The sequence below is a fragment of the Bufo gargarizans genome, chromosome 2 (assembly GCF_014858855.1).
Source record: "Bufo gargarizans isolate SCDJY-AF-19 chromosome 2, ASM1485885v1, whole genome shotgun sequence".
NCBI classification, from domain to species: Eukaryota; Metazoa; Chordata; class Amphibia; order Anura; family Bufonidae; genus Bufo; species Bufo gargarizans.
Genome location: NC_058081.1, coordinates 438,267,737 through 438,411,915, shown reverse-complemented (window position 1 = coordinate 438,411,915; position 144,179 = coordinate 438,267,737). Strand labels below are relative to the sequence as shown.

Sequence of the window (144,179 nt, the reverse complement as noted above, 5' to 3'; positions counted from 1 at the left end):
AAAGGGGGTCATTTATTAAGAACGTTGTTTTAGACTCCTGTCTTAATAAGCCGCGGCCTCTACATAACTTTGGTGCATCCAGCGCCACTCTAAATGTAAGTCAGCTTCCTTGCGGTTTTACATTTAGACCATTTTCTGCACCTAAAACAGGCATAGAAAATGATGAATGAGATGGGCCTACCGACCCGTCCCTTTCCCTGTCCACACCACGCCCACTTTTTTTTTAGCCCAAATAACCTTTGTGCCAAAAATCTGTGCCAGAAAGACACCTAATATAGACGTATAGACCCCCCAAAATGTTTCCATCTGCTAGAGTACACATTATAGGAGTACAATGCACATTAAGGCAGCAGTTCTGTTAAGACTGTTACTAATGGATCATTACAAAAATTGCAAAGGTATAAATGTCCGGTAAAATGGTTGAAATACAGAAAGACAGTGGGAATAGCATGGTCAAATGAATATGGCAAAATAATCCTTACACCAGTTGTGCTGTACAACTTGATGTTCTAATAATTCATCCTTCATTCAGTTCATTATATTCCTATTCTGCAAAGGTTCACATATAAGGCACTTAAAAAGAAATAAAAAATAAAAAAGAACATTCCGAAACTAGATCTAAATAAAATGTGGCACTATAGCCGGTAATGAATTTGGGCCAGAATTTTTATACTAATATTTTTTTTACAGCAAGTTTTGATATGACAATATGGATCTACAATCTTTCAAAGCACAAATATGCCCGACTAGATGAGATATATTAAATATCTACAGCAATTACATTTTTATAAAAAGCAAATGAAGAATTACATTTAACTTTTACTGATGAACTGTGGCTCTGCCAGCAATTTTTTTTCCTAAGGAGCAGATGTAACATTTTAGCCAATATGATTGTTTGTGGAAGGAATAATTCTGATCAAGAAGTAAAACGAAGCCAATGCAGGTCCTGCGTTATGTCACTTGTAATCTGTTCTGACAGGTCACAGTAAGTGGAGATTCCTACTGTGAAGAGAGCAGATGTGAAGGGTCAGCGTCAGACTGAAGCATCACACTGTTAATGTGTAAAAACAGTATGCATTAAGGTCTAAAACAGCCACTTGATGGATTAGCGGATGGCCATTACAGGCATTAATGTGCTTTGGAATATAGATGTAATAAATACATTTCGTTTTTAAATTATTGCTTGCCTCTACTACAGCAATCACCTTTTCCAGCTGCCTAAATAAGGATCAGGCTGCAACTAATGAGTTAAAAAAGTTAAATATTCTATTTGAGACTTGGACACAATTGTTTATGTTTTTTCCTATTTTTATTTTTGTATAATGAAGGCATTTCTAGAGGTCGGCCTTTCCAGAAAAAAAACAGATGGAAATAGCATTATATGGGAAGCAACATGGTGCTTTGTAGATCCGTATGCCAAAAATACCTTACAGACCTCAAGGATGTCATAGCTGATTACAGAAAGCTAACAACCACCCCCAAATTGCTTGAAAGGCAAGAGTGTTCCTTAAAATGGTTCTAAATTGCTGCAAATCAAGATATTTTGGGAAGGCAGACTGCAGATTAGACTCATTTCCCCCCAAAACTGCAGGGAAGACCAGTCAGATTACTCCAGCAAGAGGGAGAATTTTGGTTGGTGGTGCTGATTACAGACAGGGCAGATGAGCCTCAACAAGTTCTAATTACATTGTAATCGGATGAAGGCAAAACATTCCAGTTCCTTTTTAAGAAAGAAGAAGACCGCAGCTTTACTGGAAGAAAAACGAAAAGACGCAAAAGAAAACTAAAAAGGTAAAAATCGAGGTTAATGTCCCAACATTGCCCAAGAAATAAAGAAAACTAATACTCGGGAAATCAGCAATTTGCCATTAGCACTGGTTATGGTATATTTTTATACATTTCCCACTTGATAAATTTATCAGACTAATCATTCGGTAGAAGGTTTGCGAGTTAATACACAAAAGACACGATAGAAAAAAACATACAAATTTACAGAAAACATTAGAGGAATGTTTAGATTAGATACTCACTGTTGGATTCCCTTGCATCAAATGAAAAATACAATAGGTAAATTTAAAGGGGTTTTCCCATCTCGCCGTTTCCAGGGCCCACATGGCCACGCTTACAGAAAAAGCCAAATGGGCCGGTGCTATGCTGTCCACATAATTCCCATTGTAGTAAATGGGAGCTACGCAAACCATGTGGCAGCACAAGTAGTTCCGTAATCACTTACAGGTGAAACTCGAAAAATGTGAATATCGTGCAAAAGTCCATTTGAGTAATGCAAATTAAAAGGAATTGCATTAATGCAGCTTAAAATTTGAATTTAGTGAAAAGGTTCAATATTCTAAGCTCAAAGTGTCACACTCTAGTCAGCTAATTAATCCATACCCCCTGAGCAAAGGGTACCTTCAAAATTGTGACTTTGGGGTTTCATAAGCTGTAAGCCATAATCATCCAAATTATAACAAATAAAGGCTTGAAGTATCTTGCATTGCATGTAATGAGTCTATCTCATATGTTAGTTTCACCTTTTAAGTTGCATTACTGAAATAAAAGAATTTTTGCACAATATTCTAATTTTTCGAGTTTCACCTATATGTAGAATATGTGACAAAAAGCTAAGCTTGGAAAGAGACTTCCTGTTCATCTATCTTCCAGAGTTTTGCTTATTATGGTATCAATTAATAAAACATACTTATATTTCAAATTATTAAATGGGATATAAAAGATGTAATGTGGAAAGATAAACCTAAAATGAAGCAGAAATATATAAGCTTTCCTAAGAAGGATGGTCTCTTTCCTCCAAATTTTCGATTGTAGATTTATCAAAACTGGTGTAAAGGAAAACTGGTGTGGTTGCCCATAGCAACCAGTTCGCCTTTCATTTTTTAGGCCTCCTTTGGAAAATTGGATCCCATTGATTGCTATGGGCAACTAAGCCAGTTCAATCTATTCTGCTACATGTAGCTGAACCATTTGTCTTTTATAATTCTAATATTTTATAAATCAAGAAAAATAAAAATCTTTTTTATCGATATCCAGCTGTAATTTTATTATCCAAAATACAATGATGAGCCTTTTTTTAACCTCTGTATTTCGAAAAACAAACTTTTTTTTCCCAGAGGTAAGATCTTTTTTTTTACCAGACATTTATGGCACTACTTAGTGGTATTGTAAAACTTTTATCAAATTCTTATTGAATTTTTTGGGGAGAGGGTGGCGACACAAATTCTGCAACTTTTTGAAGATAGTCTTAGTTTTTTACAGGGTTCATTGTCTGCTAAAAAAAAAGACATGATAACTTTATTCTGCAGTTTGACATAATTATGCCAATAACAAATAGTTTTATATGTTTTTTTATTTTACTTTTGTGCAATAAAAAAACATTTCACAAAGTAATTTGTTTTGTGTTACTGAATTCATAGTTCCATAATTTTTTTTTTCCCCGTCAACTGAGCTGTATGAATACTTTTTTAAGGACTACTCGTAGTCAATGGCAACATCTTGGAGTATATTTTTTGATAATTTTTTATTCCTTTCTTTTTTTGGGAGGCAGAGTGAACAAAAAAAAAAAAAAAAATGCTATTTTGGCATTGCGATTATTATTATTTTTTTTACACTGCTCACCATCTCAGGATACAGCCACATGTTCAATGTTACTGATGCAGCTTTGGAAGCCAAAATCAGGAGCAAATCATAAAAAAAGGAGATAATACCACACCACACCTTCTCTTTTGGTTCCCAAAACTGCATCAGGTAACCAATTAGGTTGTGCCTCAGGCAATGCCAAACTGGAAAATGGGCCTTGGCTGAGATGGCAACCCACTGACCACTCAGGTGCCCAGTCTGTGCCATCAGAAGCAGGTGTCAGCTTCAATATACTGACCTCAGCATCTATGTGGATAGATAAAGAATGGTGGCTCCATCTGTCACCCCCATTGACAGCCCCCATAATGGGATTCCTTGATAATAAATTCATTTTTGAATCCTGCAAAAATCCTTTAATTTTCTTAACATTATTTTTTATACATATATATATATATATATATATATATATATATATACACACACATACACACACACATACACACACACACAGATATATTGTACGTTTATTTATAGAAAAATCCTGGTAGTATGTTAACAATTTGGTCACTAGGTGGCACTGCCCACCATATGCATTATGCGTTGAATTTTATTTAAACCTAATATATTAAAGTATCATGCCACTCCTGTTAAGACTTATGAATGAAAGTATGCAAGGAAATAAGTTCATCTGTGTGGAATAACCGAACACCATATGTTTTAGTGCAAATTTATGAAATATACTTAAGATACAATTTCCTTTAGTGATTGTCATAATTTACCACATTTCTGTTGCATATAAAAGATGATAGGATGGTGACGTTACAGTGTAGACTTATTAAGCCGATCAAAGCCCTTTGAGGTTTAAATAAGGACAGTGGTAAGAAAAAAGCGGTCTGCATAAAAGGTCATAGGAGACCCTTCAGCAGTAAAATATTCAGCAGATTTAGGCATTATCCCAATCTATTTTTATGTCTTCCGACATGTAATTGCATTGCTGGGCTGAACTATGACCTGTAAATAGTCAACATGCGGGTATTTTCATGACGTTCACATCTTTATAACACGGGTTGCCTTTATGTTTCTTGGTAAATAATAGTATCTGCATCACATTAAAGTGACTAAGCGAGATAGATAGATAATGCAGTACAAATCAAAGTAAAAAGTTGAAAAGACAGAATAAAGAGATCTACTAAGACACTGAATAACAGTAATTTAAAAAAGATCCTCATTACTTCGTATTAAATAAAAAAAAAAAAATTGTCTCCAACAGTTATAAGACCAGTTGTACACTGTGTTAAAAGTGTGATGATGTGAAAGAGGCTTATATGACAACAGGAGGTCTTGTTCATAAAAGCTAACAAAAAATGTAAAAACCCATATAGACCTAATTCACTTTCCCTTTCTCTAGCGCAGATGACACAATGACCTGCATCTTTTCTGCCCGTCTGGAGATGGTATTCATTGGTAATCGTGATCTACTGCACTGTTAGGGCTCATACACACGACCGTTGTAGTTTTGCGGTCCGTTTTTAACGGATCTGTTGTTCCGTATCTGAGGTTTGTGTGTCTTTTTTGTGGCCGCATCCGTTATGCCACAAAACATATCCGTATGGTTTCCGTATGCTATCTGTTTTTTGCGGATCGCAAACGGAAACAGGAACTTTGTTATTACTGTAATGTACTGTAATGTTTGTAATCAGTAAACACATGGGCAAAATGCGGATGACATACGGATGTGTTCTGTATGCATTCAAATTTTTTTTTTGCAGACCCATTGACTTGAATGGAGCCACGGACCGTGATTTGCAGACAATAATAGGACATGCACTACTTTTTTACAGAAACAGAATGCAAACTGAGTCATTTCCGTTGTTTTTGCGGACCCATTGAAGTGAATAGTGCTGCATACAGTTCGCAAAAAAAAAAGAAGAAAAAAACGGAACGGACACGGAAAGAAAATACGTTTGTGTGCATGAGCCCTTACCATTAGGGCATTTTTCCACAAAGGTAAACCAGTGGAGAAATCCTCCACAGCAACATCTGTCACAAATCCACAAGTCCAAGTGGATTTTCAAACAGTCTGTAAAATCCCATCCACTATGCTGCTTCTGTAAATGCTGACAATTTCCTATCCGCATGTCCACACAGGAAAATACACAGCATCTCTGTCCCATGGAAATGTAATAGCAATCTGTATAAGGCGACAGCAGGAAACACACACATCTGGTGCTTCCTACAAACATGTTCCCCTATAAGTAAAAAAAAAAAAAAAAAAATTGGTGGCAGTGAGCCGAGATGGGCTTTAAATAACAAAAGAACAAATACCCTCACCGATTTCACCACCCGGTGATTAGTTGAGCAGGCCTTTCCTGGCATTTTTGGGGTGTTAAACAGGACCTTTCATCTGTTTTACTTACAGGAGCTAAATACCTTTATTTGTGGGATACCGCCCCCCCCCCCCCCCCCCCCTCCCGCTGATGCTGCACCCAGTTTTTTTTTTTAAACATCGCCCCTACGCCCCCCTGAAGTATTCGCACTCAGTATGCTAATGCCTCCTCCCTGTTCCGATGCTCAGTAATAGCATACTGAGCCCGAAAACTTCAGGCGGGCGCAGCGGGGCGTAGGGGCGATGTTTAAAAAAAACAAAAAAAAAACACCCGCAAGTACAGGTATTTAGCTCCTATAAGTAAAACAGATGAAAGGTCCTCTTTAAGCAGGGACAGGAAGTGGAGAGCCACAGGGACAGGAGGGGCATAGTAATTGCAGCAGTGGGAGATTGATGAAGGTGAATATAATTTTCTTAAGTGTTTTTAACCCCTCCGCCACCAATTTTTACATGCAGCAATCACCTCGAATAATTGCTACTATAATCCCTTTTTATGGCTTGCTGTCTGACTAAAAGAATCTTAAGATAGAGTTCTTGATCTTGGCATTATAGCAACCATTCTTCTCTAAATTAAACCTACAAAATTAATAGGTTTTATCCACTCCAACTTTAAAAGAGTAAGGGGGCCATTTATTAAAACAGAAATATGCCTAAATTAGGTCCTTTGCGCCGCAATCTGCGACTTCTCCCCGCTCATGCCAGGTCTAAAAAAGTGGACGTGGCGGGCCGGTCTCATTTACCATTTTCTACGCCTGACTTAGGCTATATGGTTAGAATATGGTTGAAATGTAAGACAGCAAGGAAGCTGTCTTACATTTAGAAGCGGTGGTGGATCCGCCGAAGACTGGTGTTTAAAACTCCAGTCTTAATAAATGTGCCCCTAAGAGCCTAAGGCTAGGTCTACACGACGACATTTGTCATGCGACAAAAAGTCGTGCAACAGTTGTCGTGCGACATTTTGTTGCACCAATTTCGCGCAACAATTTTTATAATGGCAGTCTATGGTGTCGCACTGCAACATGCGACATGTTGCGACTGCGACGCGACAGTTGCAGAAAAATCCATCTTGAATGGATTTTCTGCGACTGTCGCGTCGCAGTCGCAGCATGTCGCATGTTGCAGTGCGACACCATAGACTGCCATTATAAAAATTGTCGCGCGACATTGGTGCAACAAAATGTTGCGCGACAAATGTCGTCGTGTAGACCTAGCCTAAAAAAGACATTCTTAGGGTTTCGGAATCAGACTCCATCCACTGGGCTACCATAAATAAGCTTACCATTTCAGATCTCATAGGAGTTATCATTCTACCTGTAAGGTGTTGTCCTTTTCACATTCTGGAAAAACTAGGGTAGAAGAGTGAAGAGACGGATGGGAATCCCTTGTAGAAGTAGCAGATATAACTCAGAAATGGATATGAGACGATGCATGGTCATTTTTTTTTTAGGAGTAAACTGCTTTATCAATTAGGTAGCCATCTGAAGAAGGTAAAAATATTTACAAGAAACCATTTATATACTGAACTGTTTTCATATAAAAGAGTTGTAGTAAAGGACATAGAATAGCAACCTGCTCATAAAAGAAAAAAATTCTAAAGCGCTAAACAATGGTCTACCCGTCACTTCAGTGCCACTGATAGGTTTATGGCTATTCAGAGGATCATAAAACACAATAAAGTAGTTTTTTTTACCTTTCAACTTCATAGTCACCCAGCACAGGACTAGATGCCTCTCACAAAACTGGAAATCAAATTAAATGTAGACTTTTTTTGAACAGTCATGACAAGCATAATCCTCCTTACCATGTAAATTTATGGTAAACGGCTGCAATATCAGCCACAGGTGTTGCTTTTAATATATGGGGTGCAGCTGGCTGGGAATATCAGTTCACACAAGACTGAGAATTACATCACTATCAGACATGAAAGATAGAAAAATAATAAATACAATATAAATATATATAAATATGTATATGATACATGTGGCAAATAGTCTTAAAATGTATTTACAGATGTTTTACAGAAATATTTTTCCATGGTAATAAACTACACAGTGTAATCTGTTCCTAAATTCATATTGCCATCCATCTATCTTCTACTTGTAACCTATCAATTGCATATAAGATGGACCGACTAGATTGCAGGACCAGACTACACAATGCTTGTGTGTTGTCTGTTGCCATGGACACATATCAGGGATATTTGAAATGCATTGCAGAAACACCAAAAATTGGTTGCTAAGGTGAATGCTCCCTTGAAAAGTGGAACCGATTGGAGTAATAGTAGAACAGTCATAAGGAGACATAGGTTGGAGTATGGGTTGATAATACATAATAGTGGTGGCTGCTATTACTTAGTAATTGAATTATCCAATTATGTGAAAGATGCCATAATAGGGAATTGCTCATAAACAATAGTTTTTCTTGAAATTCCTCATTTCTGGACTCCGGCAGGGGTCTGAATCTCCTTAAAGAGACCATTCTTGTATAGAGACTTACTGAAAGCACTGCATGGTATGTAGACTTGCTGACAATGCTCCATGGGAAACTAATATGCAAAGAGGTATCTTCCAAAAAATATAACCATCTCGCCAGTTTTTGCATCTTCGTTTCCTGTGGAGCATTGCCAATAAGTCTCCATACGATGGAGTACTTAAAGTATATCTCCATACAGGACTGGTCTCTTTAAAAGGGGTTATCCGAGACAAAAAAATTTCCCCCCACACTGAATCTACTTACCGGGCTCCCCGCGCCGCAGGTGACGGTAGGGAGGCTTGTCCTCGTCACTGCCTGCCTCTGGCCGCTTATACTTGGCACCGGATGTTTTCATCCTCGCACAGGGAGAAGCAGCAGCGGCTGTGCGCGGACCAAGCGCTGCGGGGAGACCGGTAAGGAGATTCAGTGTGAGGGGCCTGGGGATATGGGGGGCATTTCACGGATAACTACTTTAAGGAGATTCAGCACCCTGCCTAAGTCACTTCCAAGGCGCTAGCGAGAATCCTAGTCCGTACTAATGAGGGGCAAGCACCCCAAAACAGCTGTCTACAGATGAATATTTTGACTCAGAGAGCCACTTCCAAAAGGTGGCGCTGGCGAGATGGTTCTCGTTCTTGGGAGATACCTCTTTGCATATTAATAGCTAGACTATAAAAGGCTGAAGAAATTTTACTGTGACAATTACTTCAACATGTGAACACCACATATAATGCACATGTAAACCAACATATATAGTAATAAAACTAATGTATTGGAAGTATTACTTTACTGAGAGAGTAGTGGATGCATGGAATAGCCTTCCTGCAGAAGTGGCAGCTGCAAATACAGTGAAGGAGTATAAGCATGCATGGGATAGGCATAAGTCTATCCTTCATATAAGATAGGGCCAGGGACTATTCATAGGATTCAGATATATTGGGCAGACTAGATGGGCCAAATGGTTCTTATCTGCCGACACATTCTATGTTTCTATGTGAGAGAGTGTTTCCAGAGACACAGGACTATATTCCTGTACCTGCAAAATGCCTAATTATTGATTCATAAGGCCCACAGATATACACAGTGCCCTGTAAACTTCCACGTCAGCTGTAATGCATATATTCATGAAATCACTACAAGGCCACCATGTAATAAAAATTGTTGCTGCTATAATATGCTGAAAAAATTACACCTTGAAAAAGAGGTCTAATAATATAGTGATTCAGAATAGGTTTCTTTTCTTTGGCACGCAGACCAGTGGTCGGTTCATTTTATAGATTTACCACTGCTTTGGAATGTATATCTTTTAACACATCTTATACATTTTACCTAGAATAAAAATATTTAATATTATATAATAATGATCATAATAAAAGTAGCTATTAATTCCAGGGCACATTAAACTGGTCCTCTAAAATATGATCTGAGAAGCCATATATACATGGCACATAACTACCTTAAAGGGACATTAAAATATGAAAAGAATACTAGCAACACATCATAATGACAGATTTCCTTCAGATCGCATTACAATCCCCTAGGAAAAAAAAACAAGTTACTGCGCCCCCTCTCCTTGAAGGTTTAGGGATAAAGGGAATAAATATGATTAACTCGTTTGTCAGTTATCTTTTGTGTGACTGGAAAAATGCTTGCCTCATCAGCACCTCATGTAAACAGGATATACGTTGCTGACATAATGTAAACTGCATAGGGGCCAAACGAATGTAGTAACGATCATTCCCCCCGCCCCCCATGTTGTAGGTAGTGATGTCCCGAACTATTCGCCGGCGAATAGTTCCCGGCGAACATAGCTTGTTTGCGTTCGCCGCGGCGGGCGAACATATGCGATGTTCAGTCCGCCCCCTAAACATCAACATTGAGTAAACTTTGACCGTGTACCTCACAGTCAGCAGACACATTCCAGCCAATCAGCAGCAGACCTTCCCTCCCACCTCCTGGACAGCATCCATTTTAGATTCATTCGGAAGCTGCATTCACAGTGAGAGGAGGGAGAGTGCTGCTGCCGATTCAATAGGGAAAGCGTTAGCTAGGGCATTGTTCTGTGTCCCAACTCATCTGCTGTAAGGAGAGCATCCTGACAGCAAACCACAAAGCCCTTTTCAGGGCTGGTACATCAGTGTGCTTATACATATATATATATATATATATATATATATATATTTTGCAGTTGCCTGGATGCCCGTGTGTGAGAGGCTGCAGGCTCAGTCGCAGGCAGCACTGTGTGCACTGCACACCATTCATACAGGGTGTGACAGAAAATACCTTGCAGATTAAAAAAATTATATTTAAAATTTTCCTGTGACATAATCACATTTGCAAGCCCGTGTGTGTCAGGCCCACACATACTGTATTGTGGCCACTGGTTAGTGGCTAGGCCTCCACTCATACCGTTACAGGGTGTCATTCACTCAAATACCTTGCAGATAATAAAAAAAATCAATTAAAAAATTTTCTGTGCTATAATCACATTTGCAAGCCCGTGTGTCAGGCCCACACATACTGTATACTGGCTAGTGGCTAGGCCTCCACTCATACCGTTACAGGGTGTCAGTCACTCAAATACCTTGCAGATAAAAAAAATTATATTTAACATTTTTCTGTGATATAATCACATTTGCAAGCCCGTGTGTGTCGGTCCAATAGTAACCCCTTCCCTCTCCCTGTCATCCACTCCTACCATTGCCCTGTACCTCAGCAATCACTTGTAAGGTATTAACCCTGGCATTGCTGAATCCCTAACCACCTAACAGGAGCATCCCTGTTCCCTCCTAACAGGAGCTTCCCTGTTATCACTTGCAAGGTATTAACCTTTGCATTGCTGTATCCAACCCTTGCATTGCTGGATCCATACCCTTTAGTTCCCCTTCCCCTAATCCTACTACTATACTTGCAAGGTATTAACCCTTGCATTGCTGGGCCCTTGCATTCACCCCTGCAGTGCCACCAATAAACCTTCGTCGTACTTTTAGGGATAGAATTAGGCAGGTGGGGTGGGCTGCTAATACGTGTGTGTGTGTGTGTGTGTGTTGTATACTTAGTTTGTGGGTGGAATTTGGGAACCGTGTAGTGTAGTTTAATGCTGTATTTATAGTACTGTATTGTTAGTGTATTGCGTGCGTAGTGAATTGTTGGTATTAATAAATACTATGTTTTATATATAACTATATATGTACTATATTGTGTACCGGCAGGCAGTCATGATAACATCATTGCACCATCTGTGCTGTAGGCTACAGCATATGTACTCCATCTGTGTCCTGGCACAGGTGATTATAATGAAGTCACCACTTAGCCATTACCAGTGCCATTCTTACACTAGTAACCAGCTCCCATGTCCTCGGCACTGGTCACTGGTATCACTGTCCTGAGGCCAGTGGTTGTGAGGAGGGCCAGGGCAGGCCCTCCAGAAAGTTTCCCTGTACGGTCTATGCACTTTTTGTGATGTAAGGCGACAAAAAAAATGATTGTTTAAGCACAGTTTTTATTTTATTTTTTTCTACGGCATTGGGGTGGATCATGTAATATTTTTATAGAGTCGGACACTTTTTTTTTGTCCCACTCTGGGACTTCAACGGTTACTTCTGGGAGAAGGCCCTGCTGAGATATGTTCTGTATGGCATCTCAATAGGTGTCTGTGAATCCCTAATAGTGCAGGGAGGGAATGGCTATTTCACTGTCCCCAAACTGGTTGACTTCTTGGTGACTTAAATGTTTGCTTTTACTGTTCTGTTCCCTCCCCACACCTCTGGATTATACAATTATTAACCCCTTCTTGACTGTCCACCGTAAATTCGAGTATTTAAATATGGTGCCTGCTCACAAGTCCAGTGGTCGCCGTAGCCACCAGGTGCATGCTGTTTTAAAACAGTAGACACCCAGGGCTAATGTATGCGCCTGTCAATAACCGTAGCCGGAGACATTTAACCAACTGGATGCCATGGTCAAATGTGGCTACAGCATTTGAGAGCCAAAAACCTGGAAGCGCAGTGATCAGAGTAGCCCTTCATTCCCTGCAGCAACCTCGATCCACTTGAAGAATCCATGGCTGCCACAGCTATGTCCTTATGGAGACCCTGCCTCTGGCAAGGCTCCATAGGAAAAAAGTGGGAGATTTATTAAACTGGTGTAAAGTAGAACTGGCTTAGTTGCCCATAACAATCAATCAGATTCCACCTTTCATTTTTCACAGCTCCTTTGGAAAATGAAAGGTGGAATCTGATTGGTTGGTATGGACAAGTTAGCCAGTTCTACTTTACACCAGTTTGATCAATCTCCCCCATAGCGAAATACTCAGACTATGACAGAAGCAATCTAACGATCACATAAGCAAGTTCCCTAATAATTTTTGCGTAATGGAAAAAAAACAAAAACAATATGGCTGATTTGATGTTTTTTCATCTCTTCACCTCCCATGAAAAAGTCAGACACACTCCAAAATGGTATCAATAAAAACGACAGATTGTCGCAGAAAAAATGATCTGTCACACAGCTCCGTAGACATAACTGAAAAAAAAAGTTATGTTGGTCAGAAAATGGCGCTGAAAATAAACTTTTTTTTCAGTATTAAAACATAAGAAAAACTATAATACTATGCTATCGCCATAATTGTACCGACACAGAAAATGGAGGTACTGTAACAGGTCACTTTTACCACATAGTGAACACCATAAAAACAAAACCCATAAAACTGTGGTGGGATTGCATTTTTTTTTTTCAATTCCACCACATTTGTAATTTTGTTTCCATCTTCCCACTACATCATTTGCCATATTAAATGGATGCATTAGGGTACTTTCACACTAGCATTTTTGTTTTCCGGTATTGAGTTCCATCACAGGAGCTCAATACCGGAAAAAAACGTATTCGTTTTATCCTAATGCATTCTGAATGGAGAGCATTCCGTTCAGGATGTATCAGTTCAGTCCCTCTTACGTTTTTTTGATTAAGAAAATACCGCAGCATGCGGATCCGGCATTAAGTGTTCCGGCAAAACGGATCCAGCCTTCCAGTCTGCGCATGCAGAGACATTTGAAAATGGCAAAAAAAAAATGAATACCGGATCCAGTTTTCCGGATGTCACCAGAGAGACGGATTCGGTATTTCAATGCATTTGTGCATTTTGCTATCAGTTTGTGTGCGGATTGCCGGACTGCAGAACTGCCTGCCGGAAACCTCTGCCGCAAGTGTGAAAGTACCCTTAGAAAGCACAACTTGTCCCGCAAAGAAAAGCAATCCATCATACCAATACGTAAATGGAAAAATAAAACAAAAATGCTTAAAAAAAAAAAGAAAATCATTATGTCAAGAAGGGGTAAAATAAAAATAAACAATAAAAAAAAATACATCATAGGCATTACTACATGCGAAAACATTCGTACTATTAAAATATAAAATTATTTATCCCATATGGCGCATGGCATAATAGAAAAAAATATTAAAATCGTAGATTTGCCATTTTATCACTTCATCTCCTCAAAAATGATGATTACACTTACCGGTAATCGGATTTTCCTGACCCCACGACAGCACCTTAGAGAGATGGCTCCGCCCCAGGACAGGAAACCTGCAGCATAAAAAGGTGGAGCCGCTCTCCCACCTCAGTGAGTTTCCAGAGCATGAGAGGGACTCCCCCTTACGTTAGTTTAGTTTTAACATACTATTTTTCTTTTTCTTTTTTTTTACAACACCCGTGAACACACAGACTTACACCAATAGGGGAGGGAGTAAAGAGGTGCTGTCGTGGGGTCAGGAAAATCCGATTACCGGTAAGTGTAATCATCATTTTTCCCCTCCCCCACGACAGCACCTTAGAGAGAGATTTCAGAGATCATCCTCAGGGTGGGTGACAGAACTCAAAACCTTAGTGCCAAAGAGAAGGTCAGAAATAGAGTCAAGCTGAAGTCTATAGTGCTTATAGAAAGTGGACGGAGAAGACCAGGTGGCAGCCCGACAGATCTGGTCAATAGATACGCTGGCCCTCTCTGCTCAAGAAGTGGACACCGCCCTCATGGAGTTAGCCCTCACAGAAACAGGGGGAGACACACCGGACACTGAATACGCCAAGGATATAGCTTCATGATCCACCGGGCAATAGAAGCCTTAGAGGCAGTATTACCTTTCCTAGCCCCACCGAACAGAACAAATAAGGCAGAAGACTTCCTCCAGTCTTTAGTCACCTCCAGGTACTGCAAAATACACCTTCTGACATCAAGGGAATGCAGCTCCTTCTCCCTGTCATCTTTTGGTTCTGAAAAGAAAGCTGGAAGAACTACCTCCTGAGCCCTATTAATCCTAGAAGGAACCTTCGGCATAAAACCAGGATCTGGTCTCAGAACCACTCTGTCTTCTCTGATGGACATAAAAGGGGGGTTAATGGAGAGGGCCTGAATCTCCCCAACCCTTCTGGCTGACGTTAAAGCTACCAGCAAAACTAGCTTAAGAGAAAGCACTTTAACCGAGCAAGAGGCTAGAGGTTCAAAGGGATGTCTGGTAAGGGCATTTAAGCACTAAGTTAAGGTCCCAGGGAGGAAATCTAGGGCCTGTTACTGGCGTAATCCTATCTACTGCCTTAAAAAACCTAATAACCCAAGGGTCCATGGCTAAACTCCTTCTCCCTAAGACGGATAAAGCTGACACCTGCACTTTTAGTGTACTTTTTGCCAACCCTAGGGACAATCCCCTCTGTAAAAAATCCAACACCTGAACTACTGAAAAATCTAACGGCCAGGAAACCCCCTCTGCGCCTATAAAGCACAGAAACTTTCTCCATACTCGCACATAAATAATATTCGTCACCTCCTTCCTACTTTCCATCAAAGTGGAAATGACCTCCCTAGAGAATCCCTGACTAGCTAAAAACGACCTCTCAAATTCCATGCCGAAAGATGTAGAGACTCTACTTCCGGGTGGAACACTGGACCCTGAGATAATAGGTCTGGAATTCCTGGCAGGATGCACGGATCCGAAACGGACATTGCTCTCAACAGGGAAAACCACGCCCTCTTCGGCAAGAAGGGGGCTATCAGAATTACCCTTGCCCCTTCGTACCTGATCTTTCTTATTACCAGCGGAATCAACTGAAGCGGGGGAAAGGCATAACCTAGCGGAAAGTCCCATCTCTGAAGGAAGGCGTCCACCCCAGATGGGCACTCCTCTGGACTGAGGGAGAAAAAATTCAGTACTTTTCTGTTCTCTCTTGTGGCGAACATGTCTACTGAAGGCAAACCCCGTAATCTTACTATCTGGGAGAAAATCTCTGGATTCAGAGACCACTCTCCCTGACGTAATCTGTGGCGACCCCTCTGATATGAATGGCCGAGAGATGAAGCACTCTCCCTTCTATCTCCTTGAAAATCCATCTCGTCTCCTTCAGTAAGGAATCTGACCTGGTTCCTCCCTGACGATTGAGATATGAGACCACTGTCAGATTGTCGGACATCACTCTCACATGCTTGTTCTGGATCATAGGAAGAACTGCTCTCAAGGCCAGCAAAACAGCCCTCAACTCCTTTCGATTTGATGAAAACAGTCTCTGACCCTGGGACCACTCTCCCTGAAAGATCTGATCCTCCACGTGAGCCCCCCATCCCCAGGGGCTGGCATCCGTAGTAACAACCACCGGTTCTGGGAAGGACCAGGGAAGTCCTTGGTTCAGATTCTCCACTTCCTTCCACCAATCTACAGATGAAAGAGACACGTCTGATAATTTTATCACTGACTCCAGGGATGTCCCTGCCCGTCTTGTGGCAGTCAAGATCTCTCCCTGTAACTGGCGGGAATGTAGTTGTGCCCACTGGACCGCTGGCATGCAGGAGGTAAGAACTCCCAACAGGGACATAGCTTTCCTTATAGACAGTGTCTGTCCAGACTGAACCTTCTGAACTACTCCCTGAACCCTGGCTACCTTCTCCTCTGTGAGGAAAGTTCTCTCCAGCCTGGAATTTAAAACCAGACCCAAGAAAACCAGGCTTGTTGACGGCTCCAACCTGGACTTTTGGATATTCAACAACCACCCCAGAGACTGAAGAACCTCCATAACCCGATTCAGAGACCTGACACATTCCTCCTGAGACTGGGCCACCACCAGAAAGTCATCCAGGTAAGGTAAAAACGTGATGTTCTCCCTTCTGATGAAGGAAGCCATCTCCGCCACCACCTTGGTAAAGATCCGAGGTGCCATGGAGAGGCCAAAGGGAAGAGCCTGGAACTGATAGTGAAGAAGACCCACCTCGGTTCTTACGGCCACCGGGAGGAATTTCTGGTGATCTGGATGAATCTGAATATGATGGTAAGCATCTTTTAAATCCAGAACCGCCATATGACAGCCTGGAGACAAAAGATATATCGCTGACCTGATGGTTTCCATCTTGAATTTCCTGGCTTTCAGGAATTTGTTCAGATATCTGAGGTTTATTATAGTCCGGTACGACCCATCTGGTTTCTTTACTAAAAACAGGGTGAAATAGAAACCCTTCCCTAGCTCTGACTCTGGGACAGGAATTAACACCTTTTTGTTTATCAGTTTTTTTATTTCTTGCAGCATGATAAGAGAAAACCTTGAAATCACTAATCTTTCTGCGGGGCAACTCAAGAACTCCAATCTTAAACCCTCCCGCAGAAGACACATCAACCATTTCCCTGCCATCTTTTCCCAAGCAGGAAGAAAGAACTTTAATCTTCCTCCTACTGGGAACATGGCGTCATTGCTTTCCTTGTTTTCCCGCACGAGCTGTGGCCGATCTAAACAAAAAGCCCTTGCTCCCTGCTCTCTGTCCCCCGTCTGCTTCTTATTCTGGAATCTTGTCGGGTTCCGAAAGGGCCGTTTATATTGCTTAAATTGAGTAAAAGATTCCTGGGGAAACTTTTTCTTTCTATCTGCCGCTTTCTCGAGTAAGGCTACTTTCACACTAGCGTTCGATCGGATCCGTTCTGAACGGATCCGATCATAATAATGCAGACGGAGGCTCCGTTCAGAACGGATCCGTCTGCATTATTTTAGCATATAAAAGCTAAAAGTGTGAAAATAGCCTCGTACGGATCCGTCCAGACTTTCAATGTAAAGTCAATGGGGGACGGATCCGCCTGAAGATTGAGCCACAGGGTGACATCTTCAAACGGATCCGTCCCCATTGACTTACATTGTAAGTCTGGACGGATCCGCAAGGCCAGGCGGACACCCGAACGCTGCAAGCAGCGTTCAGCTGTCCGCCTGTCCGTGCGGAGGCGAGCGGAGCGGAGGCTGAACGCCGCCAGACTGATGCAGTCTGAGCGGATCCGCTCCATTCAGACTGCATCAGGGCCAGGCGGCTGCGTTCGGGTCCGCTCGTGAGCCCCTTCAAACGGAGCTCACGAGCGGACCGACGAACGCTAGTGTGAAAGTAGCCTAAGGAGTCAAGTTCAGACCCGAAAAGAAACTGGCCATCACAGGGGATGCCACATAACCTCAGCTTGGACGGCATATCTCCCCTTTTCCAAATGTTAAGCCACAAAGCACGTCGCGCAGAATTGGAAAGGGATGTGGCTCTTGCTTCCAGCCTCACCGTGTCCACCGCGGCATCCGCAATAAAGTCCGCGGTTTTCTGGGAAGTCGGTATAGAAGCTAATAACTGCTCTCTAGGGCATTTCTCCCTAATCTGCCCCTCTAGCCTCTCCCTTTCTATCCCCAAGTCTCTCAAACACGACATCCTCTACAGATCTATCTTCTCTGGTATCTTCCAACTCCAAAGTAGATCACCATAACCTTTAACAATTTGTCCGTATCTTCTGCTGGAAATAGGAACTTTCCTTCTCTTGTGTTATCCTCAGAAGAAAAGGAATCATTAGAGTCCTCATCCCCAGAGAGAGAATCGCTATCTTCCGATTCCACGTCAGACTCCTGCCTCACCATTCTTCTTCTCTTCCTACTTTTCAGGGAATTTTTAACCTCAGACATGATAGACTTAAGGTCTTTCAAAAGACTTGGAGTCTTCTCAGCCACCGTTTTCTCAATGCACTGCTGACAGAGCTTTTTAGCGTAAGAAGAAGACAGCGGGCACTTGCAGATAGGGCATTCCTTGTTCTTTTTCTTTGCCGCCACCTTCTTAGGTATCGTCTAAGAAAAAAGGAACACACCCGAATCTAAGGAACAGCCTAAACCCTCTAAGGACCGAGAATAGGACTCACAATACTGGTGGCAGGATCTCAACATCCACACTTTCAGACCTCCTTTCTTCATCCATAATGAAGGGAAAAAAAACTGTACTGATAAAAATATTGCCCAGGTTATCCACTGCCACCAAGTATTCCTCTCACCTGAGAGATACACAGTTACTGCAGACCCACCACGCCAAGATAGCCCTGGAACCACCTGGTCCACTTTCTGGCACTCTGAATTTCCGTCACTGGCGTCCAAAACACCTCAGCACACTCATACCTGCCTGGAGCCGGTTTAAAATTGCCGGGATGTCAAACTTCCGGTCACCTGACCGGAAGCGCACGGCCGTGGAACGCATGCCACTTCCTGTTCGGACGCCTCCAACAGCGTCTACATCCGGCAGCGTCCCGGCTAGTCTGCAGCAATACCTGGGCCTTCTGGCCACCCTCCAACCGCTGGTGCTGTCCTCCTCGCCTGAGGGACCGGCACCTTCTGCCCTTGCAATCCGGGATCCCGACACCGGAATCTCACCCCCGACACCTGTGGGGAATGGTCGGGCAGGTACTACGCGCCTCCGCTAACCCTCCGGCTTCTACTGGGACTTCCAGGTCAGGATGACAAATTCAGGCTCCCGTACCAGGACAGGAAACCTCACTGAGGTGGGAGAGCGGCTCCACCTTTTTATGCTGCAAGTTTCCTGTCCTGGGGCGGAGCCATCTCTCTAAGGTGCTGTCGTGGGGGAGGGGAATTTTTAATTTTTTTAAAAAGTGATCAAAAAGTCATACACACCCCAAAATGGCATCAATAAAAACTATCGTCCTGCAAAAAATGAGACCTCACACAGCTCCGTAGACAAAAAATAAAAATGTTATGGGGGGGGTCACAATATAGCGATGCAAAGAAAAAAAATTATTTTTTTCCCAAAGTTTTTATTTATTCGGTATTAAAACACAAGAAAATTATATAAGTATAATATCTTTGTATTAATGCTGACCTGGAGAATGAAGGCAACAGGCCAGTTTTATCGCAATTCCCTTTTCTGCTTTTGCTAAAAATAAATATTTCTGTACAAAAAATATGGCACCTAGAAAAGTACTGTGTGTTGCGCAAACAAAAATGGGATTTCCAGGACGTGTCCTCAAGTTGCACGTCACTGTTGAAGCGGTGTAGGTTACCATGTCCAAACCCCGAACAGAAAAAAATAAAAATACAAGTCGGCGACCACGATATGCCCAAGCAGAAGCCAAGATGCAGCACCGTAGCAGCAGAGAGCAGGCAAGTATGAATTATTCAATATGTCATACACACTATGGGGAATAACTGAAAACGTAATTCTAGAAGAGCCTTTAAGAATTTGGGTTCTGCAACCGATGGCATAGAGATTGCATCACCTGTCCATAGTCCCCACCTGGTCTGTCAGACAATACACTAGGTGAAAACTGTGCAATGATGTAATATGTAGCATCCTAACTTTCAACAGACATCAGCAGAATTTATTTCATGCCAAGATACCATTCTCCTAATATAATGCATTCATACATTCAGGCCTATGACAAACGCTTACACCAAAATGCAATCATTCCTCATACTATTCTATCTAGCAGAACAGCCCTCCACACATGTGAAAGTTTCCTACAAATACCTCCCAATGTCAATAATCTAAAGGCCCTGATCTTCTGCACGATTCCCATCTGCTGATGTAGTGTACAGAGCTTCTGCGTCTGGCAGGCATTTCAGAAACAGCACAATTTTCCATGCGTGTTATCAATAAGCAGTCAGAAATGAGCTGAAAGCGGTGGATCTAATTGGCACCACATGTAAACCACAAATGAAGAACACCCTACTGTACGATAACTATCATAGTGTCATGTATCACTGATTGTAACCGATACCATCTCCTTAAGTGGAACCAGTGCCCAAAGAAAATAGTCACATGCTATTGCTTTACACATACACTGTTAAATGCACATGGACCAAACAGACGTTTACCATTTTTACATTATGTTAACAGGCTCAAAAACGTCTAGCTTGTCTAGTCCTGCTATTATAGTGTTGTGTCCTCCTGTACCAGACCTTTGCCTATTTACCAGACTGATCCTGTGCCGCTTGTCCTGACCACTGTCCAATCACTAGATTGACCCTGTTGTGCCTGCCCTGACCAACTGCTTGACAACTGTGCCTGTCCTAACCTTGGTTTGTCCACTGACCATGATCTCGCCTGTCCCCTTATTGCCACTGATAACCATATGGGAGTGTGTGTGAAAACCAGGGGTCAACTTTGACAACGTGCTCAGGAGTAGCCCCAAGTCAAAGCTGTTCAGTAGAGACAGTGGGTCCACACTCAAGCTTAGTGGTTGTAATAGGCCTCTTTCACACGGGTGTCACGGGTGAAGTACGGATAGGATGCAGGTGCATGCAAGGAAAATCGTTGCGTTCTTCAGTTTTTTTCTGCGCGAGTGCAATGTATTTTGCACGTGCGTGATAAAAAACTGAATGTTTGGTACCCAGACCCGAACCTCTTCACCGAAGTTCAGGTTTGGGTTTGGTGTTCTGTAGATGATATTATTTTCCATTATAACATGGTTATAATGGAAAATAATAGCATTGTTTAATACAGAATGCAAAGTCAAATGTCAATTGAATAAAAAATAAAAAAAAAACAACATTACTCACCCCATCCCCTTGATCGCGCAGCCGGGATCCTCCTTTTTGTTTTTCTTGAAGGACCTGCAAAAAGACCTTCGCTGGCTTCATCCCACTCGCCACATGGTGAGCGCGGTGACGTCAGAACAGAAGATATCTTCATTCAGCAGGACCTGTGCTGACATCACCACGTGGTGAGTGGGATGAAGCCAGCGAAGGTCTTTTTGCAGGTCCTTCAAAAAGAACAAAGAGGAGGATCCCGGCTGCGTGATCAAGTAGATGAGATGAGTAATGTTTTTATTATTTTGTAACCCTCAATTGACATTTGACTTTGCATTCTGCATTAAACAATGCTATTTTCCATCATAACATAAATAATAAAGTAAATGGGGTCCCAGGTCGCTCATCCCTCGTCTCCTTAGCAACCATCCATGCAAATCGCATTGCATCCAGACTTGCTTGCAGATGCTATGTGATTTTCATGCAGCCCCATTCATTTCTATGGGGCCCGCGTTGCGTGGAAAACGCAGAATATAGAACATGTTGCAATTTTCACGCAACGCACAAGTGATGCGTGAAAAACATTGCTCATGTACACAGCCCCATTGAAATGAATGGGTCCGGATTCAGTGTGGGTGCACTGCTTTCACCTCACGCATTGCACCCGCGTTGAAAACTCGCCTGTGTAAAAGGGGCCATAGTCTTGCAAGAGACTTAAAGGTTACAATCTCACACAGGGCGACCAGCATATGGTTAATGTCTGTTAACAAAGGCACAGTAGTGTTTTTTTTGTTTTGTTTCGTTTTGTTTTGTTTTGTTTTTGCAATTCTGGGGTTGTGATGGCAAATCATGCTGCCGTTTTACTGGCTAGGACAGCGGAAAATCCCGCCCATCAGTGCCGGTGACGTCACCGGGGTTTCCTGGCAGCCCCATGGAGAGCCCCAGTACGTCACTGGATCTCCAAAAAAATGCCTTTGCCCTGTGTGATTTAGCGCAGGGCAAAGGAGAGCATCAGAGCATGAACTGCTCTGATGCTCATGTCAGGGGGGCTGCCGGGGTGAAAATGGAGGTACGTCCGGGTGCAGCTCTGAACCCGGACAACCCATTTAATGGTTTTGAGTTACCAACATATATTACTATGCACTGCAGGCAGTCTAAACAAACTTAAAACCTAAAATATCATAAAAAAATCTGTTATAAAGACGCAACATTTCTGCATTAGTAATGTTGATCAAAAGTGGAGTGGTCACTTTAAAAATTCACCTGGTTAAAAGTTTTGAAGACAAACTCTTTGTAAATGGCATCTCTGGCTGTGATTTCTGCCCATCCCAAAGACTGGAGTTCCTGGACTGCCTGTGTTCTTTCCTCTAGAGTCAATAAGTGAGCCTCTGAAGTCTGCAGATAACAAGAAAAAAAATGTGGTTGTGAGGTTGTGTTCACACATGATTGAAACACTGATTGACAGACCAAGGCTGGATTCACACATTCTTATTTCTCACATGTCAGGTCAGGGCCCAAAAGCAGGTTTAACTTAAAGGGAACTGGTCACAGGTATTTTGGGTAAAGAGCTGAGGACATGGGTTGCTGGGCGGCCACTAGCACATCCACAATACCCAGTCCCCATAGCTCTGTGTGCTTTTATTGTGGAAAAAAGACGATTTGATATATATGCAAATTACCCTGAGATGAGTCCTGTCCCCGACTCATCTCATGTACAGGACTCATCTCAGGTTAATTTGCATATGTATCAAATCGTCTTTTTTCCACAATAAAAGCACACAGAGCTATGGGGACTGGGTATTGTGGATGTGCTAGCGGCCATCTAGCAACCCATGTCCTCAGGTCTATACCCAAAATCCCAGTGACAGGTTCCCTTTAAGGCTACTTTCACACTGGCCTTTTGGCTTTCAGTTTGCGAGATCCGTTCAGGGCTCTCACAAGCGGTCCAAAACGGATCAGTTTAGCCCTAATGCATTCTGAATGGAAAAGGATCCGCTCAGAATGCATCAGTTTGCCTCCGTTCCGTCTCCATTCCGCTTTGGAGGCGGACACCAAAACGCTGCTTGCAGCGTTTTGGTGTTCATCTAACAAAACTGATGTAAGTCAAAACACAACGTAAGTCAATGGGGACGGATCCCTTTTCTATGACAATAGAAAACAGATCTGTCCTCCATTGACTTACAATGGTGTTCAAGGCGGATCTGTCTTGGCTATGTTAAAGATAATACAAACGGATCCGTTCTGAACGATTGCAGACGTTTGTATTATTTGAACGGATCCGTCTGTGCAGATCCGTGAAGGATCTGCACCAAAACACGAGTGTGAAAGTAGCCATACCTGAACTGACAAATGATTTATTTGTTCCAAGGATTTTACAAAAGACCAGGAGACATTCATTATGTGTAGAGGAAAGGCAGTTTGGACATCAAAACAGGATAGGATTCTTTACAGTTAAAGTAGTCAAACTATGGAATGCCCTACCTCAAAAGGTTACTATGTCAGCAACTAAAATTCAGCTAGATGTTTATCTAATAGCAAACCGCATTGAGGATTAATATGAGTAACAATCAATGTTGACTTGAGAAAAGTTGAGCTTCATGGACCAGTGTCTCTTTAACCTATGTAACAGCATCACAGGTCCCTATGACTCTGTTAGTTCGGGTCACTTCAACCAATAATTAGGCCATGACACATGCAAGTTATATCATATAATACATCCAGGGTGTCCACATGTGTTTTTGTATAATTTTTCACGACTGCTACTGCGCACATCAGTAAAGGTCCTTTCACATGGACCGATAATAAGAACAATTATCAGAAATTAGCATTTTTAGAAATGCTCATCCCAATAATTGGCCTTTGTAAAAGATGCCAGCATTCATTGAGCAATTGTGTCTTTCAGCTGGCACAAAAAAAAAAAAAGATGGATTACACTTACTGGTGATTCTCTAATATCATGCATACCCATACAGAATTAACCTCAATCTTGTAATGTTTTATAAACATATGAGGGCTTGAACACATTACAGCCTTGCAAATTTGCTCTATAGAAGCATCAGCCCTCTCAGTCCAGGAGGCCAATAGCTCCCTTGTAGAATAAGCACTAAATTGTATTGGTGACTTCTTACTCATTACTTTGTAAGCCTCACCAATAGATAATTTTATCAAACGCACCACAGAACTTTTAGTTCCTCTGAGACACTTATTAACTACCTGGAACTGTGCAAATAATTGGATTTTCTGAACAACTTGGTGGTCTCTAGATATTATAGAATACAAAGTTTTACATCCAATTTGTGAAAGGTTTCTTCTCTTTCAGATTTTGGATTTTCACAAAAAGATCTCCTCTTGTCTGTGAAAATTAGAAACTACTTTAGGCAAAAAAAATTATTGACTCTGAACACAACCCTGTCTTTAAAAACTTTAAAAAAAAAAAGGTTCAACAATCCTAAGTGCCTGAATCTCACTCACTAGGTGCAAAAAAACTGTTTTACTTAAGAGATATTTCTGTCAAAGGTTCAAAGGGAGGACCTGTAAGACAGGATAGAACCCAGTATAGATCCCACAAGGAAACCACTAATTTAATTATGAGCATCAACCTATCTGCCCCTTTTAGGAACCTGACTACCTAGGGATGGCCAGCAATTCTGTACTTCAAATAGTGAACTAAAGGCCTCATGCACACGACAGTTTATTTTCACGGTCCGCAAAAACGGGGTCCGTAGGTCCGTGATCCGTGACCGTTTTTTCATCCGTGGGTCTTCCTTGATTTTTGGAGGATCCACGGACATGAAAAAAAAGTCGTTTTGGTGTCCGCCTGGCCGTGCGGAGCCAAACGGATCCGTCCTGAATTACAATGCAAGTCAATGGGGACGGATCCGTTTGACGTTGACACAATATGGTGCCATTTCAAACGGATCCGTCCCCATTGACTTTCAATGTAAAGTCTGGAGTTCTTTTATACCATCGGATTGGAGTTTTCTCCAATCCGATGGTATATTTTAACTTGAAGCGTCCCCATCACCATGGGAACGCCTCTATGTTAGAATATACTGTCGGATATGAGCTACTTCGTGAAACTCAGATCCGACAGTATATTCTAACACAAAGGCGTTCCCATGGTGATGGGGACGCTTCTAGTTAGAATACACTACAAACTTTGTACAAGACTGCCCCCTGCTGCCTGGCAGCACCCGATCTCTTACAGAGGGATATGATAGCACAATTAACCCCTTCAGGTGCGGCACCTAAAGGGGTTAATTGTACTATCATATTCCCCTGTAAGAGATCAGGGCTGCCAGGCAGCAGGGGGCAGACCCCCCCCCTCCCCAGTTTGTATATCGTTGGTGGCACAGTGTGCGCCCCCCCATCGGGCCCCCCCTTCCTCCCTCTAATGTTAGAAATCGTTGGTGGCACAGTGTGCGCCCACCATCGCCCCCCCCCCCTCCTCCCTCTATTGTAATAAATCGTTGGTGGCACAGTGTGCGCCCACCATCGCCCCCCCCTCCCTCCCTCTATTGTAATAAATCGTTGGTGGCACAGTGTGTGCCCACCATCGGCCCCCCTCCCTCTATAGCAGTAACAACATTGGTGGCAGTGTGCGGCCTCCCATTTCCCCCCCCCCCATCATTGGTGGCAGCGGAGTTCCGATCGGAGTCCCAGTTTAATCACTGGGGCTCCGATCGGTAACCATGGCAACCAGGATGCTACTGCAGTCCTGGTTGCCATGGTTACTTAGCAATAGTACAATAGTAGAAGACTCAGTTACCTGCTTGCTGCTGCGATGTCTGTGTCCGGCCGGGAGCTCCACCTACTGGTAAGTGAAAGGTCTGTGCGGCGCATTGCTAAAGAACTGTCACTTACCAGTAGGAGGAGCTCCCGGCCGGTCACAGACATCGCAGCAACAAGCAGGCAAGTATGAATCTTCTACTGTTGTACTATTGCTAAGTAACCATGGCAACCAGGGCTGCAGTAGCTTCCTGGTTGCCATGGTTACCGATCGGAGCCCCAGCGATTAAACTGGGACTCCGATCGGAACTCCGCTGCCACCAATAATGGGGGGGGGGGAATGGGAGGCCGCACACTGCCACCAATGTTGTTACTGCTATAGAGGGAGGGGGGGCCGATGGTGGGCGCACACTGTGCCACCAACGATTTCTAACATTAGAGGGAGGAAGGGGGGCCCGATGGTGGGCGCACACTGTGCCACCAACGATTTATTACAATAGAGGGAGGGAGGGGGGGCGATGGTGGGCGCACACTGTGCCACCAATGATATTCAAACTGGGGAGGGGGGGGGGGGATGCCGCACCTGAAGGGGTTAATTGTGCTATCATATCCCCCTGTAAGAGATCGGGTGCTGCCAGGCAGCAGGGGACAGTCTTGTACAAAGTTTGTAGTGTATTCTAACTAGAAGCGTCCCCATCACCATGGGAACGCTTCTGTGTTAGAATATACGGTCGGATATGAGTTTTCACGAAGTGAAAACTTAGATCTGAAAAAGCTTTTATGCAGACGGATCTTCGGATCAGTCTGTATGAAAGCAACCTACGGCCAAGGATCACAGACACGGATGCCAATCTTGTGTGCATCCGTGTTCTTTCACGGACCCATTGACTTGAATGGGTCCGTGAACCGTTGTCCGTCAAAAAAATCACGGCCTCGGCTGCAAAACGGTGCATTTTCCGATTTTTCCACGGACCCATTGAAAGTCAATGGGTCAGTGAAAAAAAACTGAAAACGGCACAACGGCCACGGATGCACACAACGGTCGTGTGCATGAGGCCTAAGATATCAGGGCACAGCTCATTTTCAAACCTTGCTTTAAGAAAATTCAAGATTGCTTGATAGGAAAAAAAAAAAAACTTATGAAGGAATCTGAGACTGAGTACACCAAAAGCTATGCCAAATTTTAGAATACATTTTTGAAGTGATTTTTTTTTTTCCTGCTAGCCAGTATGGTATTACTTTATCTGAAAGGCATTTAAAAGGTTAACCTTTCCCCATGCCAGACTGCTAAATGTAGATTTTCTACTTTTCAGTGAAACGCTGATCCTTGGGAGAGCAGATATTATACCTATGGAAGAATCAAAGGACCTTGTAACGAAAGGAGTTTGAAAAGCGGGAGCCATGACTTTTTGGGCCACAGAACACCAATTAAGATGACATGAGCTCTTTCCGCCCACATTTTCTTTAAATAGCATTGGCAAGAGGGACAAAGGAGAGAATGCATACGCCAGACAAAAATTCCACATCTGGGACAGAGTATCCACCTCCACAACCCATCAGGTCTGAGGGATAAAAAATTTGTGGGCTTCGTATTTTTTTCTAAAGCGAGCAAGTCTATATGGGGAACTCCCCCCATTTCTCTTATCTTTTGAAAAATCTTGTCCTGTAAACTCCATTTTCCTGGATCTGGACCCTGCTTAAAAATGATGTCTTTACATTTAAATGTCCTTTTAGATAAGCTACCGAGAGGTATTTCAGATGTCCTCCTTCCCCCCCCCCCCCCCCCCAAAAAATCAAAAATTTGCCGTAAGGCTACACTGCCTCCCTGATGATTTAAATTTGCAGCTACTGTTGTGTTGCCTGATCCTACTTGAATGTCTTTTTCCACAAGTTGTGAGGTTAGAATCCTCAAAGATTCCCAAACCGCCAGCAGTGAGGACATACCGACCTGCTCAAGGGACCACTGCCCTTGAGAGAGCTGAGACCAATGCATCCCCAGCCCCACAGACTTGTGTGTGTAGAGACTACTTAAAGATCCTTGAACCCCCAAGTAAACCCTTTCCGTAAATTACTTGGATTCTGCCACCAATCTAGAGGCTGGGCCACTATCGGGGAAATGATTAACCTGTCTTTGAATAATTCCTTTTCTCTATTTCAATTCCCCAAGAATGACTGTTTAAGGGCCCGATAATTAAACTGAACCCATCCGATAACCAGGATGAAGTAGGTCAGGGTACCCCTTCAGGGCTTTTGGGATTTCCCTCAGTTTTTTGGGACTGAAACAAACTCCCTTTCTATATTTACTAAAGCAACATTTTCTCTTCCCAGACTCAACTAGAAAACACTTCTTGGAATCCGAGGCATTTTCCAGAATTTTTTGTCCTGCCTGAACAGCATACCACCATGAAAGGGAACACTACACAATTTAATTTTGGAACTAACATCACCAGTCCAGGTTTTTAACCATCAAGCACTTCTGTCAGTAACCATAAAGGCTGTGGTCCCAGCAGCCATTCTTACATTTTTACCCTTATTGTACCATCTGAAAGAAAATATACTGCCTTTAGTAAAAGAGGAAAGGAAGCATGTATTCTCTTTCAATAAAAGACTCTAGCTATATCAACCACCTCTTGAGGGATATAGCTACTGAGGTGGATGCCAAATTTGGATTATGACAGATGCCACTTCCCAGGATCTTTGAAGACAGGCATCTACCTTTTTATCCATGGATTTTTTAAGAAACCCATATCCTCAAACAGAAGAGCATTAGTGTTTTTTACTAGTTTAGCCAGAGACACATCTATCTTATGGCAATCCGTTGGCACTGCTTCATCCTCTTTAATAAAAGGCAACCTACGTTTGTTAGCCTTGGAAATGAAAATTTTTCTGTCTGGAACCTTCCACTTCCTTTTCATTAAAGGGAACCTGTCACCGGGATTTTGTATATAGAGCTGAGGACATGGGTTGCTAGATGGCCACTAGCACATCCGCAATACCCAGTCCCCATAGCTCTGTGTGCTTTTATGGTGTAAAAAACCCCGATTTGATACATATGTAAATTAACCCGAGATTAGTCCTGCTTTAGCAATCGCTTATCCCTAAACAGCGGAGCCTATTTCTGCATGTAAATCCAGCCCTCATTACACCAATGATGTTTAGTTAATTCCCAATAATTGCCTGATACAGGGATCAGCGACCTCAGGCACTACTGCTGTACTGAAATTACAACTCTCCTTATACTTCTGTGGGAGTTACAAGACCAGCTGAGCAAGAGTGCATGCTGGAAGTAGTAGTTTCAAAGGAGCTGCCGTGTAGAAGGTTGCTGAATCTTGGCCTGATATATCATTCTGTGTACGAGGGCCTTTTGTCAAAACTAGGAGTAGAACCTACAGAGAAGGAGTGGAATGAACTATACTTCTGTATTTTGGACTCAATCTTGGTTTTTGCTTATAGATGTGTGCTGTGTAAGGGCCTGAACACATGGAGTCTTTTGCCAGTACAGTGTGGATGCTGTGTCAAAAAAACTGCCAACAGCTGCAAGGTATCCACCTCCCATTGTTTTCAATGGTAGGTCTTGATGCAGTTCACGCAGCCCCAGTTTATACCTGCAACCTCTCCAATGGTGCAGTGTTTGGACAGACACTATCGCAAACCGCAGCAGTTGTCCTGTCGAAGTTTAGTACCATTATACCACAAGCAGGTCTATGGCATTCACACAGTAATAATGGAGGGGTTTCTGCCACAGAGCATTTGCCTTGCAGAATCTGCCCTGATGTTGGGGCAATTTCTGTGGCAGTTTTTGATGGAGCTTTTTCTTTGAGCCCAAGCCAGATTAGGGTTGGAAGGGAATGAGAGTTATAAAGGAAGGACTTTCACTCTGGTCTGCTGAATTCACTTCTGGCTACCATTTTGGATCTGTGGCTGGCAAGTCATCACTCCCCCTTCCAAGTACTGATGCCATTCCATGTACCCCAGGCAACTGCCCACTGCCCTAAAAAATACTGATGGTCATAGTCATATTTCTTATTGCAGTAGCTATGTACTGTTTGTCAGTAACTTGCTGCAGCCGCACATTACCCTGTCTATGCAAGATGTTTACCTGCGGCGTTGAAAGAAGACAGTGGTGGACCCAGGGAGCTGAAACTAAGCTTTAGGGAGCAGGTAATTACGCTTCACCTGACAGGTCTTGCTGGGTAGAGGGTAGTTTTAAAAATAAAAATGAGACTGGTCAAACCATTTAGGTTTTTGGATCCGAACATACGTTCAGGTTTCCCGATGCTGTTCTGGAAGCCAAAATCAGGTGTGAATTAAAAAAAGAAGTAGCATCTACCCTTAATACTTTTCTTTTATGATTCACTCAAGATTTAAATGTCTAATACTTGTTAGGCAGGGCTCCTGTGGAACAGTTATGTTTTCATTGGGTTTGCCAGAGCTATAACCAGCACCTACCTCGACAACAGGGCCCCCAAAGTGAAAGGGGAGCAGCCATGAAAATGTGACCACCCTCCATTCACCACTATGCGAGTTTCAAAAACAGCAGATGATTGGGTTTAGGGATCGACCGAATATCGGATTTACCGATATTCAGGATTTTGAACGCTATCGGTATCGGCAAATTCCGATAGCGTATGGGGAACACAGATCGCGCTGCTGTCAGCGCTCTCCGTGTTCCCCTTAGCAGAACAGGGGAGAAGGAAGCAGCGTCTCCTCCCCTTGTGCTGCTGCTGCTGCCACTGCCGCCAATGAAAGGACAGGGGACAAGAGGAGGGGAGGAGCTATGGCCACTGCGCCACCAATGAAGCTTAATCTCTCATTTATTCATATACAGGAGATGGGAGCTGCAGGATCACATAGCCGGCTCCCGACCTCTATGAGCGGTAGCTGCGATCTGCGATAGTTAACCCCTCAGGTGCCGCGGATCGCAGCTACTGCTCATAGAGGTCGGGAGCCAGCTATGCGATTCTGCAGCCAGCTCCCGCCTCCTGTATATGAATAAATGAGAGAGGGGTTGTCCAAGTTATATTTATTGATGACCTATCCCCAGGATAGGTCATCAATATCAGATCGGCGGGGGTTCGACACCCGGCACCCCCTCCGATCAGCTGTTTGAAGAGCAGACTGGCAGGGTGTCAGCGCTGCCTCCTCTTCACTGTTTTCATTCTAGCCGTTGCATCTGCAGTGGTGAGCAGGTGTAATTACACCCAAGCCTTCCTATTGAAATGAATGGGAAGGCTTGGGTGTAATTACACCTACTCACCACTGCAGATGCAACGGCTAGAAGGTAAACAGTGAACAGGAGGCAGCGCTGACACCGTGCGAGTCTCCTCTTCAAACAGCTGATCGGAGGGGGTGCCGGGTGTCGGACCCCCGCCGATCTGATATTGATGACCTATCCTGGGGATAGGCCATCAATAAATATAACTTGAACAACCCCAGTGCGCCCCCCCACCTCAGTATTAAAAACATTGGCGGCGCAGTGCGCCCCTCCATAGGATCCCCTCTCCCCTCCTCCTTCAATCGGAGCCCCAGCAGTGTAATGCTGGGGCTCCGATCGGTTACCATGGCAGCCAGGATGCTATTGAAGCCCTGGCTGCCATGGTAAGCTCCATGCTGCGGTGTGCACAAAGCACAGGGCAGCAGGGACAGTGTGAGCTCCTATTCACCCTGATAGATCTCTGAATGGAGAGAAATCCGTTCAGGATGCATCAGGATGTCTTCCGTTCCGGAACAGAACGTTTTTTGGCCGGAGAAAATACCGCAGCATGCTGTACTTTTTGCTCCGGCCAAAAATCCTGAACACTTGCCGCAAGGCCGGATCCGGAATTAATGCCCATTGAAAGGCATTGATCCGGATCCGGCCTTAAGCTAAACGTCGTTTCGGCGCATTGCCGGATACGACGTTTAGCTTTTTCTCAATGGTTACCATGGCTGCCGGGACGCTAAAGTCCTGGCAGCCATGGTAAAGTGTAGCGGGGAGCGGGGGAGCGGGGGAGCGGCATACTTACCGTCCGTGCGGCTCCCGGGGCGCTCCAGAGTGACGTCAGGGCGCCCCAGGCGCATGGATGACGTGATCGCATGTACACATCATCCATGCGCCTGGGGCGCTCTGACGTCATTCTGGAGCGCCCTGGGAGCCGCGTGGACTGTAAGTATACCGCTCCCCCTCTCCCACTATGGCAACCAGGACTTTAATAGCGTCCTGGCTGCCATAGTAACACTGAAAGCATTTTGAAGACGGATCCGTCTTCAAATGCTTTCAGTACACTTGCGTTTTTCCAGATCCGGCGTGTACCTCTATCGGTCGATCTCTAATTTCCAGCAATCCCAAAGTGGTGGCCGAGCTTGCATACCTTTCTCTACATTCAATACTATGGGACCTTCAAAAATAACTGAGCGCACTCACTTGGCTATATTAAGAAGTCTCAGAGTAGTGAAAGGAGAACACGCCATGCATACGGCATCTTTCACTTCGGGGGCCTCATTCTCAAGACAGGAGCAGGCCTCAGAGGCGGAAGCTTCAACTATCTGACATTGATGGCATATTCTTGAGATATGCCAAAAATGTTTAGATGGGAATACCCCTTTAAAACAACTGTAATAGACAGTTTGACACGGCTGATACACTTTAATGCTAAAACTTTGTATTTGGGCTGGAGGGGTTTGTGTGCCAGTGCCGATTTTCAGTCCACGTCCAGCCTTGGCCCAACACACGTGGTCATGCACAATTTTTTAATTTATTTAGGAAATTATAAAATTCCCTTTAAAGAGTGCAATTTTTTGTAATGATATTTTAAGATGGTTTCCTTTTTTGCCCATTTGTGCAAAGAGTGTGATTTTTCTATAGAAAAAAAAAATTAAGCAAAAGATTGTGGGACTAAAAAATTCCACAAAAATGACCCATCCCCTCAAAACATGTCTCACATATATGGTGCACGAAAAAAAAACTTTTTTATGGCATTTTTGGTGGTAAAGAAAACACCAATTTGAGGAAGCCTAAAAGGGGCCTAATATGGAAGATAAAGATTTTTGCAAGAAGCAGACTTATCGTACATGACCACTAGATGATGCTATATCACAAATTATAGATTTTTCCTAAGCCTAAACTAGCAGAAATGCAGGATGATTCTCCCAGACCTTTTTGTTAAAAACAGAAGTGGAGTTTCTTTCCTACTTTTCCTCCCTTTAGGATCCATTCTTTGGAGAGAGAAAAAACTGCACCAATCTGCATAGTGACATTCACGGAGAATACTTGCTTTTTCATTTTAGAAAAGAAACATTTCTAAGAAAATGTGTCTAGTGTTGCTCCTATGATAACTATGATAAACTGTGATAGTTGCAATGCATCTGTATCCATCGGCACCAGAGGTGACCCCCAAGTTTTCATTTCCTCATTACTTATTACATAGATATATTCTGTTACTGATTGGGCTGTGCAGCTGTGGATTTGAGACCAGGGGCATAATTTATCATATAGCTTTGCTAGTTTTCTGGCATCAATCACTTGCAAATTGCAAGCTTCTGACTTTTTGAACAGCTCTTATGCAAACATTTTTGTACAAGTGGCGCTTCTCCTCCACCTTTGCCCCTTTCCCAAAAGGAGGCGTAGCCAGGGCAGGGACAGCAGCTGGAGTAGATTTCGGTTTAGGTGCATGGATTGCCGAAGGTTGCGCCCAATGGCGTATCATAATAGGGGCATTTGGGATGGCAGGCCTGAGCCCGACATTTCCCAAACACCCACATTACAAATTATATTCAGCAATGCTGAGCTGCAGCTGCACTCAGGGCCGCTCTGCTGGCCTACTCTCCACTACAGTCGGATCAACTTGCAGGATGACAGGCCAAACTGGATGGACAAATGTCTTTTTTTGGCCTTATGTACTATGTTACTATGTCACAGTCCTTTTCTCCTCCCTCTTGACGCACCAGCTTTATCTGTGGTGTTACACAGGACTGCAGGTAACATATACTACATTATCTGTACTCAGAGACCAAGCACAGCGCTGTCCATTTGATAGGGGGTTGCTTGGTATTGCAACTCAGCCCTATTCACTTGCATATGACTAAGCTCCACCTAGGCCACGTGACTGATGAATGTGATGTTACAAGGCCTAGGAAGAGGCATAAGCACTCACAGAGCGCAGCAGCCTCTTCATACTGGAAAAATAACTATTGGGTGGCATACAGAAGGGGGATGTCAGGGGAAAATGGAGGGAGGGGGCCCTCATTGGGTAGACAGCCCCGGGCCTATTATGCACTTAATCTGCTCTTCGTTGCGTAGACTTTATGACAAGTGACAAGACGGACACCTAGTCATGAATTAGGGGCAACCTCTGTCAGCGTGCGAGGTTATCATAGGCCAGCGTACGCTGCCAGTTTATAATAAACCTTGGCCCAGGTTACTTTACCAATCTTACAGTCAGGGGTGAACTTAAAGTGGCCCTGGAAAAAAAAAGAAAAGTGGCCTCCATGTTGTAGGCAGGTCCAAATTGACACAAGACATGACAACACAAGTAGGCAGTACCAACAAAAGTAGGGCAGCAATACCATAGTGCAGCAACAAATACTGCCCAGCAGAACAAAATATCACAGTGCGGCACAAAATACTGCCTCAGCAGAACCAAATACTACAGCGCAGCACAAAATACTGCTTCCCCCACAACAGTATTGAACTGTATCAGAGTTCAGGAGAGCACCTGCGGCCGTTGGCCAGGTGCATAAGTGTCTGATGTAATCAGCATTAATAAATGCTGAGAACATCAGATCAGTATGTACCCAGCTGACGACCGTGAGGAGGACTTGGACGGCCCCCCTGGACATCCCTGTAGAGTCTATGGCCAGTCCACCCCCGCTTACAGTGATATTGTGCTCACAATGCACACTTTTTATTAGGTGGACAGCTTCATTTAAAGGTGCAAATGTTAGCAAAAAACTACTCCAGCCAGGACAAAAAGGGAGTAAAAGATCGGTGTAAAAAGCCAGTCTTTGTATATGATCCCCAGCGTCTTTTACTTTCCTTCCTCTATTAGGCTACTTTCACACTAGCGTTCGTCGGTCCGCTCGTGAGCTCCGTTTGAAGGAGCTCACGAGCGGACCCGAACGCCTCCGTCCAGCCCTGATGCAGTCTGAATGGAGCGGATCCGCTCAGACTGCATCAGTCTGGCGGCGTTCAGCTGTCTGCCTGGCCGTGCGGAGGCAAGCGGATCCGTTCAGACTTACAATGTAAGTCAATGGGAACGGATCCGCTTGAAGATGACACCATATGGCTCAATCTTCAAGCGGATCCGTCCCCCATTGACTTTACATTGAAAGTCTGAACGGATCCGCTCAGGCATCTTGCGCACTTAGAAATTTTTCTAAGTTATTAATGCAGATGGATCCGTACTGAACGGAGCCTCCGTCTGCATTAATAAGATCGGATCCGTTCAGAACGGATCCGATCAAGCGCTAGTGTGAAAGTAGCCTTAAAACACAACTTTACTTATAAATAGGGATAGGCGAAACGACTTCGGATGAAGCAAGGTACCTCTTGGAACCGAACCCGAGTTCGGTATCAAGGTTTTTACAGTAATTAATTAATTCACAAACTTATTACACAAGGTCTTGCGAGACTTCACAAAGTAATAACTTTGGCTCATCGGAGCCAATACATTCTAATACTGTATTACAACAAAGTTTTATGTGAATCTACTTTGGATGAAGCATCCGAAGTCGATTCGCTCATCCCTACTCATGAAGCACATGCACTACAAGATGAGCTGAGGATTCCATGCTGAATTTTGTAGGGGTCGTGTGACCCTATCATGAGAATGGCTGCACAAATGCAGATTTATATAATGCAAATCCGCACACAAAAAAAAAAAAAAAAAAGCACATAAATCTGCTCTATTTATTGCTTTTTTTGGTTCGGATTTGATGCAGATTTTGTGCAGATCTCACCATTCCATTGATAACGGTGAAATCCACACAGGAAAAGTGGCGCAACAATTGAGATGCTGCATGAGATTTGTACACTTTGCTGGTACCATATTACGCTGCAGTTTTTCAGCACGAAAATCCTCATCCTGTGCAGGCACTCTAATGGTGGATGCAGAAAAGCCAGTGGACTTTACCCTCTCCATTACAAACTGCAGTGGAGAAGCATAAATTGACACTCCACAGATTTCAAATCCACACTACAGGTCAATTTTTGGTGTAAAGGAAAAACTTGCTTAGCTGCCCAGAGCTCCTTTGGGAAATGAAAGGAGGAATCTGATTGGTTGCTATGGGCAACTGAGCCAGTTTTCCCTTACACCAGTTTGATAAATCTCCCCCAGTGTGTGGACGTAAAACGCTACAGATCTGCAGCACAAAAACCCACGAAGACGAATCCGCAGTTATTCAGTCAAATGTGACCTCAGCCTAAGCGCATGGCCACACGTTAAGGTTTCCTGACATTAGTCTTTTACAATAGGTGATTTCACTTCCATTGTTATTTCAGCTGAACGCTGCACTACGCATGAATGTGTTGCACTTGTCGGCTGATGTGATTTTTTTTAATGCAGATGAGGTAGTTATTGGTGTTGATCAGCAGAAGGTTATGTCACAGGCCAGGCACACGGCACCAGGGAGGGAGGCCTGCACGTACTCACCATCCTGGAGTAATGTTTGGTCAGGACTGATGAGATCACTTCCTTGCTACACACAGGCTGGAGGAGCCAGGCTACAAGTCTGCCGGTGCCTCTAGTACACAGGAAGCTGCTCATGGCTGAGCCTCATCACCTCCTCCCTGTACTGAGAGCCTGATCCCAGGCTTGCACGCTGCACTCACAGCCCCTGCCCAGAACCTCTATGTGTTCACACTTGTAGCCAGTCACAAGGCCTTGTACCCTCCAGGAGGTGTGGCAGAGGCTGCAGGAAGTACCCACCCCCAGCTCTCTGTGAAATACTGCAGCTAGGATCACACTTCTGTTTTCATCTCATCTCCCATTGACTTCAATAATAATAATAAAAGGGTGTTCACAGGTGGCAGATTTGTCGCATAACTTTCAGCTGCAGGTTTTTATTGCATAAATCTGAATGCTTATAGCCTGGGCATGCAGATATGTGGGATGAGTTTCTGCAACAGAAATCTGCGCTGTAAGTCTGTCCTGACAGTAACCTATATTCACATGTGCAGGTTTTGATCAGGTGTTGGTCAAGTTTTATATATAGTTTCTAATAGAATCTACAGTATTAGCAGGTGAAAAAGTGTTATGGACACATGCTACTTGTTTTTCTTAAATCCACCATGGATTTACCTTTAAAGGGAACCTGTCACCAGGATTTTGTGTATAGAGCTGAGGACATGGGCCGCTAGCACATCCGCAATATCCAGTCCCCATAGCTCTGTGTGCTTTTATTGTTTCAAAAAACCCGATTTTATATATATGTAAATTAACCTTAGATGAGTCCTGTCTCCTCCATGCTTGAGATGAGTCCAGCATTCTCTGACAATGAGCCTAGCCACGCCCACTGTGAAGGAGCCCAGCACCGCCCCTCATCCTCCGAATCTCCTCCTTGCTGCCCGACGTCACAAAGCTAGAGCGTCGTAATCTCGCAATGTGTGAGTTAGCGCATGCACCGTTCGTTCCGAGGCTGATGCCAGCACAGGGAAGGAGCACTATGCCGACACTGCGCATTGGCAAGCTCGGGTATCGCGAGATTATAGCGCTCTAGCTTTGTGACGTCGGGGAGCAAGGAGGATATTCAGACGATGCGGGGCGATGCTGGGCTCCTTCACAGTGGGCGCAAAATCCAGGTGACAGGTTCCCTTTAATGAATACTGTTGGCCTCTCAAGGTCCCTTTACATGGGAGGATACAGCAGGCAATTTTCTGCTCGCTGGTGGAGGAGATCTCTATCACAGTACGTGGAGCAGTGATCACTAATGCCATCGCTCTTCCCCATACTGACTCGTTGTTTGCCGGCAGCAGAGCGCGTTTACACAGCACGGTCTGCTGCCAGCAAACAATGATTTTTCTGTCCGCATGAATTAACTGTTACCCGATGAAAGAACGCTTCGCTTATTCATGGGATAATCGCCGAAACTTTTACACCGCCAGATTGGCGGATTCTTGGCCCATATAAAGGGTACTTTAGGAGAGACCATAAATATTAGGTTGCTGGGGGTCAGACTCTTGGCACCCCTGCCGATCAGCTGTTTGAAGGGGTTGCAGTGCTCATGCAACACAAATTGCACTAAAACTTTGGGGGTCATTTACTAAGACTGTCTTTTTACGCCACACTTAGATTTTCCTCTGTGCTACGGAAAGATTCAGCTAATTTATGATATGAATGGGTCCGCATCCTATCCGCAAAAAAAACTGAACTGACACGGAAACAAACAACGTTCGTGTGCATGTAGCCTAAAACAGTCATAGCTCACTTTGTAAATGTCCCTTTTGTGGTTAAGTGTCATGCAAGTGTACCCTAAGCGTTCTTTCACACAAGCGGACGCCGTGCGGGTAATCTGCTGTGTGAAAGAGAGCCAAGCCCCGTTCTGGACAGCAGAGACACGAGGCATGATTAATAATGCTCTTTGCCTCTCTGTGATCGTTGTACTACAAAATCACAGTGAGATAAAGTTGTCACCGTGATTTTGTAGTAAAAAGGTCACAGAGAGGCACGGAGCATTATCAATCATGTTACTGCTCCGTGTCTCTGCTGTCCAGAACGGGGCTTGGCACTCTTTCACGCAGCAGATTACCCGCGTGGGATCTGCTCGTGTGAAAGAGCCCTTAGGCCTCATTCACAGGTTGTTGACAAGATGGTCAGTGTTTATCCCCATGGAGGGTCCGTTGTTGGTCTCTTTTTTGCCCACCAAGTGTCTTCCATGCTCCATGTGCATTGCTAAGCTGAGAAAGGGATTTCCAGAATGTCTCCTACCAATTCATAGTTGTTTTTGTCCACAACACAAACCAAAGTAGTGTATGCGTGAATATATACATTATAATCAGTGGCTGTGTGTGCTGTCCATGGGGAACTGATGTGTATTTAAATTTAAGCCCTAAGGGTCTTTTATTGTTTACTCAAATACGCCATAGAATCTGCTTGTGTTTTTTCCATAATGCATGTGGTTTTTACAGGCTTTTTGTTTCAGCTGAGTAAATCAGGTTTGTTCTTACTGCTTTTCTCCTAAAAAAAAAAAAAAAAAAAAAATTGAAAATGCCCAAAAAATACCAATACCTTCAACCTGCTACATCAAAGACCAAAGAAAGACCCGCCTTACAAAAAAAAATTAAAAATCACCAGTGGCAAAAAGAACAACACATTTTATATTTCTCTTAGACTTTTAGCTAACATCTGGAGCTGATGTTTTTTTTACCATAAAACATCAAACTGCAGGTACAGAAAAGCCACAAAAAATGCAAATGTACACACATAGGGGGTCATTTATTAAGACCAGCGGTTTAGACACCGGTCTTAATATCCCTTGCGATGGCAGCGGATCCGCCAAAGTTATGAAGAGGAGCCGGCCGGTTTAAATCTATGCCAGGTCACTTTCTTGTGTCGCCCCTCCCCATTGGCAGTTTTTGACACATGAACACAAGCTCCAGATCTTGCATGGAAGTCTATGGGAAATATTAACCGTTTTCCAGACCCTCGCCGTATGTATACTTAAGGGCTCATGCACACCATTGGATATTTTGTGATCTGCAAATGGCGCATCCACAAAAGACAAATACCGGCCGTGTGCATTCCACATTTTGCGGAACGGAACATCTGGCCCCAATAGAACAGTCCTATTGTCCATAATGCGGACAATAATAGGACATGTTCTATTTTTTTTGAGAATGAGCATGTAGCAATACAGACACAAAATACACACAGTTTTTTGCTGCCCCATTGAAGTGCGCATACTAGTAAGTGGCTGTCGGCTATTTTTACACATACATTGTGTCTGACTGTATCGGATTCTCACTTGCCAGGGATTATTGTTTAACCTTCATCGATATTGCAATACGTGACTTATTAGTTAGTACCTATATATCCAGTCAGTATCAAGTACCTAAACAAACTGTACTCATTATTACTCTTTATCATCTCATTCCAAAAGCCAGTTTACCAGTCAGCGCAGGTCCCACTTTATTTTTACTTTCATTAGGTTTTCCCTACACATATTTTTTTTTTTTTTGGGCAATTAACTATGATTGGAACCCTGCAGCGACGCAACTCACACATGGTTCCCTACTGTGTGGGTTTATCCTCTTATTTAGACGGCAGCGCGGGTATCCTCGCTTTAACCATCTATTGAGATACAATGGATTTTTTATGTAAAATCGAATCTATCTCTTGTAAAAAAATGGTAGACAAGACACAAATTCTCTAAGGACTCTATCAAGATAAACACCACAATGGTTGGTAAGGGAGTCCACCCCTGAAACAATTGGGCAACCTTTGAGGGGATTCACCCCTTTATGTATCTTAGGGAGGCTATAGAAAGTTGCCAATTGTGGATTTTTAGGAAATAGAAACGACTTAGGCTACTTTCACACTAGCGTTCGAGCGGATCCGTTCTGAACGGATCCGCTCATACTAATGCAGACGGTGGCTCCGTTCAGAACGGATCCGTCTGCATTATAACTTAGAAAAATTTTCTAAGTGTGAAAGTAGCCTGAGCGGATCCGTTCAGACTTTACATTAAAAGTCAATGGGGGACGGATCCGCTTGAAGATTGAGCCATATGGTGTCATCTTCAAGCGGATCCGTCCCCATTGACTTCCATTATAAGTCGGAACGGATCCGCTCGCCTCCGCACGGCCAGGCGGACACCCGAACGCTGCTTGCAGCGTTCAGGTGTCCGCTCACTGAGCGGAGGCTGAGCGCTGGCAGACGGATGCATTCTCAGTGAATCCGCCTCCACTGAGAATGCATTAGGGCCAGACGGCTGCGTTCAGGGCCGCTTGTGTGCCCCTTCAAACGGAGCTCACGAGCGGACACCTGAACGCAGGTGTGAAAGGAGCCTTACTTCCTTTACTGGTGTTTGCTACATCATCTATTTTGATTGTAGGTTAATTATCCACTTACAGAGTCTTTTCATCTTTATCATATCCAACAGGCCATTTATGGGAGCTAAGTATTATCTTCATTTACCTATTGGTTTATCTGTGTTCCCTACGAATATTTATTATATATCGCCCCCTGATGAACTGCCAGGCGCAGGTGAAACGCGGTGGGATTTTAGTACAAATATATAGTTATCAAGTTGTTTTTTCCTTTGAGTTAATGGATTTGTCTTGTATTCATCATTCAAGTAGGACTTTACTAGGGTTTTAGATAGATATAGGTACGGGAACAGGGTACTTCCACCATCAGGGGGTATCCCTGGGCACAGGACTTAGATCTCTAGGGACATCTAGGGAAAGATAATCCTTTCCTATAGCAATAATCCAAACCCCCCCACCTGTCTCCTTATTGTTATACCTTTCACACTAAGTGACCATCTATCTCTACCTGAAACTAACTATCCTATTCATAGTAGAAGTTTTTCTTAGAGAGTATCCTTCTTTAAATATAGTATATCACTTGAGCAATTTTTTGCTCCGTTAGCCCCTTATACTAATAAAGGTATTGTTTTAACAAGCACATTACTTTCTACTTACTGTCTCATTTATGCCATGCGACCAGGCCTTTTACCACATGCTGTGAACAAGGCCTGATACTAGTCATACACATTACATTAGTCACTGAAACCTGTAGATGTCACCATCTAATATATATGAAAACCTCCCAACTGTCCAAGACAGCACATTGAATTGAATTTCAACACGCCAGATTCTTTGTTCTATGTGAAATAAGCTGTCGTCTGAGGTTCCCCTCCCTCCTTTATATTTAAAAAAAAAAAAAAAAAAGCGCTTAATGGCCCAAAAAAATTGCAACCGACAGCAGGTTGAATCAGCAGTTCTCACAAACCACTAGACAGTATGGGGACGAGCTCCTAGCCATGCTGTGGAGGACATCGCTCCATGTAATAGCAGCAGTCTCCTCCGGTCGCAAGCAGGCGATTGTGAGGCGGAAACGCTTCCCTCCCGACGATCGCTTGCTGAGCTGTCTGTCTAATACAGGCTTTATTCTTTGCAATATACTATCCATCAACAAATGACAATACAATTCTGGGAATGGAAAAGTTTTACATTTACATTTTGTTAATTTAATATTTGCAATGTCTCCTTAAGAGTCAGTGCTGGTAAAATATGTACACCCGTTTCCACTTCTAGGCAGCTTTCTTGGCAAATCTTTCTTGCTCTGGTTGTTCCTGAAAGCAATAAAGGGGTTTCCACACCATCGAATCTTAGGAGATGTGATAAAACAATGATTTCAGTGGTCAGGTCCAGATGCGCATGCGCAATAGCTCTAACACAGAAATGAATCAGAGCAAGTGAGGGGAAAGCAGAAGAGTGGCGACTGACAACATACAGTCCTCCACTGATCTCATAAAACAATATAGAGGAAAACCCCTTTAAGCCAAGATAGCAGCACACATTAACCAGTCCTGAGGTGCTTCATCAGGGGTTTGGTTTAGTTTCAGTCTTGATGTTCTTGCTCTTGCCCTGGTATAAGCCAGCGAATCCTATCGGTCTGCATAGTGGCATATACAATAAAAGACGTCACATAGACTACAGAGAAGACAAGGAGCCAGTCTATTCCAGCCTGAGGCGTACTGGGTAATGGTCCTTCAAGGTCAGCTTCTGTCACAAAAATATCCGGTTTTGCTTCAATCCCTGGAAGAAAGAATTAGATTATTACTCAAATAAAGACCTCACAAGTGGAAAGAAACCTTCACCCACTCCCCTGGATGACGTCAGGGATGGATGGATGTGACAACTGTAATATGGAAATGTATCACTGCCACATTTATATTACTTAGATCACATGATGTATTCTTATTTCCAGGAATTAAATATTGACCTATACTCAGGATAAAATGTATATTACACCTGCAGATAATAGCGATGATCTGGCAGTGTAAAGCCTCATTCACACGTCAGTGTTATGGTCAGTGACTGAGCCAGAACCAGGAGTGGAGCCTCCACAGACATAAGGTATAATGGAAAGATCTGCTCCTCTTCTGTGTTTAGAGCCGCACCTGGTTATGGCTCAAAATCACTGACTGTGTGAATGAGGCCTAATACTGCCACTGATTACCCGATGAACGAGCAAAGACGATCAACTGCCTGCAAACAATGATTTAGTATGGCGACGTGCAATGGCATTAGCCACTATTTTAATGTAAAGAGGAAAAACCAAAGGAACAAGCACATAAAACAAAACACATCCTCACATCACCCAGAATACTCCAGGTGTCCTTTATTTCACATATATTACTAACTCGCCAACAATATTGTAGCAGTGTAATTTGTCTCACCCTAACTTAGTTGCATCCATAGATTTTGAACCTTTTCATTAAGGAAACCTGGTCATGTAAGTGTCGGTCTGCTCTAATGCAGAGATCAGCAACCTTCGGCACTCCAGCTGTTCTGAAACAACAACTCCCAGGGTCCTCTGTTCACTTCTATGGGAGTTACAAGAACAGGCGAGGAAGATTGCATGGTGGGAGGTGTAGTTTCACAACAGCTGGAGTTCTGAAGGTTGTTGACCGCTGCTCTAATGTGCAAACAGGAACACGGTCTCTCACTGTGGCTGACTTCCTGTGAACTACAGGATTACATCAATCAAATCCCTCTTAGCTCTCAGGCCCCTCCCCTTTCCACTCTCCATGTTCCCCTGTATATCCCTGTATTCTTTTTAAGATGTAATGTCAAGGGTGCAGATAGGCGAGTGTATACCTTTATATAATCCTCCTGACTCACACTGCCTGTCTGTACTATCTGTGTGTTGACTCTCCAGTGTAATTCTATGGGATTTGGCTTCACACTGGTCTCCCTGCTTCCTGCATGTAAGAGCTGACAGGAGAGAGAGGTGACAGGGCTGAGAGAGCAGACAGGCTCAAACTGCATCACATAGGAGAACATGGAGACCCTGCAGTGTGAGGAGATAGCAGCTGTGTTACTAATCTGTCATGGCTGCCACTACACAGAGCAACACAATGTGATAAGATTCTGCCCCCTCTGCAAAGCCAGGCATGATGCTATATGTAGGATTCATTAGGAAAACCATATCTGAGGTGAGGAGGAATCATGATGGCAGACAAAACACAAATTAGACATCAAACAAGAGGTATACATAAGAGCCTATACCTTATTTTGTAACATTGGCCTATCCTGCACTGTGTAGGCAAAGAAGAAATATGCTACTAATATTGAATATTAAGGATGCACTCAATCATTTCCCTAAATTTTATTCAGTTTAGGGCCAAGAGAGCTTAATACATTACTTTTACGCCCCTTGACAATTGTATTAACTCTTTTCCAAAATGTGTTTTCTCAAGTCTAGCTATCATCTTTTGCCTGCTTCTCTGCCCATGAGCTGTGTACAGATTCACCTCCCACGACACCCCATGGAACTTATCTCTATGTACCTGACTGGTTGAAGAGAAATGACTTGAAAGATTCCAGGTTCCTGTCACTGTGGTTAAAGCGGGCCATTGGCTTTGCACCTTGAAAGAGCAGGATGTTAGGAACAGCAACTGTGCCAAATCTAGTTGACAGGCTACGAGGGAAACAGACGCTACGTTAGAAATCAGAGAGACGGACATCACAATGCAAAGAGATTGTTTCAGAGAAAAAACTAGTGATAAAGCACTGGATAAAAGGATGAATGGTGGACACTTCAAATGTATATTTACACATGGCAGATTTCCTCTGAATAGGGTTATTTCTGCTGAGGGCACACAGATTTCTCAAAGCGCCATTCAGATGAACGAGGCAGAAATTTCGACAAGAAATCCACCACTTGTGAATGATACCCCTAGTATAGAAGAACACACGATGAAAACCCTTCTTAATACAGTGGGGTACCATTAACCCTGCCATGATGCGTGACATATAGACAAGCCAGATCCTCCACACTCTCTCAGTAAAAAGCCACTCGCCTGAACGATCCAATGCCATTCTTGTTCCGATGCCTACTGGTTCCCTGCTGGTCTCTGCTTCTTGGTCCCCCTCCACATGCACCAGTCACAGTGGTGGCCAGCTTTAGCCAATGGCTATCTGAGCTGGCAGTGCCAGCTGTTGAGATAGACCAAGAACCAGAAGGTAGAGGGAGTACAAGTGGTCCGAGTTTCTAATTTATTTTGTTATACAATTCTGACCCTTTAAAAAAAATATTGTCTGGACATCCCCTTTAATAGCAGAAGGTACAGAGAACAGGAAGCCCCTATATCACATTCATATGCCCTAAAGGGTCTAGAAAACCACTGTACATATTAAAGAGTAACGCTTGCAAAAGCATTCCAAGACCAATAATTTTTTTACTTTTCTATTCACATAGCCTATTAAAAAGGCCTTTTGTGTCATGGGCATAAGGGAAAAACGCTAAAAAAAAATAAAAAAATCTGTCATGAAATAAAAAAATTAAAAACAATTTAAATGCATTTCTGCCATGAATTTACAGGTTTTGGTTTTATAGTGTTCATTATATGCTAAAAGTGACATGACCACCTTATTCTACAGATCAGTAGTTCCTGTAAAACAAACTGATGTTTTTATTATTTACTAAAGTAAAATCTGGACTCCGATAACATTTTTATGTTTGTCTACGTTTTTATCAATACTATTTTTAAGGTACATATGACTTTTTCTTCCGTTTTTTGGAGGTGCAAAGTGACCAAAAAATGGCAATTAAAACATTACGACATCCACCACACAACAAATATATTTTTATATTTTAACAGTTCGGACATTTTCAGATGTGGCAATTATGTTTATTTTATATGTAAAATTGGGAAAGAGGGCAAATTTAATTATTATTTTTGTGTTGTTTTTTTCAAACATTTTTTAAAAAAAATTACTGTAATTTTTAGTCTCCTTAGGACATTTGTGCATACGATCTTCTGATCGCTTATGCTATGGGCTACAATAGCATACTATTGCAAGGTATGGAATTCTGACAAGCTGCCTGTGAAGCCATGGCTCAGACTCGGCTTTGCAGGCAGCTTGATATGACAGTGCAGGGACCCCTTCACAATGCCCCAGTCTGCCATAGCAACCAGTCCATCAGTCTAAGGCTACATGAACACAACAGTGAAAAAAAAAAGTCCGTTAAAAACTGCCTTTTTTAACTAACGCTTTTTTTCACTGATGCATGGACGTCAAAAATGGACCCATTCAGTTGTATGGGGACAGTCTGTCAGTGAAAAACGGACAAGATAGAACATGTTCTATTTTTTTACATCCATTTTTCACTGGCGTGTGAATAACCCTATAGACAACCATTGGACTTAAAAAGGTTGTGTGATGGGCGTTAAAAAAAAAAAAATTCACATCACATGTCAATTTTTCACTGTCGTGTGCATGTAGCCTAACCGCTCAGATGTGCCACTCTATTGACTGCCGCATCTGAAGGGTTAAACGACCGGGATCAGCATCATGGCCAATCCTGGTCATTTCAGCCGGGTGCCAGCTATATTTTAAAGCTGACTACTGCCATAAATGGAGTAGTATCAGCTCGGGATCTCGCGCCACACAGCTCTCACACTCTGATGACATACTATAACATCATGGGGTGCCAAGAGGTTACAGGAGTCTTTACATGTGGCAGATTTTGCGACTGAAAATCAGTTCCATTCATCTGACTGGAGTTGTTTTGGAAGCAAGAACATGGATTTCCACAGGCCTTTTCCAAGTCTCTCTGAGATGAATGCATTCATTTTCTGATTCACAGAAATCTGCAGCGTGTGAAGGCACCGTAGTGAATCATTTACATCACTGCTAGCTAAGCACTGCCTGAATACGATCAATCGATTAGCAACAGACTTCACCACCATCCATTTTACATAGGAAGAGCACAGTCGTCCCCCATCACTGGCCCATGGATTACCAGGTATGTTACATAGTTACATAGTTTATACGGTTGAAAAAAGACCATCAAGTTCAACCAAGGGAATGTGTTTATTTTAGTTTTTAAAATTGAGATCTGGTAAAAAGGTAACCCTTCTCTTAGCTGAGTACCACTGAGGTCTGGTAAAAGGTAACCCTTCTCCTAGCCGAGTACCATCGAGATCTGGTAAAAGGTAACCCTTCTCCTAGCCGAGTACCATTGAGATCTGGTAAAAGGTAACCCTTCTCCTAGCCGAGTACCATCGAGATCTGGTAAAAGGTAACCCTTCTCCTAGCCGAGTACCATCGAGATCTGGTAAAAGGTAACCCTTCTCCTAGCCGAGTACCATTGAGATCTGGTAAAAGGTAACCCTTCTCCTAGCCGAGTACCATTGAGATCTGGTAAAAGGTAACCCTTCTCCTAGCCGAGTACCATTGAGGTCTGGTAAAAGGTAACCCTTCTCCTAGCTGAGTACCATTAAGGTCTGGTAAAAGGTAACCCTTCTCCTAGCTGAGTAGCCTTTCCTTTGCACCGTTTATATAAGTGTATAAAAGAACCAAATGAAACACTTTCTGGCCTAACCGAAAAATAAATGTAAAAGTCATGCAACTCAATTCACTGCAAGTAAAGCCACATGAAACATAAATCGTACCTGCTGTGCTGAGAAGCATCCAGCGCCAAAAACTGCAGGGTTGGGAAGGCTCGTGGCAAGGCGTTGAAATGGGGTGCTAGGGCCGCAGAAAACTGACACCATGGTGTAAAGAACAAAACCATGGTGCATTCACTGCTATTGGGATTTAGAAAATCCATAAGGTCCTGTAGAAGAAAGAAACATTACCTATTTCAGCAGCATAAAGATCTAGTACGGGACATGGTGGCGAGACCTGTAGAAAACTATAATCCACACATTTTGTACGTTTTCTGTGTGGAAAATAACCTGTGGTGCAGATTTCTAAATCGTCAGCATGTCAATTCCCCCCCCCCCCCCCTATTTTCCCCAGAGATCTTCTCCTGTTTACCTCCAGTCTCTGTACACCCAACCCCTATCATAAAGTCTTGTCAAATGTGACCGCTACACCTCCGTCTTCTCTTTGGGTGGCTTATAACGAGAGTCCAGGTTGGAGACTGGACAAAAGCCAACATACGGTTTATATGTGGTCAGAGATGAGGTTTAAATTCAGATACAAAATGAAAACAGCAAGGAAAAACTCATAGTAAAACATCTCCTCCTTCACAAGCCATAGATCCCTTAGCTTTTACCCCCACTGTCATCACTATGATTACCTGCTTCTTCCAGGTCATTTCTGCCATTTTTCTTACTCATCCATCCCAAGCATCTCACAAGACCGATGTATACCACTACAAACCATAAATCGCATACCCAACATAAAACACAGCTTCAGATCCGTCCTCTCATTAGTAATGGTCACATCTGTATCATACCTGAGAAATATTGAGGATCTGCAGAGTAAAGTTCTCTATGTTAGTGATGTTGCGGTCCTCACAGTTGACTTTCAGAGGCTTACTGCTATCTGTAGCATTTGCGTCATCTGTCCTGGCTTGTTCTGTATCTGCAACATTGGGGTCCATATTCTTGGCCTGGTCACCTGGATTGTTGAGCGTACTGTCTCTGGAGCCACACTCTGCATCCCCCATCGCTGTATCACACACACCATCCACTCCATCTCTGTCCTTCATGACCCTGGGCAGCATAGAGAGCAGCACCGCAGGGTCAGGCTGGACGTCTGAACTCTCCATGGCATCGGCAATCTCGGCCGTCTTGTACTGAACTCTTCCTGTGACACGGCAGTCTTCATTCTTTACTGTTGTCGGTACCATACTTGGGCTCTGAAGGCTTTCCACCTGATGACCTTCTTCTGGATAAACGTCCTCATTCTGAGTACCTATTGGAATTAAATGCATTTTGGTCAATTCCTTTAAAGAAGACACACTCTGCTATAAGAACAAACTGTCCGAGACATCATACTGCCTACAACCAAGACTGCCTTTTATTATATGTTATATGCTCATTTTCATCTACACTACGTTGTAATATTCTACACCCTACTCCTGTGATGGCTAACCTCCAGCACTCCAGCTGTGGCAAAACTACGACTCTCAAGATGTACACTCGCTTGGCTGTTCCCAGAAGTCCATAGAAATTAATAAAGCATGCTGGGAGTCGTAGTTTCACCACAGCTGGAGTGCCGAAGGTTAGCCACTCCATGAAGGATTTCCACTCACAACACAGTACTGAATGTGCCCCAACGTCCTATGTTCTCTACTGTATAAGGGGAACAGTCTGCTATGGGCACAACACCTCATCTGTGTCGTAGATGGTACCTGAAATGAGTAGTAAACCCATAGGTAGAATAACACGTAACTGATGTACTACATAGTATGACCGGGGAGATCCTGCGACGTCTGCCTCCGTTCACACTGAACTGCGCTTTCCGTGCTGACAGATGAGAGAGGAATGATCACGTACACACCAGCTGTTATTATGGCGTCCACGAGCTGGACCCCTGAATTCTCACCTAGAGTCTACTCGGCAATGATGGTGTAAGCCATATCTATAGAGGGGACAGATAGTACAGACTGCAATGGAAAAACGTCCATTACTCTTGACCTTGCATGACTCTTCTCCTGCTGTAATGACGGGTGACTCTCACCTCTAGCACCCGACGCCAAACATAGGACGTACAAGCCCCAGACTAGCACGGCGCGCGCACGGAGCCCCATGCTCGATTATTTATCTCTGTGGAGACATTTCTGAGTTCCAAGCAGATCTCCAGGACATTTCCGGTGTTCAGCTTCCGCTAGAACCACTGTTTTCCTGAACTTCGTGAATGAAATGCTGAGCACGGCAGCGGCCATTTTGTCCTAGACCAAGCATGGCGGAGGCTTGAAAGCGACGGAAACATGGCCACGCTGTCACTTCAGAGCTGAAGACGGGAGTAATACCTTGTGCTGCCGCATGAGGGCGCCTGGAGCCTGCGCGGTCATAAATACCACAGCCGTGAGGAGAGACTCATTACCTATACAGTCGTGTGGAATGATATACGATTCCATATCGAATTGCTTTAGAGTGAATACTGTCTGACCAGAAGATGACGAGCCCAAAAGCCAAACTGTGAGGCATTGCCCTGGGGTGTTAACCCCTTCCAGCTGAAGCCATTTTGGACCAAACATGTCAGATAAGGTGTCGCTTTATGTGGTAATAACGCAGGAATGCGTTTAGTTATCCAAGCGATTCTGCACTTTATTTATTTATTTAATATTTTTTTGTGACATACTTTATATTAGTGGTAAATTGTGGTCAATATATTTATTTTTATTTAAAAAAAATATCTAAAACATTTTAAAAAATCCACTTTATGTTGGCATTTTGGAAAACAGGCAAGGTTATCAGAAATGGCAAAGAAAATTGCTATTTTTTTCACAAAACAGTACTTGCGATACCGGTAAGTGAGAACATTTGTGCCTTTTTTACGAGAAAAACTGCCATAGAATGTTACTTGACCCCCAATATTTGTTACCCTGATTCTCCAGCTTTTAGAAATATTCCATAGATGGTCCTAGTACTTGACTCAAACACTGGCCGTAAAATTGGAGGTGCTTCAATGGGTCCCCATCACTGACCAAAATCAGTGGAAAACCAGTAATGTGTGAACAAACACATTAAAATCAGCGGGTAAGTGTGAAGTCTGTGGAAAACGGAAATTCTTATTGATTGCCTTTATTTATTTTTATACAATTTTTTTTGGGTGAGGTGACCAGAAACAGCAATTCCGTCACAGTTAGGGTCCATTCACACGACCGTAGAATGGATCCGCATCCATTCTACAAATTGCAGAACAGGTGCGGACCCATTCATTCTCTATGGAGCAGGAATAAATGCGGACAGCACATAGTGTGCTGTCCGCATCCGCATTTCCGGAGCGCGCCCCCGATCTTCCGGTCTGGCAATTGCTGACAAGAATAGGCAGTTCTATGAGGGTGCCGGCCGGGTGTATTGCAGATGCGCAATACACTACGAACTGTGAATGGACCCTTATTTATCAATCTTTACTGCGTTCGCCATGTGAGATAAGTAATGTGGTCATTACAGACACAGGAATAATGTGTAGTATATTTTCATTTTTTTTCAATAGTAAATGGGGATTAGTGCAAAAGGGCATTTTTATTCACTTTAATTTTTTATAAGTCCCAATTGGGGACTAGAATTTTTCTTGTCCTGCATGCTGGTATAATGTTAAAGTTATACAGTCGTGGCCAAAAGTTTTGAGAATTACATAAATATTGGAAATTGGAAAAGTTGCTGCTTAAGTTTTTATAATAGCAATTTGCATATACTCCAGAATGTTATGAAGAGTGATCAGATGAATTGCATAGTCCTTCTTTGCCATGAAAATTAACTTAATCCCCCAAAAACCTTTCCACTGCATTTCATTGCTGTCATTAAAGACCTGCTGAGATCATTTCAGTAATCATCTTGTTAACTCAGGTGAGAATGTTGACGAGCACAAGGCTGAAGATCATTATGTCAGGCTGATTGGGTTAAAATGGCAGACTTGACCTGTTAAAAGGAGGGTGATGCTTGAAATCATTGTTTTTCCATTGTTAACCATGGTGACCTGCAAAGAAACGCGTGCAGCCATCATTGCGTTGCATAAAAATGGCTTCACAGGCAAGGATATTGTGGCTACTAAGATTGCACCTCAATCAACAATTTATAGGATCATCAAGAACTTCAAGAAACGAGGTTCAATTCTTGTTAAGAAGGCTTCAGGCCGTCCAAGAAAGTCCAGCAAGCACCAGGATCGTCTCCTAAAGAGGATTCAGCTGCGGGATCGGAGTGCCACCAGTGCAGAGCTTGCTCAGGAATGGCAGCAGGCAGGTGTGAGCGCATCTGCACGCACAGTGAGGCAAAGACTTTTGGAAGATGGCCTGGTGTCAAGAAGGGCAGCAAAGAAGCCACTTCTCTAAAAAAAAAACCATCAGGGACAGATTGATCTTCTGCAGAAAATATGGTGAATGGACTGCTGAGGACTGGGGCAAAGTCATATTCTCCGATGAAGCCTCTTTCCGATTGTTTGGAGCATCAGGAAAAAGGCTTCTCCGGAGAAGAAAAGATGAGCGCTACCATTAGTCCTGTGTCATGCCAACAGTAAAGCATCCTGAGACCATTCATGTGTGGGTGTTCTGGTTCTGGCCAAGCTGCCAGTTCGGTTGATGTACTGCTCCAAATTAATTAAGATACGTGCACGGAGAGATCAGACAGACAACTCACTGCATGGAGTTAAAAAGGATCTCTGGTTTATTTCTGAAAACAACAGACAATTCATAGGTTTTACGACAGGAAGCAGGTGGGAGGGGGGGTGTAAGATAAAGTATATCTTTTCTATTGGCTATGAATTCTATACTTTTCTGTAACCTTGACGGCCAGAGGAAACTCCTCCTCCCTCCCCCCTTGCTCCTGGGTGAAACCGTTACTTTCTTTGTAACTGCTTGCTTGAGCTGAACGGAAACCACAAAGAAACAGATGATAAAAACACAAAGTAAGATTCTAGTTTATAGGTGTTGGCTGAATGCCTGGCCGCCATCTTAGCTAAACATAGTCCTCAACAAACAAGTATCCATTTTGTATCAATAGTCCATAACATGGGGATGCTTCTCGTCCAAGGTAGTGGGCTCACTCATAAATTTTGCCCAAAAACACAGACATGAATAAAGAATGGTACCAAAACACCCTCCAACAGCAACTTCTTCCAACAATCCAACAACAGTTTGGTGAAGAACAATGCATTTTCCAGCACGATGGAGCACAGTGCCATAAGGCAAAAGTGATAACTAAGTGGCTCGGGGACTAAAACATTGACATTTTGGGTCCATGGCCTGGAAACTCCCCAGATCTTAATCTCATTGAGAACTTGTGGTCAATCCTCAAGAGGCGGGTGGACAAACAAAAACCCACTAATTCTGACAAACTCCAAGAAGTGATTATGAAAGAATGGGTTGCTATCAGTCAGGAATTGGCCCAGAAGTTGATTGAGAGCATGCCCAGTCGAATTGTAGAGGTCCTGAAAAAGAAGGGCCAACACTGCAAATACTGACTCTTTGCACTCTTTGTAATTGTCGATAAAAGCCTTTGAAATGTAGGAAGTGCATGTAATTATATTTCACTACATCACAGAAACAACTGAAATAAAGATCAAAAAGCAGTTTAGCAGCAAACTTTGTGAAAACTAATATTTGTGTCATTCTCAAAACTTTGGGCCACAACTGTACACTGACAGTGAGCCTATTAGACCCTGCCTGTGGCGGTTTCTGTAGCTAGCAAACCCAGACTTCATTGCTTGGCCTCCAGTTCCCATAGCAACCTTCGACACAATTGCGGGGTACTGATGTCTAAACAGAAGCAGCTATCACTTAGTTGCCATGGTCACTATTGATTGTGGCATCTAAGATGTTAAACTGCCAGGATTGGCTAGCTCTGATCCCGGAAACGGTAGCAAATGGTCAACTGTGTTTCACAGGTGACACCTGCAGTAGAGTGTAGGTCTGCAAAGAAAGCAAGGGATTTGGAGCTTCATTCCGTGATGAAACTTCTTACAAAGGAAGAAAAGAAGCCTAAAGAAATCCATGAAAGGTTGACTGCTGTATATGGCGATGATGCATCTTCCTACTACCAAGTAAAGTTTAAATGGGGTAGGGAATTAATTGAAGAAGACCCTCGTTCAGGGCATACTGTCAAAGCATCTTCAAAGAAAACGTGCCATACAATGCAGACCATGATTTTGGAAGATCTTTGGGTCATGTGAAAGTCAGTGTTATAGCTCATGAATTAGGCATTTCAGTTGGCACAGTTTCTAGTATCATTCATGATGTTTTGATCATGTCAAAGGTCAGTTCCCGATGGTGCCACAAATTTTGATGCCTCAGTAAGAGACTTGTCACCAACAATTTAGCCAAGAGAATTTAGACATGCTTAGAGAAAATCCAGGCGTCATCTATTCTAGAATTATTATAGGTGATGCAACATGATCATGAGACCAAACAAGAGTTCATTCAATGGCAGCACAAAGGGTCACCAACTCCAAAGTAATTTTGTATGCATCAGTTAGCTGGAAATATCATGGCAACAGTTTTTTGGGATACAGAAGGCATTATATTACTAGAATTCATACCACACAGGACAACAATTACTGGAGACACATATACTTCAACAATGAAGGCACTACATGAGGCAATCAAATAGAAATGCTGTGGGAAGTTGTCAGCAGGTATGTTTCTGCTTCATAACAATGCGCCATCTCACAGGTCTCGCAAATCACAAGCTGCTATAAGGAAATGCGGCTTAATTGAGCTTAACCATACACCCTAAAGTCCAGACCTGGCTCTTAGTGATTACTTTCTTATTCAGAACCTGAAGAAATTTCCATGTGGGCAATAATATCCTGATGATAATACAAGTCAATAAGGCGGTAGCAGGGTTCCTGCAGCAGCAAGAAGTCTCCTATTCTGAGAACATCCAACCACTGGAGACTAAGTGGAATACATGTGCTGAAATCAAGGGGGATTACATTGAAAAGTAGTACCTTCAGTTTTCTCACATTTTTATTTTTTCATATTCAGGTAGATAACTTATTCAACACTGTATTTGACACTGTACCATATGAAAGATTTGTATATACAATGAGAATGTTTGGACTAGGAGAAAATGTCTGTATGTGGGTAAGTAACTGGCTCAGTGATAATAACCACCCTCTGTTTTCTATCGGTATATAACTGAACTGGATGGACAGAAGTCTTTTTTCAGCCTAATATACTGTTACTATGTTACCCCTCGTACGTTAAAGATACACTTCCAGCAGAAAGTGATCATTTTTTAACTTAATATACACAGACAATTTTTTTTAGAATTTTTAGCTGTTTTTCATTTCAACAGTACTATGCCATTAAAATGAAATACAAAATATATGGCAGTCAACACAAGTGATAAGACCTCCTATATAGATAGGTAATGTATTGTCAGTGTACTGCCGCTGGGCTAACTGAAGATGTCTGCTAGCATAGTGGATGACAGCTCTTGATAGACCTAGATAAAGATGCAGCCGACTGTCTGGAAGGAATGCCTCCTTCCCGACAATCGAATGTGCAGTGTGAACCCGCGAGGCCGTTTACCGTGCTGTAAGTCCTATCAAAGAGGAAGTTAAGGGCTTTTTCACACAAGTCAGTTTTCCGACCAGATGTGATGTGTGTAGCAAATTCATAGCATCAGTCCTAAATCCTGGCCCATGCCTTTCAATGGCTCTGTGTACTTGCGCATCATCTTTGCGTTCAGGAAAAATCGCAGCCTGTTCTATATTGTGAGCTTTTCATGCAGCCCTGGCCTCATAGAAGTGAATGGGGCTTTGTGAAAAATAGAAGACATCTGGATGCAATGCGTTTTTCACTGATGGTTGCAGGAATAAACTGTCTTTCTTCATACACGTGAAAAAACGCATGAAAAACTGATACAATCCAGACAGAGAAAACGCACACACTGAATGTAATCTCAGAAAAAATTTTTTTAACTCATTTCCAAAACCACCATTTTTTCAGATCCTGACACAATCGGTATCATTTGTGTGAAAGAGGCCTTAACCCCTGCGGGACCACACTATTTTCCACCTTTAGCAGTTGTGTCACTTCAGTAAATGGCATTTATCATGTAGACAAAGTTAATACAAGGCTCTTACTAATGTTTTGTGAATGTTCATATTGCCTCCTTTGCTGGATTTATTCCTTTTTCCATCACATTATACACTACTCATTTCCATGGTTATGGCCACTCTAATTCTGCATGGATGGCTGTCCTTACACACTATGGAAAAAGTGCTACCTTCTCTGGTGGTTGCAAGAGTGCACATAGGGTCCCATTCCCAGCCATCTCATATCTGCGCTGCAGCAACCCCCAAAAAGTGACCCCATTTTGCAAACTACAATCCATTTGGAATGTTTCAAAGGGGGGAAATGGAGCATTTTGACCCCACAGGTGTTTTGCTAAATATGGTGCATCATATGCTAGTGTGAAAAGTCAGCCCTCTTATGCTGTGCTTCCTGGTTGTAGAAGCACCCTCCATGTGGCCCTTACATATAAGAGGGCTCAGGAGTAAAAGAGCATATGTGCATTTTGAGGCCCAATGTGGTGATTTACGCATCTTGTGCTGACAACTGTAGAGGCTCTGGGGTGAAATAATAAATGTCCCTCCTGAGAAGGTACCCCCTTTTGGAAACTACACCCTTCAAGGTATTTATTAAGGGATAGAGTGAGCATTTTGGCACTACAAGTTTTTAGCAGACCATGCCAAGTGAAACCTGTGGAACTTTAGTTTTCCACAAATATAGTATTTCATTGCCCAATATGTTGTGCCCACCGTGTGCAATCTGAGACACATCACACCCTTTAAATTGTTAGGCGGGTTCTGCTAAGTACAGAAATGCCATATATGTGGAGATAAACTGCTGCAGGGCTCAGAAGGGTAAGACCACCTTTTTGGCTTTTGCAGCTCAGATTTTGAAGGACTGGTTTACCTGTGCCATGCTGCTTTCGCACAGCATCTGGGATACCAGTACAGCCATTTTCTGACAGCTGTAGTTTTTTTTAAAATATATTTTGCAGGAGTTTTCATTATCATTGGTACTATTTTCTAGTACATATGACTTTTTATCACTTATGATTGATTCACTTATGACTTATGATTTTGTGGTGGCAAGGTGTAAAAAAATTATACCGTATATATATTTTTTTACAGCACTCACCTGGTGGGTCAGCTCATGTGCTTTTTGTAAAACGGGTCATTACAGCACCACAGAGAGAGAGGATCTGCCCCCAGGGACAGGAAACCTTCAGAATAAAAAGGTGGAGCCCTCTCTCCAACCTCAGTGGTTTCCCGGGAGACCTGCAGTTTTCCTTTCAGGTACCGGTAGCCTAGGAGATCCCAGAAATGTTCTGGAGGGCTGTGTGGTAATACCTGCCGGGGTCTATCGCGCCGTCGTTTTGGGCTGACAGGACCCTAGGAACCTGGGGGGGGGGTCCGGGCCTTCTGTCCGGTTCTTGCGGCAGGTGCGTGGGCCCCTCAGTGGAGTAAGGCCAACCGACGTTTGAAGCCCGTATCCATTGGTAAGAGGAAGCAACCCAGAGGGGTATTGCATTCCACCACATGCAGCACAGATCCATGGAGGGTCTGCCTCATGGGAACATGTATTCCGGTGCATTCTCTGGCATGTGGCTCAGACGAGGAAGAAGGAGCCTAGATCATGCAGCTCACATAGCTGTGAAAGAAGGTACTCCCTATAATGACTTTAGGGCCTGGTTGTCTGCTTCATGGCTTTAGGGCCTGGTTGTCTGCCTCATGGCCTTTAGGGCCTGGTTGTCTGCCTCATGGCCTCTAGGGCCTGGTTGTCTGCCTCATGGCCTCTAGGGCTTGGTTGTCTGCCTCATGGCCTTTAGGGCCTGGTTGTCTGCCTCATGGCCTTTAGGGCCTGGTTGTCTGCCTCATGGCCTTTAGGGCCTGGTTGTCTGCCTCATGGCCTTAGGGCCTGGTTGTCTGCCTCATGGCTTTAGGGCCTGGTTGTCTGCCTCATGGCTTTAAGGCCTGTCTGCCTGCCTCATTGCTTTAGGGCCTGACTGTCTGCCTCATGGCTTTGGAGCCTGACTGTCTGCCTCATGGCTTTGGGGCCTTGTTGTCTGCCTCATGGCTTTGGGGCCTTGTTGTCTGCCTCATGGCTTTGGGGCCTTGTTGTCTGCCTCATGGCTTTGGGGCCTTGTTGTCTGCCTCATGGCTTTAGGGCCTTGTTGTCTGCCTCATGGCTTTGGGGCCTAGTTGTCTGCCTCATGGCTTTGGGGCCTTGTTGTCTGCCTCATGGCTTTGGGGCCTTGTTGTCTGCCTCATGGCTTTGGGGCCTTGTTGTTTGCCTCATGGCTTTGGGGCCTAGTTGTCTGCCTCATGGCTTTGGGGCCTGGTTGTCTGACTCTTGGCTTCAGGAGGACTGGATGACTGACTGTCTTCAGGCTTTCTTGCCTGAACGTCTCTGTTATGTTGTTTTTTCTGATTACTGATGCCTGTATGGCTAAAGGTCTTTCCATATATGCCTGCTTGGTGGAATGTCTTGCATTTTTTTTCTGTAGGTCGAACGCCTGTAGCATCTTTTTGCCGGGCGGCTGAGTGGGATGAACGCCTGTTGCATCTATACTTGCTTGGCTTGCACCTACAGCATCTGACTGGTCGGCTGAATACCTGTAGCTTTTATGCCTGGTCATCTAAACGTCTGTAGAGTCTATGCATGGTCGACTGAATGCTCGTGAGACTGTGCCTGTCTAGCTTTCTGCCTTTGAATCTGTGCCTCTCTGGAGGGCTGCCTTTGGGGCTGTGCCTGGTTGGCTGCCTTTGAACCTGTACCTGTCTGGTTGGCTGCCTTTGAACCTGTACCGGTCTGGAGGGCTGCCTTTGGGCCTATGCCTGTCTGGCTGGTTGTTTTTAAGCCTGTACCTGTCTTTCTGGTTGCAGGTGAACCTGTGCCTATCTAGCTGGCTGCCGTTGAGTTTGTGTCTATCTAGCTGGCTACCTTTTGGGACTGTGCCTGTCTGGGTGGCCTCACGTACCTAGGGAGCTGTTTGCTTCTGTGTTTATGCTTGCAGGGATTACGGCTCTTGCTGTCTCCTTCTGCTTCTGAGTTTATCTAGTGTGTTAATCAGCGTATAGCTCCACATGGCCGACGGCTTCTACAGCTGTGTCAGCATGAGGGGTGGCTACTGGTGGCAGTTTCTGCATGGCTGGCATCTTCTGTTGCCATGTCTTAATAGTAGACCACTCATGCAGCAGTCTCTGGCTGAGTGAACTTGGCTCTGAGTGAGTATCTATGTGTCCAGAGGTGCCGCCAAGTCTTTGTGGCGGTCTATCTTGGTGGCTATGCATGCTGGTTCTGTGCCTATGTTTGGTTGTCAATTTGTAATTTAATAGTCTACAATAGGCATAGCACTCCAACAAAGCCCTATAATACTCCTGATGAGGAGTGAAAAATGGGCTGGACCATATTGTTTGAATAGCCTACATTATGTATGGAATTTCAACAGAGCCCTATATGGCTCCTGGTGGGAAGTAATAAGATTAACTGGAACATTTAGTCTAGATTGCCTACAGGAGGTATGGCGCACATGCAAACTCTGTAAATACTTGCCGCGGATCTAGAATTCAAAAAATGAAGGAACCAGTGTGCTCTTTGGACCTCTGGCGGCAGACCCGTGAGCTCCCCCGCGGGATGGAAGCCACTGTAGTTTTCCATCATGGATACCAGATTGCGAGAAAGGAGATTTGACGTCTAAAGTTCTTCTGGTAGATGTAACACAAGGCCTCCAGTGGATCGTGGATCAAAGCATCTGTCTCGCAATATATTCTGCACCAAAGGAATCGGTGTTAAGCAATCATCTTCAGTTGGTCATTCCTTGTCGAGATAAGTACTTCTCTAAGATGATTTGTTAAAATCTGTTACGATTATTTTGATAAACACTTGATGAGAAACCCATTTGAGATTTGTTTTATAAGATTATGCTAGATTTAAGTATAATGTCCGGTATAAAAAATTCCTGGAATTTTATTGATCCGACCCTTTTTTCTTTAGGTTCAGACCTCTAGTTAGCTTTTAGATTCCCTATGCTTCCATCTGGGTATCCTTAACTTTCATTACTTTTCAAGCACTTCTGATAAGTCCAGGAATATAAAGGAATAAGACGCCACTGTCCAGACTTCTCGGAGATGCTTTTAACGTCACCTAGAGGTGACTAAGGATTGGGGAAGTCCTCCGCGCTTTTGTTTCCTTTTTGGCATAAATAAAGGTAAGGAAGCCTCAAAGAGTTCACTAGCCAGATAGCTTAGGTCAGGGATGCTCAACCTGCGGCCCTCCAGCTGTTGTAAAACCATAACTCCCACAATGCCCTTCTGTAGGATGATAGCTGTAGGCTGTCGGGGAATGATGGGAGTTGTAGTTTTGCAACAGCTGGAGGGCCGCAGGTTGAGCATGCCTGGCTTAGGTAATTTTTTCTCTGGCTTACATCTCTTCTGGAATCACAGCTAAGACAGTAGCCTGTCAGAGGGTCAGTATGCCAAGGCAGTATAAAGTCAAGTATAGAGTATTCACAGAGTACCACCCTAATTAAAATGTAGCCTTTATTCAAAGTGCTAAAATTACCCAACACAATATGCAAAACAAAAAAGAAATATTAAATCAAAAGAAAGGCTGTGTAAACTCAGCAGTCATTCGTATTCCATAATACGGGATATGGCAGATTTCTAGGCAGGATGGTGATGGTCTGAAGGGGGGACCTTTCCCCGATTCTCACCCTATGCTATCGATCCCTGCCTATAGAACGGAATGGTCGCCCCTATGGGGGCGATCCCGTATTCAGGAACCTCCTACAAGCCCTCGGATGGCCCTGAAGACAGATATGCAAGGCACCTAAATAAGGTGCCCTAGGGAGGGTCTATTAGATATCCTACTATAAATACGAAAACTAATAAACGCTGAGTACACAAAAAAAAGCTAAGTACATCAAAATAGAAAGATGCTGAGTACATCAGAGTAAAAAACTGCTGAATACATCAAATTGTCATTGCTCAATATATAACGATGAATAGATGCTCAGTACAATTTCTGCAATATCGAATTGTATCCTGATTAATACAAAAAAAACTTCAGTTTGCAAAGGTCATCGCAATTAATTTATAGGTCCCTTTATCCCAACGTGTTTCCCCCGGGTGTAAAGTGGGCTCATCAGCGGACATAGATGCAGTATTTAGATCAGAGGCATCAGAGGTATTAATTCACAAATGACCCCACTTGGTGTCCAACAATTTTTTGTAACACCAGTTGATCATAGGTAAAAGATACGCAATAGGGAGAAGGTAGGGAAACTTTTTCTACTTGTGCAGTCTACCCCTCTTCGGAGGGGAGGGCTAATGTTTCTATTGTGAAAACCTGTTAGGCTGTCGCGACGGCCACGTGGTCTTCTTCTACCTTACTGTCACTATTGGCTTTAGCTAAATTCTGTCTCTGTTCTTCTGTCGGTAAGAAGTTCTGCAAGTGGTGCCCCCCCACGTAAGGAAGGGGTATTCTTCTCTGTAATTCCTCTCTGTGGTGCTGTCGTGGGGAAGGGTAAAATTATGATTACACTTACCGGTAATTGGATTTTCCAGACCCCATGACAGCACCCTTCCTTATTCCCTCCTTGATGTTTCTGGTTTCTTGACTTGAGTTGCACAGGGTGTGAAAAAAATAAAAAATATGCATACATAATTAGATTAACTAAAAGGCTTCACCTTTTAATTCTGCAGGTTTCCTGTCCCTGGGGGCAGATCCTCTCTCTCTGTGGTGCTGTCGTGGGGTCTGGAAAATCTGATTTTTACACAATAAACGCATTTTTGAAAAATATCATGTTTTTGTGTTGCCGTTTATATATATATATATATATATATATATATATATATATATAAAAACACGAAGAAATCCAGCGGGAGCATCAACCTGAGTGTGGGTGCACTGTCCAGCACAAGGTAGCGGCAATACCTCAAGTATTATAGAAGCAAAAAGAATCCGGAATGCACTCCAAAGTAGACGTGAAACAAGTGATTTATTCACCCATAAAAAGGCACAACTCGCGACGTTTCGGCTCACAGAGCCTTTCTCAAGCATAGAAACAGTGACATAGAAACATAGAAACTGTTTCTATGCTTGAGAAAGGCTCTGTGAGCCGAAACGTCGCGAGTTGTGCCTTTTTATGGGTGAATAAATCACTTGTTTCACGTCTACTTTGGAGTGCATTCCGGATTCTTTTTGCTTCTATATATATATATATAATTTTTTATTTTTTCCTAACTATGGTCTTGTGTGGGGGCTTGTTTTCAATGGTACCATTTTGGGGTACACAGTGCTTTTTGATCAGTCTATATAATGCTTTTGTGAGGCAAGGTCGTAGATCATGTAAAAATAAATTCATAAAAGGAGGTCATTGTGGACACGGCGATACCCAATATGTCTATTTATTTATACAATAAGCTTTTTTTTTTTTTTTTTTTTTTTTTAAATGTTTTTGGGTCGCCATTTCCTGAGAGCCATATTTATAAAATTACACTATTTGTTACACTAAAATTATTGCTATTTTGGCCACCTTTTTTAACAACATTGACCTGACTGGGTAGAGAATGTGATATTTTTATGGAGATTGTTACAGATGCGGCAATACCTAATACAGGTATGTCTTTTTTTATTTTATTGTAAATGTGTTGATGAGGGGAAAGGGTGTTTTTTTTATGGTAACTAAAAAAAAAAAAAAACTTTTTCATGTGGGCTTTTATAGGGACATCTGATTCACTACTGACTCTGCGCCTTGGCTTCTTCTAAAATTTTGTCTCAAAAGGTAGCATATAGGCCCAGATTTACTAATCCTGTAGCTGGTGTAAGTTTAGATAGACACTTTGGTCCAACTCTGTACCAGCTATTAGTTGGCATGATTTGAGGCAGAATTTCATGTCAGAATTGTGATGCATTTTTAGGCGCAAAACACGGCATCTTATGCCATTCCCCTTTCCCACAAAGGTCCATCCCGTTTCTGCTATGTTTCTCCCATTTTCGAGTAAGTCAGAAAAAAAGTGTAGATGCCCTATTTGTAACAAATTGCACCCTTTTTTTGGTAAATCTGGGTTGTAGACTCAATAAGGGGGCCAGTGGCGTAGCTATAGGAGTCACAGTTGCAACTGGGTCCCTAATCCAGGGATCCCACAGGGGCCCCCTATCAAATGAAGCACTTCCAGTTACCATATTGTTTGTTTATAAGACACAGTCCGTCTTATAAAGCGAATACTAGTTAGCGTTCCATTATGGAAGCAGTCACTAGTCTGCAGGAGGTGGGGAGAGTGAAGCACTGTACTCACTCCTCCTCTCTGGTCTTCACCGGGCTGCACTGTACTGTTCTGACTGCGTACAGCGTCAGGACATGCGCACTATGACCTGATGCTGCAAGCAGTCAGGTTACAGTGCAGCGCAGGCCGAGAGAAGATCAGGGAGCGAAGAATGCAGGGTAGATCTTCAGACCTGAAGAGAAGCGGCAGAGCAGGAGAAATAAGTTTATATACTTTAAAGGAGTTGTCCAAGTTATATTTATTGATGATCTATCCTCAGGATAGGTCATCAATATCAGATCGGCTGGGGTCTGACACCCGGCACCCCTGCCGATCAGCTGTTTGAAGAGAAGGTGCGCGCCGTGCCAGCGCTGCCTCCTCTTCTGTTTACCTGCTCGCCATTGCCTCTGCAATGAATGGGACGGCTTGGGTGTAATTACACTTGCTCACCGCTGCAGATGTAACGGTGGGCATGTAAACAGTGAAGAGGAGGCACCGCTGTCAGGGCGCACGCCTTCTCTTCATACAGCTGATCGGCAGGGGTGCCAGTTGTCAGACCCAAGCCAATCTGATATTGATGACCTATCCTGAGGATAGGTCATCAATAAATATAACTTGGACAACCCCTTGGTCTGATGGGGGTCTGATATAGGGGGGGCTGACATGGAGGTCTAATGATCAGAGGTCTTATATGTTACATGTTTTCCAAGTATGTTTTTTAATAGTAGGGCTGGAGGGAAGGGATTAGGTTGAGAATTTATCATGGGGGGCACCGTTTACATTTTTACTCCAGGCAGCAGGAAAGCTAGGTGCACCCCTGCCCCAACCTGAACTCTTGCACCATGAGCTATGCAACTGAAAGGGGCATGACTTAGCTGAAAAAGAGGCATAGTTTAAATCAGGGGTGGGCCCGCTGGGTCATTCCATCCGGCCCCTGACTCCTTGCGCAGCACACCGTAAGAAGCGTTGCGTATAGTCGGCTGTCTGCCATTAGCAGCGCTTCTACAGAAGCCGTCACGTCACTTCTCACAGTGTTTGTAGAAGCACCACGAGATGTGATGGCTTTTGTAGAAGTGTACAACTGCTGCTTCTAATTGGCAGACTGCCGAATGTACGCCGCGCTCCACCAACATCGTGAGCAGTGGTTTGATCTGAGAAGACACATCACTTCTCGCAATATAAAGCTTCTCCCACTACTGACTCCGGTGCCATAACCCAGAAGTAGCTGAAAAAGAGCATAAAGTGACTGCTCTGTCAGCATCTTGTCACCTAGTGTGAAAGGGAGAGAGGAAGGGACAGTTAAAAAGGCAGCGACAGTGGCAGGGAGAGTTGTAGCTGGGGGAATCCCTCCTGAACCCCTCAGAGTTTATCTTGGAAGCTTTTAATTGCCAAAAGTATATACAGAGAATTATATATATATATACTGCAGGGGCCAATTTGTGCTGTAGGAATACAGCACATTTTTTTCATTAAGCACCTGTCAGTGCCAAACCAGTTTATTTTTAAAAGTACTTTTTGTCCTGCAAGTAGCCAGCATCACACATTTATTCTTTGGACTGTAAAATCGTATTAACCCTCTGTTGAGGCATTCCTGTTATCCCTGAAAATATAGCGTTCTTGGTTGTTGTTGTTTTTTTTATTAAGGCGCAATTTCTGTCAGTGACAAAGCGGTTTATTTTTAAAAGCGCCTTTTGTCCTGCAAGTAGTAGCGTCACACATTTATTATGGAGAATAAAAGCACATTAACCGTCTGCTGAGTCATTTCTTATTCCTGTGAATATAGCGCTCTTGTGTGTTTTTATTTTTATTAAAGTGCAATTTCTGTTTTTTTAATAAACATACAGTACAGACCAAAGGTTGGGACACACCTTCTCATTCAAAGAGTTTTCTTTATTTTCATGACTGTGAAAATTGTAGATTCACACTGAAGGTATCAAAACTATGAATTAACACATGTGGAACTATATACCTAACAAAAAAGTGTGAAAAAACTGAAAATATGTCATATTCTAGGTTCTTCAAAGTAGCCACCTTTTGCTTTGATTACTGCTTTGCACACTCTTGGCATTCTCTTGATGAGCTTCAAGAGGTAGTCACCTGAAATGGTCTTCCAACAGTCTTGAAGGAGTTCCCAGACATGCTTAGCACTGGTTGGCCCTTTTGCCTTCACTCTGCGGTCCAGCTCACCCCAAACCATCTCGATTGGGTTCAGGTCCGGTGACTGTGGAGGCCAAGTCATCTGGCGCAGCACCCCATCACTCTACTTCATGGTCAAATAGCCCTTACACAGCCTGGAGGTGTGTTTGGGGTCATTGTCCTGTTGAAAAATAAATGATGGTCCAACTAAGGCTGCTTTCACACTAGCGTTCGGCTGTCCGCTCGTGAGCTCCGTTTGAAGGGGCTCACGAGCGGACCCGAACGCAGCCGTCCAGCCCTGATGCAGTCTGAATGGAGGCGGATCCGCTCAGACTGCATCAGTCTGGCGGCGTTCAGCCTCCGCTCCGCTCGCCTCCGCACGGACAGGCGGACAGCTGAACGCTGCTTGCAGCGTTCGGGGGTCCGCCTGGCCGTGCGGAGGCGTGCGGATCCGTCCAGACTTTCAATGTAAGTCAATGGGGACGGATCCGTTTGAAGATGCCACAATGTGGCTCAATCTTCAAGCGGATCTGTCCCCCATTGACTTTACATTGAAAGTCTGGACGGATCCGTACTAGGCTATTTTCACACTTAGCTGTTCTATGCTAAAAATAATGCAGACGGATCCGTTCTGAACGGAGCCTCCGTCTGCATTATTATGAGCGGATCCGTTCAGAACGGATCCGCCCGAACGCTAGTGTGAAAGTAGCCTAAACGAAAACCGGATGGAATAGCAGCTGCAAGATGCTGTGGTAGCCATTCTGGTTCAGTATGCCTTCAATGTTGAATAAATGCCTAACAGTGTCACCAGCAAAGCACCCCCACACAATCACACCTCTTCCTCCATGCTTCACAGTGGGAACGAGGCATGTAGAGTCCATCCCTTCACCTTTTCTGCGTCGCACAAAGACACGGTGGTTGGAGCCAAAGATCTCAAATTTGGACTCGTCAGACCAAAGCACAGATTTCCACTGGTCTAATGTCCATTCCTTGTGTTCTTTAGCCCAAACAAGTCTCTTCTGCTTGTTGCCTGTCCTTAGCAGTGGTTTCCTAGCAGATATTCTACCATGGAGGCCCGATTCACACAGTCTCCTCTTAACAGTTGTTCTAGAGATGTGTCTGCTGCTAGAACTCTGTGTGGCATTGACCTGGTCTCTGTTAACCTGTGATTTCTGAGGCTGGTGACTCGGATGAACTTATCCTCCGCAGCAGAGGTGACTCTTGGTCTTCCTTTCCTGGGGTGGTCCGCATGTGAGCCAGTTTCTTTGTAGCGCTTGATGGTTTTTGTGACTGCACTTGGGGACACTTTCAAAGTTTTCGGACTGACTGACCTTCATTTCTTAAAGTAATGATGGCCACTCGTTTTTCTTTACTTACAATTTGTATTATGGCAAGAAAAAAGCAGCTAACAGTCTATTCAGTAGGACTATCAGCTGTGTATCCACCTGCCTTCTCCACAATGCAACTGATGGTCCCAATCCCATTTATAAGGCAAGAAATCCCACTTATTAAACCTGACAGGGCTCACCTGTGAAGTGAAAAACATTTCAGGTGACTACCTCTTGAATCTCATCAAGAGAATGCCAAGAGTGTACAAAGCAGTAATCAAAGCAAAAGGTGGCTACTTTGAAGAACCTAGAATATGACATATTTTCAGTTGTTTCACACTTTTTTGTTATGTATATAATTCCACGTGTGTTAATTCATAGTTTTGATGCCTTCAGTGTGAATCTACAATTTTCATAGTCATGAAAATAAAGAAAACTCTTGAGACGGTGTGTCCAAACTTTTTGTCCTACAGTGCCAAAGCGGTTTATTTTTAAAATCGTTTTTTGTCCTACAAGTAGTAGTGCCACACATTTATTGCTTGGAGTATAAAAGCACATTAACCGTCTGCTGAGTCATTTCTCTTATCCCTGAAAATATAGCGCTCTTGTTCTTTATTTTTTTTTGAAGCGCAATTTGTTAGTGCCAAACCAGTTTGGTGAATTATTTATACGACCCATTTGACTGTCGTTTTTATCTTTACAAAAGCAAGTGTGTGCCTCGGAGTGAACTATAATAAGGCACATTTTTTGGTCTACATTTGTATATTAAAATATAACTACTGCTCCAACAATCCTAAAATGGCGCGTGCAAAGAAAAGAAAAGTTGATTCATAGTGTCAATATTTTCAAGAGAAATGGACAAATAACTTTTGTTGAAGTTAAAGGCAAAACTGTGTGTCTAGTTTGGGGTGAATAGTTAGCAGTAATGAAAAAAAACAAAACAATCTGGAGCATCATTACAGCACAAAACATGCTAAACTCAATGAATTGGGAGGCAAAAATGTGTCGAGATAAAATACATTCTCTACAGCGGAGATTGGATTCACAACAAGCTGCTTTTACTAGTCTCCATGTGACAGAGATAACGTTATTCAGATAAGTTGTGTAGTGAGCAAGCTAATAATCCTAACATTTGTATAGCGCTTTTCTCCTGTCGGACTCAAAGCGCTTCAAGAGCTGCAGCCACTAAGGGCGTGCTCAAGGGGCCACCCTGAAGTGTTAGGAAGGGTTAGCAAGGACTTCCTACTGAATCGGTACTGACCCTAGCCAGGATTCGAACCCTGGTCTCCCATGTCAAAGGCAGAGCCCTTAACCAGTACACTATCCAATCGCAAAAAAGCTGAAGCCTCATATAGAGGGAGAGTTTGTAAAAGAGTGCATGGTGGCTGCTGCAGAGTTTTTGGCACCAGACAAAGTAAAATTATTTCAGAATGTTAGTTTGCCTTGTAGAACAGTCTCAGATCAGATTAATGACTTAGCACAAGATATTGAAAAAAACACTGACAAATTCTGCAGCAGTAATGATGAATTTCCCGCTTTGAGACCTGCACTGAAATATGCATCTTCATTTGGTACAACTTAATTTTTAAGTTGAGAATTTTGTATGGCCCCCGAACGATTTTTCAAATATCCAAATGGCCCTCGGCAGCAAAAAAGTTCCCCACCCCTAGTCTAAATAATGACTTTTTGTGGTAAAATATCTGGTGTAAAAATCTGAAAGTAAGACAACAAAAAGTTGGCTTAACTTTTCAGACATGCAGTCTATAGGCACACCAGATTTGGGGTACGGCTACGTATCTGCAACTTGCTGTTGTGCAACTATTTTAGAACTGTGATTTGGCTGTGGTAGCGCAAGCAAGTCGCATGCTGCGTGCACTTTCCATTAAAGTCGGTGAATGAGAAGTCTTGTGAAATGCAACCTGCGACACAGCATGTCAGGAGTTTTTGCAACTGTCGTGCAGCATGTTGCATTGTGACACCACTGACCATCATTAAAAGAAATGTCACATAGCACATGTCGCCATGCAGCTGTACCCTTATCATACAACTGGGGCCACTCTGATAATTCTGGTACATTTAAAGAGGAGTCTGTCTTGACGTTTGTGCTGTCTAATAGTAAATCCATCAGGTAGGCACATGGCTGGGACTTGTGGATTCACACGTACCATACATTTTATTGCACGGACAAACCCGCTGCAAAAATTACATCTTACACGAGGATTTGGAAATGGACCTGGGGGGCAATTTATCAGATCTGCTACACCAGTTTTGTAGTGTAAAAATATTGTAAGAGATATTTGCTGAGCCTCGCCACTTTCAGAAGTGGGGTGAAAAGTGGTTCGGGATTAGAGAGTAGAACAGTGTTATGTCTCATTTATAATGTACAACTTTTAAAAAAGTTGCAAAATAGTTGCTCCTCTGAGCCAGGAAACCCCCTGGTGTACTTTTACTGACCTTTGTTCAGCATTCCCTTGGCGATTCCCTGAAGGCCTTTCTCTGTCTCTTGTGCACTCCCTACATTTTTTTATTATTTGTAACCCTTTCCTGATGCAGCAATTTTCCATTTTTGTTTTTCGCTCTCTGCCTTCCCAGAGCCATAACTTATTTTATTTTTATTCTTTTTTTCCATTCACATAACCGTATGAGGTCTTGTTATTTGCAGGACAAGTTGCACTTTCTAATGCCACCATGGCATACAAGGTAGAGGGAAGCTGGAAAAAAATTCTGAATGGGGTGGAATTAGAAAGAACATCATTCTTCCACAGTTTTGTTTTTACGGTGTTCACTATGCTGTAAAACTGACTTTTCATTCTTCAGGTGAGTATGATTATGGCGATACCGCACTTGTATAATTTTTTTGTGTGTTTAAATCCTGAAAAAAATAAAAAAAAAAAACTTTGGAAAAAATGAATTTTGTCTCGTCATTGCCATACTATGACCCCCATAACTTTTTTTTATACTTATGTATGTCTACAGAAATTTATTTGCGGACAATCTGCAGTTTTTGCTAATACTATTTGGGAGTGTGTATGACTTTTTGATCACTTTTTATAAAAAAAAAAAATTCTGTTATGCCATTCACCATATGAGATGTATTTTGTTTTTCATTTTATATTTTAATAGTATGAGGGTTTTCACATGTGGCGATGTCCATGATGTTATTTATTTTTATTGTTTATTTGATTTTGGGGAAAGGGAGGTGATTTTAGAAAAAATTAAAAATCAAAAAACTTTTTTTTCCCCTTTATGTTCCAAGTGGACATCAACTTAAAACCATCAGATTGCAATATGTATGGAATAATGGAATTTGCACTATTATTCCTTTTAAACATGTATATTACAGTTCAGTGCTGCCATCTGCTGGCCAGAACTGTAATATACAGGTAATGAGCCTGGAAGCCTAGTACAGGCTCAGGCTCATTACCAGCACAAAACACTTTCCTTGATCGCTGCAGGGGGAAACCGGTCTTGCACTGGAAGCGGGTGCCTCTGGGTTTTAACCCTCTCAGACACCATGGTCACATTTGACCATAGCAGCTGAGGGGATAAATGTCCATGGTGAGCATTACTGCCGATCGCAGACAGTGTCACAGCGTTCACTTTGTGGTAAAAATAACTTAATTGGTTTATGTGGGTCACTACACTGATGATTTCTCTCATCCTGTCAGCTCTGCAGCTGCTCCCTCATTCTCCTCCACACTAATAGGGGGGAGGGGGGGGCTTCTTTATCTGCCAATTTCTCTGGTTTGGTAATAGCTAGAGAGATGGGCTTTGTATTGTTTGAAAACTGACATTCCAGACAATACCAGAATGCCAGCAATATGTTCAGTACAGGGGAACATATCACTGATAGAAATAGGATGCAGTGAATGCAGCTGAAAGTAAAAGTAAAAGCAGGTTTTATCGGCAATTATTCCCGACTCGTCTTTTTAACAGTGATTTCTCCTCTGTTGCTTGGCCTTTAGCGGTTTTTCTGGTCTTGTATGATAGCCTGGAATGTCAGCTTTCGAACAAGACCATGTTTTGGCATGTTTCGTTTCTAGCTTCTAGCGTTCAGGAGAAAGCAACATCTAAAGCAGACCTCCCCAGCACTCAGGGCTGTGCTCCTCCTCCTAGTGCTCCCAGTCTCATGTTTATTTTAGACGGCCTGATGTTTTAGAGATGTTCTGTCTCATTTGTCTAGCCACCAAAAATTGCCAATTGTCAAAGTCGTGCAGATTCTTAGGCTGCTTTCACACTAGTGTTTTTTGCAGATCCATCATGGATCTGCAAAAATGCTTCTGCTACAATAATACAACCACATGCATCCGTCATGAACAGATCAGGTTGTATTATGTCTTCGATATCCATGACGGATCTTTCTTGAACACAATTGAAAGTCAATGGGGGATGGATCAGTTTTCTATTGCGTCAGAGAAAACTGATCCATCCTGGCACACACTGTAAGTTAATGGGGACGGATCAATTTTCTCTGACACAGCAGCGTTTTGGTGTCCGCCTATCTTATAATATGGCAGTTGGAGGGCGTTACATGCAGTGATCAAAGTTCCAAGATCCTTTCTTTATATACAGATTTTCCATGACAGCACAATTTTTTGTCCTCTCTTACATAACTGTTGACTGGGTATTGTTGAAGTGTTCACTATGCCTGTTAGATGGTGTGCAACATATGTGCAATTAACCACATATTGTCACTTCAAGAAGCTGGATGGTCCAGCTGTCAAATTTTAGAAAGAGTTTAACAAAAGGTTTCTCTAGTGCAGGCATGCTCAACCTGTGTCCCTCCAGCTGTTGAAAAACTCCCAGCATGCCAGAACAGCCAACAGCAGGGCATTGTGGGAGTTGTAGAGCCTGCTCTAGTGCATTGTTAGTGTAGAAAGTGGTCCAAGCAGGACACTAGCACACAGAGAGGGTTCTGGATGGTCAAAAAAGACAGATGCATGCCAAGATCGCCACATAGGAGTAGCTGCTATATACTAATAGACACAGCATCACAAATTGGTTATGCAGCAGTCCCTGCAGTGACCACCAGGACTATAACAAAGTCGACTTGACTGCATTCATGCACTCCGCACTGGTGTCATGAGAAAGCGCACTAGGGGCATGAATGGCAAACGGTAGTGCCTGGTGATGAAAGCAGGTTCTGACTTGGTATTAAAGATGCTGAGTTTGGAGTAGGACTAGGCAGTGCCTGCTTCCATCATGCACCATGCTGAGACACACAGGACTAACACCCGGTGCCATAGTGTGAACTGGCATTAACTACCACAACCGTTTCAATCAGCTGTTCATGGAGGGAACATTGACCAGCTTAATCGCCAGATCTATCTCCAATCAAGAATGTCTGGGACTGGATGGGGCGATGAATCCCTCATGCACAGAAGCTAACAATCACCTTGGCTGAACTAAGAGTCCAGATCGAAAGAGCTTGGAATGACATCCCACACCCCCTTGGCTGTGTGATTATTAACCAAGCATAACTAGTAGTTTATACTTTGTCATTCGCATTAAGTTTTCCAGGTGTTGTTTTTTTTTCTCCCACTAGTGTATCTTAACCACTCACAGATGCCACTGTCACAACATGTCATTAATTTCACCTTTCAGTGGTTTTGATGTTATGTGATTGATGTATAGCCTACAGTCTTGTATAAATCAGTCTGCCCATGGACCTCTACTGGTACTGTAATACGTCCCTGTGTGTGAGGCCCGTTTATGTACTTTATATGCACACATTGTGGTGAGAAAGCAGCACAGAACCGCATCAGTACTAGACATTTTTTATTGTTTTCATGGAAAAGAACCTCAGAGTTCTACATGTGGTGTTGCTTTTTTGCACAATTTTATGGTAAGCATTTTTTATAAAAAGAAGTCTATGAATCGATGGTAGTATTACCATAAAACAAGGAAAAGCAAATAAATGTGCAATCATTTTAAAAGCTCTATATACCAATAGTTTATTTTTATTTATTTGTTTCTTTTTAGACAGTCCTAAGGCTAGGTTTTCACTACATTTGGTCAGAAAAACTGCTTCCTGGGGTTTGTAACTGCATGCCCATATAGTTGCATTGATGAGGTGCCTAGTGTGGCCAATTTTGTATCTTGAAAATGTACAGGTAGCATGGACTAGAGTAATCAGACTAATACACCCATTTTCTAGCTCTGCTTCTCCTCAAGCTGCTGGGATTTCTAAGGGATCAGCCCTATGTTCCATTCTCCTTTCTTTCTACACACTATCAGCAGATTTGGTTTTGAGTGCCTCGGTACTATCTCTATCCTAAAAACACCCAACTATATACCTCTTCATGCCGTACTTCAGAACACCAGTGACTGTCCGCTATCTCTAACATCATGTCCTCTCTCTAGCTGAAACTGAATCTTTAAAAAACTGAGCTTCTTGTGTTCTCTCCATCACCTACCTAAACCTGACATCTCCATCTCAGTGTGCGATACTACAAGCATGCCCGCTGTCTTGGGGTTATGTGTGACACTACACTGATGTTTCCTAGAAACATGACATGGCCTTAGTAGAATCAGGTGTACCTACATAACTCCCCATGTGGTGGTGCCTCCTGCCATTCATCTATACGTCTTTTACTATGAGAGGAGACAATGAAAGACTCTACATCATACACATTAGCCATCATTAGGGATGTTTTAATAACTTTTACCTTAAAATGGGAGGGAAAAAAGTATATTACATGAAATATAAACAGAATGCACAACAAAGTGAAATATACATGATCATAATTAACTCACCAATTATGGACCCATAAAAAAAAAAGATATTCCAGCTTCCAGTACACGGACACATACATACCTGATTTACAGCTCGCACAACTCCACAACGAGAACATAGGAAATGATGACATAATTCATATTGTAGTACAACTGGAAATTTACTATACATTGGTAATGTGCTCAGAGACTTATCTGTGAATGTGCATTAAGTCATTATATATACTTTCACATAGCATCTAATCTGCTCTTTACAGCATTCACAGAGATTTCACATTAAAATATTTGGATGACAGAAATAAAAAAATAGGGAATAAAAAGTAATATCATCAATATCCTCCAAGTTTATCAGTCAAGTTCTTCCACGCCCTCCAAGATTAACGTTAAAGGGAATCTGTCACCAGCGACCTCCCTATCCAACTGTTTGCATAGACGCATAGCTGTACGTCACCTGATTAAAACGCTCTTCTACAGTCACCAATCAGTAGGAAATGTACAGGCCCTTGCTTTGAATGACTTCAGCACATCTGTGGCCACAGGACATCACTTGTCTCTCACACTGCTCCGGTGGGATTTTAGTCCACTCTTCTTCCAGTCTCTTCAACAGTTCTGTGACTGTTGTGGGTTTTTTGACCATAACTTTGTCACCAAGGATTTTCCAGAGGTTTTTTTATTGACTTTAGATCAGGACTCTGGGCTGGCCATTACATCGTTTCAATGTTTTCAGTTTCAAGGAACTGCTTTACCCGTTTTTCTGTGTGACAGGGGGCATTGTCCTGCATGAAAATTGCTGGCTGATTGAGAGATGAACGCAAGGAAGGAACCATGTGTTGGTGAAGAAGATTCTGATACACACTTGCAGTCACTCTACCATGTAGCTGTATGAGGGGTCCAACTCCTGCTGCAGAAAACATTCCCCAAACCATGACCCTTCCTCCTCCACCTTTCACTGACTTCTTTACACACTTTGGGTTCAGTCTTTCCCTAGTTTGTCAATCAACATGTTTCCCATAAGACCCAAATAAATTAAACTTGCTTTCATCACAAAAATTAACTCTGGACCACTTCTCCTCTGTCCACACAACATGCTCCTCAGCAAAGGTGAGAGTCTAGCCTTTTGATTCTGCTAATGAGAGGTTTGGTCACTGCAAAGTGGGCTTTCAGTCCAAATGCTCTTAAACGTCGAGACACTGTATGACGAGATCATTACCCTGTTCAGTGCTGAACTGGCGAGCAATTCCAGCTGCAGTGTTGAAACGATAACCCATGGAGATTCTCCGCATTATCCTGTCCTCTCTTGCATTTGTCTTTCGAGGGCGACCAGCCTTCTTGGGGGACTTGAATGAGTTTGTGATGCTGTAAAGATACAATATTCTAGAAGTCACAGACTTGGAACGACCAACTTCTTTTGCTATTGCTGATAGGCTCACCCCTTTGGCCTTCATCTGGATAACCTGCTGCCAGAAGGTTTCAGTTACTTTTGAACGGCACACCATTTTGGCAAAGTCAGTGAAAACTGGACTGTTAGGCTGCCAGTTAAATAGGGTTTGTCAGATCATTAAGGAAATTAGCACCAGTTGCCAGATTAACACCAATAACTTGCAGGTATCTAAAAGTGTTCTCTAATTTTGATCAGTGTTCTTTTTCATTTATCTCATTTACATTTTTATTCTGTGCTTTAAAATAAATACAATTTATGAAATAATTGTAAAATACTGCTATTTTACTCATCTTAGGATATATTCACATAGGACTACACTATGACCTTGACATTTCAGAAATTGTGTGTTGTTCTTTAATTTTGATCGCCACTGTGTATATATATATATATATATATATATTAGGACTTTGGTGCAATCAGGGCATCACCTTTGCTCTTGTTCCACCGAAGCTCCACTCATTTGTAGTCAGCCCCTCCCTCACTGCTTTGCTTCTGCCTGGTTCTGTGAATCAAAGCGTCAAAGGAGGGTTTGTCCAGAGAAAGGAGTGCAGCTTGGATGAAAGAGCAATGGTGACTCTCTTATCGCACCAAATACCTAATTTGCATATCGGGCCTCAGATCAACAAAAGAAAGTGTTTTAATCAGGTAAACCACAGCTATGTGTCTATACAAACACTTTGATACGGAGGTGGCTGGTGAAAGATTTCCTTTGACAACCTAGGAAGATGGTCCGGAGACTTCTGGTTTAACCCAATCCCATAGGCCCTCATATATCTACAAACCATGCAGACCCTCCTTTGACCAAAACTGGAGAGAACTTTTATATGTATGTTCATCCTGTGACTGAAAGCACCAATGATTTTTATTAGCTCTCATATACAGACTTGATAGAGCCATAAACATTTCATTTAGGAGAAATCAAACGCTCTAACAGCCATATTCTGCATATGTTTTTCAATGTTGCTGCCAAAAGGTTGCACTTGATTTACATACAGAAGCAAGTGGACAGTGCACCTGGCCAGGCCGCAGATGGTAAAAAGTACATGGTTTCTGTTTTAATAAATATTTTTTTTTCCTCTTACAACTTTACGTTGTACCATTCCTCCCCTATTCCTCTTGGAATTGCTCGTCAGCAGGATTTAGGCCTCTGTTGGCACTGGTTGGAACATGTCAGAGTGTGTAGGGACACATTATATTAAAAAAGGGAATGGTAAAACCAACACGAGTTGTTAATGTATTTCCAGGAGGAATAACAGAGGAAGGGCATAGTATTGTATATTGTTATTGCATGGGGAATGCAAGCAAGTACTAAAACAAGAGAGGCGGCAGGTCCTCTTTAGAAACACTGGAAGAAGAGTTTCATACGCTAATATTAGTCTCAAGTCCACTGAAGTGAAATGCGCCAAATCTGGTAATTCTGTGCCAGGAAATCACATCTACTCCAGCCAAAATGATAGTAAAAGTGTTGGGCCAGGGCTAACCCTGCCTCTCCTGCTATGCCCTACCCTCTACATCTGTACTTTTGAAAAGTGTCAAAGTTAAAAAATGATGCAAATGATAGCACAGATACGGCGTGCATCACTTTCTTATGCCATAAAAGTGGAGCTAATTCTTTACTAAGTCTGCCCCACTGAGTGTAAAGAAGTGCTGTCCCCCGAGCTTCCCTGAAGACACAGTAAGACCATTCCTCCATCAGAACATATACATCAGTAATGCTCACAACACAATGGTGGGTGCTGTAGTACAAAATATAGACATATCTGAAAAGGACCGCAGGTTTTCAGTGGAAAGAGATTGCAAAGCTTTGAATCCATTCAGCTGTGCGGAGGTGACATCCAGTTGAGCATAATGACTGGTAAGTATGGTCTGCATGTGAGGTGGGGAAGAACATTTTCTTAGTTGCATGTGTCGTAATAAAGGTCCAGACTGTACACATGAACAAGTATAAGTCCGCACCATTGTGTCCTATGCATCGCTGGCACACATGAAGGCTTGCTGCTTTTTTCCTAATAAGAGAAGCATGATACATATTCTTAATCCAAAAGAATAGCAAAACACCAATGGATTGTCACCTCATGCTAGATGAAGACTCAATCATTTAGATGCTTGTCTGACACCGGATTTTTGTAAGTTGCCCATAGGAAACATCAGTGCCCCATGCACCCTAAAATAATGGAGGGCTGTTTTTTATGGCCTTTTTTAAATTTCTACATGAATTTGACCCAAGGGTACTTTCACACTAGAGTTAGAAGCATCCGGCAGGCAGTTCCGTTGCTGGAACTGCCTACCAGATCCGGAAATCCGCATGCAAACGGAGATCATTTGTTTCCGGATCCAGATGCTGATCGGTCTGACAAATGCATAGTCATCTGGAAAAATGGATCTGTTTTTTTTCCCCCCACATTTTTAAAGGCCTGTGCATGCGCAGACCGGAAAACCAGATCCGTCAATGCGGCAATTTCTTGAACACTTGGTACAGTATCCGGCATTAATTCATTTCAATGTATGTGCCGGCATTCTGGCAAGTGTTCTGGAATTTTTGCTGGAGAAAATACCGTAAAAGGGACGGAACGGAGGACATACAGATGTATACTGAACGGATTGCTTTCCATTCAGAATGCAGTAGGATAAAACTGATGCGTTTTTTTCCGGTATTGAGCCCCTATGACGGAACTCAATCAAGGAAAACTTTAACGCTAGTGTGAAAGTACCCTTAGTCATAAAAAATAAAGATAAAGCGAGCAATAAAACAAATAACAATAAGGTTAAAAACAATAAATATAATAATATAAATGGAATATAAAAGGAATGTTAACCACATGTGATTTAATGGGAATCTGTCACCAGGAATCTCACTGGTAAACCCAGCACAATGTCTTATGGGGAGATTTCAGCTGAATGCAATGATACCTTTCACTTTTCTGTGGCTTTATTCTGGAGGAAAAGTACTTTTAATCCATATGCAAATGAGCAGTTAGGTGCACCGAGGGCAGGGCCAAGCCATTGTGCACTCTTGCTTCTCCTGTTTGCTTTGCTAGACCTTCCTCAATTGATACGACCAGTTCCACAGTCATCTTCTCTAGCCCTATCAATCAAGAAGGAGGATCAAAGGTGCACATTTATATATGGATTAAAAGTACTTTCTCTCCAGAATGATATATTATTTTGTTTTGTGGCACTGTTTAAAAAAATTTAAATGCAGCCAAAAATGATGCAAAAGCCTAGTGTGTGAACAGGTGAATAAGCTCTTATGGAGAAGCAAATAATTACTAATCCAGAAAAATACATCCCCTACACCAATTTCAGTGTGTGCCATGCAGCCCTGTGCAGAAGCCCAGATTACCCTGGTTTGCCATACTGGTTTGTTTTGTAAAACTGATTGAAATCTCAGATAAAATTTCTTTTCTGATGGTCAGAAATCTTTATATATAATATCTTAGCTATTCCTCTCTAGTGATAATCAGAATTCCTATTACTATAGCAATTCTGTGGGTAAGGCTAGAAAAGCAGTATGACTATTTTACAATAAAAATCAGGTACATACAAGATAGGGGCAGTCTAGAATGAAAATGTGTGTGTGTGTGTGTGTGTGGTGCTTTGGTGTGACTTTGGTGTAACATTTTGATTGTGGCATCAATAAATGACTTAAATAGGCCTAGATGGATGAATAGATGAGCATGCACTCTTACTCCTTTTCTGGAGAAAGGACCCCCATATGTGACAATCAGAGAGAAGGTATGCTGTCTGATTGATGGCGAAAGGGAAACTAATACCATGCACAGAAGTTCATGTTACCCTACCCCTTGGAACATAGGCAGTTACACAGGGAGAGAGGATCTATACATTTGCTTCCTGCAGCCTGTCCCTGCTGGCTCCTTTCTCCTACAGCTGAAGGAACAAGGGCTGCTTTAACCTTTACTATCTCAGGCTACAATTGAGCTGAAGCCAGTCTTGGTCTTGTTTTGAATCCAACAATCTAAGCTTTAAAACAAGACCAGTGTCGCAGTACTAGTGGCCATAAAACAAGGTAGGCTCTAGCTCAATTGTAAACTGAGATTTTAAAGGTTAAAGCAGCCCTCCCCTCTATCTCAATTGTAGCCTTAGAAACAGCCCTCAGAAGTAGCCCCACTTTGCAGACACTCAGCCCAAACACCGTTTTGGCAAAACAGTACCATCCTTTCCTGCCTGCCCAAACAGTCTTTGGGAAAATCAGTATGGGGGTTAAACAAATCTGAATTGTACAAGCAAACTGTACAAGAAAATGTCATGGATGCCAATGAAAGGCTCTAGCAAAGTTAAAGGAAGGGTTAAAGCAGAAAAAAAAGAAATCTGCTTTCTACATCCGCATTTCCGGATCTGCAATTCCGTTCCTGAAAAAATAGAACATGTCCTATTCTTGTCAGCAACTGTGGACAAGAAAATACATTTTCTATTATAGTGCCGGCTATGTGCGGAACACACATTGCTGGTGTCCGTGTTTTGCGGATCTGCAATTTGCGGATCCGCAAAACACTTACGGAAGTGTGAATGGACCTTTAGTCTGTCAATGATTGTCAGAAGATCTGTATTTACCTTATAATAACAGCTTTCATTAATTTCCCCTGTCCCTTTCAAGCCCATTGCTATAGCTTGTCTGTCTTCCCTTTACTATAAACAGAAGACAGAGGTGAATTGCATGCCTGCATTAGGCTTCAGAGTGAGAGGTGTGTCTCTCAGTAATCCAATCTTATTGGCTGGCAGGGAGCTGCTGACTACAGCAAGTGTGTATGTGAAGTGAGGGAAAACGTTTTTGGGCCTAGAGAACTGGCAGAGGAGCCATCTTGAGAATATCCTCATATTGTAGGTTAACAGCTGTAACTAAGGGGAAAACTCAAGGAAAATGGTGGTATGTGAAGAAACTAAAGATTGCTTTATGCATAATGCTGCAGCAGCTGTAACATATGCTAAAATTGATGTTTTGATGAAAACATGACATCTACCTTTTGAAGGAAAAAAATTTAGTTATATAGTAGCACATACAGTAGGTAAATAACTGCTGAAGAGTCATGCCAACCAATGCACGGCTAATGCCGAGGCCAGTATATATGAGTAAGTGCTGAATGCTGTAGTCCTATGGGACATCAATCAAGCCATGACTTCATGAATCCTCAGAAGTTAGGGCACCACCCACATGACTCTTCAGCACTAATTTACAGAGCATGCTACTTTAGAACATTTTTTTCTTCTTTATTCTGTAGTGGACATTTCACCTAGTGGCGGTTTAGAAGCCGGAAATGTGAAACTCCCTGGTAGGGATATTCCGGTAATGTAAAGTTATGTCCTATTACATCAGTGGGGTCTTACTACTTGGAACCCCACCAATCACGAGAATGGGGACCCTGTATCTCATGGAGCCCCCTGAAAAGAACAGAGCAGGCAATGTGCACAGCTGCATCTTTCCTAATGAAGTTTCGGAGATACAATAAGTACAATAAAAATGAAACCTAGTTAGAATCATTTAGATGACCCTTCCATTACAGTATTCAAGCCAAAGTGAGGCTGAAATTAAAAAATGCATGACTATGCCCCTTTTTAGGTGGTTGCCCACATCTATTCGTGAACGGGAGAAAATTGTACATTCTGCTAGACAGATAAATGTTGGCTTCAGAAGTTCTTGTACATAAAAAAAGTCATAAAAAGTTGACAAATATAAAATTGCACTAGAAACACTGGTCAATATGGCAGTGCTTCCACTGCTGTGCTCCTGCCAGTCAGGAGACCAGAGGGCATTGATGCCATAATGATCTATATGATTATTATAATCTAACTGCCACTACTTGTGGCCAGAATGGGGGGGCACTGACGCCAACTGGGATTTACAGCTAAACAAATTATTAATTTCATTGATGTAATTTTTTATCTGTACTTCTTAATTCAACTGATCTTTCTGTTTTATTAACTACTTGTATCCTCCTTGTAATAGCAATTCTGGAGCAAGAGGTTACACGTCAGGAGAGGTGACAGGTCCTCCACATAAAACCTGTGTATGATTCGCCCCATATCAATAAGTCCTACTTGAGCCACCAGTTTCTTTATCTTCTTTTTATTAATATAACTACTAACTGTATATATTTTTATACTATTTCCTATACATTATTATGGGGGCAACCATCTTGAACAGTAAGCAGCAAGTTGAGCGGAGGTAAAGCAGCTTGAAGCCATCATCCCCATACAGATTGGCTGTTTGCTGGCAGCACATCCCAGTTTACCAGGATAAGGTGCTACTCGCAAACAATAATTGGAGGTGCTGCTTAGAAACTGGTATGCCTACAAGATAGGTGAACGCATACACATGTAAATGTTCTGGTTTTTTTCTTTAGAAATGCCGCTCTGTGTGGATGCTGTGCCCCCCACAATTTTTGGCGGCTCATATGTTAATTCCTCCTCCCTGTACCGATGGTGGAAGATGCCAGCTTTTATCAATGGGCATCTCCTTCTCACTGCCTGTGGCACTGTGCAATTGCATCAGAACGCGTCATAGCCAGGGAGAAGGCGACGCTCATTGAGAAACGCTTGCGTCTCCTCCTCCCTGTACCGATGGTGGAAATGAACATATGAGGGGCACAGCATCCCCATGAAGCAGCATAAAAAAAAAAATAAAAAAAAAAAAAAGGCTATCTTGTAGGCATACCAGTTTATAATACCAAAGCCAACGAAAAGGTTTGGACCAAAATATCGGCACAAAATTCTGGTGCATAGTAAACCAACTAATAGGTGTGTTAACATACAGCGCCTTGAAAAAGTATTCCTAACCCTTGAACTTTTCCATATTTTTTTCAAGTAACTCCCACAAACGTAAATGTATTTTATTGGGATTTTATGTGATAGACCAACACAAAGTAGCAGGTATGTGTGAGGTGTAAAGAAAATGATATATATGGTAATTTCCCAATAAAAAAATAAAAATAAAATCTAGAGACTGTGACGTACATTTGCATTTGGCCCCGAGTCAACGTGTTGTAGGGCCACCTTTTGCTGTACTTACAGCAGTCTTTCAGGGTATGTCTTTACCATCTTTGCATATCTAGAGGCTGAAATTTTTACCCATCTTTTTTGCAAAATTGCTCAAGCTAAGGCTACTTTCACACTAGTGTTTTTGCCGAATCCGTCATGGATCAGCAAAAACTCTTTCGTTACTGATAATACAACCATCTACATTCGTTCTGAACGGATCTGGTGGGATTATCTCTAAAATAGTCAAGATGGATCAGTCATGAACTCCACTGAAAGACAATAGGAAATAGATCTGTTTTCTATTGTGTCCAAGAAAACGGATCCGTCCTGACACCCAATGTAAGTCAATGGGGACAGATCCGTTTTCTCGGACGCAATCGCAGACAGAAAACCGCTGCTTGCCGAGTTATTCTGTCCGCGATGGGGACACAACCAAACAGAACGGTATGCATCGTGGTGACTCTGTTTCGTTCCGTTTTGTCCCCATTCATTGTCAATGGGGACAAAACGGAAGTGTTTTCATCCGCTATTGAGATCTATGACGGGTCTCAATACCCTAAAGGGAAAGCGCAGATGTGAAAGTAGCCTACGTCTTGTCACAGATTCTCAATGAGATTTATGTCTGTACTTTGATTGGCCATTCTAACAAATGAATATGCTTTGATGTAAACTATTCCATTGTATCTTTGGCTGTATTTTTAGAGTGTTGTCCTGCTGGAAGGTGGCCTCGACCAGGTTTTCCTATAGGACTGACCTGTACGTAGCTCCATCCATCTTCCTATCAACTCTGACCTGGTTCCCTGTCCCTGCTGAAGAAAAGCATCCCCACAGCATGATGCAGCCACCACTATGTTTCACGGTGGGGATGGTGTGTTCAGGGTGATGTGCAGTGTTAGTTTTCCACCAGACAGTGTTTTTTATTTAGGCCACAAAGTTCAACTTTGGTCTCATCTGACCAGAGCTCCTTCTTCCACATGTTTGCTGTGTCCCCTACATCACTTGTAGCAAACTGAAACCCGGACATTATGGCTTGCTTTCAAAAATGTATTTCTTCCTGCCACTCTTCCATAAGGGCCAGATTTGTACATGACTAGTTGCCCTGTGGACAGATTCTCTCATCTGAGCTGTGTATCTCTGCAGCTCCTCTGTGCCATACTCCTTCCATTTTCGGATGATGGATTAAATAGTGTTCCGTGAAATGTTCAGCGAATGGGATATTTCTTTTTCATACCCTAACCTTCCTTTACACTTCTCCGCAACATTATCCCTGATCTGTGTGGTGTGTTCCCTGGTTTTCATGATGCTGTTTGATCACTAATGTTTTCTAACAAATCTCTGAGGCCTTTACAGAACAGCTGGAGTTATACTGAGAATAAATTACACACAGGTGGACTCTATTTACTAATCAGGTGACTTCTGAAGGCAATTGGTGACACTGTATTGTATTTAGGGGTGTCAGAATACAGGGGGCTGAATACAAATGCACGTCACACTTCACCTTCAGATTTTCATCTATTAAAAATTTCGAAAACTATATAACTTTCTTCTCACTTCATACATACTTGCCACTTTGTGTTGGTCTATAACATAAAATCCCAATAAAATACATTTAAATTTGTGAATGTAACGTGGGAAAAATGTGGAAAAGTTCATCAAGGGGTATGAATGCTTTTTCAAGGCACTGTAGACTAGACAATCTAAAATGCACCAGATTTCTCATACCACACAGTATTATAAAATCTGCCCCATTGACTACTTTACGGTGCAGGGAGAGGAAGAGCTGAGCTGTCCATATCACCTTTTATTGATTATATATATATTTTTTAAGTACCTATGTACAATAATGCCCACCATTATTTTCAGGTGGCTGTCAACATTTACTAATGATTAACATAATGAAATGGGGGGGGGGGGGGGGGGGGGTTGTGTCAAAACTAATGCAAAAAATGTGCATGGAAGTTGCAATAGTAACCAATCAGATTCCTAAGCTAATTAGTTGCTACAGTCATCATCCTTTTGATACCATTATTTACTGAGAGCGATCTTAATCAGGACTACAGTACAGTCGTAAAAAAAAAACAGTAAGGGCTCATTCATATGACAGTGAAAACCGTACGTCACACGCCAGTTGTCAGAACCAATTAAAAGTCTATGGAGCTATTCACATGGCCGTTTTAATAACCAGTGAATACTGGCCGTCAAAAAATGAGACATCCTATTTTAGCCGTTTTCAGAGCCAATTGGACCCCAATCATTTTTAATGGCAATTTAGACAGGAGTGCACCCATTTAGAAGCCCTAAAAAATGGGTACACTATGTTATAAAAAGAAGAGCTTTCCAGGGGTTAAAAGAAAACAAAACCTTATCCACTCGCATGCAAGGGAACACTTGATCCACAACGGAGGCAGCAGGACCTGAGGATCTCGGCATCTTGAGGTCACAAAGCTGGAAATGTCAGATGCTGGTGCCTCCAGTGTGGATCAATGGAGGAAGGTACCCTAAGACCGTGTCAGTGTATACCTGCAAACATGTATTGAATCCATTACCTTGATATGCTACTGGCGGGGTTCAAGTGTCCCTGATTGGACCAAGTTGTCACTAAGTATTTTTACTGTTGTGTGAATTGAACTGATTTTACTATTATATTTAATAAACATTATGGGGACAATTTGTGGTTTCCCCCACACACCAGTTTTCTGGTGGTAAAAAGTTGCAAACTATGTGTTTGTGACTTTTTAAACACTGCTTGTGCAAAAATGCTTGCGCAAGTAGCGTTCCTCCACAGGCCCAGCACATTTACCTTCTTTTATGTCAAGACAAACGGCATAAAAAAAAAAAATAAAAAAAAAAGAGCAAAATGTACACCAGCCACTGGTGCACAAGATCTATGCCAGTAAAGACACAAACTGACGGAGATGCGCCTAATTTATGATGAGGTGTGCATCTCATCATCAATTAGGGGAATCTTCTAGCAGCGCTATGATAAATTCCTTCCTATGTTTTTTTGCTTTATAGTATTCGCCTATTTTTGTATTTTTGTAACTGCAAATGCCACACATATAATGTATCTACGTAAAGTGATCACAGTAACAATGTTATTAATATAAAGGCAACGCATAAGTTACATATGCAAGCAAAAAGACAAAAAAGGTAACGTTACAAATATCATGTGGCAGAAACTGATAGTAATAAACTAATATACTAACTTCTTGTAAAATTGTGAATATGGCAGACAATAAGGTGTCCGGCCTAAATTTTAGAGAAAACCACGTGGTCATCCAAGCATTTTTTACTTCCTCCTATGTATTTTTGCATACATATACATAATCTGTTGCATACGTCTACTCAACAGGTTGTTTGACATTTGTATCCACAACAGAATGGAGTCCCCTGCTATGTGCTGTGGGGTAAGGAAAAGCAGCATTGTTGCTTGTGTAACCTAGATTTGCAAGCCGTGATAGAGCTTTTATGCTACCTGGAGGTCTCCCTGGGCTGACTTTGTATCCAGCGGCTTTGGTTGTGCCCAATGGTCTGCCAGGACTTGTTTTAAAGCCAGCAGCTTTGGTGGTTCCCAGCGGTCTGCCAGTGCTGGTTCTGTAACCTGCCAATTTGGTGGTGCCAGATGGCCTTCCCCGTTTTCCAGATCTTCCAAGGGTCTTCTTTTTCTTTAAATCACTTTTTGTGTCCAGGTCCCTGCTGCTCGTGGTCTGCAAATGTGCCTCATTGATGGTTTCCTGTGTCTGGCAGGAGATGTTCTTGTGGCTAACAGTATGGCTGTATTTACTTGGCTGAGAGGCGTACAAGCTAAACTGCTCCACACTTCTCATGCTCTCTTGACCAAGGCAGGAAGACTTGCCGCTTCCACAAAAAGCCACATTGTTGTTTGTGACTGGACGCATCATTTTCTATTAAGAAAGGACAAGCATGGGATTATAAAAGAACTCAGTACCTCACACGTGTACATAGAGCATACAAATGATTACCTCAGTACACCTAATGGGTATTTCCATTTATACATATATCTACCATAAGGTGTTATCCTTTTAAAGGGAACCTACCTACCTTATCTAGGCTTCCATGCAGTACAATAGAGCTCTCTCCTGTGCTTTTCTATACAGCTGAAAACCTGTACGCTATACACTGTGTGCAGCTTTACTCCCCCTCCTCTAATGATAATTTAGATGATTCTCCTCATCCTGTCCCTGTATATTCAGCAAATCTGACATGTGAGCTAGCTACAGAGAGCAGGCAATATCAAGCTTTTTGTGACTGCTATAGTGGCCAGTATGAAAAAGTGAAATATTTCAAGATAATATTTTGTCACAACAAATATTTATAATAATTAAAAAAAACAACTAGATTTTAAGGGTGGGGGGTCTGGAATCTGAAGGCCTATCATCAGGATAAGTCAACAATATCAAATTGGTGGGAGTCAGACATGCCACAAGCCCCAGAATCAGCTGTTTCAGGCAGGTGTAAATGTTCAGCTAAATTAATAAACAATTTATAGAGGTGTCATAGAGTCTAAAGTGTTCCAGCAGAGTTGACCCTTTAAAACATAACTTTTACTTAATTATACTAATAAAATTACACCACCTTAGTGATTCACCAGTGAAAAAAGTCTTGTGAAACAAATTATATCAAGCGATAAAGAATGTTTACAGGGGGTAACCGGCCATTGATATGGCTATTGAGGTTTCAGGCAGGTGCCAGCACCAGAAACAGTACAGTAGACAGAAGGTCCCATCTGCTGTGTAGTTTCCCATGCCGGCACCTACTCAGATTTTGTAGGTTAGATGTCCACCTCATTAGTGTATACGGTTTGCAGATACCTTCCCCAGAAGATGATGATGACATTCCTATTTCAAAGGGCATGTAATGTATTAAAGGGGTTGTCTATGGAAATAAAACCTGCGTATTTCCTAAAATAAAATAAAAACACTCACCTCTTCAATCTACAGCCAAATCCAGAGGTCCTCCACCAATTTTTGTTTACAGGCTGCCATCAAGCAGACACAAGTCAGTGGTCCTGTGCCATACTAATGCTGTTTTGAGCATCTGCATGGGATTAAAGAGGTGAGTATTTTTTTCAACCACTCTGCCTTATTCCTAGCGTAGGGATTGAGTCGGTGTTGTATGATTTCTATCTCTGCCGTGGTTCTACACCACCCTGCACTTACCCTGTTAGGGGCCCATATAGTACTGTATCTTCCTATACCAGTGATTAATAAGGACAAAATAAACATAAAGAATTACAAAAAACAAACAGCTGTATGCTTTGATCAGAAACCTGCCTTGATATTTTGTTCATCCAGAAAAAATGGATCGCAAAAACCGGGGTGGGTAAATGATTCACGTACATGCATTCCAGGCAGATCCTGACGTCGAAACATGGCAATGTCCAAGTGGCTGTAGTTAGAAGAAATCCAGAATAATGCACACGTCTGCAGGCAGATCTTCCAATAAAGTGCCGTCTGGAGATGGCCACATAAAATACATAAAGGCAATCACCTTCTGGTTACAGGCTTTAATGTCTTCAACCTGGATAAAGGAAAATAAAATAAAACTTATAAGTCTAATAATTTACAGTATACTCTATACAACTTCCCAAAGGCCCTAGTCTACATAAGTAAGTGATGCTTCTCCACAGTCACTGCTCCAAGCATGAAATATGGAAGGTTAACCACAAGCAGGGCTCCTGGTCACATCTTGGCTCTTCTTCCCCCTCGGGCCTTTATTACTAGGGATGAAGGCAGTATAAAACCCACAGAAAACATAGTGGCTCATATGCAAAACAGTTGCTGGACATGGCACTAGTTTGGACGGTGTAGAAAAAGGAATTGTCACTGGAAGACAATAAGTATGGCACCCAAGCCTGGACAAATCATAGCCAGATCTAGGAGCCTCTCTGCTATACCATTCTCACCCCCAAATTCAGTCCCCTTCACTTGCCTAGTCATCGGTGCAGACCCCTCCATCTCCCGGTCAGTAGTCACAGCAAGACTTCCCACCCACCCTTTCATACAGACATATTACATTTGAAGGAGCTGACTGTGAGCAGTAGGCTTTTACGTATTCCCCTGCACTATATATACTGATGCATCTATTGCATCAGGTCACCATCACTTCTGCTCGGTATATTCACTTGGCACGTGATATGACTAAACCCTAACAGTCCATGGGATTCATTAGGATACCTCCTTTTTATCTAAAATTTGATCCAGCATATGCGAACAGGCCCTCTAACGTTAATGTTCTAAGAAAACGCCACTAGGTGGCACTAGTGAGAGTTTTCTTCCTACTGCAAGCTGATTTCTATACTTTTTTCTTCATGAAACACTACCAATAAGACTACATACACAGTTTTCTGAAAAAGAAAGGTATAGATAAAAATGTATAAAATAATAAAATAGGTTGTATTAAATCCTCCCATCTTTCCAGTAATAACTGACCCCCCTCTTCACCAGGCTGGAGTGCCGAAGTGACTGATACTGCTTGGTAGACAGAGCCCTAAAGCCACTTTTTGTGGAACCGGAACCATACCCATGTAGTAACTGGAATCTTTGATATTGCATATATCACAATATGATCTTTTCTTTGGTGTTTTTGAGCTGGAGGAAACCCCCTAGGTAAGTGATATTTTATGGCATTGTTCTCCTGTGACAGATTGTCTGAATAACTCTAAATAAAAAAGTGGCAGCGAAATTGAGGAGAAACGGATCAGCCATGTATCTAGAGTGTACTTGTCTTTCACATATACAATATATGGCCATACTGAGCACTAGGCCTGCGGTCCAGCAGGGTGAAGGCCTTTTACACTGCCCGATTGGCAGATTATCAGGGAGGAACGTTTGTACAAATGTTCATTCCCCGTAATCTGCACATGTAAAGGTGCTGCAAAATGCTTGTTCATTGAGTGAATCACTCATTCAGGTGGTCACCTAAATCATCATTTAAATCAGCTATCTAAAGCCCATAAACAATTAATTTGGATGAGGGCGTCCCCATACAGTGGAGGTGAGAGCTGCATTTAAATGTAGCTTTCTACTCCAATGATAACCAGGCAGTTGTTGGGAAGCAACGCTTCCTTCCCAACAATTGTCTTCTCCATCACGCCGTATAATAAGTGTAACGGTCATTCTTTTTTTTTTTATTTGTGTAATGTACTTTAATTACTTAAATCGCACATTTCTTTTAGAAAAATAGCTCTAAAGTGGCCCATTTTGAGCCTTAGCAACGCTCCTCTGTCTTCTGTTCAGCAAGTCTCCACTGTCATGTAAACAGAAGACAGAGGAGCATTGAAATGGGCCACTTTAGAGCTATTTTTCCAATAGAAATGTGCGATTTCAGTAATGAAAGTATATTACAAAAATGGTCAGTATCACTGCCCTGATACATTACAAAAAAAACAAGAACAATGACAGTTACACTTTAAAGACCTATTTTTTTTTTAAACCAGGTAGCTTCAAGGATTGGCAATATTCAGCTTGGTTGTCATGAAAAATGGGAGACAAGTGGAATTCCTAGTAACTACACTGAACAAAAATATAAACACAACACTTTCAGTTTTGCTCCCATTTTGCATGAGCTGAACTCAAAGATCTGAAACATTTTCTACATACACAAAAGACCCATTTTTCTCAAATATTATTCACAAATCTGTCTAAGGCCTATTGCACGTGACCGTACAGTTTTGCGGTCCATTTTCGATTTCTACGTTTTTGGTTTCCCTTGCGTTTCCGTATGTCCGCAAAAACATATCCGTATGGTTTCCGTATACGATCCGTTTTTTGCGGATCGCAAATGGAAAAAAAAAATTCACATCATCAGTTTAGGCCACATGCCTTTTTCACTCCCCCTATTTAACTTGGTCATGTGATAGTTGTGACTCCATTTTCATCAGCTTGTTGCAGCATTGAGAGCGTACTTGGAATCCTGTGTTTGGCAGACATTGGTTTCTGTTGTATTATGGCTGACGATTCTGAGGAAATGTTTCTCTTGTGTTGGGTGGTTTCTCGGGAACACGAACAGCAGCCAACTCTGCTGATCTTGGAACCGAGGAGGAGGAGTAGGCATTGGGTTCAGCGGCGCAGGAAGGGTCATTTCCACACGCTGTACATGGATCAGCATCCTGAGAAATTTCATGGGTTTTGTCGTATGTCTGTGACCAGCTTTGACTTGTTGTTAGCGACTCTGCGCCCTGGCCTCACATACCAGGACACCAATATGAGGTGCTGCATTTCTCCTAAGGAACGGCTCATCATTACGTTGAGGTATGCATCTTTCCATACATATTTTTTTTGTGATTGTGCATAGTATTACATGTTAATAATGTTCTCATGTTGTTATATGTGTGATAGTGTAGCTGCAGTGTGATATTTTTCCCATATACATTAGTTGTAAATGGTGGTTGTTATAGTATATCTGTTACATTACTGTTGTTTTGTATGTATTTCAGATTTTTGGCAACAGGGAATTCATTTGTATCTCTACATTTTGAGTTTCTGCTGGGAGTCTCGACGATTTCTCGGATAGTTCGTCAAACAAGTGATGTGATTTGGAAGCGACTCCGGGGAGCGGTGATGCCAGAGCCCAAGGCTGAGGATTGGATCCGAATGGCTGAGGGTTTTTATGTGGATGCACAGTTTCCAAACTGCATTGGGGCACTGGACGGCAAACACATACAGAAGCCGCCTCACTCAAGGTCTCTGTACTTCAATTATAAACAGTATTTCCTGGTCATGCTGATGGCCTTGGCTGACAGTACTTAAAAGTTTATAATTGTGGATATTGGGGCCTATGGGAGCACTGCAGATGCGCGCTTTTTCAGTGCTTCCAGAATGTGTGAGAGACTTCGAGCCAACCAGCTTGCCCTACCAGAGCCCAGAATGCTGCCAGGTTCTGCAGCACCACCGGCTCCATTTGTAATTGTGGCTGATAAAGGGTTTGCTTTGGCACAACGTCATGCGCCCCTTCCCCAGATGCAACCTGGATGACAGCAGACATATCTTCAACTATCGGCTGAGTAGAGCTCATTGGTATGTTGAGTGTGCGTTTGGAATACTCACTCAGAAGTGGAGAGTATTTCTGTCATCCTTACAGATGGCACTGGAGAATGCCACCTGGGTTATTCAATCATGTGTGATCCCTGAATAACTTTGTCAGGATTCATGATGCTCCGTCAGAAGTTGATTTATTAGAACCTGGTACATCATCTTCATCAAGAGGATTGGACCAGACCCTTCATGGAAGGGCTGGAACTGCAGGCCTTGCCGTTCCGGCCCTTTATGAACAATATTTTTCAAGTCCTGAGGGTGCATTGCCGTGGCAGATGGACATAGTTCATGGCAGACTATGAATTTTTCTGGACTCTGGTAATCCTAGTAATTTTTATTTAATATATTTTTTTTTTTTTTGGGTGGTGGGGTTATATGTTGACAGTGTAGGGACTCTGAAGATAAAGAGGACCCTTAATGTGAGCTTGTGGGCTGGGGTTATATTGTATGCAATTTTTCTAAACATCAATGTTGTCCAAATTGGTAATTTGTGCCATTTTAAAGACTATAGAAATTTTATATATTGTTGTCTACAAAAACCCTCTAATACCTCTTTTAAAAGATTTCTTTAGGACCAATGTGATGTTTGCATACATGCCCATATGTTGCAATACTTATTCCAACCTTTTCTTTTTTATATAGCCATGCAGAAAACTTGAAGATGCTGTCCAAGGTCCCGGATTTGGAGATTATCCTAGCACATACAACATGTTTGGAATAGATGTTGCATATGTATGTTTTTGTTTATGCAGGTCTGGCCATCCTGTGTACCTCCAGCTGTATCCAAACTACAATTCCCAGTATGGCTTGATATTCTAGAGCTCTTAGGGCATGCTGGGAGTTGTCGTTTTTATACAGCTGGATGGCGGCAGGTTGAGCAGCGCTGACTTTATAAAAGTATATGCCCAGCCCTAGTTGTAACGATTCCACAAAAATAAAAAGATGTGTACGACGTTTCTAGTGTTATTTAAATAACTGTTGTCGAATATTAAAATAAACGGCTAGACATGTAACTTGTCATTTTTGTTTATAGAATTCCTGCATAAAAAGGCCCTGTGTACTAAGTCCAGCCACATTAGTTGGTGGTGGGTATGTCATCCTGGGTCCAGGACAATGGGGGCGGGGAACATAATCTGGCTCCTGAGAAAATAGTGGCTGGGAATAGGAGCTTATACTCTGTTTCTGGAATACCATGCTGGGCCCAGGTTGTACTTGTGTGCCACTGCCTAGCAATAAAGCGCGGGAATGAACATTATATACCACACAAATAAACTCTAGGGGGTCCAGAGGGGTTTTTAAAATGTTGGCCACAAAAGCCAATGCAGATACAAAAATATCTCGTTTTTCAGGACTTAAAAGGTTCTATAAGTGAGCATGCGCTCCTCTTTTCCTTCATCCCTTCTCTGCTTCAAATACTCGAGCACCTGACTTTAAACCAGGGCTTGAGTATTTGAGGCAGGTTTGTGAGGTTGTGGTGCCAACCCTTCTCCGACGTGCTGGTCTCCTTAGAGGTTCAGGGCTAGATTGTATTCCTTCCTCTCAGTACAACCCATCTGCTGGGAGGCTTCAGGCTCTTCTGGGCAGGATGAGGGGAATCCTGGGGAGCAGCCGCACGCTGCTCTTCACTGGAGCTAGAGTCATGGCCCCCTGTTCCTCCAGGCTGTCAAATGTGCTGTTAAATAACAGAGAAATGTAAATAAAAAAAAAAAAAAGGGTATATATACTAGTGTATGATCATATAAGGCACATTTCACAACCTACACTGGATTAAATGGGTCCAGTAGCCTTTTCACATATTGATTATCAATTTTCAGGATTGCTAATGAATATGAAAAAGCTTTAGAAGATCATTAAAAAGTTGCTAAAATTGTGTTACATTTAACACGAATATACACCTTTCATATGTCATATAATGTTAACGAACACAGGTTTATGTCTGGGTCCATTGTTCCCATTTGCAATGTGCTGCATTGCAGAGGGCAAGGCCTGTTTAACCCTTAGGCTACCAGCGCAGTACATGTACGGCGCTGGTGTGATATATAAACATGACTCCCGCTCGCACGTGTAGCAGGCATCATGGCCGGCAGATCTCTGCTGTTTCATACAGCAGAGACCTGAGGCTAATTACCGTGGCTGGCAATAATGCCGATCGCGGTAACTAAATGCTTTAGATGCTGTAATCAAGTGAGATCACTGCACCTAAATGCACAAAAATCCGGAAGTGCTTCCTACCTATGCCCCGTGTGTCCAATCCGGGCATAGGTAGTTGCGCAGAATATTGGTAGCCTTACTGAGTAGGCTAACAGTATTCAAACTGCTACCAGATGGCAAGCCAGGATAAGAAATGAGCAAAAGTGAGCAAAATAGGCTAATTATAAATCCCTGATAAACCAAAAAATTTTAAAAATGTTATAAGCTCATATACTGAGGCACATAATGATGATTTTAGTTAAAAAAAATATATAAAAGTTTAAATCACCCCCCTTTCCGTATAATTAAAAAATAAATACCTAAATAACAATAAATATAAACATCATGGGTATCACCGCAAAGAAAAAAAAATCCAATACAGCGAATGGCATAACGGAAAAAAAGGGTCAAAATGGCCCATTTTTTCATTGCTTATCTTACCCAAAAAAATGTAATAAAATGTGATCAAAAAGTCACACATACTCTAAAATGGTATCACTTAAAAGTACAAAAAATTAGCCCCTAAACAGCTCAGTAGACATAAGTATAAAAAAGTTATGGGGGTCAGAATATGGCGATATAAAAAAACTAAAAAGTTTTCTCAAAGTCAAAATATTTTTTTACACGATTTAGACATAAAGAACCTATACATATGGGTTTTTTTTGTAATCGTACTAACCCAGAGAATGAAGGGCATGGGTCAGTTTTGCCAGAAACAAAACGCTGTGGGAACAAAACCTGTAAAACCGTGGAGGAATAGCATTTTTTTTTTCCCCAATTCCACCCCATTTGGAATTCTTTTAACACTTCTCGCAACATTTTATGCCATAATTGGTGGCTGGAAAAATAAAAAAGTTATGGCTCACGGAAAACAGGGGAGAAAAATGAAAACTGTCCTTGTCAACACTATGGTAGAGACCGACTTGCGCCTACCAATGTTGAATACCTGTTTTAAAGGGACCTGCACAGATGGCTGTTCCTTATGCTATCCTCACCTGTTTCTAATGTCAGCCATTTGTGCAGGTCATATCAGGATAAGCAATAGTAGATGGAAGACTTCTTCCAGCATGGTGTTGGCAAGGGCAGTATATTCCCACCAGAGATTAGAACAACATGTACCTGCCTTGGGCACTCCAGCCCTAGTTGTAGCCTAGCCTATAAAACAGTTGTATGATGTAAACTAGGTTAACAAAGAAATGCCACAAGCAATTTTTTTATGGACATTTATAAGATAATATTATAAATAATCAATACATTTCATACTCACGGCCTAAGGTACAGCACTGGTTTTAAGAAACTCAACTATCTGGAATACAGATAGGGCTTTTTGCAAAGTACTCCATTGCCACTTTTTCCCCTGGTACTGATCGCGGGACGACTGCCAGCGGGTCTTGACACGTTAGACTGTAGAAATATAACATAATTTATGTAAACACACGTATAAAAGCACATCACCAAATAAGGTTACTACTACATTTATACATGCAAATATTTTTTTTTTTTAAACCATATCCAGGAAATTTTCGCTGTTCCTATGCTGACTGACCTTATGTTAACATCACTTCCAAAACTTCTTGTTTCTATGGTTGAAAATACTATCTAATCCATCTACAGTGACCGCGCTTGACCAGTACAGGATAACAAGCTGCTCCAGTGGTCCCAGCCAGAGAGTGCGGCACATTTTACAATAATATACAAGCATGGCCACCACTGCTAGATAGCAGGGTTGTTGTAAGATTGATATTTGTACATCACAGGGATTCACAATATGAAGCTCTAGCATGTCCACACATAAAATATATATCAGCCTACAGCAGGGCATGGTGGTCATTGTCGTTTAACTACAGCAGCAGAGCCTCCGGTGGCCATGGCTGATATAATTCAAAAGTGCTGAGGACTTTCACCTAGAAAATAAGTGCTGTATAAAAAATCCTCATGGTGCCCCTTCAAAAACACATGTCCTCATTTACCTGCTTCTCCAATATACACACCACTGCATCACAACAAACAAAGAAATAATAAGAATTTTATACATAAAACACATCCACATGGCTTTACTTACCTTTTTTGCAGCGTTTGGAGGAAGTGGCCTTCTCCCACTCTCTGGCCAACATCTCACGGGTCACCTCGTCCCATGCGCGCTCCTTGTTGATGCGGTCATCATACGCATCACTTCTTGTGTCCCATAGCTGGGGACGTTCATGGATCTGCAATATTAGTTTCTCTACATCCATGTTGATGGTGTTCTCTGGCAAGGCAGACAGGCAGGCTGGGGCCGGTTTCAGAACCCGCACATGTGCTCTTGGAAAGTTTGTAAACACAAAACACATGGCACAAGTCGGCTGAGCCTAGCATTTCAAAATCACGGATCCGCAAAAAACGGATGACATACGGATGTGTTCCGTATGCATTCCGTATTTTTTGCAGACCAATTGACTTGAATGGAGCCACGGACCGTGATTTGCGTGCAATAATAGGACTTGTTCTATCTTTGAACGGAACGGAAAAATGGAAACGGAATGCATACGGAGTACATTCCATTTTTTTTTGTGGACCCATTGAAATGAATGGTTCCGATATGAAACGTAAACAGGAAAAAAATATATATATTTGTGTGCAAGAGGCCTAAATCTGCGTTAGTGAGCATGGGGGGTGGCCACCATTTGCCTCACACAGTGCAACACATCTATGTCACATAGAGTTGATCAGGTTGTTGATTGTGGACTGTGGAATGTTGGTCCACTCCTCTTTAATAGCTGTGCGAAGTTGCAGAATATTGGCAGGAACTGGAACACACTGTCGTATACGCCGATCCAGAGCATCTCAAACATGCTCAACGGGTGACATGTCCGGTGAGTATGCTGGCCATGCAAGAACTGGGATGTTTTCAGCTTCCAGGAATTGTGTACAGATCCTTGCAATATGGGCCCGTGCATCATCATGCTGCAACATGGATGAATGGCACAACAATGGGCCTCAGAAACTCATCACAATATCTCTGTGCATTCAAAATGCCATTAATAAAATGCACCTGTGTTCGCTATCCATAACATATGCCTGCCCATACCATAACCCCACTGCCACCATGGTCCACTCGATCCACGACGTTGACATCAGCAAACCACTCACCCACACAACGCCATACACGCTGTCTGCTATCTGCCCTGAACAGTGAAAACCGGGACTCATCCGTGAAGAGAACGCCTCTCCAACGTGCCAGAAACCATCGAATGTGAGCATTTGCCCACTCAAGTCGGTTATGACGACAAACTGGGTCCAGACCCAGACCCCGATGAGGACGACGAGCATGCAGATGAGCTTCTCCAAGACGGTTTCTGACAGTTTGTGCAGAAATTCTTTGGTTATGCAAACCAATTGTTGCTGCAGCTGTCTGGGTGGCTGGTCTCAGATGATCATGGAGGTGAACATGCTGGATGTGGAAGTCTCAGGCTGGTGTGGTTACACGTGGTCTGCAGTTGTAAGGCCGGTTGGATGTACTGCCAAATTCTCTGAAACGCCTTTGGAGACGGCTTATGGTACAGTACAGAAAGGAACATGCAAAGCATGGGCAACAGCTCTGGTAGACATTCCTGCAGTCAGCATGCCAATTGCACGCTCCCTCAAACGTTGCAACATCTGAGGCATTGTGCTGTGTGATCAAACTGCACATTTCAGAGTGGACTTTTATTGTGGGACGTCTAAGGCACACCTGTGCAATATTCATGCTGTCTAATCAGCACCTTGATATGCTACATCTGTGAGGTGGGATGGATTATCTCGGCAAAGTAGAAGTGCTCACTAACACAGATTTAGACAGATTTGTGAACAATATTTAAGAGTAATGGGTCTTTTGTGTATGTAGAAAATGTTTCAGATCTTTGAGATCAGCTCATGCAAAATGGGAGCATATTTTTTGTTTATATTTTTGTTCAGAGTAATATTAAAGGGGTTGTCGGAGTAATTTTTTTAGTTTTTTGCATGTTTCTAACTAGGCAAATGTAAGGACTTTACAATTCACTTACTTTATCTCCAGTTGCTGCTTCCTCAGATTTCACTACTCTGATGATGTTTTGTGCACAAGCCTGAGAGAGCAGATATGAGACAGGTGTCTATACACCAGACGTCACTGTGCCAGCCATGCCCTCCTGCACTGCCGGCTGCTGCTTATTGCTCTCTCTCCGAATTCTTGAAGAAAAACATTAACCCCTTCAGCTGCACAGACTCAGGGCTGAAGGCTGAGTAGCTGCAGGCATTGAGGAGACAAATGCTGGGCACAGGAGCTGACACATGAGTTCTGCAAAGCATTGAACAAGAACAGGTAGGGGTGTGTGTGTATCAGCAGTGTCATTGTACAGCTGGGTTTTGTAGTCCTACACATACAACATGCTGCTGAGTCTCCCGGCAGGCAGACATGTCACTCAGGGCAGCACTTGTATTTACCCCCATTGCAGAGTAGGGGGAGAGGCCGAGAGTGTTACTATAGGTAAACAAAGGGCCAGAAGAGAACCAAGGAAATGAGTAAATATATATATTTGTTTTGCCTAAAACTTGCTTAGCTCAGTTATATATTGCTGCCCATCAGATTTACAGTGCTATATATTTTTTTTTTTAGAACTTGAACAACCCCTTTAAGGATTTCCCCCAGCTCCAGAGCCTCAGAGGCATTACTACAAAGAACCTGATATATTATACTAAGTTTGCTTTAAAAGCAAACCTGAAAAAGCTTTAAGTACAGTTAGAAAGACTGCATGTTCAATAATATATGATGTGTGCAGCAAACACAGAGCTGCGCCAAATTCACAGCAATAAACAGAATAAGGCTAATGCTGCTCCAACGACTTGATGTTTCTCAGACCCTACTAAAATGGGAGCCAGAGCTATGAAATATTAATGGGCCAGCAAAGCACTTGCTGCATGAATATAATAAGGCCACGCTAGAAGAGCAGCAGCATACCAGTACAATGTTCCTTCTAGGTCCCCACACAAACTGAACCACCATCCAGTACATCTTATACGGGCACCAAAAGCCGAAGACTGACATCTCCACCCAACACGTACATAGATATGTGTGACTGCCGTACAGATTACCCTTAATAACTGTTCATATACTAAATGTAAAGTATACATCAAATGCATCAAAGATCATGCGGAACTTCAGAGACCATGGAAGGTATACTCCTGTGCACACAAAGGGCAAATCCTGTACCAGACATCTTATGTGGCAAGGGTCTTTTAGGCTGGCAATAGACATAAGATAGGCGTCGGCTGGCACACTGGACATCTCTCCCAACCAATAGCTGAATTTCAACAACCAGATCCTTACCTCCCCTGATCTCTACACATTAGATGCCTCCCCCATAGCTACACCCCTGTGTGCACAGTGATTAAAGGGTTTTTCCAGGATTTTACTACTCTGGATAGGTCATCAGTATCTGATCGGTGGGGGTCCAGCTTTTTGAAAAGGCACCAGCGATCATATGAGTGCTGCGGCCTTCTCTTGCTTACCAAGCACAGAGCTGTACATATAGCGTCTGTGCTTGGTATTGCGCTCAGCCCCATCCTCATTAATGCACCGATGCCTTACCAATAAGATACTGATGACTAGGCCTGCACAATATATCTCCAAAGCAATCGTATTGCGATAATCTAATCTAACCTGCATTGTTAAAATACAATAATCATGTGTAATCCAGCTGTATTACTTACAACTAAGTTCCGGAGGAGGCAGGAGGCAGACAGGGAGGGCGGCGCGTCACTCACTACATCCTGCACCTGCGCCGCCCACTTTATGAATGAAGCAGGTGGCGCGGGCGCGTGACATAGCGAGTGACCCGTCGCCAGCCCGTCCTCCCAGCCTGCCTCCTCCCTGCTACGGAATTTAGTTGTAAGTAATACAGGTGGATTACACATTATTATTATATTTTAACAATGCAGGTTAGATAAGATTACACAAAAGTGAGCGGGGGTGCATTAGAATACAGGGAGTGCACCTATATTAGGGGTCATTCACACTGCAGGGACACTGTTATGGGGGGGGGGGGGGGGGGGAATCTGTGGATGGCACATAGCATAAGATGCTATATATGTGCCATCCACAGATCCCCTCCATAACAGTGCCATCCACAGATCCCCTCCATAACAGTGTTATCCACAGACCCCCCCCCCCCCCCCCCATTAACAGTGTGTCATCCACAGACCACCATTAGTTCAAAACCCACCAAAAGCACACCTTTTATTTTCCTCCTCAAAAACCTAGGTGCATCTTATAGGGCAAAAAATACGGTATATTACCTTATATTGCTGCTGCTGACTATGGTGTTCTTTAAAAAGTTCCTGTTTGTTCAGTGTTCGGAAAATCTCATTTTAATGAACACATGTTCTTATATCTATTCTATTTTATTTATCTGTTCTGTGCAGTGCTATTAAGAAAATGGCACGTTTTGTATTTTGTACTCTTGCAGCAATTCAAATATGTTATTACATTTAGTAAAAGATGTTTTATTTAGAAAAACACTGTGCATTTCAGTTCTTGATTTGAGCATAACTACATTTCAGCATTATCAGTAATTTCTGTGTGCTTTTGCCTTGAAAATCCAAGCAAATAGACCTCTAGCACAATTCCCTTAAAATATTGCATCGCATATCGTTATCGCAATTTTTAGGGCCCTAATCGCAAACGCACAAAATTCCCATATCGTGCAGCCCTACTGATGACCTATCCTGAAGATAGGTCATCAGCAGTAAAATCCTGGAAAACCCCTTTAACCTCTTGGGGACATAGGGCGTCCTGTACACCCTGGTGTCCCGGTACTTAAGGACACAGGGCGTACCTGTTTGACAGAGCCAGGCGATGGAGGGTGGCCACAGAAATCAGTGGAGCCTTGGATCAGCAAAAGAAAACAGAGTCTTAATCTGGTGAACCACAACTATGTGTTTATGCAAACAGTTTTAAAGGGAGGTCATTGGTTACAGATTCCCTTTAACCCCTTAATGCATAATGCAATACAAAGCAAAAAGCAAGCCCTCATACATCTATGTGGACGGAAATGGAAAAAAGTTATAGCTGTGAGAAAATAGCGATGCAAAGAAAATTTAGATTTTTTTCCAAAGGTTTTAATTTTTTTTATAAAACTAAATAAAAACTATACAAGTTTGGTATTGTCGTTATATTGAGCTGCAGAATAAGGACTACATGATGTCAAAACCCCAAAAACCTTGGTGGAATGGTGTGTTTTTTTTTTTTTTCAATTGTACCCTACAAAGATTTTTTTTTCCAATACAAGACATGTGAACGGAAAAATAAAAAAAACTTATGGCTATTGGAACGTGTGGAGGAAAAACAAAAAAAAAAATGCAAAAATGAAAATAGGCTCAGTCTTTAACCGCCTCCCAACCGCCTAACGCAGGGATGCGTCCTGCGGGTGGTCGGGTTGTTCCTCGTTGATGCGCTGGCGCGTCATCTCGCGAGAGGCGAGATTTCACGTGAACGCGCGCGCACATTCTGAAGTTATACTACAGCCTGCCAGCGATGATCACTCGCTGGCAGGCTGTAGATATTAAAATAATCGCATCAGAAAGGTTTATTAGACGCCGTTTTGTTAATAGCGTCTAATATACCCGCTACCTGGTCCTCTGGTGGTCCCTTTTGCTTGGATCGACCACCAGAGGACACAGGCAGCTCTGTAAGTAGCACACACATTACACCCCCCCTGTCACTTATTAACCCCTGATCACCCCATATAGACTCCCTGATCAACCCCGTCATTGATCACCCCCATGTAAGGCTCCATTCAGTCGTCCGTATGCGTTTTGCGGATCCGCAAAACACAGACACCGGCAATTGTGCTTTCCGCATTTTGCGGATCCGCACACTGCCATAACTATATAGAAAATGCCTTTTCTTGTCCGAAATTGTGGACAAGAATAGGACATGTTCTATAGGCCCAACAAAAAACGCATTGTTCGCCCGATCAGGCCTGATCTTGTGCGCACACTTGCGTTCAGCCTGCCCCACGCAGTGCCAGATATATTTTTTTTGATCACTGCAAAAACACCGTAAAATCGCTGCGGCGCTATAAAGATCACTTTTGAGGGGCATGGCGAGTTCATGGAAGATTTTTTTTTTTTTTTTTGGCACAAGTTAGCGGACATTGTAAAAAAAATAAATAAAAAATAAAAGTCTCATATTCCACTAACTGGTGGTATTGCCGTACTCAGGAGAAATAGGGCAATGTGTTTTGGGGTGTATGTTTACATATACCCATGCTGGGTGAGAGAAATCTCTCAGTAAATTGAGTAAAAAAAACGTAAAAAGTTGTCATTTACAGAGATATTTATCTCACCCAGCATCGCTATATGTAAAACTACACCCCAAACCACATTGCGCTACTTCTCCCGAGTATGGTGATACCACATGTGTGACACTTTTTTGCAGCCTAGGTGCACAAAGGGGCCCAAATTCCAATGCAGGGGCGTAACGATCGCGGTCGCAGAGAGTGCGACTGCGACCGGGCCCGGCGGGAGGGGGGCCCGCTGCAGGCCAGCAAGTGCTTGCGGCGGCAGGCGGGCCCTGCGAAACTAATCTGTGCTCACTGCTTGATTCACCTGCGCTCACGCTGCCTGTGTGTACCGTCCTCCTCCCTCACTCAGCTGGTGCTGCCGCTCCTCCGCCGGGCCCTCCCTCAAGCTACACACGCCCACAATACACCCACATGACCACGGCCGCGTGACCCGTCCCTCCGCTCACGCGAGATGAGAGTCTCTGACGTCAGGACAGGAGAGTAGACTCTAGGCGCACAGCCACAGGCGCAGCAAAAGCCCGCCAGAGAGCAGATTTAAAAGAGGCAGAGCCCCGCCCCCCAGCAGTGTGTGCCTGTGCCAGCACAGATTAGAGGGCTCAGGGCACGATTCTCCGAGGAAGAAAGAAGAGGACGACCGACAGACAGACACCAAGGGCGAGCGCTGGGCATTGCAGCAGAAGTACTGCACTCCAGGACCATCTTCTCCTGCCTCACTGCCTGCTGGACTGGTCTATAGACTGGTAGGTAGTATTAGTAATGCAATGATTCATCCATGTTGTCCCCTGATCATCCATCCATCCGCCACACCCCCTGAATTCAGACATTATTATCGTCTGAAATCAGGGCTGGAGTGGGGCCGATGGATGGATCATCAGTGGACGGTAATAAATTATTGCTGTTCACTCATGATCCATCCATGATCCGCCCCACCCGCATCCTGATTTTAGACATTATTACCACCCACTGATCATCCATCCATCCGCCCCACCCACACCCTGATTTCAGACATCATTACCGTCCACTGATCATCCATCCATCCGCCCCACCCCCTGAATTCAGACATTATTATTGTCTCAAATCAGGGCCGGGGTGGGGCCGATGGATGGAACATCAGTGGACGGACGGTAGTAATGTCTGAAATCAGGGCCGGAATGGGGCCGATGGATGGATCATCAGTGGGCGGTAATAAATTATTGCTGTTCACTCATGATCCATCCATGATCCGCCCCACCCGCATCCTGATTTTAGACATTATTACCACCCACTGATCATCCATCCATCCGCCCCACCCCCTGAATTCAGACATTATTATTGCCATTGTCTGCAATCAGGGTGGGGGTGGGGCAGATGGATGGCTCATCAGTGGACGTTAATAATGTCTGGAAAAAAAAAATTGGTATCACTGGAGGTAGTCCATGGATACACAAAAAACCTGCAACTGATTTTTTTTTAAACTTAACTGAGCCGAACAGAGCCTACGGGTGTTAGGTTTCCCCTAAGGTTTTTTTAAGCTGAGACAAAAGTCCTTCATGTAGGAAACCTAACGGAATGCTTTATAGTTTATGGGGTCGTGACGGTCCTGTCACTGTGTGCTTCACTGTGATTGGGTTGCCACGTAGGCAGGCTGTTGAGGCTGCGCACTGGATGCGGTATCCATTGTGAACAGCTTGTGTATGGTTTTTCTCTACCTGTTCATGTTTTCGGTTTGTTTCCGTGTTGGCTGCCATGGGCAACGTCCGGTGCTTTTGCTTTGTATCCTGGGGTTTGTTACTCCTGGCCTGATACGGTTAATCTCCCTTTTCTGTTCCTGGTTGTATCCATTCAGGTGCGCTTGTTAGGCACCTAAGGTATTATATCCTACATCCGGTCTTTTCTGAGGTCGGCCTGTCTTATGTCTTGCTGGGTGGTTCACCCTTCTGCTCTGTCAGTCCGCCTATGTTTTGCCTTGCTATGCATAGCCCCCTGCTGCTGACCCTAGGGGTCCTGCCATCTACACCTCGGTGTGGTGCCTCCTGGTTCTGTATATTTGTCCTGTTCCTGTCCTGTAGTGAGTCGCCTAGCAGTGCTCTAAACTAGGGTATTCCCACGATAACTTTATTAAGAAGTTCATAGCAATAATGATGTACAGTGGGTACGGAAGTATTCAGACCCCCTTAAATTTTTTACTTTTTGTTATATTGCAGCCATTTGCTAAAATCATTTAAGTTCATTTTTTTCCTCATTAATGTACACACAGCACCCCCCCCCCCCATATTGACAGAAAAATACAAAATTGTTGACATATTTGCAGATTTATTAAAAAAGAAAAACTGAAATATCACATGGTCCTAAGTATTCAGACCCTTTGCTGTGACACTCATATATGTAACTCAGGTGCGGTCCCTTTCTTCAGATCATCCTTGAGATGGTTCTACGCCTTCATTTGAGTCCAGCTGTGTTTGATTATACTGTTTGGACTTGATTAGGAAAGCCACACACCTGTCTATATAAGACCCTACAGCTCACACTGCATGTCAGAGCAAATGAGAATCATGAGGTCAAAGGAACTGCCTGAAGAGCTCAGAGACAGAATTGTGGCAAGGCACAGATCTGGCCAAGGTTACAAAAAGATTTCTGCTGCACTTAAAGTTCTTAAGAGCACACTGGCCTCCATAATCCTTAAATGGAAGACGTTTGGGACGACCAGAACCCTTCCTAGAACTGTCCGGCCAAACTGAGCTATCGGGGGAGAAGAGCCTTGGTGAGAGAGGTAAAGAAGAAGCCAAAGATCACTGTGGCTGAGCTCCAGAGATGCAGTCGGGAGATGGGAGAAAGTTGTAGAAAGTCAACCATCACTGCAGCCCTCCACCAGTTGGGGCTTTATGGCAGAGTGGCCCGACTGAAGCCTCTCCTCAGTGCAAGACACATGAAAGCCCGCATGGAGTTTGCTAAAAACACCTGAAGGACTCCAAGATGGTGAGAAATAAGATTCTCTGGTCTGATGAGACCAATAACTTTTTGGCCTTAATTCTAAGCGGTATGTGTGGAGAGAACCAGGCACTGCTCATCACCTGTCTAATACAGTCCCAACAGTGAAGCATGGTGGTGGCAGCATCATGCTGTGGGGGGGGGGTTCAGCTGCAGGGACAGGACGACTGGTTGCAATCAAGGTAAAGATGAATGCAGTCAAGTACAGGGATATCCTGGAGGAAAACCTTCTCCAGAGTGCTCAGGACCTCAGACTGGGCCGAAGGTTTACCTTCCCACAAGACAATGACCCTAAGCACACAGCTAAAATAACGAAGGAGTGGCTTCACAACAACTCCATGACTGTTCTGGAATGGCCCGGCCAGAGCCCTGACTTAAACCCAATTGAGCATCTCTGGAGAGACCTAAAAATGGCTGTCCACCAACGTTTACCATCCAACCTGACAGAACTGGAGAGGATCTGCCAGGAGGAATGGCAGAGGATCCCAAAATCCAGGGGTGAAAAACTTGTTGCTTCTTTCCCAAAAAGACTCATGGCTGTATTAGATCAAAAGGTGCTTCTACTAAATACTGAGCGAAAGGTCTGAATACTTAGGACCATGTGATATTTCAGTTTTTCTTTTTTAATCAATCTGCAAAAATGTCAACAATTCTGTGTTTTTCTGTCAATATGGGGTGCTGTGTCTACAATATGGGGTGCTGTGTCTACAATATGGGGCGCTGTGTGTACAATATGGGGCGCTGTGTGTACATTAATGAGGAAAAAAAATGAACTTAAATGATTTTAGCAAATGGCTGCAATATAACAGAGTGAAAATTTTAAGGGGTCTGAATATTATCCGTACCCACTGTATATCATGAAAAATACCCATTTAAAAGAAATGGGTATTTTGACACTTGAGGCCACAAGGAGACACGTTATACTGTATGAATGCTGCCACTGACTCGGGGACTGCTCTGGAGTGGCACCTGGCAACTACCTGCAGCCAAGCCTATCCTCACCATCAGAGGCTCTAGTGAAGACCAGGTAGTTGCTTAGTCACGCCCCTCCAGAGTATAGCCAGTCAGTGGCGCAGTGGGTCCACACCCGCTGATCTGTAACAGTAACTGAGGCACTCCTGTTATTGTCTTGTACGTCTGTTACCTTGTATTAAAATTCCCTGGCCCTTGATCCATTTCGCCTGTTTTCTTTATGCCTGATGTCACAAAGGTGCGCTTAGGTCTCCGGCATGTGACGGGTCTGTAGGCTCAGTTCGGCTCAGGTTTGTAACAAATCTGTCCTTTTCGTTCTTCTGTACCAATAATGGAGTAGTGTCTCCCCAACAATTGGGGTGTGCCTCACTAGTGAGTTCTGTATTTCAGTTGGAAAAGAACTGTTTTATGCCATTGTTGCCGTTTTTTCAATCTCAAAGTCTTTAAAACTCAGGCAATTTTCATATTTAATTTGCAGATTAAATACATTTGTGTCGCAGCAACTAACCTAATCCACCATAATGTCGTCTTACCATCATATGAGTGGCTCACAAAAACGCAAAAGAAAAAGGGAAGATGAGAAAAAAACTCAGAAACTCCCAAAAATAAGCAGCTATTTTTCACAGGCTGCTGGTGCTTCTGGTGGTTCTGCAACTACTGAGACCATAACTGGTCAGTGTGAGGACATAAGTGAGAGACCTTCTACTAGTACAGTTATTGAAAGCTCTCAATCGTTGATGGAGGAGGATAGTATCCACAGTGAAACATGTAGCTTCAGTCCTAGCATTGAAGAAGTGGAGCCGCATACAAGTGCCAGTATATCTGAAGTACAAGAAAGTTTAGAAAGTGAAGATGCTGGCACTGTCTGTATAGAACGTACTTTACTTGGAGAAAAGTATGTTACAGATAGGGGACATTTTCCCATTACAATAAAAGACCCCAACATAAAAAAATGTATTCTTTCTAATGGCCCCTGCAGACCTAACGGGCCATTTCCCAGAGATAACGATAACAGGTGTTTCTCTGAGAAGTACTATGACAGAATTATAAAAGCAGGCCATAAGATTCCTGTCATGTGGTTATGCTACTCTCCAAAGCTAAACGTTGCTTATTGCGAGCCATGCTGGTTATTTGGTGATCGTAAAAGATTAGGCTTTGAACCTGCATGGGCTAAAGGAATAAAAAAATGGCAAAGGCTCTCAGCAAAAATACAGATTCATGAAGCTTCCCAAGCTCACATGGACGCTTGTATTGTGTATGATCAATGGAGGAGAAAAAAAAACATAGATGCAGAGACTGAAAGACAAATTTTAAAAGAGAAAAACTTTTGGCGACAAGTCCTTCATCGAATAACCAATGTGACCTTAACCATGGCAATGTCTAATCTAGCTTTCCGTGGTCATGTCGAAAAAATAGGCGAGAGTAATAATGGCAACTTTCTCTCTATTGTAGAGCTGCTCGCAGAATATGACCATGTTTTGAAGGAGCTACTCCAGTTACCGCAGGGGACAGCTAAATACCTAAGCCCCAAAATACAAAATGAAATAATAGATATCCTTTCAAAAAAAGTAGAAGAAGGCATTGCGAGTGAAATTAAAGCCTCCAATTTTTATTCAATAATTATGGACACAACACAAGATGTTTCTAAAGTTGACCAATTAAGTCAAATATTCCGATATGTGACTGTAAGCAGAGACAAAACCCAAAGGGCAACTGCTATAGCTATACAAGAAGCATTTTTAGGTTTTCATGTCGTAGAAGACCCTAGTGCTGCAGGACTTGAAAATGACATTATAAAATGTATAGAAAGTAGAGGTTTACAGCTATCAAAATGTCGGGGGCAGGGTTATGATGGTGCTGCCACCATGAGTGGAGTATACTCGGGTGTTCAAACTCGCATTCAAAAGAAAGAAAGAAATGCCTTGTACATTCACTGTGCAGCCCACAACCTTAATTTAGTTCTACAAGATGCCGTGAGCCACGTACCTGAGGTGTCAAGATTTTTTGAGGTGATACAGAGTTTGTATGTTTTTTTTGGAGAAAGTATCACCCGATGGTCTGTTCTTCAGTCACTAACCACTGAATCCTCTGTGACCCTAAAAAGACTGTGCCCAACACGATGGTCATCCCGTTATGACTCGCTGCTTGCCCTACGCTTTCGGTTTGTTGATGTCCTTAAAGCACTGTCTAAATTAATATTGACTTCGACCAAAAGTAAAGAGAGGGAAGAGGCCAGGGTCCTTAGGAATAAAATTGAATCTTTTGAGTTTGTCTTCCTACTTGTTCTACAGAGTAAAGTTCTGGAGCATATAAATGCAATATCAAAGGTTCTGCAGTCAGAACATATGGATCTGTGCAATGCAGCCCATTTAATTCATAATGCCATTGAAGCTCTTAGCAGCTACAGGAAGCAATTTGAAGATGCTAAAACAACAGCTATCAAACTTGCTGAGAAGTGGGGAATTCCTGCAATGTTTGTAATTAAAAGAGTGCCCAAAGTAAAGCGCCATAGTGGGGAGCTATGTTTGGACGAAAGACTGCAAGACCCAGAGAAGAGATTTAAAACTACTATTTTTTATGCTACTTTAGATGTAATAACATCCCAGTTATCAAGCAGATTTGGTAGCATGAACACTGTAGTTGAAAGATTTCGGATCATTCAGCCACGTGTGCTGGCGACTGAATCAGAGGATAACTTGTTTCAAGCTGCACTGCAATTTCAGCATTATTACCAAGATGACATATCTTCCGATTTCGCAGGGCAATTGGTTAGTTTTCGGAGCGCACTGCAAAATGAGATCTCTGAGCTCCACACAGTTAAAGATTTGGCACACCTGCTTATAATTGACAATGCTGCTTTGTCATCTACCCTACCGGATGTATGTACAGCTTTAATACTTTTCCTCACATTACCAGTGACGGTGGCATCTGCAGAAAGATCATTTTCCAAATTATCTCTGATTAAAAATTACTTGAGAAACAGCATGTCACAACAACGGCTTTCTGGCCTTGCCCTTCTAAGCATTGAGAATGAAAGAGCAAGAAAACTGGACATTCCAGCTATTGTTGACAAATTTGCTGAGTCTAAAGCGAGACGGCGCAACTTCTAGTAATATGTATTTTGCGTAAGTGAGCAGTTTGTTGGGTACAGGGAGTTATATTATCAAAGTTCATACTAACCCAGTTCAATTTATTCAACTTTGGTTGTACTAAACAGTTAACTAGTTTGGTTCTATTTTAGCTGCCTTCTTTTTGGTAACAATGATGCAGATTAATAAACAATTCTGATGTTGTTACACTCTAAAACACAACGACCGCCTTTGAACTATTTGAATACAGCACTGGTTTCTGCACAACAAAAGCTTAATATCAAAAAGAAGGCAGATGTTACCAACATCAAAAATACTTAACATAATTACTAAATGCTACCATCTCCTTTCCTACAGTGAGAACAAATTGGTTCCTTTCTACTTGATGCCTCCTCGTTGGACCTGGCTGGTTAATTTTGATGTTTCATTTGGATTTCTGTTCTGGTTGAGAAGCACAACTCGTGCTTATTCACAATCAAATTTTGGTAAGTAAAAAATTTATATAATTTTATATTTAACATATCTAATTATGCAACTTAATAAATGCTACCATCTCCTTTCCTACAGTGAGAACAAATTGGTTCCTTTCTACTTGATGCCTCCTTGTTGGACCTGGCTGGTTAATTTTGATGTTTCATTTGGATTTCTGTTCTGGTTAAGAAGCATGACTCGTTCCTTTTCACATTCAAATTTTGGTAAGTAAAAAAATGTATATAATTTTATATTTAACATATCTAATTATGTCACTTAATAAATGCTACCATCTCCTTTCTTACAGTGAGAACAAATTGGTTCCTTTCTACTTGATGCCTCCTCGTTGGACCTGGCTGGTTAATTTTGATGTTTCATTTGGATTTCTGTTCTGGTTAAGAAGCATGACTCGTTCCTTTTCACATTCAAATTTTGGTAAGTAAAAAAATGTATATAATTTTATATTTAACATATCTAATTATGTCACTTAATAAATGCTACCATCTCCTTTCTTACAGTGAGAACAAATTGGTTCCTTTCTACTTGATGCCTCCTCGTTGGACCTGGCTGGTTAATTTTGATGTTTTATTTGGATTTCTGTTCTTGTTAAGAAGCACAACTCGTACTTATTCACAATCAAATTTCAGTAAGTAAAAAAAATGTATTATATTTGAAATTCTTATCTAATTAGGCACCAAACTGACAGCCAATATTCTGTGATTATTATATTTTTTAATTGTAGGTGATTTACCAAGATATGGGTCAAGAAGCTTTATGCCTTATGTGGAGAATCTTTGTTCTGGAACGCTTTTAACATTTTTTTCTATATTTTATATGGTAACATAAAAAAAAAAAAATTAAAACCCCTATCTCCTTCTATTTAATATTCAACTACAACACTTTCAAACCGGGAGGGGGTGGAGTCTTGGCGGGGGTGGAGTCTTGGCGGGGGGGCCCCAATTTAAAGTTTGCCCTGGGGCCCATAGAACTCTAGTTACGCCACTGTTCCAATGAGTACCTTTTAGGAGGGCATTTTTAGACATTTGGATTCCAGACTTCTTCTCATGCTTTAGGGCCCCTAAAATGCCAGGGCAGTATAAATACCCCACATGTGACCCCATTTTGGAAAGAAGACACCCCAAGATATTCCGTGAGGGGCATAGCGAGTTCTTGTAAAATGTTATGTCACAAGTTAGTGGAATATGAGACTTTGTAAGAAAAAAAAATATATATAAATAATCATTTTCCGCTAACTTGTGCCAAAAAAACAACCCTAAAGCGTGAGAAGTAGTTTGGAATCCAAATGCCTAAAAATGCCCTCCTAAAAAGGTACTCATTGGAATTTGGGCCCCTTTGCGCACCTAGGCTGCAAAAAAGTGTCACACATGTGGTATCGCCGTACTCAGGAGAAGTAGGGCAATGTGTTTTGGGGTGTCTTTCTACATATACCCATGCTGGGTGAGAGAAATATCTCTGTCAAATGACAACTTTGTATAAAAAAAAAAAAAAAAAAAAAAAATGGGAAAAGTTGTCTTTTACTGAGATATTTATCTCACCCAGCATGGGTATATGTAAAAATACACCCCAAAACACATTGCCCTACTTCTTCTGAGTACGGCGATACCACATGTGTGACACTTTTTTGCAGCCTAGGTGCGCAAAGAGGCCCAAATTCCAATGAGTACTTTTAGGATTTCACAGGGCATTTTTTACGCATTTGGATTCCAAACTACTTCTCACGCTTAAGGGCCCCTAAAATGCCAGGGTAGTATAAATACCCCACAAGTGACCCCATTTTGGAAAGAAGACACCCCAAGGTATTTCGTGAGGGGCATGGCGAGTTCATGTAAAAAAAAAATTTTTGTTACAAGTTAGTGGAATATGAGACTTTGTAAGAAAAAAAAAAATAATTGTTCCATTTCTGCTAACTTGTGACAAAAAAATAAAAAAACTTCCATGAACTCACTATGCCCATCAGCGAATACCTTAGGGCAAGCATGTCAAACTCAAAGGCTAACATGGGCCAAAAAAACAAAATTTAAGTTTATGTGGGCCGCATCAAAAAAAAAATTTTTTTACAATATAATGCAGACGGATCCGTTCTGAACGGATCCACCGTCGCAAGTGTGAAAGTAGCCTTAGGGGCGAGAACCTGGGATCTTTCATCCCTTGTCCTATTCAGCTCTATCAGGGTGAATAGGACTTCACACTGTCCCTGCTGCTCTGTGCCTTGTGCACACAGCATCAGGGATGTTACCATGGCAACCAGGGCTTCTGTAGCGTCCTGGCTGCCATGGTAACTGATCGAAGCCCCAGGCTTACACAGCTGGGGCTCCGATCAGAAGCTGCCACTGCACCACCAATGAGGGGGAGGGGAGAGGTCCCTGTGGCCACTGCCACCAATTATTTTAATACTGGGGGGGTTGAGAGGGGCTGGCGCACTGTGCCACCAATGATTTTAATGGGATGGGGGGTTGAGGGGGGGGGGGCACACTGCACCACCAATGATAAATTACCCCTTTATACAGGAGGCTGGTACTGGCAGATCAGCAGTTAACCCCTCAGGTGCGGCACCTAAGGGGTTAACTGCCTCTGATCGCAGCTCCCTGTCAGCGGCAGGGTGCCGGCAATGCGATTCTGCTGCCGGCACCCGCCTCCTGTATTGTGTTAAAGACTGACTTTCACTATCAGGCCACACAGAGCGGCGCCCAACGATGTCTCAGCACTCACCATTAGTCCTGGGCGCCGCTCCGTTCGCCCGCAGTGCTCTATTACTGTCTCCTCTCCTGCTCCACATGCTGCTGATTACTATCGGAGCGATGGGAGGAGACATCAGCTTCACTAGTGGGCGTTCCTTCTTCCTGGCTGTAGCGCTGTCCAATCGCAGCGCAGGGAGAAGGAACGCCCACTAGTGAAGCTGATGTCTCCTCCCATCGCTCCGATAGTAATCAGCAGCATGTGGAGCAGGAGAGGAGACAGTAATGGGGCACAGCGGGCGAACGGAGCGGCGCCCAGGACTAATGGTGAGTGCTGTGACATCGCTGGGCGCCGCTCTGTGTGGGAAATGGGAATAGTCCTATCATTGGTGGCTCAGTGCGGGGGGAGGACAGCTTCCTTCTCCCTGTGCTGCTGAGAGAACATGAGCGCGCCGATAGCAGCGCGCTCATGTTCATAGATACTAGACTGCCGGGCCGCAAAGATATTCATTGGATATCATCGCGAACAGAAAAACGTTGCTTTCAGTAGGGATCGACTGATTATCGGAGTTAGCGATATTATCGGCTGATATTCATGATTTTCTAAGTTATCGGTATCTAACCTTGCCGATAACGCTGATAATGATATCACAAAACATGAGCGCGCTGCCGTCAGTAAAAATCGATGCGGACACCTAAATGCTGTCATAGGAATGAGCCGTTAATTGATACATGTTCACTCTACATAGGACACCCTGAATTATGTTTAGGCAGTGTTCACCTGCTACTAAGGGTACGTTCACATCACCGATCACAATCTAGAAGGCTTTGCCAGGTAGAGGAATTCACTGAATCCAGCATAGACAGATCCCCATCGTCTATAATGGAAGCTGGACACTTTCGGAATAAAGGCTAGGTTTCAGCTGGACAGTCAGGATTTGGTTTGGCCAACAGCAGGAACAAGCCACTGGATCTCCTAACCTTGGTATGAACCTAGCTGGGCATAAAGAGTGGTTGGATCTTTGGAAGAACACAGTGGCAGGAATAGATGCGGACCCATTCACTTTCAATGGGGCTGGAACGGATGCAAATCCACATGGTTGTACAGAATTTTTTTTTAAAAACTTCTACATCTATTTTCTAGCACTTTTTGTACCACAGAACAATGTTGATGTAGAGCCCTAGCCTCATCTTACATTTGTAGAAAACATCCATTAAGGATTATCCCCATGGGACCCTTTCATGGCTGAGATCGGAATAACCCCAGCAGGAGGTGGCCAGTTATGGAAGCAGACAACCAAGCTGTACTACCATTTTTCTGCAGTTACCATACCAGACTTTTGTACTGGTTTCTGGGTGTTTTGTAGAGAAGACATCTAGAGAGAAGGCTGTGGAGAAATATGTTAGAAAAAGCACCATACCTACAGCATGCTGTGCTCTGATAAGGGTACTTTCACACTTGCGTTGTTGGATTCCGGCAGGCAGTTCCATCGCGGGAACTGCCTGATCTGGCAATCTGTATGAAAATGGATACCATTTGTAGATGGATCCGGATGCGTCTCACAAATGCATTGCAATACCGGATCCATCTCTCTGGTTGTCATCTGGAAAAACTGATACGGTATTTATTTTATTCACATTTTTAAAGGTCTGCGCATGCGCAAAACCGAAGCCTTTTTTCCCGAAACGCTTAGGGCCAGATCCCGGATTAATGCTTCTAAATTAAAAATAAAGCCGGATCCAGCATGTGTTCCGGAACTTTTCTCCGTCCAAAAAACGTACAGCGACTGAACAGAAGACATCCTGATGCATACTGAACGGATTGCTCTACATTCAGAATGCATTAGGATAAAACTGATCTGTTTTTTTCCGGTATTGAGCCCCTAGGACGGAACTAAATACCGGAAAAGTTTAACGCAAGTGTGAAAGTACCCTAAAAAAAAAAAAAAAAAGTCACAAACCCCCCAAAAATGCCACACCTAACAGACAAAAGAATTCAAATCTAAAGTGCCACTGAAAACATGATTAAAAACCAGGAGAAGATTTATCAATCATGTGATTTGAGCCGCAAAATGGTGTACATGCCTGTCACCACATTTATTAGATATTTTAGACACCATTTTCACTTGTCCAACAAGTGGGTGAGGTTTAAAGGGATTCTGTCATGACATTTTAGGCCTATAACCTAAACATATGGCCAGGTCCGTACTAATAACTTAAATCCAAAACTGTCCTTATTAAATCTGCCTGTGGCTCTATTAGCACATAAAACAGGTTTTTATAACCTGTCATTGACCTACCTAAGGTGCCCAAGGGGACGTCGCTTCATACAGTGTACCTGGCTGCACCCATCTCAGTCTGGTGCCCAGAAGCTAGGTTATTAGTACCGACCTGGCCATATGTTTAGGTTATAGGCCTAAAATGTCATGACAGAATCCCTTTAAGATGCAACCAATTGATACAAAGACATTTCTACAATAATAGGTCACATGCGATACGGGAAAAGGCCCAAGGCTGGTATCCAGATCTGGTTGTGTGCATAAGGCCTCAGAGGTTGTATTTGTATTTCACCTCAGGAAAATGACTAGTAAGGAAACGGTACCCCAGGAGAACAATTAAATCACAGTAATTATAGTAACTGCTTTCTCAGAAAGGCACGCTCTTGTATATTCCCCCTCCCCTGGTATGTAACACATTGGCAGTACATATCAACTGGATGTGCCCTAAAGGTCTAATGTAAAGGGGCTCCGTTGTAAAATGGGGGTGCAGATACAGCAAAGTGCTGCATTACTGGGACACTGGCAAAGGGGAGAGTGGTTTATTTTTTCCAGAAAACTCTTTTAAAAGGGGTTTTCCAAGTCTTTTTAACTGATGACCTATCCTCTGGATCTGTCCTCAGGAAAGGATGTCAATATCGGGACCCCCACCGCCACCAGTAACTACAGTATACAGTGGATGAAAGGCTCCGTCCACTGTGTAGTTTCCAGCATCGGCCCGTACCCTGGCATGGCCGCCACACAGTGCATCCAGCTCCATTCACTGTATAGTTTCACATCCGCCAACTACAGGAGAAATGAGGTATTACACATTTCCCATCCAAACCAATAGGTGGTCTGGGTAATGCAGGACAGGTCAGGTCCTACAGAGGGTGAAAAGTATTTGTCTTTGTGTCATTTTCTGCTTAAGGGCTCTTTCACACTTGCGTTGTCCGGATCCGGCGTGTACTCCATTTGCCGGAAGTGCCCGCCTGATCCGTAACACTGCAAGTGAACTGAAAGCATTTGAAGACTGATCCGTCTTCAAAATGCGTTCAGTGTTACTATGGCAGCCAGGACGCTATTAAAGTCCTGGTTGCCATAGTAGTAGTGGAGAGCGGGGGAGCTGTATACTTACCATCCGTGCGGCTCCCGAGGCGCTCCAGAATTACATCAGAGCGCCCATGCGCATGGATGACGTGCCATGCGATCACGTGATCCATGCGCGTGGGGCGCCCTGACGTCACTCTGAAGCGCCCCGGGAGCCGCACGGACGGTAAGTATACTGCTCCCCCGCTCCCCACTACACTTTACCATGTCTGCCAGGACTTTAGCCATGGTAACCATTCAGAAAAAGCTAAACGTCGGATCCGGTAATGCGCCGAAACAACGTTTAGCTTAAGGCCGGATCCAGATTAATGCCTTTCAATGGGCATTAATTCCGGATCCGGCCTTGCGGCAAGTGTTCAGGATTTTTGGCTGGAGCAAAAAGCGCAGCATGCTGCGGTATTTTCTCCGGCCCAAAAACTTTCCGGTCCGGAACTGAAGACATCCTGATACATCCTGAGCGGATTTCTCTCCATTCAGAATGCATTAGGATAAAACTGATCAGGATTCTTCCAGCATAGAGCCCCGACGACGGAACTCTATGCCGGAAAAGAACAACGCAAGTGTGAAAGAGCCCTAATGTGTTAGGAATTTTTGCTTTTTGATGTGTACCATTTCATTCCTGTTCAGACTAGAGCCCTCCGGTCACAATCGGAGCTGATGTGAGTGTAATAAGAGCCAGCAGTTGTGAGGCACGTGGTTTGTAATGTGATTCTCGCCATGTATACAGGATGTGGCTGTGTATATAGCCGTGGAAAAAGCCAAAGCACTGGCAGCTTCAATCTGGCGAGCCATAAAATAGCAGAAAGAGAGATTAGAAATAGAAAAAGATCTTCTGTACGTCTCTCCTCCTGCCTGAAGACAACGCACACAGGCGCAGCGCTATATATTTATACAAGTGTTCTTATTTCCTGTGGGTTTCTGGGGAACATCACACCTTCAGCTCTGCTGGTTTTATATGCCTACTTCCTCCCTCAAGTCCTGAGGAACATTTTCTCTTCCAGTTGCCTTTTTATTGCTTTATCTGCAATGCTGTAAGTTTCACTCTCCCTTCCATACTTTGAGGGAAGAAAAATTATATTCAAGGTGTGGATCCAAAGCATCACCTGCTCACGGAAAGCAAGGGCAGATCACCAGACTGGAGGAGACAAGACCTATTAAGGGGGTTTTCTTATCATATAAGGGTCCATTTTACACATCCGCAAAACACGGACACCGGTCATGTGTGTTCCGCATTTTTTTGCAGGGCCGCGGAATGGAAGTGCGGATGCAGACAGCACACGGTGTACTGTCCGAATCTGTGCGGACATGTGAGTGTAGGATATGCCTTCATTTTAGGAGTAGTAAGGGTTAAACCTCTGGGTCCCAGGTGCTGATTCAGCCCTGCACCCCCAGCTGTGCAGAGAACTGTAGTACAGCTCCATTCCAGTCCCCGACACAGCCAGTGGCAGCAAGAATCGTATCCATGTGCTGCAGAAAAAAAATCTGCGCCCTATAGCAGTATAGTTTACACTGTACCATTATATTGCAGCTGCGCAATGGCTATGTTTGACCCATCCATCCCCAGGGAAAATAAATAAATCGGTTTTTGTTTTTACAAAAAACAAAATGCTACAACAGCACAATGTGTGAACACAGACATATGGATATTTATATTCTGATTACACGGGGAAACTATTCAGCCACAAGCTCATCCATTATGAAGGCCAAAGAAGTATCAAGTGCAGCCTCACATGGGCAGAGTGACTGGATGGGTTCATCTTTGGACAAGCTATGTTACAAACATTTTTAAAGGATAACGGTCATATTTTTATTTTATTTGATAGTTTATTAGAGCTAGGCATGTATACCTGAGTTAGTCCGTCAATGATTGCCAAAAGTTCTGTAATTACCTTATAATACCAGCTTTCATTATTGTCCTCTGTCCCTTTCCACTGCTCCCTTAAAAGGCCATTGCTATGGCTCATCTGTCTCCGGCTAGGAAGACACAGGGGCGGTCCTTCACACTGCATGCCTGCATTGGGCTTCAGAGTGAGGAGGCGTGTCTCTCGGTAATCCAATCTGATTGGCTGTCAGGGAGCTGTTGGCTACAGCAAGTTTGTATGTGACGGAATGCAGAGAACTGGCAGAGGAGCCATCTTGAGAAGATCCTCATAATGTAGGATTCCAAACAGCCATAACTAAGGGGGAAACTCAAAGAAAACGGTGGTAAGGGAGGAAGCTTATGCATAATGCTGCTACAGCAGTGACATATGCTAAAATAGATTATTTTATGAAAATATGACAGTTATCCTTTAAATCCGGCAGAGAAACAGCCTGGTAGAGGTCATCAATGCCGGATACTGCAGTTTACCGCCCGATCCCCATGGATACCCACAATGGAAGCCAATAGGAATCCGTCCGGTTTCCGGCATTAGTGCCGCAGTTTTAGATCCTCATAATGTAGGATTCCAAACAGCCATAACTAAGGGGGAAACTCAAAGAAAACGGTGGTAAGGGAGGAAGCTTATGCATAATGCTGCTACAGCAGTGACATATGCTAAAATAGATTATTTTATGAAAATATGACAGTTATCCTTTAAATCCGGCAGAGAAACAGCCTGGTAGAGGTCATCAATGCCGGATACTGCAGTTTACCGCCCGATCCCCATGGATACCCACAATGGAAGCCAATAGGAATCCGTCCGGTTTCCGGCATTAGTGCCGCAGTTTTGACAGAAAAAAAAAAAAAAGTGCATGCACAGTTTTTTTGTCCAGCCGAAACCCGCCAGATCCCATTATAGCGCTGTGACTCGTACAATGACGCAGTCTGAGGACAGACGCCATGTTCACACGGTATAATTTTGAAAAAACACAAGCTAATTTCAGGAGAAGGCAGTCTGTGAAGTCCAGACGCATTTTTGGGGTATTCCCATTTTCAGCAAAATACATATCACATAAAGACTCCTGGAGAGTTTGGAAATATCAACCTCAAGGAGGCACGACATGGCTTCTTGAGGAGTTTGCCTCTCCTGACACGTCCGCTTCATTATATACTTGCGTCCTTCTGGAGCTGCTATTCTTAGGACCCTATGATGTGCCATTCCTGTATTATTCCTGCTAGAAGTGCTGAACGAATTACTAGTAGTTTGCAATGCTATACTTCCGGGTAGCGGCACAAACAGTCGCAGAGCCCGGCAAAAACTGCAAGAGCTGCAACATGCTGAGTCTTTGAAAAGAAGTTAAAAAAGCCACCAAATTAAGGGCTCATGCACACCACTGTATGTATTTTGTGGTCCGCAAAAAATACAGATGTCGGCTGCGTGCATTACGTATATTGCGGAACAGAACAGCTGGCCCCTAATAGAACAGTACTATCCTTGTCCGTAATGCAGACAATAATAGGACACGTTCTATTTTTTGTGGAACGGAAATATGGAAATGGAATGCACACGGAGTAACTTCAGGGTTGTTTTGCGGACCCATTCAAATGAATGAATCTGCATACGGTCCACAAACAAACAAAAAAAAAAAAACGTTTGCGTGCATGAGCCCTAACAGTAACATCGGTAGCAAAAAATGAAAAATAAATGCTTGCATTTCCAGCGCTTCATATTTCCCACTGGAGCTGGCGGTTTACACCTGCGGGTTTTTTTTGCATAAAAAATAAAATAAAATACAAAAATCGCCAGCTCCAAATGTTAGTTCAACATGCGGCGCTCCAGTTGTTGTAAAACTACAACTCCCATCATGTCCTGCTTTAGACTGATAGATGTAGGCTGTCTTGGCATGCTGGGAGTTGTAGTTTTGCCCAGCTGGAGGGCCGCAGATTGGGCATCCCTGTCATTTTATTGTAATAAGACAAATTTATCAATAGTGTGTGATAGGTAGTGCTGGCAATCACCAGATCACTGTCAGACCCGGCGGTGGGATCCGGCCGCCTTATGGTGTAAATGCTGGGTTTCGTCTGGATAAATACGGCTGCATGCAGCATTAGTCATCTATAATGGAGATGTGAACGCAGCCTTAGGCTGGGTTCACACTTGAGCGTTGCGCAAACGCGCGTTTTACGCGCGTTTTTGACGCGCATTTTTATGCGCGTTTTTGTAATAGTAAACGCGCGTTTGACGCGCGTTTGTGTGATTCACTACAGTGTCCTATGGCCACAAACGCCCCAAAAGTCGCTCATGTACTTTTTGGAGCGTCGGGCGTTTTACAGCGCGATCGTACGCGCTGTAAAACGCCCAAGTGTGAACCATTCCCATAGGGAATCATTGGTTTCTCCTTGTTGAGCGTTTTACAGCGCGTAGGAACGCGCTGTAAAACGCTCAGGTGTGAACCCAGCCTTAGGGTGCATACACACGACCATAAGTATTTTGCTGTCCGCAAAATCTACAGATTACGGCCTCATGCACACGACCGTTGTGTGCATCCGTGGCCATTGTGCCGTTTTCCGGTTTTTTTCGCGGACCCATTGACTTTCAATGGGTCCGTGGAAAAATCGGAAAATGCACCGTTTTGCAGCCGAGGCCGTGATCCGTGTATCCTGTCCGTCAAAAAAATATGACCTGTCCTATTTTTTTGACGGACAACGGTTCACGGACCCATTCAAGTCAATGGGTCCGTGAAAGAACACGGATGCACACAAGATTGGCATCCGTGTCCGTGATCCGTGGCCGTAGGTTGCTTTCATACAGACGGATCCGAAGATCCGTCTGCATAAAAGCTTTTTCTGATCTAAGTTTTCACTTCGTGAAAACTCATTTCCGACAGTATATTCTAACACAGAAGCGTTCCCATGGTGATGGGGACGCTTCTAGTTAGAATACACTGCAAACTTTGTACAAGACTGCCCCCTGCTGCCTGGCAGCACCCGATCTCTTACAGGGGGATATGATAGCACAATTAACCCCTTCAGGTGCGGCACCTAAAGGGGTTAATTGTACTATCATATTCCCCTGTAAGAGATCAGGGCTGCCAGGCAGCAGGGGGCAGACCCCCCCCCCAGTTTGAATATCGTTGGTGGCACAGTGTGCCCCCACCATCGCCCCCCCTCCCTCCCTCTATTGTATTAAATCGTTGGTGGCACAGTGTGCCAACCACCATCGGCCCCCCTCCCTCCCTCTATTGTATTAAATCGTTGGTGGCACAGTGTGCCAACCACCATCGGCCCCCCTCCCTCCCTCTATTGTATTAAATCGTTGGTGGCACAGTGTGCCAACCACCATCGCCCCCCCCCTCCCTCCCTCTATAGCAGTAACATTGGTGGCAGTGTGCGGTCTCAACAGTAGAAGATTCATACTTACCTGCTTGCTGCTGCGATGTCTGTGAACGGCCGGGAGCTCCTCCTACTGGTAAGTGACAGTTCTTTAGCAATGCGCCGCACAGACCTTTCACTTACCAGTAGGAGGAGCTCCCGGCCGGACACAGACATCGCAGCAGCAAGCAGGTAAGTATGAATCTTCTACTGTTGAGACCGCACACTGCCACCAATGTTACTGCTATAGAGGGAGGGGGGGGGGCGATGGTGGTTGGCACACTGTGCCACCAACGATTTAATACAATAGAGGGAGGGAGGGGGGCCGATGGTGGTTGGCACACTGTGCCACCAACGATTTAATACAATAGAGGGAGGGAGGGGGGGCCGATGGTGGTTGGCACACTGTGCCACCAATGATTTAATACAATAGAGGGAGGGAGGGGGGGCCGATGGTGGTTGGCACACTGTGCCACCAATGATTTAATACAATAGAGGGAGGGAGGGGGGCTGATGGTGGTTGGCACACTGTGCCACCAACGATTTAATACAATAGAGGGAGGGAGGGGGGGCGATGGTGGGGGCACACTGTGCCACCAACGATATTCAAACTGGGGAGGGGGGGGGGCTGCCCCCTGCTGCCTGGCAGCCCTGATCTCTTACAGGGGAATATGATAGTACAATTAACCCCTTTAGGTGCCGCACCTAAAGGGGTTAATTGTGCTATCATATCCCCCAGTAAGAGATCGGGTGCTGCCAGGCAGCAGGGGGCAGTCTTGTACAAAGTTTGTAGTGTATTCTAACCTGAAGCGTCCCCATCACCATGGGAACGCCTCTGTGTTAGAATATACTGTCGGATCTGAGGTTCACGAAGTAGCTCATATCCGACAGTATATTCTAACATAGAGGCGTTCCCATGGTGATGGGGACGCTTCAAGTTAAAATATACCATCGGATTGGAGAAAACTCCAATCCGATGGTATAAAAGAACTCCAGACTTTACATTGAAAGTCAATGGGGACGGATCCGTTTGAAATGGCACCATATTGTGTCAACATCAAACGGATCCGTCCCCATTGACTTGCATTGTAATTCAGGACGGATCCGTTTGGCTCCGCACGGCCAGGCGGACACCAAAACGACTTTTTTTTCATGTCCGTGGATCCTCCAAAAATCAAGGAAGACCCACGGACGAAAAAACGGTCACGGATCACGGACCCACGGACCCCATTTTTGCGGACCGTGAAAAAAAACTGTCGTGTGCATGAGGCCTACATCTGTGTCGCATCCATTTTTTTTGCGGACCCTTGTAACATCTATTAATGTCCACAAAACTGACGAGATTAGGATACGTTCTATCTTTTTCACGGGACTGCGGAATGGACACATGGATGCAGACAACGTACAGTGTGCTGTCCACATTTTTTTCAGTCCCAATGAAATGAACGGGTCTGCATCCAATCCGCAAAAAAAGAAGGATGCGGGCCAGAAATATGGTTGTGTGAATGGGGCCTCAGTCAGAAATCCAGCTGTTTGTGGGTGTTCCTATGGAGCACGATAGTCGATTCGCTCATCCCTAGTGGTGACGTCACTAGCCTAGGATAAGCCTTCTCAAACAGCTGATCTGCGGGGGTCCCGGTTCTCGGACTCCACCAGAGGATAGATAACCCTTTAAGTCTAGTAGCACACTAGCGGTAGGGATCTCTCTGCATTCTTGGATTGCCCAAAGCTTGAACATCTCTGTCCAGCGCCATTAACTATAATGGGGATCGGCAAATATGCCAAGAATCGTCCGGAAGAAAACCGCTGTCGCATCCTAAGCGCTAGTGTGAAGCTAGCCTAAGTCCGAATGTGAAGGCCTTGTCAGAGAGACACTCAGCGAGTTCACACCACCACCTACCCATGTACACGCCGTAAACTACGGACCAACAAAGAAAAGATCCTGGCTATTTGCACACCGCAACACTGTGCAGACCCCATTGACTTCGATGGTTCCATGGTCCACATGTTGCGGTAGCGTATAGGGCATGTCCTATCTTTTCCAGTGCGGCTGCATGGATGCGGACACATGGAAGCCTCTGTCACAGATCCAGTCAGACATAATAGCACTATACAGTCTGGTAAGGCGCTGGGCCCCTGACGGGACCATTATAGCACGGGTTCAGCACTGCTGCTGTAACGGAGCAGAACCTAGTACAGATGTGAACAGCGCCTTACCAGGACTTGAATACAGCTGTGCACCAAAGCTGGCATATTGGATTCACCATATACACCTCTGGATATCAGTTGTGCCAACTGACAAACTCAAAACTACTGCTCCATTACCAATAATCATCAGACCAAATACAAGAGACATGAACGGAACAAAAACCAGTACCAAGTGCGGGATGAGCCCAGGTCATATCAGCAGCTGATGATGGACCATCACCAATTCTTTTAAAAACAACCCCGCCACACATGGAGCAGCGCCGCAACACAACGGACAGCACAGCTTCATCACACATGTATAAAGTGCCATAACACATTGTAACATCATGTATATGACAGCTGAGTAGCATCAGTCACACATGACACATTGTAACCTCATGTATATGACAGCTGAGAAGCCTCAGTCACACATGACACATTGTAACATCATGTATATGACAGCTGAGTAGCCTCAGTCACACATGACACATTGTAACATCATGTATATGACAGCTGAGTAGCATCAGTCACACATGACACATTGTAACATCATGTATATGACAGCTGAGTAGCATCAGTCACACATGACACATTGTAACATCATGTATATGACAGCTGAGTAGCCTCAGTCACACATGACACATTGTAACATCATGTATATGACAGCTGAGTAGCCTCAGTCACACATGACACATTGTAACATCATGTATATGACAGCTGAGTAGCATCAGTCACACATGACACATTGTAACCTCATGTATATGACAGCTGAGTAGCGTCAGTCACAGATGACACATTGTAACATCATGTATATGACAGCTGAGTAGCCTCAGTCACACATGACACATTGTAACATCATGTATATGACAGCTGAGTAGCCTCAGTCACACATGACACATTGTAACATCATGTATATGACAGCTGAGTAGCATCAGTCACACATGACACATTGTAACCTCATGTATATGACAGCTGAGTAGCCTCAGTCACACATGACACATTGTAACATCATGTATATGACAGCTGAGTAGCATCAGTCACACATGACACATTGTAACATCATGTATATGATAGCTGAGTAGCCTCAGTCACACATGACACATTGTAACATCATGTATATGACAGCTGAGTAGCCTCAGTCACACATGACAGCCATCACACTACATGACATACACAGCTCATCTGCATCCACACACTCATCTCTGGCAGGGTGAAGCAGTGCAGCCCGGCTCTGATCTCCTCCTCCTCTATTGTATGGACACTTAGGACAATGGCCAGGAACCATCACAACCATAATCACAGGCTTCACCTTGTTCTCCCGGTGACAGCTGCTCCCCACCTGGTCTGGAGGGCAGTACCGAGGCAGTCGCCTTGTGGACCGGACCTTCTAGGCCGTCGGAGAGGAGGAGGAGGGCGGTAAAGATGTCTTGATCCCGAAATATCAGAGATTCGGCGCGGCGGCCATTTTGCGATCTGTGTGTCCGGAAGTAAGAGGCGGGGCCTGGCTCCATGTTCTTTGAGGGAGGCGGCTGGACGTGCTGTGCTGGTATATACACAGGCTGCCAGTCATGTATGTAGCGGCGGTGCAGAGCCTCTACTACCCGGTTCAGGTATAGGGCTGGTACAGGTTCGTGGATGACGCCCTGGCTGGCAAGTTGTGCCTCTCAAAATGTGTGTAATACCACACGAACATGGAAAAGAAATGGGTATGGCAGCTGCTTCAGAGCATTAAAATGCACGCCTCAGCTGCTGCAGAACCTCCTAATACATGCCTCAGCTGCTACAGAACCCCCTAATACTAGCCTCAGCTGCTGCAGAGCCTCATATTGCTAGCCTTAGCTGCTGCACAACCTCATAGTGCTAGCCTTAGCTGCTGCACAACCTCATAGTGCTAGCCTCAGCTGCTGCAGAACCTCATAATACTAGCCTCAGCTGCTGCAGAACCTCATAATACAAGCCTCAGCTGCAGAACCTCATAATAAAAGCCTCAGCTGCTGCAGAACCACATAATTCAAGCCTCAGCTGCTGCAGAACCTCCTAATACACGCCTCAGCTGCTGCAGAACCTCATAATACACGCCTGAACTGCTGCAGAACCTCATAATACACGCCTGAACTGCTGCACAACATAATAATGCAAGCCTCAGCTGCTGCAGAACCTCCTAATACACGTCTCAGCTGCTGCAGAACCTCAAAGCACACTTCAAACTGCTGCACTGAAATGCTATATCTGTGGAAAATTTTCAATTTTAACTTTGCAACACCCACGGCACGTGAATCCTGAAAAAAAAAAAAGCAGAATCAGAGTAAGGCTACAGACTGCCGACCGTATATAGGAGGCACGATTTTTGCGGTTAAGACACCTTTTCCATTAATTTCATTGGGGTCTGCAAAAAATGGACCTGACATGGATGTCATTTGTGTGCTGTCCGTGTCTGTTCTACAAATTATAGAGTGTCTCCTGTTCGTGGCAGCAAACTGTGGTCCATGCTTCTATTCAAGTTAATGGGTCCTTAAAAAACACGGATGGCACATGCAACTGTGTGCCATTCACGTTTTACGGACCTGTTGCCTGGAAACGCCACATGGATGAACACTTCTGACTGGAAGAACAAAAGTGCGCTGCTAGGCCTGTAAAAATGTATCATCCTGCTGCAGGAGAGGCCCCCGTTATGGGATACATGCGCAGACTCCTACCACAACCGTGTCTGCAAGTATGCATCGCGGGATTAGGTTAAAAGGGAGCTACTGACCACTGAATGGGAGAAAACGAACAAAGACATAGGCCCCTTTCAGACGAGCGAGTGTCACGCTCTGGACTCACAGCGCAGCATAGCAGTGCTGGAAGGTCAGGACGGGTGCTGCACTGTGTGTCCAGAGCGAGACACTCGCTTGGGACCTTAGATTGTGAGCTCCACTGGGGACAGCCTGATGCTAATGTCTGTAAAGCGCTGCGGAATATGTCAGCGCTATATAAGTTCGTAAAATAAATAATACGAAAAGACTTTTCCCCGCTCACACCAGGGCACTCATGTAAAAAGTGGGGAAGGGGCGGGCTTGCAGACTTGTCTCATTCATCATTTTCTCTGCCTGTTTTAAGCATAGAAAATAGTCTAAATGTAAGACAGCAAGGAAGCTGGCTTACATTTAGATCGGCGGTGGATACGCCAAAGTTATGTAGGGGCCAGCGCTTCTTCATAATCTAGCGCAGGCATGCTCAACCTGCGGCCCTCCAGCTGTTGTAAAACTACAACTCCCACAATGTCCCTAGCTGTAGGCTGTTCGGGCATGCTGGGAGTTGTAGTTTTGCAACAGCTGGAGGGCTGCAGGTTGAGCATGCCTGATCTAGCAGATCCTTCACCAGTGCACAGGGCTTTATTAAGACCAATGTCTAAAACACCGGTCTTAATAAAGGACCCCCATATTTTTTTATGTGACAGCTGTAGTTCCTTAACCCCTTAAGGACTTAGGACGTACCGGTACGCCATGTTTGCCAAGTCCTTAAGGACCCATGACGTACCGGTACGTCCTAACTTTAAAACTACATTGCGGCGCGGCGGGGGTTAATCGGAACAGGATGTCCGCTGAAATCATTCAGCGGGCATCCTGTCACAACGCCGGGGGGGGTCATGTGACCACTCCGCATCGGCGATCGCAGCAAACCGCAGGTCAATTCAGACCTGCGGTTTGCTGCGTTTCCGGTCAATTCGGGTCTCCGGTGAACCGGAAAAGGACGGTGATCGGTGGTGTGATTACACACCACCAATCACAGTCCGAGCATTTGGGGGCGGCAGTGCTGTCCTTGGTGCTGATTGTTGCGGGGAGTGAGGCGGGAGATTCAAACTCCTGGCGTTCCTCTCTCCCCTCCTCTTCCTGCGGCTACTCCTTCACCAGCTCCTGCGATCTCCCCGTCGGCACCCATCACCCTCCTGCACCCATCACCTGGGTTCAGTGATTTATTGTTTCTGGTGGTTGGGGTCCTAGACCCACCCAGGAGTGCTGCCACTTGCCCCCACCACCACAACTTCTTTTTCTTTTTTTTTTTTGCATGCGCTGACTGTGGCCGGCACTCTTAGCGTCCGGCCACTGTTAGTGCATCGCTCGCCCCACCGCTGTTCATTTTTTTTTTTTACTAAAAAGTACGTGAACACCCGTGCCCCCACACACACGCACATACAATAAAGTTTTACACTCACGCACATACACACGCACACATACCCATGGCCTGCCGTACGTTCTCAGGCCAAGGAGGTATACGCCCAGCTTGCCTCCGACTCCGAGAGCCCCAGTGAGGATGAGGATGACCCCATGTTCCTCTTGTCATCCGCATCCTCCTCATCATTATCTCATGACGATGAGCCCCCAAGGCGGCGGAGACGCCGCCAGGCGGAGCCAGGGGCCCTACATGCTAGGGACCCTGTGGCCCACACCAGTACGAGCCGCCCTGGGGCTCGTACTGGTTTTCCGGCCCACCAAATAAGCCCACCGGAGCCCCCTACCGGTGAACTTAGCTGGTGTCCCCCAGTGGATTTTGAGCCCGAGATTCCGGATTTTGTTGGCAATCCAGGAATCCAGATTCCCACAGTGGGCTTCACTTCAGTTTTATTTTCAGTGACCCATTTGTGAATCTGATGGTGGAGCAGACGAACCTATACGCCCAACAGTTCGTTGCTCAGCACCCGGGCTCATTTTTGGCTAGACCCGGTGGCTGGACGCCGGTCAGTGCAGCCGAGATGAAGACGTTTTGGGGCCTCGTGCTGCACATGGGTCTAGTGCAAAAACCCAGTGTCAGGCAATACTGGAGTGGGGACGTCCTCTACCAGACCCCACTCTACAGTATGGCCATGACACGCCCCTGGTTTGGGGCCATCTGGAAATGCCTGCATTATGCAGATAATGCAGCATGTCCCCCCTGAGGTGATCCTGCCTATGACCGTCTGTATAAGATACGGCCGGTCATCGATCACTTCGGGGCCAAATTTGCACAGGCCTATGTACCTGGAAGGGAGGTCGCGGTTGATGAGTCTCTCGTTGCGTTCAAGGGGAGACTCCGTTTCTGCCAATACATTCCCACTAAGTGGGCGAGGTATGGCGTGAAAATTTACAGAATTTGTGAGAGGGGCCAGATTCCCGTATTGAACCTCCAGAATGTCCCCCCACTCTGGGTGTTAGCGGGAAACTTGTGTGGGACCTTATGCACCCACTGCTAGATAAGGGTTACCACTAACTTTTATACTAGCATTCCCTTGTTCAGGTCCCTTGCCGCCAGGTCCACGTCCGCTTGTGGGGCCGTGCATCAGCGCGGCCTCCCTGCCCACCCCCTCCAGGTACCTATCCCCAGGGGTGAGAACCATGCCCTTAGCAGTGGAAACCTGTTGCTGGTCAGGTATAAGGACAAGAGGGGTGTCGTTATACTGTCCACAATCCACGGTAACAGCATCTCCCCTGTCCCTGTGCAAGGTATCGCGGCAACAGTCCTCAAGCCCGATTGTATCGTCGACTACAATTGGTATATGGGAGGAGTTGATCTCTCTGATCAAGTCCTCAAGCCATATAATGCCATGAGCAAAACCCGGGCATGGTACAAAAAAGTTGCGGTCTACTTGGTACAGGTTGTTATGTACAACTCTTTTGTACTATCCCGAAGCGCTGGCAGCACAGGGACATTCCTTCCGTTCTATGAGGCAGTCCTCAAGGCCCTGATCTTTTTTGACCGGGAAAGAGCAGGCTGGAGTACCTCGGGAACTGTAGGCGCCCAGATCGTCCCTGGCCAACACTTTCCAGGTGTGGTCCCCCATACTGGAAAGAAGGGACGGACCCAAAAAAGGTGTAGAGTGTGTCGCATGAGAGGGATACGGAAGGACACCACCACTCAATGTGACACGTGCCCCGATCATCCGGGCCTCTGCATTATTGGTTGCTTCAGGGAGTACCACACTTCCATGGAGTAAAAAATTTATAAATCCCTTCCCCAATTTTAATTCCATTTAGCCACTGAGAATCGAAAAAAAAAAAAACTATGGTTCTCAGACTTGAGAAATTATATTTTGTAAAACTAAAATAAATAAAAAAGTAGACATATTAGGTATCGCCGCGTCCGTAAGAATCTGCTATATAAAAATACTCCATGACTTAAACCCTTAGATGAACACGGTCACAAAATAAAAAAAAAATAGGTGCGAAAAAAGGTATTTTTTGTCACCTTACATCGCAAAAAGTGTAATAGCAAGCGATCAAAAAGTCATATGCCCCCAAAATAGTGGCAATTAAACCGTCCTCTCATCCTGCAAAAAATGAGCCACTAACTAAGACAATCGGCTAAAAAAAAAAAAAAAAGGACTCAGACTATGGAGATACTAAAATGTTTTTCTTTTTTTTGTTTAAAAAAGGATAATATAGTGTAAAACCTAAATAAATTTTAAAAAGTAGACATATTAGATATCATCGCATCCGTAAGAATCTGCTCTATAAAAATACCCCATGACCTAACACCTCAGATGAACACGGTCAAAAAAAAAAAAAAAAAAACGGTGCGAAAAAAGGTATTTTTTTGTCACCTTACATCACAAAAAGTGCAATAGCAAGCAATCAAAAAGTCATATGCCCCCCAAAAGAGTGCCAATAAAACTGTCCCCTCATCCCGCAAAAAATGAGCTTCTATCTAAGACAATCGGCAAAAAAAAATAATTCAATGACTCTTAGACTGTTTTTTTTGTTTAAAAAAGAACAATATAGTGTAAAACCAAAATAAATTAAAAAAAGTAGACATATTAGGTATCACCGCGTTCATAAGAATCTGCTCTATAAAAATACCCCATGAACTAACCCTTCAGATGAACACGGTCAAAAAAATAAAATAAAAACGGTGCCAAAACAGCTATTTTTTCTAGTAAAGCAAGGGTTAACAGCCAAACAAAACTTAATATTTATTACCCTGATTCTGCATTTTACAGAAACACCCCATATGTGGTCGTAAACTGCTGCATGACCAAACGGCAGGGCGCAGAAGGAAAGGAATGCCATATGGTTTCTGGAAGACAGATTTTGATGGCATTTTTTTTAGCACCATTTCCTATTTAAATAACCCCTAATGCACCCCTAGAGTAGAAACTCCATATAAGTGGCCCCATCTAAGAAACTACACCCCTCAAGGTATTCAAACCTGATTTTACAAACTTTATTAACCCTTTAGGTGTCACGGCTGAGGATGGGGAAAAGCCTCAGACGTGCGATGCCAGATGATGGTCGCTGCTCGGCCAGGACAACAGAATTAGGGAGCAGGTCACCTCCCAACACGTCCCTAACCTGACCCTGACTCCTAACCATATGAGCCAACCCTGATGATGGGAGGGCTCATACACCGGAACCTAATATTCCCTGCTAGCCCTCAGGAATGCCCTGGAACAAGGAGCAGGGTAAGACGACCTGTTCCTCCTAGGCACGGAGGAACAGGAGTCTCACTGGCCAAGCTGCAAGGAAAAGGGGTACAAAAACAGACCTATGGATATGGCAGATGAACTGCACTAGTTCCACCTACCTGCCACAGCCTTGCTGACTGGATCCCTGTGCTGACACGCTGATGTCCACACCATACTTAAATGGACACAGCCAACACACATACACACACACAGGAACCCAGATCCATAGCTGCGTTAAATAACAAAAGGAATACAACATCAACTGAACATATAAACATCTCTAACCACAAGGGAGGCCCTCACTGGCAGATGGAAAATAAGAAGGATGATAACTCCAGCTTACATAGCTGAAGTACCCCTCAGACTTCTGAATCACAGCAGAAGCTATATAGGCCCAAGTAGCCACACTCAGACACACCCAGTGCACACACACTAGGAAGGGAATTAACCCTTCTCACACCAGGGAAGGGAAGACAGCAACTTAAAGGGGAAGTGCACACAACACAAACCCCGTGCACACCAACCAGGCAATGTGCACACATATAAAGAGAGGTTGCCAGGTGCAACCGTATGCACATAGCAGCAAGCAGCCTAGCACAGCTCAGGCTGCTATACTGACAATAACAACATGTTACCAGCGGCAACCACAAGTGAGGCAACATACTAGCAGCACTCACCTGTGGTTGAATAACAAGACCAGACCGCAGGCAACAGCATGCGGTACAGGAGTCACGACCATGACCATGGTCGTGACATTCGGTATGGCAAATGGAGAAGGAATTTCAGAATTTCTATTTTTGGTATCCTTGCCTCACAGAAATGTAATATAGAGCAACCAAAAATCATATGTACCCTAAAGATTGTCCCAACAAAACTGCCACCTTATCCTGTAGTTTTCAAAATGGGGTAACTTTTATGGAGTTTCTACTCTAGGGGTGCATCAGGGGGGCTTCAAATGGGAGATGGTGTAAATAAACCAGTCCAGCAAAATCTCCCTTTCAAAAACCACACAGCGCTCCTTTCCCTCTAAGCCCTGCTGTGTGCCCTTACAGTAGTTTACGACCACATATGGGGTGTTTCTGCAAACTACAGAATCAGGCCAATAAATATTGTGTTTTGTTTGGCTGTTAACCCTTGCTTTGTTACTGTAAAAAATGTATTAAAATGGAAAATTTGCCAAAAAAAGGGTTAACAACGTTTGTAAAATCAGTTTTCAATACCTTGAGGGGTGTAGTTTCTAGAATGGGGTCATTTTTGTGTGGTTTCTATTACGTAAGCCTCACAAAGTGACTTCAGACCTGAACTGGTCCTTAAAAAGTGTGTTTTTGAAGATTTCTGAAAAATTTCAAGATTTGCTTCTAAACTTCTAAGCTTTGTAACATCACCAGAAAATAAAATATCATTCCCCAAATGATCCAAACATGAAGCAGACATATGGGGAATGTAAAGTAATAACTATTTTTAGAGGTATTACTATGTATTATAGAAGTAGAGAAATTGAAACTTGGAAATTTACAAATATTTCCAAATTTTTTGATTTTTTTATAAATAAAAATGAAATTTTTTTACTCCATTTTACCAGTGTCATGAAGTACAATATGTGACAAAAAACAATCTCAGAATGGCCTGGATAAGTAAAAGCGTTTTAAAGTTATTCACACGTGACACACAAGTGACACTGGTCAGATGTCCCAAAAATGGCCTGGTCCTGAACCACTTCAGCCCCCCTAGTCTAAACCCCCTTAATGACCAGACCACTTTTTACAATTCTGCACTACACTATTTTCACCGTTTATTGCTCGGTCATGCAACTTACCACCCAATTGAATTTTACCTCCTTTTCTTCTCACTAATAGAGCTTTCATTTGGTGGTATTTCATTGCTGCTGACATTTTAACTTTTTTTTGTTATTAATTGAAATTTACCGAAATTTTGGCAAAAAAATGAAATTTTTCACTTTCAGTTGTAATTTTTTTTTTTTTTTAAAACACATCTATACGACATGTATATATAAATTTTTCTCTAAATTTATTGTTCTACATGTCTTTGATAAAAAAAAATGTTTGGGTAAAAAAAAAATGGTTTGGGTAAAAGTTATAGCGTTTACAAACTATGGTACAAAAATGTGAATTTCCGCTTTTTGAAGCAGCTCTGACCTTCTGAGCACCTGTCATGATTCCTGAGGTTCTACAATGCCCAGACAGTAGAAAACCCCCACAAATAACCCCATTTCAGAAAGTAGACACCCTAAGGTATTCGCTGATAGTGAGTTCATAGAACTTTTTATTTTTTGTCACAAGTTAGCGGAAAATGATGAATTTGTTATTTATTTTTTTCCTTACAAAGTCTTATATTCCACTAACTTGTGACAAAAAATAAAAACTTCCATGAACTCACTATGCCCGTCATGAAATACCTTGGGGTGTCTTCTTTCCAAAATGGGGTCACTTGTGGGGTAGTTATGCTGCCCTGGCATTTTAGGGCCCAAATGCGTGAGAAGTAGTTTGAAATCAAAATCTGTAAAAAATGCCCTGTGAAATCCGAAAGGTGCTCTTTGGAATGTGGGCCCATTTGCCCACCTAGGCTGCAAAGAAGTGTCACACATGTGGTATCGCCATACTCAGAAGAAGTAGGGCAATGTGTTTTGGGGTGTCTTTTTACATATACCCATGCTAGGTGAGAGAAATATCTCGGCAACTTTTCCCATTTTTTTTATACAAAGTTGGCATTTGAAATTTATCTCACCCAGCATGGGTATATGTAAAATGACACCCCAAAACACATTCCCTAACTTCTGCTGAGTACGGCGATACCACCACATGTGTGACACTTTTTTTCAGCCTAGATGCGCAAAGGGGCCCAAATTCCGTTTAGGAGGGCATTTTTAGACATTTGAATCCCAGACTTCTTCTCACGCTTTAGGGCCCCTAAAAAGCCAGGGCAGTATAAATACCCACATGTGACCCCATTTTGGAAAGAAGACACCCCAAGGTATTCGATGAGGGGCATGGCGAGTTCATAGAATAATTTTTTTTTTTGCCACAAGTTAGCGGAAATTGATATTTTTTTTGTTTTTTCTCACAAAGTCTCCCTTTCCGCTAACTTGGGACAAAAATTTCAAGCTTTTATGGACTCAATATGCCCCTCACGGTATACCTTGGGGGTGTCTTCTTTCCGAAATGGGGTCACATGTTGGGAATTTATACTGCCCTGGCATTTTAGGGGCCCTAAAGCGTGAGAAGAAGTCTGGAATATAAATGTCTAAAAAATTTTACGCATTTGGATTCCGTGAGGAGTATGGTGAGTTCATGTGAGATTTTATTTTTTGACACAAGTTAGTGGAATATGAGACTTTGTAAGAAAAAACTAAAAACTAAAAATAAATCAATTTCCGCTAACTTGTGCCAAAAAAATGTCTGAATGGAGCCTTACAGGGTCGTGATCAATGACAGGGGGTGATCAATGATCAGGGAGTCTATATGGGGTGATCACCACCCTGTCATTGATCACCCTCCTGTAAGGCTCCATTCAGACGTCCGTATGTGTTTTGCAGATCCGATCCATGGATGCGTGGATCCGTAAAACACATACGGACGTCTGAATGGAGCCTTACAGGGGGGTGATCAATGACAGGGGGGTGATCAATGACAGGGGGGTGATCAAGGAGTGTATATGGGGTGATCACCCCCGTGTCATTGATCACCCCCCTGTAAGGCTCCATTCAGACGTCCGTATGTGTTTTGCGGATCCATGGATCGGATCCGCAAAACACATACGGACGTCTGAATGGAGCTTTACAGGGGGGTGATCAGGGAGTCTATATGGGGTGATCACCCCCCTGTCATTGATCACCCCCCTGTAAGGCTCCATTCAGACGTCCGTATGTGTTTTGCGGATCCGATCCATGGATGCGTGGATCCGTAAAACACATACGGACGTCTGAATGGAGCCTTACAGGGGGGTGATCAATGACAGGGGGGTGATCAGGGGGTCTATATGGGGTGATCAGCGTCTAATATACCTGTTAGGGGTTAAAAAAATCACATCTACAGCCTGCCAGCGAACGATCGCTGCTGGCAGGCTGTAGATCCACTCACTTACCTTCCGATCCTGTGAACGCGCGCGCCTGTGTGCGCACGTTCACAGGAAATCTCGCCTCTCGCGAGAGGACGCGCCAGCGCGTCCAGGAGGAATAACAGGGCTGCCGCCAGGACGCAATCCTGCGTACGGCAGTCCTGAGGAAGTTAAGGTGAAAATGAGCCCTGTCCATAAGGGGTTAAAAGACAAGGAGGACTGATTTCCTAAAAAGTCCTAATGATATTTTAGCAAACCACATCTACTTAAATTTGACCTGAAATGCAGATTTTTTTTGTGTTTTTACCATGGAGGTTACTTTTAGGATGCCTGCAAATGGTGCAGATTTTCATGTGGAAAAACCGCAGCATAATAGAGTATGTTGTATGAGATTAGACAAATGTCATCTACATGTTCTTTTTACCTTAGGGGCAGAAATTGACCTGATATGTGGATCTTGAAATCTGCTGCATGTCAAGTGTTGCTGCATTTTTCTTGAGTGGATTTCACCCTTTTTTAATGGAAGGATGAGATCTGGAGGAAATCCACACCAAAAACCACATAACCACACTGTGCGGCTTTGGTGAGGAATCCATGCGGATTTTCTGCACACAAATCTGCACAGTGTGCAGCTGGCATAAATGTACAGCAAGGTCTATGAGATTGCACAAACCTCATGTACACTTTGCCGTGCGGATTTAGAAATCTGCAGCATGTCGGCTATATTTGTGGCTTTGGTGTGGATTTCACTCTTTTCAAAAGTAGGGTAAGATCTGTGGCTAAACTGACCTAATACACACCGAAACCTGGAATTAACACTTGTGGTTTTTGGTGGGGTTTGGGTTCAAAGACATTAATTTGTGTGGATATTCTGTATGTTCACCTGCACACTTTGCGGATTATGTGCAGTTTTTCCACATGGATGTTTCTGTGGAAAAAACACTGCGTAATACAGTGCCAGCAAAGTGAATGAAATCTGACACATCTCATGTACATTTTGCATATTTTTTCCAAGCAGAAAATGATCTGCCGTTCCCATTTTGAAATGTACAGCGTCAATTATGTGTGCTGCTTTTAGTGTGGGATTTGCAATGTATAGGGTGAAATCCATGGCAAATCTGCAGTAAAATCCACAACAAATTTGCATGTAACACATAATTATGCCAGTTTTTTATTGCGGATTTGGTTCTCTTGAACAGTGTGTCCACCTACATGAAGATTGTATGGAACAATAAGTCATATGGACAGGGATCATATCCCAACACCAAATAAAAGGAATACAAAAATCCAAATCTATTATGGTGGGGGTATCTATGTAGGTACTGTGACACAGTAAAGGGAATTGTATGTGGAGGCAGGTATTTTCCTCCCAGTGTGTGCTGCTGGACTATTTAGCAGTCAGGTAAGGTCAAACCTTTGTGTCAGGTGGAGGTGAGAGTCACTTCCATGGTGGCTCTGCTGGACTCAGGGAATCAGGTGACCCTTTTGAGGGCTTCCCTGGTGCAACCCACCGAGTTTACGGGATGGAAAGTCGGGGTGCTCAGCATACATGGGGATTTAAGAGAGTACCCCACTGCTCTGGTGTACCTAATCACGTGTGCCAGCAGGCAGATCAATGAGGTGGCCATAACCACCAGCATGCACTATAAAGTGATACTAGGAAGAGACTTTCCATTGTTCCCAGCCCTGTGGCCGGCTGTTGTACATAGATAGGGAAAGCACCAGTAGCAAGGCCTGGCCCAGTTGTGGTATTAGAACACCAGAAACCCAAGGCGGAGGGGCCCACGGTAGGTCCAGTGGGTGAGGGGGAAACAATCCCACTGAATAGGATAGGTAGGGAGCATAGGAAGATAGCTCAGCCAGCCCAGAATCGGGCCTATAGTCAAGCATCTGGGGTCCGTAACTGTTGCCGGGGAGATCCGGTTTTGGTTTTTGGGCATCCTGTACAGTAAGTTCTTTGCTAGGTGGCAGGGGCCCTACAAAACATCTGAGAAAGTTAGAGACACAAATTACAAGGTACGCCAGCCAGGTCGGCAAAAGCCAAGGCAGGTCTACCATGTCAATTTACTAAAACCTTGGAAGGTTAGGGAGACCTGTACTGAGAAAAGCCTGCGGCTGTTCTAGGGGAAGAGATTCTGATCCCTCTGCTACAAGGGAAGCAGCTGCCCCAGAAAAGATTACTGACAGCTTTTTCCGCTAAACAGGCAGGGAGTTCGTTAGTCGGAACACAGATGTGTTCTTTGACCTCCCTGAACGCCCTTCCATAACCCAACGTGATATTGTCACTGAGCCCCAGGCAAAAGTCTGGTTAAAGCTGTATCGGGTGCACGTGGCTCGGCGGCAAGCCATCTCTTACGGAGCGATACGGAGATGGGCACGGCCTGTCACCACCTGGACAAAGAGAGAAAGTCCCGGGTCACCAGATGGCTCTGGTCACTGCAGAACTTTGAGTTCATGGTGGAGCACAGAGCAGGCCGGTTGCAGGGAAACGCGGAGGCACGGTCCCGGGTGCACTGTTTATGCATGTCTTCACCCCCTCAAGGTTGAACAAAGCGGGAGTATGTGACACAGTAAAGGGAATTGTATGTGGAGGCAGGTATTTTCCTCCCAGTGTGTGCTGCTGGACTAATTAGCAGTAAGGTAAGGTCAAACACCGGACTGGATCACAGGTGGCGGTGCGGGTTTTAGTTAACACCTAGCTGCCTTTAAAAGACAGCTGAGTTAATGCAGAAGGGATCTCTGTATTGGGATCTGAGGCTTGTGTCGGGGAGAATGGCTGAGACCCTATGTGAGGGGAAACAGGCCGACTAAAGCCTGCTGATGGACTCTTGTTGGCAGAACAGGCCACATGGTGTGAACTGAAACGAATCCTGCAAGGTGACATTTTTGCTTGAAAGTGTTTTTTTGTTCTGTGAACTTTCTAACGTGTGAATAAACACTGTACTTTTGGTTTACAAATTGGTTGGTGCCTCTATACTGCGTCCGCTTATCCTGTTTACCAGAGCGAATCCCCATAGTACATAGAAATAAAATAGGTACATATGAGATTGTAGATATTATAGACATGAGAATGATTGATTGATAGACATAGAGGGATGGATAGATATGAGATAAATAGATACAGTATGAGAATGATGGATAGATATGAGACTGACATAGAGGGATGCATGGATAGATATGAGAGATAAATAGTTACAGTATGAGGATATGTAACACCCCAGAGTGATGTTACCACTTCTGCACCTTGCTTTTATCTTTTATGTTCTAACCTGTATGTCACCTATATATTTATTTCCAGGTCCCTCAACATTGTGCATTTATAATAATGTTATGTAATTGTTCATTTCATGTGCCCGGTTCACCAGCAGGTGGCAGCATTCCTGGCAGAGCTAGATAGATAGACAGACTGACATAGAGGCATGGATGGATAGATATGAGAGATAAATAGTTACAGTATGATGATAGATATCTTAGTTGTATCTTAGTGCTTTTAGTGGTGTGCTGCCACTTTATTTGTATATACAGTTGCAAGAAAAAGTATGTGAACCCTCTGGCATGATATGGATTTCTGCACAAATTGGTCATAAAATGTGATCTGATCTTCATCTAAGTCACAACAATAGAGAATCACAGTCTGCTTAAACTAATAACACACAAAGAATTAAATGTTACCATGTTTTTATTGAACACACCATGTAAACATTCACAGTGCAAGTGGAAAAAGTATGTGAACCCCTAGACCAATGACATCTCCTAGAGCTAATTGGAGTGAGGTGTCAGCCAACTGGAGTCTAATCAATGAGATGAGATTGGAGGTGTTGGTTGCAGCTGCCCTGCCCTATAAAAAACACACACCAGTTGCCTGATGTGAATGATGCCTCGCACAAAAGAGCTCTTAGAAGACCTACGATTAAGAATTGTTGACTTGCATAAAGCTGGAAAGGGTTATAAAAGTATCTCCAAAAGCCTTGCCGTTCATCAATCCACGGTAAGACAAATTGTCTATAAATGGAAAAAGTTCAGCACTGCTGCTACTATCCCTAGGAGTGGCCGTCCTGTAAAGATGACTGCAAGAGCACAGCGCAGACTGCTCAATGAGGTGAAGAAGAATAGAGTGTCAGCTAAAGACTTACAAAAGTCTCTGGCATATGCTAACATCCCTGTTAGCGAATCTATGATGCGTAAAACACTAAACAAGAATGGATTTCATGGGAGGATACCGCAGAGGAAGCCACTGCTGTCCAAAAAAAGCATTGCTGCACGTTTACAGTTTGCACAAGAGCACCTGGATGTTCCACAGCAGTACTGGCAAAATATTCTGTGGACAGATGAAACCAAAGTTGAGTTGTTTGGAAGAAACACACAACACTATGTGTGGAGAAAAGGAGGCACAGCACACCAACATCAAAACCGCATCCCAACTGTGAAGTATGGTGGTGGGGGCATCATGGTTTGGGGCTGCTTTGCTGCATCAGGGCCTTGCCCATGGATTGCTATCATCGAAGGAAAAATTAATTCTCAAGTTTATCAAGACATTTTGCAGGAGAACTTAAGGCCATCTGTCCACCAGCTGAAGCTCAACAGAAGATCGATGTTGCAACAAGACAACGAAAAAATCACAGAAAAAACTAAGATAAAAACATCCTGCACGATATGATACAAATTTGCGGATGTCCCTGGCCATATTATTGAAGAAAACCACAGAAACAAGATAATAATGCACTTATTAAAGCAGATGCAAGCACTATATATGGACTAAGTCCTCACCCTGATATGATAATGTCTGAGACACTTAGTCGATATATTTTGATGCAACAAGACAACGACCCAAAGCATAGAAGTAAATCAACAACAGAACGGCTTAAACAGAAGAAAATACTCCTTCTGGAGTGGCCCAGTCAGAGTCCTGACCTCAACCCGATTGAGATGCTGTGGCATGACCTCAAGAAAGCTATTCACACCAGACATCCCAAGAATATTGCTGAACTGAAACAGTTCTGTAAAGAGGAATGGTCAAGAATTGCTCCTGACCGTTGTGCACGTCTGATCTGCAACTACAGGAAACGTTTGGTTGAAGTTATTGCTGCAAAAGGAGGTTCAACCAGTTATTAAATCCAAGGGTTCACATACTTTTTCCACCTGCACTGTGAATGTTTACATGGTGTGTTCAATAAAAACATGGTAACATTTAATTATTTGTGTGTTATTAGTTTCAGCAGACTGTGATTGTCTATTGTTGTGACTTAGATGAAGATCAGATCACATTTTATGACCAATTTGTGCAGAAATCCATATCATTCCAAAGAATTCACATACTTTTTCTTGCAACTGTACATAGCTCGCTAGCATAGCATGGTAGCTTGCACCTGCTATTAACCCTGGAAGTGCTGGTTATCACGACCGGCGTTCCGATCACATACGTGATGCAAAGGGAGGGAAAAGGGAAAGCCCTTTCCAAGCTAGAGGGGAAGGTGGTGACCCCTAACTCACCTTGAGGCTGGCACCTGACGTCCCTAGATGGGTTTCTCACCCGTACGCTGATCACATGCCTAAGCCCTGGCTTTCCCTAAGATGAGCCCTAAGTAGTGAATAGGCGGTGGGGACACTAGTCCTCACTACTAACACTAAAGGAAAACACCAAGGAGAGGACAGACAATACAGAAAAAACATATAATCCCAGGTGGGCGACAACAGCGGACAACAAAAGCCCAACAGGGATCCGGAGGGTAACGCTCTGGAACGACAACCAGGAATACACAGCTCTAGTGGGTCAGTATAGAAGTCCAGGCAGGAAGCTCTATATCTGGCAACCAGAGAAGTGGGAGGGAGAATATAAGGAGGTTGGGAGTGACGGACAAGAAACAGCTGAGGAGAAGAAGCTACGGATCCCTGAGTGAGACAAAAAGGATTGCAAGGCAAACACAGAAAGTCAGGGACAGCACCAGCAGGTCATCTCTGTGGGGTTAGAAAACAAGTAATGCCATCCCAGCATATAGACCCTATCACTGTCAGGTGAGTCCATGTGTGTGGAGTACATCGCCCTGACTGTTTGTCTGTTTGTTATGACACTAGGCTATGTTTAACTGTGGATAGGTCGGTATAAACTCCATCTACAATATATTCTATATTTTATATGAGGACCTTTGTACCTGTTGGTCCACCCCTGTCCCCCTTTATGCCATTAGTGCTGAGGACTCACCCCAGAATTTATAAAGATGGCGTACATCTGATTGATGAATTTTTGATTATACATGTATTGTATTGGTGTTTAGTTGTGCTAAAGGCAGAAGTCTGATCAGACTAAGTGTAAAGTGAAAATACAGTACAGTACACTATATAGTGTACTTTACTGTATTATACAGACATCAGACCCATTGGATCTTTAAGAACTAAGTGGGTCTGGGTAAAAAAAAAAAAAAGTGGAAAAAAGTAAAAATAAAAAAACACATTTATCACTGATTAATTAATTTATTTTTTTAATGCACTACACATATTAGGTATCCCCGCGTCCGTATCGACCGGCTCACCCCTCAGTTGAATACCGTAAAAAAAAGGTGTAAAAAAGCTATTTTTTGTCACTTTACATCACAAAAAGTATAATAGCAAGCGATCAAAAAGTCATACGCACCCCAAAATAGTGCCAATAAAACCGTCATCTCATCCCGCAAAAATCATACCAAACTCAAGATTATCGCCCAAAAACTGAAAAATATATGGCTCTCGGACTATGGAAACACTAAAACATGATTTTTTTATGTTTAAAAAATGAAATAATTGTGTAAGACGTACATAAATTAAAAAAGTAGACATATTAGGTATCGTCGCATCCGTAATAACCTGCTCTATTAAAATACCACATGATCTAACCTGTCAGATTAATGTTGTAAATAACAAAAAATTTAAACCGTGCCAAAACAGCTATTTCTTGCCTCACAAAAAGTGTAATATAGAACAACCAAAAATCATATTTACCCTAAAATAGTATCAACATAACTGCCACCCTATTCCGTAGTTTCCAAATTAGGGGTCACTTTTTTGGAGTTTCTACTCTAGGGGTGCATCAGGGGGGCTCCAAATGGGACATGGTGTCAAAAAATCATTCCAGCTAAATCTGCCTTCCAAAACCCATATCTCATTCCTTTCCTTCTGCGCCCTGCCGTGTGGCGTACAGCAGTTTACGACCACATATGGGGTGTTTCTGTAAACTACAGAATCAGGGCCATAAATATTGAGTTTTATTTGGCTGTTAACCCTTGCTTTGTAACTGGAAAAAATGGATTCAAATGGAAAATCTGCCAAAAAAGTGAAATTTTTATCTCTGTTTTCCATTAATTCTTGTGGAACACCTAAAGGGTTAACAAAGTTTGTAAAATCTGTTTTGAATACCTTGAGGGGTGTCGTTTGTAAAATGCGGTAATTTTTGGGTGTTTTTTTTTTATCATGTAAGCCTCACAAAGTGACTTCAGACCTGAACTGTTCCCGAAAAAGTGGGTTTTAGAAATTTTCTGAAAAATTTCAAGATTTGCTTCTAACCTTCTAAGCCTTGTAACGTCCTCAAAAAAAAAAAAAAATGGCATTCGCAAAATAGTCCAAACATAAAGTAGACATATGGGGATTGTAAATTAATAACTATTTTGGAGGTATTACTATGTATTATAGAAGTAGAGAAATTGAAATTTGGAAATTAGCAATTTTTTCAAAATTTTGGGTAAATTTGGATTATTTGTATAAATAATTTTTTATTTTTTTTTCACTCCATTTTACCAGTGTCATAAAGTACAATATGTGATGAAAAAACTATCTCAGAATGGCCTGGATAAGTAAAAGCGTTTTAAAGTTATTCACGCATAAAGTGACACTGGTCAGATTTGCAAAAAATGGCCTGGTCCTTAAGGTGAAAATGAGCCCGGTCCATAAGAGGGTTAAAGGGGGGTAAATAAAAAATAGTCTGTTTTCAAGTTTTTTAATTCAATATGAAAAATGTCAAGAATCACGTAAACAAAATTAATGAAAGGCACTTACTAATGTATTGTGATTGTCTATATTGCTTCCTTTGCTGGCCTGATTCAATTTTCAATCACATTATACACTGCTCATATCCAGGCGTCATGACCACCCTGCAATTCATCAGCGGTGGTCCTGCTTGCACACCATAGGAAAAAGTGTCAGCCTCTTTGGTGGTCGGGACCGTGGGAATACTTACAGAAACACAGACTATTTTTTATTTTTTCATTTTCCCAAAAACAAAAATAAATATATCAGGGGGAGAAAACAGAACTGGATCGCACATCCACAATGCTATGCTTTGATCTAAATAAACTCGCTACTCAGCACCATATTGAAGTATACAGCCCCCATACTACATGCTGTACAAGAGGCATTAGAGTACATTTTGATCAAAAAGAATAAGCCCACTTACCACACCAAGGTCGCCTCTTTGAGTGGGAAATACTCTGACAAAAAGGCGCAGCACAATGCGTGACAAAGTGGCAATTCCCTAGTAGGCGGCAGGACCCAGGAGTCAAACAAAGAAATGTGTCAGCCTCTCTGGTGGTTGGGGCCGGAATACTTACAGAAACACTTAAGAAAATGTGAAAACAGACTATTTTTTTCTTTCTTCATTTTCCCAAAAACAAAAAATAATAAAAATGACATAAAATGTCTCACTTATCACACATCACAAAAAACATTAAAAAAAAACCCGCAGACATTATCTAAATGACCAAATCGGAAAAGAAAAGTTATGGCATTTAAAGACATATGTACTAAATAATTGGAAGATGTGGGGGGGGGGGGGGGGGAATGGTCTTGAATTAGTCAATAATTATTTTCATTTACTTTGAGAAGATTAAAAACTAAGGAAAATGGTATTTCTGTAAGCAGAAGGAGCTGTTCTCTGACTATAAGCGTCAAGCACATTTGGCCATAGGACAGCAGAACCATCGTTCTACCAATAGTTTTCAATGCTGATTTGTGTAGTAACATGCCTAGAGATGCGTGTCTGTCCTGTCGCCCTCATCCAAGACTCCAGAATCATAATTAGGCTTTCCTTCACAAAGATTCAGTTCACTGCATAGCCTGTACCTAAATTCCCAGGCTTGATGGGGCTCAACCTTGGCACCTAACACAGGGGCCCACTCCCTGCCAGCATTCCATCCTCTTACTCAGTGTCTCACAACTGATAGGTGTTACACGCTGCAGTTCGTTCTTCCTGACTAGCATAAAAACTGGCATCAGAACGTTGTATTTGGGCCTGTAATTCCTGTTCTTCTGGAGTAGTAAGGAAACCTGTCATCAGGACATTGTATTAGGGCTTGGGACTCCCCTCTAAGAGCTAAAACTGAGAGCTGCTTTGTATGAGCATCCCTGACCCAGTCAGACTTAGGTCACCCTTCTATTACAGGGACAGCCATTCATCTGAAATGAAATACCTGGCTGTTTTCTGGAGATGTTGAAAGAACATCAGCTGATGACTCCAGCGGCCACATTTTCAGTGAACAAGGAGTGAAGGAGTGACAGCTCCTTTAACTTAGGGGATTGCTACGAGGTCTGAAATAATTTAGGGTTCTGGTCAGAGGTTAGAATACATTTTTTGGCTTGGTTTGGGTCTGAATTAATTCAGAGGTCAGGTCTGGGGTCTCAATTACATATACAGCAAGCTGTAATGCACAGTGTGCTCTGACTCCTTTTTCCTGCTTCCAGTACATCAACTTCAGGAACTGAATGTTCACTTGTCACCTTATATGTATGATCCACAATTGATATTGACACAATATTAATGTTATTCAGTTCACCTACGGTATGTGGTTCCAATGTTATAGCTGATTGGTGTGTAATGTACTGTACACCGCAGTTGGGAAGCCATATAGCAGAGCAAGTTTTCATTGCAACTTTAATTCTGATGCCCTTTCCTTAGGTTAGGCCATCAGTGCTTGATTTGTTGGAGTCTGCCATGTCCCCTTCATGGTATACACAGGCACAATGCACAGCCCCTTTCTGCAGACCATGCCCAATTCTAATAGGCCACACATCCTTTTCATGACATGGCACTGCCCCCTGTGTACATTTGGGTGCCAGAGCTGCATCTGATCCCACACAAAGGTTCATTGAGGACTGTAGTACGGGAAGTGCCAGAATGCTTCCGTGATGCCCAGGAGATTTGCCAACTCATGCAATAGATCTCTCCATTTTTCAGGAGCCTCCTAGATATTCTTTTTTTTTTCTTTTCTTTTTATCCCAAATACAGGATAAAATTAAACATATCGCAAAAAAAGTTAAATACAAAAGCAGAGATTTTTTTTTTTAGAAAATTTAGAAAAAAAGTCTCTTAATAATTTGCTAATTAAAGCATCCCAAAGTTACAGATTTTTAAAACTAGGCTCTGTCAGGAAGGTGAAAAATAACAGGAACAAGATAAAATCCATCTAGTGGGATTAATAATAATGCTTATTTATGGCATAGGTTAATAAAAAAAATAAGTTTTCCTTTAACCATATGTACCTTGCTATAAACAAAAAGTTGAGGTATTTCAGGGGAAAAAGAGCAAAAGTATGGACACTAATGGGAAATTTCATTTGCATAAACCCTACCAACACTTTGCTATGGGGGTAATAATTGGTCCTTGAATCAAGAAAATGCAGTCCACCTGGCAGTCGCACACATCA

At 43.2% G+C, this 144,179-nt stretch overlaps 4 protein-coding genes across 11 annotated transcripts in view; 1 reads left to right on the top strand and 3 right to left on the bottom strand.

Moving 5' to 3' along the window:
• Window positions 1–36,814, bottom strand: part of PCBD2 (pterin-4 alpha-carbinolamine dehydratase 2) — a 104,946-nt gene extending 68,132 nt beyond the window's left edge. The window contains exons 1-2 of the mRNA XM_044277808.1: window positions 36,602–36,814; window positions 22,509–22,640 (exon numbers count right to left, since the gene is read on the bottom strand). Coding sequence (XP_044133743.1) covers window positions 22,509–22,640; window positions 36,602–36,715 — 246 coding nt within the window. The 5' untranslated portion in view covers window positions 36,716–36,814. The remainder of the gene's footprint in view (window positions 1–22,508; window positions 22,641–36,601) is intronic.
• A 5,286-nt stretch (window positions 36,815–42,100) lies between these two features.
• Window positions 42,101–49,752, bottom strand: TXNDC15 (thioredoxin domain containing 15). 2 transcript variants are annotated; one of them, XM_044277806.1, is made up of 5 exons: window positions 49,600–49,752; window positions 48,371–48,831; window positions 47,580–47,743; window positions 44,469–44,599; window positions 42,101–42,711 (listed from the first exon to the last, which is right to left on the bottom strand). In XM_044277806.1, exons 1-5 carry the CDS (start codon window positions 49,667–49,669, stop codon window positions 42,515–42,517), a joined length of 1,023 nt encoding a protein of 340 aa, XP_044133741.1. In that variant the 5' UTR covers window positions 49,670–49,752; the 3' UTR covers window positions 42,101–42,514. The 2 variants fall into 2 exon arrangements, with proteins under 2 accessions (XP_044133741.1, XP_044133742.1); XM_044277807.1 differs by having other exon boundaries at window positions 49,465–49,600.
• Window positions 49,753–72,575: 22,823 nt separating this feature from the next.
• Window positions 72,576–123,495, bottom strand: C2H5orf24 (chromosome 2 C5orf24 homolog). Of its 4 annotated transcripts, XM_044280950.1 has the most exons (4): window positions 123,334–123,495; window positions 86,793–87,039; window positions 84,974–85,403; window positions 72,576–76,511 (listed from the first exon to the last, which is right to left on the bottom strand). In XM_044280950.1, the coding sequence occupies exons 2-4, from the start codon at window positions 86,889–86,891 to the stop codon at window positions 76,471–76,473; spliced, it is 570 nt and encodes a 189-aa protein (XP_044136885.1). In that variant the 5' UTR covers window positions 86,892–87,039; window positions 123,334–123,495; the 3' UTR covers window positions 72,576–76,470. The 4 variants fall into 4 exon arrangements, with proteins under 4 accessions (XP_044136885.1, XP_044136882.1, XP_044136884.1 ...); XM_044280947.1 differs by lacking the exon at window positions 72,576–76,511 and having other exon boundaries at window positions 83,552–85,403; XM_044280949.1 differs by lacking the exon at window positions 72,576–76,511 and having other exon boundaries at window positions 83,552–85,403; window positions 86,859–87,039.
• Window positions 101,434–109,387, top strand: LOC122928273 (zinc finger MYM-type protein 1-like). Of its 4 annotated transcripts, XR_006387868.1 has the most exons (5): window positions 101,434–101,784; window positions 108,430–108,557; window positions 108,851–108,978; window positions 109,062–109,189; window positions 109,286–109,387. XR_006387868.1 is itself a non-coding variant. In XM_044280944.1 (4 exons), the coding sequence occupies exon 1, from the start codon at window positions 106,849–106,851 to the stop codon at window positions 108,091–108,093; it is 1,245 nt and encodes a 414-aa protein (XP_044136879.1). In that variant the 5' UTR covers window positions 106,829–106,848; the 3' UTR covers window positions 108,094–108,557; window positions 108,851–108,978; window positions 109,062–109,189; window positions 109,286–109,387. The 4 variants fall into 4 exon arrangements, 3 of the variants coding, with proteins under 3 accessions (XP_044136879.1, XP_044136880.1, XP_044136881.1); XM_044280944.1 differs by lacking the exon at window positions 101,434–101,784 and having other exon boundaries at window positions 106,829–108,557; XM_044280945.1 differs by lacking the exons at window positions 101,434–101,784; window positions 108,851–108,978 and having other exon boundaries at window positions 106,829–108,557.
• Window positions 123,496–144,179: the final 20,684 nt, after the last annotated feature.

Excerpts from the sequence above, each read along its gene's own strand:
- TXNDC15 (XM_044277806.1), bottom strand. The coding sequence starts at position 49,669 with ATGGGGCTCCGTGCGCGCGCCGTGCTAGTCTGGGGCTTGTACGTCCTA. Across the intron at positions 47,744-48,370 it reads AGATCCTCAATATTTCTCAG|GACCTTATGGATTTTCTAAA; the intron begins GTATGATACAGA and ends TTTCTTCTACAG. Across the intron at positions 44,600-47,579 it reads GATGCTTCTCAGCACAGCAG|CCTGTCAACTAGATTTGGCA; the intron begins GTACGATTTATG and ends TTTCCCTCGTAG.
- LOC122928273 (XM_044280945.1), top strand. The coding sequence starts at position 106,849 with ATGAGTGGAGTATACTCGGGTGTTCAAACTCGCATTCAAAAGAAAGAA.
- C2H5orf24 (XM_044280947.1), bottom strand. The coding sequence starts at position 86,891 with ATGTTTCGACGTCAGGATCTGCCTGGAATGCATGTACGTGAATCATTT. Across the intron at positions 85,404-86,792 it reads TGGATGAACAAAATATCAAG|AAAATGATGCGTCCAGTCAC; the intron begins GCAGGTTTCTGA and ends CTTTCTTAATAG.